The 121,093-nt window shown below is 35.4% G+C and overlaps 16 protein-coding genes and 2 non-coding genes across 20 annotated transcripts; 9 read left to right on the top strand and 9 right to left on the bottom strand.

Moving 5' to 3' along the window:
* Nucleotides 1-21,225: 21,225 nt before the first annotated feature.
* LOC125217864 (universal stress protein PHOS32-like) lies at nt 21,226-22,157 on the top strand. The gene is made up of 4 exons (XM_048119426.2): nt 21,226-21,425; nt 21,498-21,607; nt 21,682-21,800; nt 21,889-22,157. Exons 1-4 carry the CDS (start codon nt 21,251-21,253, stop codon nt 21,962-21,964), a joined length of 480 nt encoding a protein of 159 aa, XP_047975383.1. The 5' UTR covers nt 21,226-21,250; the 3' UTR covers nt 21,965-22,157.
* A 3,877-nt stretch (nt 22,158-26,034) lies between these two features.
* LOC125218875 (rop guanine nucleotide exchange factor 7-like) lies at nt 26,035-28,766 on the top strand. Its single transcript, XM_048120663.2, has 7 exons — nt 26,035-26,702; nt 26,784-26,900; nt 26,968-27,122; nt 27,205-27,279; nt 27,361-27,651; nt 27,722-28,081; nt 28,168-28,766. Exons 1-7 carry the CDS (start codon nt 26,303-26,305, stop codon nt 28,588-28,590), a joined length of 1,821 nt encoding a protein of 606 aa, XP_047976620.2. The 5' UTR covers nt 26,035-26,302; the 3' UTR covers nt 28,591-28,766.
* Nucleotides 28,767-28,890: 124 nt separating this feature from the next.
* On the top strand, nt 28,891-28,962 carry TRNAD-GUC (transfer RNA aspartic acid (anticodon GUC)). The gene has a single exon. It is a non-coding gene; the product is annotated as a tRNA-Asp (tRNA).
* A 176-nt stretch (nt 28,963-29,138) lies between these two features.
* Nucleotides 29,139-30,002, top strand: LOC125223287 (uncharacterized). Its single transcript, XM_048126370.2, has 2 exons — nt 29,139-29,603; nt 29,870-30,002. Exons 1-2 carry the CDS (start codon nt 29,270-29,272, stop codon nt 29,884-29,886), a joined length of 351 nt encoding a protein of 116 aa, XP_047982327.2. The 5' UTR covers nt 29,139-29,269; the 3' UTR covers nt 29,887-30,002.
* SIS (E3 ubiquitin-protein ligase RLIM-like protein) lies at nt 29,980-31,929 on the bottom strand. Its single transcript, XM_048126369.2, has 6 exons — nt 31,497-31,929; nt 31,105-31,186; nt 30,804-30,958; nt 30,485-30,548; nt 30,312-30,353; nt 29,980-30,223 (listed from the first exon to the last, which is right to left on the bottom strand). Exons 1-5 carry the CDS (start codon nt 31,611-31,613, stop codon nt 30,337-30,339), a joined length of 435 nt encoding a protein of 144 aa, XP_047982326.1. The 5' UTR covers nt 31,614-31,929; the 3' UTR covers nt 29,980-30,223; nt 30,312-30,336.
* A 6,199-nt stretch (nt 31,930-38,128) lies between these two features.
* LOC125217679 (proteasome inhibitor-like protein) lies at nt 38,129-40,673 on the bottom strand. The gene is made up of 9 exons (XM_048119198.2): nt 40,366-40,673; nt 40,052-40,223; nt 39,807-39,953; nt 39,483-39,566; nt 39,046-39,123; nt 38,917-38,948; nt 38,773-38,836; nt 38,613-38,690; nt 38,129-38,433 (listed from the first exon to the last, which is right to left on the bottom strand). The coding sequence occupies exons 1-9, from the start codon at nt 40,538-40,540 to the stop codon at nt 38,361-38,363; spliced, it is 903 nt and encodes a 300-aa protein (XP_047975155.1). The 5' UTR covers nt 40,541-40,673; the 3' UTR covers nt 38,129-38,360.
* Nucleotides 40,674-58,174: 17,501 nt separating this feature from the next.
* On the top strand, nt 58,175-59,197 carry EMB1513 (copper ion transmembrane transporter). The gene has a single exon (XM_048120375.2). The coding sequence runs from the start codon at nt 58,216-58,218 to the stop codon at nt 59,032-59,034; it is 819 nt and encodes a 272-aa protein (XP_047976332.1). The 5' UTR covers nt 58,175-58,215; the 3' UTR covers nt 59,035-59,197.
* Nucleotides 59,198-60,550: 1,353 nt separating this feature from the next.
* On the bottom strand, nt 60,551-64,366 carry RPL (POX (plant homeobox) family protein). Its single transcript, XM_048127794.2, has 4 exons — nt 63,734-64,366; nt 61,802-62,169; nt 61,405-61,465; nt 60,551-61,328 (listed from the first exon to the last, which is right to left on the bottom strand). Exons 1-4 carry the CDS (start codon nt 64,217-64,219, stop codon nt 60,819-60,821), a joined length of 1,425 nt encoding a protein of 474 aa, XP_047983751.1. The 5' UTR covers nt 64,220-64,366; the 3' UTR covers nt 60,551-60,818.
* Nucleotides 64,367-78,856: 14,490 nt separating this feature from the next.
* On the top strand, nt 78,857-81,540 carry LOC125224544 (uncharacterized). Its single transcript, XM_048127959.2, has 7 exons — nt 78,857-79,255; nt 79,447-79,623; nt 79,719-79,868; nt 80,249-80,350; nt 80,478-80,548; nt 80,632-80,699; nt 80,900-81,540. The coding sequence occupies exons 1-7, from the start codon at nt 79,070-79,072 to the stop codon at nt 81,136-81,138; spliced, it is 993 nt and encodes a 330-aa protein (XP_047983916.1). The 5' UTR covers nt 78,857-79,069; the 3' UTR covers nt 81,139-81,540.
* Nucleotides 81,541-81,659: 119 nt separating this feature from the next.
* ABCG23 (ABC-2 type transporter family protein) lies at nt 81,660-83,689 on the bottom strand. The gene has a single exon (XM_048127958.2). The coding sequence runs from the start codon at nt 83,587-83,589 to the stop codon at nt 81,688-81,690; it is 1,902 nt and encodes a 633-aa protein (XP_047983915.1). The 5' UTR covers nt 83,590-83,689; the 3' UTR covers nt 81,660-81,687.
* A 108-nt stretch (nt 83,690-83,797) lies between these two features.
* LOC125224542 (serine/threonine-protein kinase ATG1c-like) lies at nt 83,798-88,072 on the bottom strand. Of its 2 annotated transcripts, none has more exons than XM_048127956.2 (13): nt 87,399-88,072; nt 87,065-87,185; nt 86,940-86,998; nt 86,734-86,798; nt 86,477-86,570; nt 86,332-86,412; nt 86,137-86,245; nt 85,967-86,039; nt 85,566-85,891; nt 85,104-85,453; nt 84,663-84,957; nt 84,360-84,430; nt 83,798-84,241 (listed from the first exon to the last, which is right to left on the bottom strand). In XM_048127956.2, exons 1-13 carry the CDS (start codon nt 87,633-87,635, stop codon nt 84,002-84,004), a joined length of 2,121 nt encoding a protein of 706 aa, XP_047983913.1. In that variant the 5' UTR covers nt 87,636-88,072; the 3' UTR covers nt 83,798-84,001. The 2 variants fall into 2 exon arrangements, with proteins under 2 accessions (XP_047983913.1, XP_047983914.1); XM_048127957.2 differs by having other exon boundaries at nt 85,566-85,885.
* Nucleotides 88,073-88,508: 436 nt separating this feature from the next.
* Nucleotides 88,509-88,582, top strand: TRNAV-CAC (transfer RNA valine (anticodon CAC)). Its single transcript has one exon. It is a non-coding gene; the product is annotated as a tRNA-Val (tRNA).
* Nucleotides 88,583-88,587: 5 nt separating this feature from the next.
* LOC125185220 (PRA1 family protein A1-like) lies at nt 88,588-91,230 on the top strand. Of its 2 annotated transcripts, none has more exons than XM_048081719.2 (8): nt 88,588-88,963; nt 89,111-89,151; nt 89,251-89,329; nt 89,475-89,561; nt 89,677-89,765; nt 89,850-89,921; nt 90,001-90,124; nt 90,915-91,230. In XM_048081719.2, the coding sequence occupies exons 1-7, from the start codon at nt 88,806-88,808 to the stop codon at nt 90,102-90,104; spliced, it is 630 nt and encodes a 209-aa protein (XP_047937676.1). In that variant the 5' UTR covers nt 88,588-88,805; the 3' UTR covers nt 90,105-90,124; nt 90,915-91,230. The 2 variants fall into 2 exon arrangements, with proteins under 2 accessions (XP_047937676.1, XP_047937675.1); XM_048081718.2 differs by having other exon boundaries at nt 88,597-88,963; nt 90,001-90,148.
* Nucleotides 91,231-93,068: 1,838 nt separating this feature from the next.
* Nucleotides 93,069-96,997, bottom strand: LOC125218938 (uracil phosphoribosyltransferase). The gene is made up of 13 exons (XM_048120747.2): nt 96,799-96,997; nt 96,592-96,681; nt 96,422-96,500; nt 96,129-96,187; nt 95,758-95,835; nt 95,445-95,526; nt 95,098-95,146; nt 94,819-94,880; nt 94,373-94,440; nt 93,807-93,862; nt 93,684-93,731; nt 93,481-93,581; nt 93,069-93,319 (listed from the first exon to the last, which is right to left on the bottom strand). Exons 1-12 carry the CDS (start codon nt 96,919-96,921, stop codon nt 93,530-93,532), a joined length of 846 nt encoding a protein of 281 aa, XP_047976704.1. The 5' UTR covers nt 96,922-96,997; the 3' UTR covers nt 93,069-93,319; nt 93,481-93,529.
* A 2,043-nt stretch (nt 96,998-99,040) lies between these two features.
* Nucleotides 99,041-101,007, top strand: LOC125221025 (COBRA-like protein 6). Its single transcript, XM_089062416.1, has 6 exons — nt 99,041-99,177; nt 99,258-99,340; nt 99,462-99,915; nt 99,998-100,151; nt 100,259-100,524; nt 100,607-101,007. The coding sequence occupies exons 1-6, from the start codon at nt 99,078-99,080 to the stop codon at nt 100,909-100,911; spliced, it is 1,362 nt and encodes a 453-aa protein (XP_088918542.1). The 5' UTR covers nt 99,041-99,077; the 3' UTR covers nt 100,912-101,007.
* A 796-nt stretch (nt 101,008-101,803) lies between these two features.
* Nucleotides 101,804-104,330, bottom strand: LOC125217853 (NADPH-dependent aldo-keto reductase, chloroplastic-like). Its single transcript, XM_048119413.2, has 7 exons — nt 104,137-104,330; nt 103,695-103,745; nt 103,414-103,490; nt 103,141-103,228; nt 102,763-103,038; nt 102,337-102,585; nt 101,804-102,052 (listed from the first exon to the last, which is right to left on the bottom strand). The coding sequence occupies exons 1-7, from the start codon at nt 104,254-104,256 to the stop codon at nt 101,966-101,968; spliced, it is 948 nt and encodes a 315-aa protein (XP_047975370.1). The 5' UTR covers nt 104,257-104,330; the 3' UTR covers nt 101,804-101,965.
* Nucleotides 104,331-105,438: 1,108 nt separating this feature from the next.
* Nucleotides 105,439-107,797, bottom strand: LOC125223205 (NADPH-dependent aldo-keto reductase, chloroplastic-like). The gene is made up of 7 exons (XM_048126229.2): nt 107,576-107,797; nt 107,297-107,347; nt 106,958-107,034; nt 106,517-106,604; nt 106,147-106,422; nt 105,757-106,005; nt 105,439-105,631 (listed from the first exon to the last, which is right to left on the bottom strand). Exons 1-7 carry the CDS (start codon nt 107,693-107,695, stop codon nt 105,545-105,547), a joined length of 948 nt encoding a protein of 315 aa, XP_047982186.1. The 5' UTR covers nt 107,696-107,797; the 3' UTR covers nt 105,439-105,544.
* A 5,755-nt stretch (nt 107,798-113,552) lies between these two features.
* On the bottom strand, nt 113,553-114,575 carry LOC148933448 (uncharacterized). The gene is made up of 2 exons (XM_089060118.1): nt 113,812-114,575; nt 113,553-113,559 (listed from the first exon to the last, which is right to left on the bottom strand). Exons 1-2 carry the CDS (start codon nt 114,573-114,575, stop codon nt 113,553-113,555), a joined length of 771 nt encoding a protein of 256 aa, XP_088916244.1.
* Nucleotides 114,576-121,093: the final 6,518 nt, after the last annotated feature.

The raw sequence follows: 121,093 nt of genomic DNA, 5'->3' as shown, positions 1-121,093 counted from the left end.
GACATTGTCCTAAACTGATATTGATGAGAATGAAATATGTGTTATCATGCCTTGATTTGTTTTGTCGTGCCTATCCCTCGTGGTTATGCCACTATTGATTTAATCGAATTCGGATCCTTGTAGAGCCGCAAACTCTACTTGGGTTAGTGTACACCAATGTTAGACCGAGTGTCAGCGTACGGGTTGGCCGGTCTAGTGACCTGGATTGCGGTCGCATTCCTTGTCATGTAGAATGAGGATATGGTAAACGTCGATGAGAAAAATGGTTGCGCGACCGTGATATTTGATAAAGAATATATTTTGGTGCCTCGGGTCTTTCTAAAGTTAAAACCCTGATGGACACTTGAAAATGGCATGATAATTACTACTGTTGATAAAACTGTTTTCGGCAATGAGTCCACTGAGTATGATTATAAGTATTCAGCCCTGCATGTGTTTTCCCTATGTGCAGGTTGAGCGGTGGCGAGCGGGCGGCGGTGTTGAGTAGGAAATAATAAGATGATCTGTTGGAACTTTAAGTGTCGTTGTGTCTCCATACATAGCTTCACTTCTCTCTTGATCGCTTCCGCTATATTATGAAAACTTGTGATCTATTGGTTGGGTTTAAACTCTTTTATTTTGTGGGAATATTTTGGATATGGAACAGTTGAGAATATTTTTGAATCTTTGATAAGCATTTATTGCGATAGCCTTTTGTTTGATTTCTTTGCTAAGGCATTATTCTTCTTCTACTTAATTGTTCATTAAATGCTTTGGTTAAATCCCTTTTTAAATGGAACCCTAGCCTATGATCTTTGATGTATTTAAGTCCGACTAGTTAACAATCGCCGCATTTACTATACCCTAGATGGGCGGATCGTTACAAACACTATATTTTAGGTATGTATGATAATTAGGCTTATATTGTGCTATAGAATATGAAGAGGGAAGAAGAATATTAGTACACATACTAATGAATAAGAAAGTGGGACGTACTATTATTCAATAATCTACATAAAGATTTATATCTAAAAAATTGTTGTACTATTTGAAGATATATTCTCAATTTTCGCCAAACATTCACTCATCAAATGATATAGCGCCCGCAAAAAGACCAATACATACCTAAAATTGATAAAATATATAATCACCATCATCAGCCATTAATGATTTTTTTTTCAGGTGATCAGCCATTAAATTTTAGTCTTTTTATAGTAGTAAGTATTTGATAACTTTGGAACTCTACTTTTTTTTTTTTAAACGCTTTGATAAAAGATAAAGGAGAAAATGATTGAGAGAAAATTAAAGCACACCTCGTACCGATGCAAAAACCTCTACAATATCCGACCAAATTAAATAAAATCATGAAGTGAATTAACTTCGATTCAAAGCAAAATTTTGGCGCCGAAAGATAGTGTGAGTAGTGGTAATATATTGTACCCCCACCACTAGCAATGTCATTTTCCCACCACTTATCACGTAAAACCCCCTATTTTGATTGCTTAATCCTTAATTATGCGATTTAGGATAAGGTTTTGAAGGTTACGGATTCGCCTAAGGTTTCGATCCCAAAAATCTTGACCCCAAATCGAAAGGGTCAACTTGTCGAGGACGAGGTGGTCGCACCTAGTTTTTTTAGTAAATACGCGAGGTCACATTATATAGATATAAATTAATTTAACAAAAAAATCGATTTATTCATAGTTATTGGTTCAATATCAACTTATTTAAGTTTTATATATTTCTAAATTTGGCTCCATATATTGCACTACCCTCCAAAGTCTGAATTTCTACTACTCCATTTCTTTCAACAATAAAGTCATATTTCACTTTTATCATAAATGATAAGTAGGTCTCATATTATACTAACTCATTTCACTCACATTTTACTATAAGACCAATAGTATAAAAAAATGGAGCTCATATTCCATTAACTTTTAGAATCTATTATTCTTTACATTTCTTAAACTCATATCTATATCCATACCAAATATGACTCCAAATATAGGACGAAAGGAATACAGTTTAAACAATTTGATGAGAATAATTTAATGGGCTTAAGATCTAATTTCACCAAAATAGATCAATCAATCAATGAATTATTTTCGTCCATCTATTTTGCTTGTAAAATAAATTCTAATGACTTTAATAGTTTATTAAATAAATTTTTTATATGGGTACACAATGAAATAGATAGATCAATTAGTAAACTATTGTTATCTAAGTATTTGGTTGTTAAAAGAAATCATAATGACTTTAATATTTGATTTTAAATAACAAATTAACATATTTAAATTATAATATTATAAAAGAGATATATCAATGATTTAATTATTTTAATAATTTGATTTGTAAAAAAACTTAATCTCATCCAACTATGTAGGAGTATGATTAAGATATAATATCACAAAATAGATAGAACAATTGATGAATTATTCTCATTCATCTATTTGAATTGTAAAATAAATTGTTTTTATCTACTCCTTCTGTTCCTTAAATTTAATCACATTTTAATCGAACACGGATTTTAAGAAATATAAGAAAAAAGTAGTTGACACTTGACAAAGTGTGTTATAGTGGGTAGTATTTCGCCATCTTTCATGTTTGCATGTTATTCTTTTAACTAAAGATTGCTTGTTATTCTTTTAACGAAAGATTGCATGTTATTTTTTTAACGAGTAACAGTGGAAGCTTGCATTGTTTTCAATTTCATGTCGTCTAATTAACCAATACTACATCATTACAAATAATATGAAAGACTGAACTACTTTATTTGAAAACTACGTAGTGTCTACTAGTAGTAGTATACACTGTATATATATGGTCAATATTGAAATTTTTTTAGAAAATTAAAGTACTAAAGTGGGAGTTTGAACCATAAATATTTGTTAATTTTCATAATTTTTATACCTATCACAATATTTTATATAAATAGAAGATAATGAAAAAAAAATTCAAGTTTGCGGGTATACCCAGTTAGTCGGGTTAGGTGCCCCGCATCGGGTATTAGGGTACCCGAAATCACATGCGGGTTGTGTAAGTCTAATTAATTTTAGGATAAATTGTAAAATATATTTAGTTTAGGCCTGTCCCAATTTTCTTATACCATAATTATAAGTCCATCTCCAATCATTAACACCAAACTCAAATCCATTTTTGAGTAGTATATGTTAAACTAAAAAATAATTTTACTTAAACTATTTACGTCAAATTTAAGATTTACACTATTTTTGAGATTTTGTCTCACAAAATTTTTGCAGTAACAACAAATATTGTGTTGTTTCACAAAAAACACCAAAAATGAATTTGAATTTTGTGTATGGTTGAAGAAAATTTCTACACCAAAACTCATTTTTAGTGTATGATTAGAAATGGTCTAAATCTCGAAGATTGCAAATTTAAGTCTCGAAGTTTGCAAATATCACGATGATCACATCTATCTCATTTTTTGGCGAAATACGCGATAACGTGACCTTTGATTTCAGACATATGAAAATGTTATGATTGTATTAGGATTGTTAACTCACTTCATTACAATATCATATGTTTATGTGGCAGATGTCATATTTTAAAATTTGCTACCGCATCATCGCATTTTTTACTTGAAAGAGTAGTTTGCGAAAATTTCAAATTTCCAGATTTACAATTTAATTTGGCAGTTTGCACTAAATTTTAATCAATTAATAAATACTCACCTGTCACTAGGCCTGCAAATTTAGTCCGCCGGTTTCGGATATATCCGATCCCGACCCAATACCCGACGGGTTTTGGGTACCCGAAACCCGAAATTATGGGTTCGGGTACAGATTTGGGTAGTTTATGTTAGGATTTTTCGGATTTAGGGTACCCAAAACCCGAATTAGGGTACCCGACTAATATCCGATTAAACCCGATTAATTATGTATTTGTGATAAATATTTTTATTTAGTATAGAGCATATGGCCCGTAAGGTAAGTGTAGAGTAAATTTATTTAATCACATGTAGATTTATGCCAAAAAAAATTTATTTTAAAATTAAGTAGTGTCTATTTGTCTAATGTCTATTATATACTCCCTCGGTAAAATAGAAATATGCCATATTTCATTTTTCGTCTGTCCCATACAGATAGCTCATATCCAATTATGACAACATTTTTCTCCTTCTCTTTACTTTATTTTTTTATGGGTCCACCATTCACTACATAATTTCAACTACTTTTTCTCCTCTCTTACTTTACTAATTATGCATTAAAATTCATGTCAATCCCAAGTAGCCTATTTCTATGCGACGGAGGGAGTACATATATATATATATATATATATATAGTCATAGAATCATAATCTAGAGAAAGCTAAAGCAATAGAATTGAAGTTTCGACTTTTAATAATAATCAATAAATTGTATTATTGTGTTATTTTTAATAATTTCTATTCTTATCATAATATAATTTATATAAAAGAATAAATTTGAAATACTAATTTCGGGTTTATGGGTAACCGAACCTAACTAATCGGGTACCCGCATCAGGTATTAGGGTATCCGAATTCACATACGGGTCGGGTATTGGGTATGACATTTTTGAAATTTCGAATTCGAATACCCGAATTTTCAGGTTTAGGTACCCGCGATTACCCGAATTTACATGCCTACCTGTCACACTCGAACAAAATGAAAATCATTGCTTTTTAAAGATTGCTGTCGTAATACAAATATAGAAAAATCTTAATGAAATACGTATATACCAAGCCCACAGATAATATATATTGCGTCCAACTTAATTCTTGTTCTGACTATGGAATATAAAAACTAGAGGGAAGAAATTCAAATTTTGAGCGTGGAAGACATCAGAATAGCTTTCATGATTAAACTTGTTTTTTACCATTTATAATTGCTAATTAACCAATGACTATTAAAGTTGGTTGATTGCATAATTTTCTTTCCACACCTATCCCCAGTATCGTGCCAAATTTTGATTGACAAACGCACTCTTGTATAAAAATAGTTTTCTTTGTTTCAACCCCATTGAGATAAGGTTTGTGACTGAAGGGAAATATTGAAACTTGATTTACGAATGGCATCATCACCAATTATTAAGCTAAAGGTTGTCACTGGTTCAATTTAAATATCAACTGAAGATAATTATATATATCTAATGAATTCCTTGAGGAATCATATTTAATTCTTTAGTATTAATATAATATTCTTGAAACCCATATAATGTAATCCCATTTACTTGAATTGTGATTAGGCAACCTTTAGCACCTGTCTTTAGTATAGAAGCTATAATTAAGTCAACTCCATCAAAACTATCTATGATCATACACATTAAATAATTATTAAAATTATTTGTTACGCTCTCAGAAGCCCTTCACATATTTATGCACATAGTCTATGTGATTGATATTGTTTCATGGTAGGTTTTGATTTAGATAATTTTCGTGATTTATATTGATGGCGATCATTTATTAGCTAATTTTCAACGATAGTATCAACAGTCATTTCAACATTAAAAGACTTCGTTCCAATAAATATAAAATATTTAATTTTCAGTATAGAATTTTATACAGTCTTTTTTGTGAATTAATGAATAGAGAGTAAAGTAAGAGAAATATAAAAATAAAAACGATAGTGTTATTTCTATTTTTAAAAATATTTTATTTTTAATGGAACAATTTAAAAAGAAAAACGTTTCATTTTTAATAAAATAAAGGGAGTATTAGAATGAAATGAAAATATGCTATAGTATATATGGTATGGCTATGATCTAGATTTAATTTTGCTTTAGTTCAAAGTAGCCCCCACAAATCGTGTAATTGGATACCACTAGGCGAGGCATGCTACACTATATATAAAACTATGTAAAGTAATTAATGGAATCTAGATAACTAATGTGCTCTGTCATGAGAGAACCTGTTCTCTAACCACTGATGTGATAACTCCAACTTACCACTTACCTACAAATATTATCATTTTGTAGGGACCATGCTTCACATGATGCCCAAAATTTGAATAAATCTCCAACAATTAAGCCTGATCACCGATCATTAGGCATAATATACTCATTAAATCATTGGATTAGTTAATGGCATGCTAATGGGAAACTAATTATGGTCATGCCTTCTTTTTCTCTATTAACTATCGAAATAAGATTCGTACTTGATCAATAGGGAATAACCAAGAATAATGAAACAGTAAAAATATTAGTAAATGTTAGCAATGAATTACTAGAGCATATTTCATGTTCAAACAGTAAAAAGGCCCAACTAGAAGTTATACTCCCTCCGTTCCTATGTAGTACATGCATTTTTTTTTCAGCATGAGAATTAAGAACAATTATTTTAAATGAGTTAAGTAAAAAAAAAAATAAAGTAAAAAGAAAAATATAGACAGATGAAGAAAGAGTAAAGTAAGGGAGATTAAAGTATTTTTTGCTAAAAAATGAAATATCTCAGCTATAGTAGGACAATTAAAAAGAAATACAACTCACTACAAAGGAATAAATGAAGTAGTTTAATTTCTAGAATCTAAATATTTTATTTTTACAGTATTATTACATGTAAATAAAAGTACAATTAATGAGATCAGTTACAATTCAACATAAAAATGAAGAATCACACGTTCACATACGAAATGAAAAAGAAAAGATTACGTGGTTCGATCAACTAGTATACAACCAGGGAAGAGCTACAATGTTAGGAAGTTACTCCTACCTGGTGATCAGAGTCCGAAGATCGGCAATTTGTAAAATAAACACAAATTAAATAATAAGAGGAGAATTATGATTTCATTAATTAAAAAATAATGACAAGGCTCCTATTTATAAGACCATGGACCCAATGGTTGATTCGATTATTGATGCACTATTTTTTAGTATTACAATTACTTGTAAGTATACAAGGCAGAATTAATATAGCTAAAGGTCAGTACTGGGATCGAACTCAGGGAATATAATTGCAATTGTCTATCATGTACAAAGCATCATATACTATCTAGAGAAACAAGAGTTTTGGGTTTTAAAACTAAACAAAAATAAATAAAGTAAAAACATAAAACAAATAAGATAGAATCTGGCAAACAGAGAAATTTCAAGGATAATGATTTCACTTACTCTTTAGTTATTCTAATTAGTTCTACATTCATCCGATTCAAGTTTTACCATGATTTCTCTCTATCATGCATCAATGCTCATGTCATAATTATTGTATGAACACATAAGATAAACCAATCAAAGCAATCACTGATCAGAGATTGGCAGTAATCAAGGTAACGGCCAATTAGTAGAACAAAAGCTCAAGAAAAATCAAGTGCAACGAGTTCTGAACATTAAACATAAAAAGAACTACATAAAAGTCAATTACTGTCAAACCTCAAAATTCTATTGTTTAGCAATCCATAGACAGATGAACTAAAACAATAATTAAAGTACGGGACATGAAATAAACAAACAAAACCCAATGTTGAATCTTGAAGTCTTCATGCTCCTCTTGCCTTGCATCAATCTCCAATAATGGTGGAAGAACTAAAATACAGAGTAGAGAGGGAGGAGCCTTGGACTCTTCCTAAAGGGAGCTATGAATTGTGTGTCAAGAATGGTAAATATTATGAATTAGGTTATTGGATATATATAGAATTGAAAAAGATTTAAACTTGGTAAAAAGTTTTCTCCAAGTAATAGCAAATATGGAATTTTTGTTCCCCATAGGTTAAGGAAAAGATTTGGCTTCATAAGGTAATCTCTTCTTTTCTTCCTTGAATTTCCGCCTAAATTCTGCAATTGACAGCTTTGTGCGACTTTGGTAGAATGGCCATAACTTTTCCATAAAACTCCAATTGAGATGATCAAGGTACCAACACAAAGCTCTTTCAAAGAAGAAGAGAATAGTACCCCATCCGTCCCACTTTAGGAGTCCCGGTATACCATTTTTGGGTGTCCCACTTTAGGAGTCCCGGTTGGAATATTCCATAAATAGTATTATGCCCCACATTCCACTAACCTTTTTCCACTCACATTTTATTATAAGACTAATATAAAAAAGTAGGACCCACATTCCATTATCTTTTTTCACCAAATTCCTTTACATTTCTTAATACCCGTGCCGAACTCAATCGTGACTCCTAAAGTGGGACAGAGGGAGTATGTAGTACGCCCTGATCGGACTTCAGAATCGCCGAAAAAATGGGTTTGAACAATGACAGCTGTGCGCGAACTGGCCCAGCGGCCGCTGGCATGAGCCCAACGGGCCGCTGGAGAGAGTCAGAACGTTCTAGACTGGTTTTCAGCGACAGCTGGCGTGCGCCAGTGGCCCGTTGGCCTTCTGCTCCAACTTTCGAATTTTGACCTTTTTATGCCTTTTTTAGTTGTATTTTGCACATTTCTCACAAAAGACGTAAAAATACTAAAATGATAAAATATGCAAATAATGGACATGTAATGCAACTTTGACACTTAGAGCATCTACAATAGTGTTGACATCCCAATAGCCTATCATTAGGACATCCCAAAAATAACTCCTGCCACGTTACTAGGACATCCCACTGCACAATAGCGAACTAACACTAGGACATCCCAATAACCTAGCACAATAATAAAAATTCACAAATTCACAAATACGCAATTACGGAATTATAATTTCGAAAGGAATACAGATGGAATTAAAATTCACTGCCTTGCGTCAGCATCCCCACCACTACCACCCGCACCACTATCACTACCACTAGCCATTTTTGGATCCACCGATCAAACGAGAAATGTAGATAGAAAGAAGAGACACTCGTTATGACAAGTGGTGCAAATGAAATGAAGTGCAACCAGCCGTATATATAGAGTTTTGAAAAAAAAATGAAAAATGCTCTCGGCCGTGGGACGTCCGTCGACTCACCACAATAGCGGGTGAGAGGACGGACGTCCGCGCATGACCACAAACAACCTCTCGTTCGTCCGGGACGTCAGTCGCCCGCTCGTCCGCCCCAAGAGTGGACTTTCCCGACGGACGAGCCGCTCGCCGGTCGGATGTCCGTTGGGACGTCCGCTATTGTGGATGCTCCTAAAATGGACCAAATAATGGCCTTAAAATAGTGCAAAATGCAAGCGTATCAATTATCTTTCACACTTTTGTGTTTAGTTTGTCTTATAAGAGATTCCACATTTCCTTTTTTTTGAAAAAAGTTCTCTCTCACATTAAAATACATGTAGTATTATTTTCTCTCTCTACTTAATACAAAAAAAAACATCTCCTAAAATCTCTTGTCATTATTCAAGTGTGACATCTATTATGGGATAGAGTGATTATCTATGACTTGCGTAGCAAAGGTCGGAATATACTATTCATTGCGGCTTGGAACGTGGAAGGGGCATTCGTGAGGCCAAAAGGCATCACCAACAACTCAGTGCCCATCGGAAATTCCGAAAGAAGTTTTGAATATTTGTTCTATTTTGCATGCGGATCTGATGGTATCCCGAGCATAGATCTAGTTTAGTAAAAAAAATTGCGGACCCCAATTATTTGAAAAGCTCGTCAGAAGTCTGGATTGGGAAGTGGTCCAGAACCGTGGCCATGTTTAAGGCTCTATAGTCGATGCAGAAGTAGAAACTTACATCCTTCTTATGAATCAGTAGGACGGGTGAGGAGAAGGGTACATGACTCCTCTGAATCAGTAGAAGCGTTAGGTTTCATCCGATTTTCTCCACTTGTTTCTTAATCTCATTTTTTTGAAAGTAAAGTGTCACGACAGCACTTTGCTAAGGATAGCGAAAGCGGGTAAATCGCGACTAATGGGGGATTAAAGAAGCGGGGGAAGAAAGGGGGAAAGAACTTGTGAATATACTCGAAGGCCAAATCGAACACTTCATAGAATAGGAGCCAAATATACCATTTCATGGTCGTAGAACTAGAATGAATATTACATCACTAAATCAGAGTTCGAAGGTGAGATTCTAAGATGTCTCACTTCACAAAAGAGCAGCGGAATAAGTCCATACTAGACGACTTCGTGTATGAAGACACGAATCGTGAGAGATCCACTTGATTATTTAGTAGCATCGACTCCGATCATTTCTCCAACCTCTTGACGTTCAACCTGCACATTTATAAATACATGCAGGGCTGAGTACAGGAGTACTCAGTGGACACATGCCGAAAACAAAACATACAATATATAGTTGTCATCCATCCACAGTATCGCACGGGGGTTTTTCTTAAAAGGCCCGAGCATACTAAATTCTCTGTGATCTTAAAAGTCTGACTGCAGTCTAAGTTCTTTCAAAATTTCTACCATATCTGTGAATCGTGTACCGTGAAGGTGGCCACCTTCAGCGGACACATCGCCGGCCAACAGCTGATGGCTCACGGCTCTCGTGCACATTATTCCGAACAGGATTTGCGGTCCTATTGGGAATCGAATTCGTTAAACTCGGGCTGGCATCGCCAAAAACCCACGGGCTACAACCCCAACAGATAGGCCTCAAACAAATATTTTATGGCATGACAACAACTTTAAAATAATCACTGCTTCATTTTGAGAAAATGATTTTTCATAACTTCAAAAGTATTTGCTTTATATCCACACTATAATGCTGTATATTAAAAGAAAGCCCACCTGATATGCTTATGTCTCAACTCAATTACTCGCTTTGGCTTCACTCGCCCTTGAGCAATTTATCCCTTGAAAATAAATAGCGTAGCACGCTAATTAATACTTGAATTATTTCTCTCTAGAAAGAATGCATGCACCCTATTGGATAACACCTACATCTCAGTCTCGGTCTATAGGATTCTTCTCAATCCTACCACGGCTTTACTATTCTGCAGAGTGTATTTATTCTCTTTATTAACTTGGAGAAATTCTGTCTTCTCTAACTTAAATATTCGGGCACTTATTAACAAGAATAGAAATTCTTGGAAAGTCTCTTCTTAAATCCTTTTCTTCGGATTTTTCTTAAGGCCGCCCATGGCGTCGCGGGGCGACGCCGGTCGGCTTTCGCGTCTCCCACTTTACTACTTTATTTTTCCGGACTCTAAATAAATTATTTGAGAATTTATTCCTCGGCCTTCGAGCTCCAACTCTATATTTCTCCATCTTTGGAAACTTAGTAAATTATCCGGGAATTGATTAATTGAGCTCCAACTCACTTCTTAAATTAAATTCCAACTTCTCATAATTAAATCCTTGGCCCAATCTACCAATTAAATGCTAGGGCCCAACACTCCCTACTAGCTTAGAATGGCCCACTTGCTTGATTTAATTATTTGAGCCCAACAAGATGGCCCAACTGCCAAAATTTCCTCCTCATCTTCCATCGTCTCTTCTCTCTTCCCACATTTCAGAATTTTTCCCAATTGAACTCTCTCTAAAGGAGAAGAAGCAGCGGCGACAGCCACTCTTCCATCTCCGGCGAATCGCCATCTCCGGCGTCGCCGGAGCCCTCTCCTTCTTCCCTTAATTTCCAAAGCAATCCCCAAATCAAATTCAAAATCCCTAACTTCAAAATCCAAATCCCTAAATTCAGAATCGGAGGCGGCGCCTTCTCCGGCGAAATTGGCACTGCTCCGTGTCGCCGGAGTTTGTCCACTCCTCCGCTGACTCTCCTTCCTTCCTTTCTATCAGAACCAACTTAAATTCCCCAAATTGAAGAACACGGTGGCGTCTTCTTCTCGTGCTCGCCGCTGCTCCGGTCGGCGCGTCCTCTGCGTCGCCGGCAGCGCATAGCACGCACCGCCTCTGCTCCTTTCCTCTCGGCGGGAACGCGCCTCACCTGCGTCGCCGGCGAATTCGCCTCGGCTTTCTCTGACGAGCGCTCTCCGTCCAGCGCCGGCGTCCTCGACGAACCTAGCGGCAGAGAGGAGGCATCGCCTCCTTCTCCCTCTCTCAGCCGCGACCTGCAGCTGCTCCGCGGAGGTTTTCGGAGTCCCGCCGTCGCCGACTGCCTCGCCCCTGCTGCCGCCGTGATCCGCAGCTTCTCCGCGGAGGTTCTTCGGCTCCGTCGACGCTCGCCGTCGCCCGGTCACCCCTCCGCCTAAGCTAAGTCTTCTCCCCCATACCCCTTACTCTTTTTCTTTCGAGCTATGGCAGCAGCTTATTCTTGGAAAGGAAATTCTCTATTGGGGTCTTGTGTGGCTTATGGTGATATATTGCTCAAATTGAAACCTTGTTAAGCTCTTGCTTATGATATTATGCTACTGAATTCATATGGAGGGGGGGTTATCACGCGGCTATCTCTAATTTGCATAGCTCTAAGCTCTTGAGCTTCAACTTAGTGTTACATGGTTGTTATTATTTTATCCTTGCTGCGAAGATCCTATGGAAATTCTAAGTTCTTGTTTCTAGCTATTCGTTGTTCTACATGATGCGATGGAGATGGGTGTTGAGGTTGTTTACCTCACTTGTTGAACTTGTATCGGTGGTGGCTGTCCTTGCCGTCACCACTCGCTGCCCTCTCCCTCCTCCCTCGCTGCTCTTCGCGTTTGGTGTTGCAGAATTTGTGGTGATGGAATGTGGTGGTGGAGGAGGTGAGGAGAGGTTGCTTATATGGTGCTAAGCTATTGAAAGCTAGGCTTGAGACTTGGAGTCAAAGACTCCTATTTTGGGCTTGTTAGCTCTCTTACTTTCGAGCTTGATGATTGTGAGATTCTTGCCGTTTTGGTGATTGTGGCTGATTCCCTTGGCTGATTTCTCGGCCTCGATCGACGGGGAGATGAGAGTTTGTCTCATCCTCTATTTTTGGGCTTGTGTAGGAGCTCGCTCTCCAATGCCCCTTTGTCTCGACTCCCTTTTGATGTTAGAGGAGATGGTGATCAAGATTTTCTCACCTCATGCTATACTTTGTAGCTTACTTAGCTACATTGTCACTAAATGCTCCATCTCTTTATTTAGCTTGTGCTTCCCTCTCTCTTTACTTGTGAGTCATCTTCTAACCCCAATCTTGTGCTAATTTGCAGGTATCATAGCTGGAAATTTGGAGCCTTATGGGCTGAAAATCGAGAAGGAGATTGAGGGGAAAAGAAAGAAGATGCTCCTCTAGAGCTCCTTTGGCTCCATCACCAAAATAGCTAGCTTCCAACTTGCTTACTAGTGTAGGATAATGGAGTAGAGAAGATGTGTGTGTGTCACCCTCACATATGTAACATGTGCTAGATGTATCTCCAACATTCTTGTGTAATTTGTTCCTCAATTATTTATCTAATAAAAGCATAGCTTTACTTTTATCCTTGACACATAATTTCATTGCACTTTATTCCTTCCCCGAAACATACTTAAATTACTCCAAAGTCGAATACAACGAGGAAGGTACGATTACACAACTTCTAAGAGAAATTAATTAAGCTAATAAATCCGATTTATCTCGAAAGAAAGGATCGAAATTTCCGGGGCGTCACATAAAGGTATTTGTAGGGCCGGACATTAACGGGCTTTGTATTCAGTAGCAGGTGAATATGGTAGTCAAAATATTGGAGTCCGTGTACAAAAAGATGTGAGTGTACTTGCATGTCTAGTAGGTTGATTTGTGTCATATGTTTTCGATCACTATTTTCTCTATAACGATATATTTACATGTGTAGATGCAGTTTTTGGTATAGAAATGATGAAATTTCGTGCTGGAAGTTTTTGGGACGAATGGAGTATAACTTTTATTGATAAGTTTGTCAGTAACCATGAACTGTCGATAACCTCTACTGTGTTTCTGCTGTGTCATTTACGCACAAAAGTTAATTAGTAAATTTGCTAGTAATTTAACATTGTGTTTTCTGCTAGAAATCCATCGATGAATCTTCTAATGTCGATTAACTTCAATTTTTGTAGTGCACTGAAAAAACCCTCTAGTAATAAAAGCTTAACTGAAACTCGTTATTCATTAGAACTAGATTCGCCTTCAGACATCTTATTTAGGTTTAGTATTTAGAGATATATTCTTTATAGAGTCAGACACCTTATGGCTTTCAATTCGGAACATAATTTACCTGGAAGTGGCTTAAAAGTTAAAATTGAATTACTGAAATAGTATTATTAATAGTATTTTTGTGTTGGTTATTAGACCAAGGGTATCCATCGGTGACTATTCCTCATGCTGATTTATAAACACTTAAAAGTATAAAATAGTTAGTCCAATAATTTAAAGTTGCTCTATATCAAAGAGAGGGACCAATCTTCTAACCATTCAATTAAGAATGGGCTAGTTTTACGTCATTCTACCACGCTTTTGAGTTTATTAAGAGTTTTAGATAAGTAACGAAATTATATAGTTTGTCTTTTTAATATATTGTTGTGCCAATATTTTATGTTGTTTTGATATGGGAATAATTGTTGCTTGAGCTAATTCAGTGCACCGACTTTCACTTGGGGCAAAGATTCCTATTACCGACTTCTTTAATCAATTATCAATGTTATTCTCATTAAATTAGGAGTTAGAGATTCAATGTCGTTTGCCAGTTTTAAGGTATTTGAAATTAGTCAACCTCTTCGACGATGTGCAATGAGAAATTCAATGAACGTACGCAATAAATACATACACATGCAAGTAATTAACAACATCTAAATCGGTGTCGACCAATACATACATTTGCACTACATATTTGGCTACTTTTATGTTTTCTTCAATTAACTGAAGATATTATACACCTGATGTAACTTTTTTTTTTTTTTCAGAATTTTGAGTTTGTCTTAGGTAAAGATTCGATTAATTCTTGTAAGAGTATTTTGCTTAGGTTGGATTAATCAAAGAAGATGGGTTTGATTATTTTTGGTATTAAGTTGAATTAATATATGTCTGCTGCACGTATCCATGTTTCATAACTAAATGTAATGGAGATGGCGGTGGTTGTACCTGCCATGCTGGATGTATAGCACATTGTTCATCGCACGTTAACGTTATATTATGGAAATTGGTAAAAAAAATCATCAACTTTCGTAAAAATTTGATATTTCTCACAATCTTTTAAAGTGATCTTAAATATCATTGACTTTTTGAATTGTGCGGATTTTCCCATGCTAAAGATTTTGGCAAAAATTTTGCCTGCGTGAAATGCCAATAAAAACCTACATGTAATAGACATAGCCAGTTGCGGATCCAGGGAGGGGCAGGAGGGCTACCGTCCCTCCCCGATGACCCGCTACCGTGGATTCAAACATAGATTTTCTATAGACGCCTCCTCTGATAGCTTCCGATGTCGCCCCTTCCTCCTCCGTTAGCTTCTGATAAATTTTATATCGCCCCTTGATTTTAGGATCCTGGATCTGTTATTTAATCTTGTGGGGAAGATGATGATATAGATGCTCTAGATTTAGTATTGGAATTCCACATAGGCAAAATTTATACCGATAATTTTAATGTTGAAAATCCGCACAATTCAAAAAGTTTATGATTTTTAAGATCACTTTTAAATATTGTAGAAAACACTAGATTTTTGTGAAAGTTGATGATTTTTCTGACCAATTTCTCATTTAATTCAATTACAATAAATAGATATGTTTTTATGGAGTATTTAATAGAAACATATTTATATATGTGCTAGGTAAGATGTCTTATGGTCATGGGACAACAAAGTAAGAAATGCACGTGGAGGCTCATCCATTGCACTAGATCTAGATCTATCATCACTTTTGAGTTTTGAATACAACTTCTGTGTTTATTCATTTACATTTTCAAAATGCAAATAATTGCAATTCCAAATTCATGAAAAAGACAGGAGTAAAGGATGAAAGATACAAACAGATTCATTAGGTAATTAATATTTGCATAGTAGTAATGATTAGAAGTTTAATATCTGTTGGCATGTTTGCAAGTGCATGGTGGGTAATATATTTGGTAGAGTGCAATGAATCTATAATGTTATGCATACAATCACTGATCCCCACAAAAATATCAGTTGGTGCCCTTTCAAAACTTATTGCATACATAAAAGGATATGTCATATACAAATAATGTTATATCGCTAACTTATAACTTAATTGCTAACTACAATTAAATAATAGTTATTAGATATTCAAAGTAATGGCTTAGATCATCAATCTCTAAATGTCAATACGATAAAAAAAAACGCCAATAAAGCTATAGGATTAATTCCAAAAAATAACAATAGAGGTATTAATGTCAATTAACTACATGTTTAGTTATAACTAACTTTTAAAAGAAATCTCAAAACTTTAAATTCATACAACATATATCAAATTAAAGATAATTTCATAAGGATTCTAACGATATCCTACGTGCAATATTCTGACGTCAAAATTTGAAAAAAAAAATTTGAAATTTTTTTATTTTTTCGTACAGTAGAAATGTCAACATACTATATAAAATATGTCAATATAATACATGTAGAATGTCAATATAAGCAATGGGTCAACATTTTCAAAGCATTTTGTGACATTCTCAAAGCAATATGTTTATTTTCGAAACACTATTTTGACATTTTCATCTAAAACCCTAATTTGAAGTTTTTTTTAATTTTTTTTATTTTATTAATAGAAATGAAAATTACACGTGGCAAATTGTAGACCACACGTTTTGTAAAATCCCATGACCTTAAATTAATTATAGTTAACAATTAAATGATAAGTTAGCAATTGATCACTCTCCTTCGTATACATTTGCAAAATCGAGAATATATATGTGCAATAGTGTGTGTGATTTTTACAATGTTCAGTGATAACCATTATAATTTCTTCTTCTTTTGCCACGTGTGTGCATTTAAGAAATTATTTTTAGGGTAATGCTATGCAGCCACATTATGGCTGGCCATAATAGGATATTTAGGTCATTATACATAAGAAACAAATAATAAATTATTAAGCCTCTTTAATGTTTTCGTGTCTTTACAAAATTACCCTCTACTAACAAAATTAATACAACAATAAATTCTTTATTGGAGTATTGAGTTATAGGAATTCACGTATGGGGAATGGGTCTTGGGCAATGGCAGGAGTGGGAGGTCATAAAGTTTAATCTTCTACTTAACCTACTTTATTTATTTTTACGCACTTTCATTGTAGTATCGTTTAAAATAAAAATATCTTTTAAATTAAGTTAGTATAATATTAGTGTAATTCCGTATTTTATCATTAGCAATTGTTTTCGAGATATATAAATATAGTATCTAAATGGATTAATATACTACTCCGTATTTTATCATTAGCAATTGTTTTCGAGATATATAAATATAGTATCTAAATGGATTAATATACTACTAGGGGAGTGTTATATTGCTAACTACAACTCAATAATAGTCATTAGATATTTAAATTAAAGGTCTAAATCATCAACCACAAAATGTCAATACGATCAACAAAAAAGTTAATAAGGCTCTAGGATTAATTTCAATAAAAATCAATAGGGGTATTAATGTCAAGTTAGTTATAACTAACTTTTAAAAGAAATCCCAAAACGTTAAATTCATATAACATATATCAAATTAAAGATAATTTATAAGGATTCCAACGATATACTACATGCATATGTTCCGACGTCAAAATTTGAAAAAAAAAATCTAGAATTTTTGTATTTTTCGTACACAGGTTAATGTCAATGCAGCTAAGATAATATGTCAATATAAAGCATATACAATGTCAATCCTAAATTTGTGTTGACATTCTCAAAGCATTGTGTTGATATTTTCAAAACACTATATTGACATTTTCATCCAAAACCCTAATTTGGCGTTTTTTTTTTATTTTTTTTTATTTAATTAATAAAAACGAAAATTACACCTGGCAAATTATAGACCACACGTTTTTTAAAATCATGTGGCCTTAAATTAGTTGTAGTTAGCAATTAAATGATGAGTTAGCAATTGATCATTCTCCTATACTACTAACTACTAAATATTTATATAGGTATTTACGTCTGTATATTACTAGTAATTAGTATGAAAATTATAGTATAGTAGTTATTTAATATATTTATATATTTAAATTTTTATTTATATAAATAAATTAGATATTAAATAAAAAATTGCTCTTAAATTGAAGAACAGAAATTGAAATTAACATTGAAAATTTATATTTAAATCAGTATCAATTTAGACCCCAAATGAGTTGAATAATCTAATAATATTATTATAATCGTGTAAATAACACAACTTAGGTTTTCAAATTATTATAACGATCATTAAATTTTCAAAACCAATTGAGTTAATACCCAAATTTACTATAAATAGAGATATATGTACATATTTTTTTATCTGCGTCATTATGTTATATTATAACGAACTATACTTATTTCAATCGATTCCAGTTAACAGTTATAGATTTTCGCTCCCTATTATCGAAGCCAAAATTGAATCTTAATCGGTTCCTACACTAACTTATCAGTTGAAAACTGACTGATTAGTGTAGGAATCAAAATAACCGAAATCAAGTAGCAATATTCAATAATCAACACTTAGAATTCAATATTATACTATTAAAAAAAATGCAATAATCCATACCTAAAAAACAAAAACAAATCAATAGAAATTAAGAATAAGTTCAAGATCATATAAAAATTACAATTACGTGAAAGATTAATTGAGATCTGCAATTGAAATAAAGATCAATCAAAGACTAGCCACCGATTCAACAAAAATTTAAAAATTATACTCCCACCATCCCAGTTTTAGTAATTGACTTATTTTTAGCACGTGTTTTGGAAAAATGATAACAAAAATTTAAAAATTATACTCTCACCATCCTTCTTACTTTACTTTCTCTTCACTGTAACCATTTGTTATCCTTTTTTTTCCCAAAATAACGACTAAAAAAATCAATCACATGAGTTGGGACGGATGGAGGTACTTGAATTAATTTTCACGTGGAAATAATCAATTTTTGTAATTGTGAATATTCAATATAGTATAGTATTATATTATCGATTCAGTTTTATATGAACGACAATTCACTTGGTACAATTTACTACTCCTAATTACTACTCCATCCGTCTAATGCTACTAGCATTTTTTTTTTCAACTCATCCCAAACTACTTGCATTATTTTTATTGTAATAAAAGTTAATTAAGTATTTCCTTGTTAAGTATCCCCATATTACACTTAAAATTTGAATTTAATTATACCAATTTATTTTAAAGATTTCATTTAATATCCAACCATCAATTTTATACTAGTATATTTTTTATAATAATATTTTTTCAATCTACACGTTTAATATTGGAAAAATCTTTCCTCAAAAAATTTGAATGAATTTTATATAAAATAATTTATACTATAATGTTTATATATATTTTCTCTATAAGTTATTTAAATATAATGTTAAATATAATATAGCTTAAATTATTTCATTTGTAAGTGAATCTAAATACATAATGAATTTTAATATCATGAAGATATTTATATTCTAATTTAAAAGTAGTTACAAAAATTAAATAATATTAATATATAAAACATAAACAAAAGTAAAAAAAAAAAGGAAAACCGAAAAGAAATACGTATTCCACAAAAGAAACGTACACACACACGATGCAATATTTTCAAGATTATTTACTACTAGTATTGATTATACTCTACTCCCTATTTATGCCAAAAGGTATACTAGTCTTAAAAATGTGGTACTTTTAAGATGAACTGATTTCAAGTAAATTAGCATTAAATGTACAAAATTTTATTAATATTTTAATTTTATGGCTGGCCATATTATGGCCATTTAGCGTCACTCTTATTTTTAACACTGAAGCTTGTGATAATTTGGCACTGATAAAACAAAACAAATAAGCGGGGGAAAAGAGGGCTGTTAAGCGATATTTATTGCAAAGGCTTGAGCTTTAAAATACCGAACTTCATTTAATAAATTAATTGAGAGGGAACCCATGTTGTTCTTGGCGGTAAAACATGGACATTTGTAAATGGGTTGGGCTTTATAACCCAATTTGAGGCGGTAGTTTGGGCCCAATGTAGGACGCACGCCACGAACCATTTTACTTTTTTTTTATATATATAAATACCGTGGATCTCGAACTTTTAAATTGGGAATGTGAATTATATACCAATTAAATACTCCCTCCGTCCCACTTAAAATGAAACATTTGGGAATCGGCACAAAATTTTATATAGTGTTGTTTTGTGAGTTGATGAGGAGAGAGTAAAGTAAGAGAGATGAAAAAGTAGAGATAGAGTTGTTTCCATTTTAGGAAACGTTTCATTTTTAATGGGACAAACAAAAAAGGAAAACATTTCATTTTTAATGGGACAAACAAAAAAGGAAAATGTTTCATTTTTAATGGGACAGAGGGAGTACTCCGTAACATATGAAAATAAAAGAGAATAATATTTAAAACTGTATAAATTCTAAGAAATTATTCAATTGTAAAGTCACGTAATAATAAATGCAAAATACTATTAACACTTACTCCCTCCGTCAGTTATTAATCCCATTTCATGGCAACACGAGTTTTAAGAAATATTAAAAAAGTTGTGTGTAAAAAAGTTAGTGGAATTGATGTCCCATTTATATATATATATATATATATATATATATATATATATATATTACTTTTAAATGAAATGTAAGTATAATGAGTTAGTGGAAGGTGAGACCCTATTATCATTTATGATAAAGGTGAATCGGGACTCCTTTTCGCTGACAGACTAAAATGAAAAAAAGGAATTACTATTCGCGGACGGAGGGAGTATTTTTTGTGGCACAATTAAACTAACAACTCGTATTACGTAAAAAAATAACTATAATATATGGACATCTTGAGTGGAACAAAGTGAATAGTATATTATTAATAATCTAAAAAATTTGTGATCTAACAAGATTATGTAAGAATTTCAAATGACTCCCTCCGTCACAAGTTACTTGAGTCAATTCTTTTTTTGGTTAAAAACAAAATATCTAATCACACCTACTTTATTCTTTCTTTTACTTTATTCTCCCTTCTCTCTCTTACTTTATTCTCTACTTTATTTAACTTATTAAACACAATTTTCTTCAATTCTGACCGAAAAGAACGCTCCAATTAACTGGGACAGAGGGAGTCGTAATATCTTTATTTAAATCATGTGATTTCATTTTTTTGATAAATGGGCCGGATAGATCGAACTGGATTAAATCGTAAATATGGATAAATAGGCCCAAAACAATAAAATGATTGTCCATCATTCTTAGGAATATATTCAACACTGGATTAGAATATTAATGTTTTGGTAACTTAAAAACGTATATTAGAAAATAGAATAGTAAAAATAATATAGACCATGAATTAAATGGCACGTGTATAAGTTAGGGAAGATTAGAAAATCATATTTTCGGATCAGAAGAAGAGTAGTAAATGTAAATCCAAAAAAACAGAAATTTGGTGTGATAAGAAAATGACGAAAGACAAGACAATCGGCGTGGCAATAGATTTCTCGAAGAGCAGCAAAGCGGCGCTGCAATGGTCGATCGATCATTTGGCTGATAAAGGCGACACATTCTACATTCTCCACGTCAAGCCTCACTCCGCCGACGACTCCCAGAGCCAACTCTGGTCCCAATCCGGTTCTCGTATGTCCAACTCTTTTATTTTATTTTTTTCTTTTAAAAATAAATTGATTATGATTTTGATTTTGATTGAAGCTGTGATGCCACTGGCGGAATTTCGGGAGCCGGAGAGAATGAAGAAGTACGACGTGAGCATTGATATCGAAGTTCTAGACATGCTGGACACTGCGGCCAGGCAGAAACAGGTTGCGTACTAACTATACTTACTACATTTGATTTCATAGATTAATATACACAATTAATTTGATGGATTAAATAGATAAATGTGGTGGTGAAGCTGTATTGGGGAGATGCGCGAGAGAAGCTTTGTGATGCTTGTGAAGAATTCAAATTGGATTCCTTGGTAATGGGTAGCAGGGGTCTCACCCTCATCCAAAGGTATTCATTCTTCTTCCTTGACTATTTTTCGATTCTCAGTCTCACCATAATAATATATACTAATATCCTTTCTACTTATGTTATGTAGGATTATTGTGGGCAGCGTCAGCAATTATGTCATGGCAAATGCAAAATGTGCAGTTACCATTGTCAAGAATCCATGATTTTAAAATTCTTCAACTAAATAAACCTCCACTTTTACTTTCAAAATGTACATCCAACATTGCCCACGATTATTGCTATGTATTGCATTTATTTTAGATTCATTAATTTTTTCTATGAATCCTGGGTTCGTTACAGTTACGTAACATAAACAACATTTTATATGAAAATTATTTGGGATATTGGTTCCTGAAATCACAAACTTTAACTGAAATTTGATATTTTCAACAAACTTTAAATTTGGTTGCAAAAATCATCAACTTAAGTGTTGAAGTCAATATCCCATCAATTCATGGAGTTCATGGTTTTTACCACCAAATTTAAAGTTCCTTGGATATACTACAAATTAAGCCAAAGTTTGTAATATTATAGATCAATAACTTTTTAAAATTTATTATATATTTTTTACACAAAATTTCTTATTTTACACCGTATTCGTTTCATATTAAATTTTTGTATTACTTCAAATGTGTGTAATCAAATATTTTATGTATTTTACCATACGATTTCAAATCCTAAGTGATTATTCACTCATCCTTGTGTAGCAAATATTTTAAATAGGAAACCCAATGAAGTTAATTGTACTTGAATCCCAAATTTTGGCATAATTTATTATTTTCTACTAACTCTAAATTTGATCGCAAAAATCATCAACTTAAGGTCATCCACATCACTATCTCTTATCCATCATTTAACCATCTCATCTCTTCACTATTCATGAGCCCCACTGTACTTTTCTGCTGCATCCCTCCATCTCTTAACCATCTTATCTCTTAACTATTCATTCAATTTCATTTTTTATTTTTATTTTCAACAAATTCAATTAATAAAAACACACTTCATTAAATAAAATAAAATTATAATTTTAAATCCTAAAAAAAATAAAAAAGACATAATGTAAAATACTAGAAATTACAAATTGCACACTTATAGAATAAAAAAAGAAAAAATAAATAAATAAAAAATTGGACCGTTGAACGCTCATATTACCGTTTCACATTTCTTAATTTTTTTTTCTTAAATTCGAATTTTTTAAAAAAATTATTACGTCATAAATACGACGCCCACTCGCGGGCCGACGAGTGGGCGTGACGCATAGCCGCTGCGCGCGCCACGTGGCATGGGCGCGTGGCGAGACATCTCGTCTCGCTGCTCTTCCGCGCGAGACGCGCGACGAGTTGGCTCGTTGCTTCGAGACGAGATGGCTTTCGCAACGCCTTCTCGATGCCATCTCGTCTCTCCGAGACAAGATGGAGACAACTACGAGATGCGCTGCGGATACCCTAACCCTTACAGTGAATTTCCCGTAAATTTTGAGAAAATAATTAATTTTGTGAGAAATTCACTACATAACATAAGGTCATGATATTTGCAGCCAAATTTAAATTAGTGAAAAATACTGAATTTTGACCAAAATTTATGATTTTAGAAACCATTAACATTGATTATTTTTATTGGTTAATCTAAAATAGAAGTTTGGTTTAACGAAATGGGTAAATCAAACTCTTACTGGGCTGGGCTAGTTACTTTTCCAACAGGTCCTCACACTTTATATGGGCCTTTATTTGCGTTAGATTTTTCGTTAGATCCATTTCCCGCATTGGCGTGTGTTCAAATTATCAATGACATAGCAGCTTGGACTTGTATTCGAAGCAAGAACTATCGACTTCTAATTATATAGTAGTACTACTTACAATTGTCATTTAAAATCTCATTTTAAATCAGATACTGGTTTTAAAAATTATTTAACTTTATGAAAATAAACGGCGAACAAAGTTGGACAGGGAAACATAAATTATTTTATATTCCATCCGACCCACAGAAACATGCACTTTCCAATTTTAAAACCTCTTTTCTCTCTAATAAGGTGAAACCTATTTTTCAATAGCAATACTTTAATTATTTTTTTTCTCTACCTCTCTTTTACTTTATCAATTTTACATTACAACTTGTGTAAATCCAAAGTGCATATTCTTTGGTGACAAAGAGAATATGGAGTTGGAAAGATTCAATTATAATAGAATATCGCTAAAATGATTTAGTTAAATGTAAGATTTAATTATCCAAAATATGAAAAAAAAAAAAATTGGATCGCGAATGTACCCAAATAGCAAAGTTGGATACTCATCCGTTCCAATTAAGTTAGGTAATTTAATTTTTTTGGCACGGAAAAACTGAAAAATTGTGTTATAGAGTTCAATGAAGATAAAAAATGAGAGACATGAAAAATTGTGTTATAGAGTTCAATGAAGAGAAAAAATGAGAGACAAAAAAGAGTAAAAAAAAAAGAGGAAATAAAGTAAGAATGATTTGAAGTTTTTTTTATGTATAAATTAATAACTCAACTTAGATAAGATATGACACAATTTAGTTAGGATAATTAGAATCTTCAAAATAAGACATGATACAATTTAGTTAGGATAATTAGAATCTTCAAAAAGTCATGCGTGAACGTCAATTGTTATACAAAATTCTATTTCTAATAGGTTCTAAACTCTTTTAAATCAACGTTAACTAATTGGCTTCAAAACTCCAAACTAAAATACATTTTTCACTGTGTGTTCGAATCTCAAACCTTTTATATGACTCAATAAGATTCTGAACAAAATTATATGAAATGAACAAATAGAATTTGCATATAGTTCTCAATAACTGCTAAACAGTTTCATAGCACTAAAGTAGTACAGAGTGAATAGTGCAAACTAAGTAACCGAAATGGTGATACCCAAAAATGTGTTAGTTGTTAGAAGGTGGTTGGTTTAAGTTATTTTATTTCCACTTATGTATTTTCTGTTAGAACAACCACCACTACAACATTTAGCACTAACCTTTTACCTTACAAGGAAAGATACAAAACACAAAAGGGAGTTGGATGAATAATGCTAATAACTACAGATTATGAAGTCTTAACTCTACCAAAAATAATTGATTGTACTACTCTATGTCCCAATTGCATTATACCTGCACAAATTTCACCTTTAAGCATGCTTTCATTATTAGTAGTACTAGTATAACTTTTTAGGCCATGTCCACAAATTTAAATTTCTGACGACGTTCTATTTTCCAGCAGATTTTCATTTTATATCTATTCGTGGGTAATTTTTATTGTTCAAGTATTTTGATTTAAGAAGCAAGTAAAACCCTAATTTTAACACACTAGTTACAACCCCTAATTGATTAAATGTAATTTTACTATAAAAATCATCATGTACCATAAATTAACTAGTACGTCTATCAAATTATGAATTAATTTTGACACACTATTTAGAATTTAACAACCCCTTTTTGTATCTTATTATGCTTTTCATTATTACTCCCTCCGTCCCTCTGTAGTTGGATTGTATTCCTTTTTGATTGTCCATTGTGGCTGAGTCATTTCATTTTTTTTTTTCAAAAAATAACAACTTTTCTTCTCTATTACTTTACTCTTTTTACTTTATTCTCTTTTCATCTCTCCACATTTTTCATTTCCTACTTTATTAGTATTCATTTACTTAACTCACTTAAAACAATTTTTCTTAAATCCCGTGCCAAAAAGAAACGCATCTACCGCAGAGGGACGGAGGGAGTATTATTCAAATTAATAAATTGATTGAAGGTAATTTTACTTTAAAAAATCATCATGTATAAATTAATTAGTACATCTAAAACTATCAATTAATTTAATATTACTAATCTAAAAATTCAAAATGCCAGTAATATGTTTTCTTGATATTTCCAAATACCCTACATATACTTTATTCCTAAGTCGATCAATCTGATACGCCGAGATTCTACTGAATCTACCAAACAAAATTAATGTCAAAATTGCGTTTTGATTTTGTTGCAAGTGAAAAAATCTGTTGTCTTCACTAGTCCATGATGAACTGAAACTGTCAGCAAACATGATTTTTGTCACCTAGTAATCCTCACATTTGTCTTGTGCCATGTGATGGATGAGTCTTCCCTACCTAATTTATCTTCATGCAACCCCAAAAAAATAAAATAAAATTCAAAAATATAAAATATAAAATATATATCATGATAAGTCAAATGTTTTACATCAATGATAATTTACCTTTATATTTTGGTGTGAATGCAATGATTTAATGAGAGCCCTTGTTGAAGCAAAGCGAAACAATGAAAGGGAAAAACGCATTGTTTAAGCAAAAAAAAGGCAGCATTTAGATTCAGGAGCCTCGCTGCCTCCTCTTCTCGTGAACGCATTTGCTAATCATTCTCCATAAAAACCTCTCCTATCATCTCTATAGACATCATTCTTATTCCCACTCCTTCACCTTTTTATTGTTTTATAAGCTTTTCCCACTTCCAAAAATGGCGGAAACCGAATCTTCCACCTTATGGATAGAGCTCTCTCCTACCAAGATGAGATTTTGAAGCAGCCCTCTTCTGCATTGTCGCATTGGGTGTCGAAATCTGTCAAATTCTTGAAAAACAAAGCTACAAATTCGAGCAAAAGGTATCATTTTGATGGAATGGTAGTGAACAACTCTGTGTATTGTGATTCGATCGAGGAGAAAATGGAGGTGTTGATGAATGAAGAAGATGAGAATAAGTGTGGTAAAGTTGGAGAGTTGAAGGATTTGAATGAAGAAGAAAGCGGTTCGAGCTCTGAATTTTTGGCCTCTGAGGTTAGTCTGTGTGATGAAAATAGCAGCACTGAACAATCATCTTCGCCATCTCTGAAGGAGCCGCATTTGGATAAGAGGAAATTAGTTAAACAAGGATCCTGTGTTTCAGGTTATGTTCTTTTTAGCACTACATTTTATTGTCTTCTTCTTCTTCTTCAACATATATTGAATTGTGTGTGTGTGTGTGTAGAGAGTGAGATGATGAAAGAAAGATTTGCAAAATTGCTGCTTGGTGAAGACATGTCTGGTTGTGGCAATGGGGTTTGCACTGCTCTGGCTATATCAAATGCTATTACCAATCTCTGTGGTATGAATGTATGTTTGAATCTGTCTATGAAAATTCTGTTTTTGATGGTGTGTCTTTGTGTCCTTAGCTACACTTTTTGGTCAAATTTGGAGACTAGAGCCTCTGCAGTCGGAGAAGAAACTCATGTGGCGGAGGGAAATGGAGTGGATTCTGTGTGTTAGTGATCAGATTGTGGAATTGGTACCTTCTTGGCAGACATTCCCTGATGGCACCAAACTTGAGGTGACTATGATTCTTGTATCAAATGAATCTAGTTTTGAAATCGATGTATTGAAGTGGATGGCATTTCCCGATTATGTGTTAGGTCATGACTTCCAGGCCGCGGGTGGATCTGTACGTTAACCTCCCTGCATTGCGTAAATTGGACAACATGCTACTCGTGAGATACTTGAATCTTCCTCATAGACTACTACATCTTGCTAATGTAATGATTCTCATTTTTTACTCTTCTTTTTGATAGGAAATATTGGAGAGTTTTGAGGGGTCAGAGTTTTGGTATGTTGAGCAAGGGATAGTAGCCTCGGAGGGCGATGGCACGACATCCTTCCGCAAGCCCCTCCCTAATCAACAAGACAAATGGTGGCTCCCCGTTCCCCGAGTCCCACCTGGTGGCCTCAGCCAAGATTCTAGAAGGATGTTGCAGCACAGGCGCGACTCCACAAACCAGATCCATAAAGCTGCAATGGCTATCAACAATGCTGCACTAGCTGAAATGGATGTACCTGATTCATATCTAGAATCTCTTCCAAAGGTAAGTAACAACAGTAAGATATAGTATTACATGATTAATATGAATAGAAATGACCCTTTTCTTTGAACAGAATGGGAAAGCAAGCTTAGGGGATGTGATCCACAGATACATCAGCAGTGATCAGTTCTCGCCCGAGTGTTTGCTGGACTGCCTGGACTTGTCATCCGAGCACCACGCCACAGAGGTTGCCAACAGATTGGAGGCCACCATTCACGTGTGGCGGAGAAAGATGAGCTCAAAGCCATTACACGGCAGCACACAGAGATCAAATTCAAGATCATCATGGGAAATGGCTAAGGATTTTGTTAGTGATGCGGACAGACGAGTCGTGCTTGCAGGGAGGGCTGAGAGCCTCCTCCTCTGCTTGAAACTGAGGTTTCCTGGTCTTCCTCAGACCACTCTTGACATGTGCAAAATCCAATACAACAAGGTTAGTTGGTTAGTTAGTTACATCAAGACATATATGTGTTGTTATTGTTGTTGCTGATGCAATTGGTGTTGACTGTCATTATCTAGGATGTGGGAAAATCTATATTAGAGAGCTACTCAAGAGTTCTTGAGAGCCTAGCATTTAACATCGTGGCACGTATAGATGATCTACTATATGTGGATGACTTGTCGAAGCATTCGGATCAGCTTATCTCAATCTCCAAAGTTGGTGTGATCACTAACAAGAATGTGGGGTTCAAGGCAACCTATGCACCTCTGAACTTCTCATCAGCTTCGCCGCTCATCAGCACCCCTGCCAAGGGAGAGAGAACGGTGCCTCACACCGAGAGAAGAAAGCTCCCACTTGGTGGATTTGGAGTGAAGAAGATCTTGACAGATTATCTTAGCATTGATGGTAAAGGGAAGGAGATGAGCGGCATGGAGAGATCGGATTCATTTTCGAGCACCACACGAGAGATATCTTCGTCTCCATCTCTTGAATATTTTTGAGGTTTGATTGAGGCCTAATTAGTTCCTTCATGTCATGGTTCTTTGACAAAGTTTATATTCACTTTTTTTTATTTTATTTTTTATTTTTTATGTAAATGGGGAGAAAGACTAGTGTTTTGGAGTTGGATGTTTTGTATATTTATGTTTTTATTGTATCAAGATTTCTTTCCACATTACATGAACCTGGTTGTGCTAGCCAAAGGATATCATGCTTCTTTACATGAAACATAATACTATTTGAACTACGCCTTAAAACACTAGAATGGATAGATTAAATATTAATGAAGTTACATTCAACTTGTCGTTGTAGTATAGTGGTAAGTATTCCCGCCTGTCACGCGGGTGACCCGGGTTCGATCCCCGGCAACGGCGTTTGTTTTTTATTTTTTTCCTGTTAGTACAAAAAAGTAAAATAAAAATGTGGTGGTGGTTAGGTTACTAGAGAGAGACCAATTTTGAGTTGGGTGGTTGAGTCACCCAAATACCCACACACAATTCAACACCAATGCAATTCAAACAAACCATAATCATTCAATGCTTACTCACTTACTTAGTGCTTCTCACTTTCCTCTTTTCAAATTTCACACCACGCAACCCTCTCCTCTCTTCTATAAAATAAAAAACCCATGAAATCTCCTCCGACATCAAAACTCACCAACATTTCCATTTTACAAAAGCAATGTCTCTTCTCTTCAAGGTTGTTTGTCTCGTGGCCTTGCTCCTCGCCGCTGCAGGCCTCGGCACCGAGGGCGCAGGTGGCACGTGCGGCAAACTGTCCCCGGACAAAGTGGCCGTGCAGCTGGCGCCCTGCGCAGTCCCCGGGCGCGACCCGAAGGCCGTGGTGTCGAGCAGCTGCTGCCTCCAAGTGAAGAGGATTGGGAGGAATCCTAAATGCCTCTGTGCCGTTCTACTCTCGGCCACGGCCAAGGCCTCCGGTGTCAAACCCGCCGTGGCCATCACCATCCCGAAACGCTGCCGTATTGCTAACCGCCCCGTCGGCTTCAAGTGTGGACGTAAGTAGTCATGATCAACTGCTAACTAATTCCCAATACAAAGACATAACTTTATCAATACAACATGTAAAGTTAAATATCAACACAAAGATTTATATAAGTCTTATGTTGATATAATTATATCTTTGTATTAATAATTTTAACATACAAAATTGAGATTCTAATTTGAAAATTAATTAGCATTTTAATGTGAACCTTTGAGAGTTTGAAACTACATATATATGGTTAATTTGTTTAATATTATTCGTATGTGTTTGGTTTTGCAGCTTACAGCTTGCCTTGAAATGGAGTCAATAATTGCATAATCGGATAATAATGTATTGACTGCGAGTTTATTACTTGTGTAATTGCTACTTTGTGTTACTAATATAACAAATAATTGAACTTCCTCTTTCATTATCTTGCATATCACAAAAAGGACAAATTATAGTACTCCACTACTACAATATGAGATTTATGTATTTATAGTTCCCCGATCAAGAAAAGGGAACAAATGAAGTTTACTTGGCTACAGTGACAAAATATTGACTGTGGCTAAGAGAGGCTGGCGTTTTGATATAATAACTGTCACCAGACACTGGTTTCTTCATTATAAGGAGCACTGCTTAATATATTTATGCCTGCAGAGAAGACCAAAAATAAAAGTTATGATAATCATACAGAGGTTGCAATCATCTATCAAGAATGAGTTAAAGTATGATTATTTACCTTAATAAGTACATCTATTTAGATCTTAATAGTAAAGAGATCCTGCCAAAAAAATAGTCAATATGATGCATTCATAAAATAAATTTAGAACATTCCATCAATGGATTCCATCTTATCTTTAGATACTAAGTACTAGATTGCATATTTTATCACATTGCGCAAAATAAACGCACCCTGCCACCAATTCCCTCGTGAAGCACTGCCCGAGTCGTCTTCTCCTCCGTTATCTTTGTTGAACTATGACAAACAATGTTCAATGCATTAGATTCATTAGATTATGGGATTGCAAAACCACAACAAAGAGAAAGGCCCATGGAAGTAAATTTGGGAGATCATTTTAAGCTTTGGAATCATGTCTCACAAAACATAATTGACCCCAAATCATACATATAAATGATCAAAACATGCTTCACAGCAACAATAATTTGATCTAGTTAGTGAAGAGACATCAACAACAAAATACTAATTCAGGTAGTGAGCATGGTTACTCACACTAGTCCCGGGATTCTGAGCAGACTCGGGGCGAGAATAAACATCTTGACCACCGTAGTATATTGAGGAGCTGTAGTGAAAGGGCTGCACCTTCTCATCCGTATAATACGAGACATCGTCCTTCCTCTGGTTTTGCCCTCCTACAGCATTTCTATCTGGATTTAAATTCACACAAGTCAAGTCACATTAAACTAAAATCTTTTCAATACCAGCCAGCTGCATGTCTAAAGCTTTCACTAGCATAAATTGTGATTAAATATTAATCATCACCTCATGTGATTGATTAGGAATATATATATACCTGCAACACCATTCTTTCCAGTCCAAGTTGGATTTCCAGATATAATCTTCTTGTCTGTTCCAGAATACTCTTGTCCCACAACCTACACATATGATCATAAATCATAATCAGGATGCAAATCAATGTCTGAAAACTAAGTAAAATCATGACAACAAGTATTTTTACTCTTCAAAATCAAGAAATCTCCAACATCCACCTTTTCCTTGTATGGTTTGAACCAAAAGGGGTGTGAACACAAACTCAATTGTTAGTTCCCAATTTGAAACATATAGGAAATCCATTACAAAAGTGACATGCAATGCAAAAACACATAACAATCTAATAAAAACAAACCATAAAAAATCTAAAATTGGTCGGAATTGAAGAGAGAAGTGTGAGACAAATTTGATCACCTTTGGAGGCGGCGGAAACATGGAACCAAAAATCCCAGAAGAAGAAGAAGAAGAAGAATCCTTGGCCCCAAAGAGATCAGAGGCAAGTGAAGAGCTGGTTTGCTTTCCTCCTTCCATTTTCGCTCTGTTTCAATCTTAATCTGAAATTGAGAAAACGAGAAAACCCTCCACTATTATATGCAAGAAGCAGACGTAACTGCCCACAATCTTTCCCCACAAACAAACAGAAACCAGAAGAAAAAGCGAAATCGGTTGCGGAAAAGGGAAAACAAAAAAGCCAAATAAATAAAATAAAAAAACGAAATGGGCAGTGAAAGGAAAAAACAGAGCAAGGCACGTGAATGTCTCTCTGAGTGTGATGGAGTATTAATTAAAATTGAAATGAAGAGTTAATTGAAATGAATTGTGTGTATCTTCATCGCCGACGTTGTCTGCAATTAATTAATTTAATCATAAAAGAAGTCTCCTTTCGGTTAAAAAATGAAAATTCAGTTTAGGTATTCAGTTTCAGTTACTCATCGGGGTTGTAGTCTAACGAGATTGCGACACGTGGCGAAGACAATGCCAGATGTGGGTCCGCTTATTCCAACTCCCAGCCTTTCACTGCCACGAATACCCAGTGGATAATAACGATTACTCATTTTATTTTTTATTGTTTTATGTTTTTACCTCATCGTACTGTCGCTTTCTTGCAAACACACTTCTGACACTTTTATCGGATTCACACTATATATTTATTAAAATTAATCGTATGTGTGTCATTTCTTCTTCTTCTTCTTTACAACCGCCTTAATTATTTAACAGCCTTAGTTCAACAATGATTAATTTTATCAAACGAGATAATTTAATTAAAAATTTATTTTTTAATTATTAGTTATAAATATGCGGACGGTTAATGTCGAACTAATTTTAAAGATATCACATGTAATTCATTTTCCTAATTTAGTGAAGAAAATAAATCAAGCAGATTCCTTCATTTTATACGAGCTTTATTATTAAATCATTTTACTTTATTACATAAAGATTGAACTAAAATAAATTATTCCCTCTAGTTGAGTCATTTAATATTTTAATACGCTCAATAGTAATATATTTATTTCCCTTTTTAATGAAAGGTAACAAATTTCCCGTTACTTATTTTAACACTCTCTCTACTTTTTTTAATTTTCTATTTTATTAATTCTTTTACTTGACTCATTTTAACATAATTTTTCTTAAATCGCGGATTGAAAAGAAATACCTCCACTATCACAGACGGAGGGTATATATTTTAATTCGAAGGTTCTGCACTAAAATTAGTTTTGCCTATCGCACAACACCGATATTGCATTACTAGAGAAGCACCATATGATATGGTTCAGTGTATGTGGTCGAATCGAATACTGCATTTTTGCGAAACAACCACCGAAAGGCAATGGACTTATCGACAGTTATCTTGTTGTAATTTGTTGCAAGCATTGACTGCTACAACATAAAAGGACACTATTGGCATCAAATATTGGAAAATACATTAAATTTCTAGTACAGTCAAATTTAAGAGCATGGTCTTATCTCTTTATCTTGTCGGTCAAAGCATACCGATTTGGTCTTCTTCAATCTCCCTCTATCCCATCCCATGTTATCTAAAGCGTTTCTTTTTTAGCAAAATTTTTGTTAAGATTATAATGCATTAAACAATTAATACTAAAAAGGTAGAAAATGGGAAAAGAGAGATAAGCGATGAGAATGAAATATTAAAATTGAAGACTAAAATCTCTTAAAACTAAAAATGGCAAAAAGTTCAAAAATAGTGGAAAATACCTCAAATATAATTTCTGTAGTTCTCTCTTTATTCTATTAGTATTTCTAGATTAATAACATACTCACAAATCTGTGAAGATGCCCCTAGTTTTTTTCTCATAAATTTGTCTGGTTAATACTGTTGTAGCGTGTTTATAGCCAGGTTCACCAAGGAGAGCAATGCCAATATATATCTCTTAGTATTTGGGTGTTGGGATATGGAATATGGAGTATAATACTAATATTTGTCTCTCACAAATAGTGAGCATAAATACCAAACATGTATAGACAATATTTTGATCTCTATTTTGTTTTTTCCTATCAATTACTGTCGTGCATACTTAGATATCATTAACATAGAGTTGAAAATATATGGATGATAGTATTCAGAAAGCGATTGATGGATGATTCATTTGAAACTGCAACTTTATTAATATTGAATTGAATTTCTACCGGCATATCGCATATGTATATTATCTAGAGAGAGTGAGATGAAATCTAAATTCTAAACTAGAAGAAACGGTGGGATTGGAGAAAATCTTATCCCCAAAGGAAAGTAGGATTTGAAGATGTTTGGCTTTCAACATTCGGTAAAGTTCGATGAATTTCGGCAGCAAAGAACAAATATTTGGATAACCTTTTTTGGAATGAATTTCATTGGACATACATATTTCAATTTGACTATATATTCTTTATAGTTTATGATGAAGAAAATTGGTAGTACTACCTAGCTTCCATTCATAATTATTGATATAATTACTTTCACGCATTGTATTAATAGATTCGGGCTTATTTGCGACAACTTGGTAAGAGCTAAATAAGAACTTATGATTTTAGATCATTTTAACTAAATTAACAATCCAAAGAAAATTGGTTGGGCCCTTTCATTTGTATCCTCCCATTATGAAAACAGGTCACTTTTGAGTTTGTTTGAAAATTGTGGTTTCTGATTTTGATATCTACATATTGGTGACTCGTTTGAAGCATCATTGGTATTGTGAGAGCCTGAGAGGGAAAAAAAACTCAATCCAGATCATATAACAAGTCGGAACTAGATATCAATGAGGAACGAAAGAGAGAATGGACATGTTATGAAATGGAGTTATATAATAAGAATCTGTTTGGTAGCTATGTTAGAGCAAGTTACAAACTCTTATCTACTTTTAATCACGCGTTTTGTAAGTACTTGTATTGGACTAAGTGAATACCCATGTTATTTTTATGGTCGAAGAATTTCACATTAGCATAAACCATGATCATTATCATAACTAGTCGTAACATGGATAATCTAGCAAAGAAGCGGTAGGTAAATTATATTTAGACCACTAAATAAGAAGGGGAGTTGATGGTTAGAGCAGTGTCTGTTTTATGTTAGTCCACATGTTATGTCTTTGTCTATTGCCCATGCTCCAGGATAATCTCTATACACTACTCGTTCGTTTTAATAATATAAGTAACACAATTTATTTACAATTTATTTAAAATTTGCATATTTGAGCATGCTCTTTGCTCTTTGTATGTGAGGAGTTTTTGCATAACACATGAACTTTTTTAGATTGTTTCTGATTTTGCGCATGACTTTAATTCTTTTACTGTTCTTATACTATGATTTTATTTCTATAAAATTGGTCGCGATTTATTCTCGTCGCATTACCACATGAGATCGTGAGAACATCACAATATATGTCAAAATTTAAGTTATCACATTTTTAAGTTTATAAGAAAAATATAAATGCCTCAAAATTCATGTAATTTATGCCAATCATCTCTTGCATGTCAACCTTCAAGTATAGTAGCAGAATTACGTACCCAAGATTTTTTTGAGGTGTGCAGAAGCAGTAATTTTTTAAGCAATTAATTAAGTCTAAAGAAATCTACATTTCGAGGTTATTTAATAGATGGGATAACATTAAAATGGATATGATAATAATATGGTTGATAGTAAAGATAAGAATAAGATAGATATGATAATGGTTATTTGGCAGATAAGATTCAAAATCACAATAGTAGTATAAGTTAGATATTTGGAAACAGATATAGTAGTATTATTTTGTAAAGCAAATAATATGATTAGCTCAATTATTATCTTAGCTTATAAATCGTAACAAACGAAGCCAATTAATATGTAGGGTTTAGCTCTCACTTCTCCACTCATACATTAAAATGGATGAGTAACGTCTACATCACTTTTACTCTGTAGTGCCAAATTACTGATTTGATAACTCTAGGACCACACAAATTTAGATCCATGCAATTACAAAGCGATTCAGATTTCTAAATCATCTAAATACATATAATCGTCAACAAATTAAATAGTTATTGGAAAGTGGTGTTAAAAGAATGATTGATTGTTGAAAACATAATGTTAATCATAATAATGCATAACGAATGATTGATAGTCATAGTAATGTGTGTCGTATAATATGTACTATGGCGCATAAATTAACCAAATTATATAATCACCGTCGATGGAATAACATTATTGTCACAATTGGGGCAATAAATATCTTCAATTTAATCCTTATCTTAATCTGGTGGTCTCTGTCCTATTTCAGTCTGTGGGCAAAAATGTTTCCCTCACATATCTTCTACAACAAAAGCACTCCGATCATTAGTTTAGTCGTGTGGGGTAACACATGGAATTAAAGAAAGATATAGAAGTAGAACTAGTTGGAATTTTTACTATAAATGAGATCACGACGATTTTCCTATTCTGGAATCATAAAACTATATCACACATTGAATTATTCATCTGTGTGATAGTACAATTTCTAAATTATTAGTACTACCATAAATCATAGACAGTTAGTAGTTCAGATTATGTACATGGGAAAGACATGTTTTATAATTATTTGAGTTTCCCCCACATATATTTCCAATTATCTAAATTCCTTCCTTTTCGAAGTCAAAAGACGGGAATCAATGAAATATCTCTTGGATTAAAAGAGTTATTTCCTAATAATTGTTGTACCTCACAAGTCACTTTATTTGGTTGACTAACTGTAACGGTTGAGTTCTTGGATTTCCGAAAGTGTAAAAAAGATGTGTTCTAAATCATTACTATTTGACTCAGACCCGTTCAAGGTATTTATTGTTTGTTGATACGGAGAAAGTCGGGAAAAACCTCTAAAATTATTTCAATAGTGAACCTTGGACATATAACAGTTCTGAATCAAATCTCTTTAGAAAAAACATCTTTTGTCTCATGGTAGCCTGCTCCAGTCCCCTTACGTAACTTTCATTATCAGGTTAGCCATACACTTACATGTTTCTAGCCATTCACATGGCATCATCAAATGAAACAAGTCTTAGTTAAGACCCCGGATGGTCAAGTAGAATTGGCGCATTCCAAGAATTTGGGGATCCGACTACAACAAGACATGCAATCTGATAAAGCCACTTTGGCATTTTTTCCTTTTATATATATATATTTTTTTTTTTTTTGCGAGATTTTACATCGAGTATACCAGAGTGAATTTCATAATTTGATTTTTTCTAATGGAGTTTTTTTTTTCTTTTTCTGTACAACTAAGATAACCCTACTTATTTATACATCAACAGAAACAAGGGTGGCTGAAGCCCCCATCAACCGATGTTAGTTCAAATTTTTATGAAATCGTTAGATATTATATGTGAAATGTGTGGAAAATTACTCATCAATAAATTGAATCCTAAAAATATTGTCTTTTCAATATTTTGAACTCGATATATATCTAAAGAGAGTTTAAAAAGGGGTAAATTGATTAATGTTGTAAAACGAATCTCCATAGCCCAACTATCTAGGCCCGTTTACGAGCGACGTGGGATTGCTCTTGATTTTTTTCTTTTCTAACCTCCTCTACTACAAAATGTCATTTATATTTATCAACAGCCCGTAAACCCTGATTACTTGGTGCACATTATTGAGAGTGTTGATTTAATATGCAAGAATTTATATTTCAAATATCAAATGTATAAATACTCTTTGTTAAAATCTTCAAATTTGGTCCACGTCGACTTAGTGATAATTATATCTTATCTATATAAGAATGGATAGCTCTCCCACCTTTTAAAAGGGTGAATCAATTCATTTCTAGTACTCTCTTTGTCCTCCACTAAATACCTTATTTTATCATTTTGAAATATTAGTCATTACATATCTCATTTCACTAAATTATTTCATTTATATTTTTATTAACTTTCTCCCTCAGTTCCTCACGCTCCTTATTGCATAAACATGAGTAGATGGCAAACATGAGTAGATGGCTACCGGAAGAAGTGGGAGTATTAGCTATGAAGAGTACTTCCATGTTACGGAAAAAATAAATAATTATAATCTCCAAAGAAAAATAAAAATATCTCTATTCTCTGGGAAATTATTGCATAACTCCGTCATGTAGAGTATTTATAGCATGATAACACAAACTCTGTTACACAATATATTTGCACGAGATCTAAAATTTACGATTTGAAGCCAATATAATCGTCGGAGCAAATTCTTCAAAAATTAATACTCCGTTAATAGTTAATAACATCATAACGATATCATTTTAATGCACAGAAATTCTACTCCTGATTTGTTATACTATTGCTTTCAATTTCGGTCCTAATTTCTTTTAAGAAAAAGTCAGATGAATAAAAGTTCATGTATTTGGATTTAAAACTTTTTCAAGAAAAATGAATATTTATACACAAATACTCATTCAAAATAGCATGTGGCCGCCATAGTCTACCTAAAAGATAAAAATAATATAATACTAATATCCTCATGAAGTAATAAGTACGAATACCATCCCTTACATAATTTGGTAAAAAAATCCTATTTTTCCACTAAATCAATACAAGAATAAAGGATAGAGAGAAACAAGACAATCTTGAAAATAGAAGGGAACAACAAAACTAAAAATCAAGTCTACCAAACAAGAGCAGAAAATGTTATTATACTGGTGTCTAGCAACAATACCAACTAAACAAAAAGCACCCATTTTATTGCTATATACTATACCACATAAGGCATCATGCTTCAAATTTAGACGGTATAACAAAAACTAATGTTATTAAAGCAGAAATGACATTTCCTCTCCTGTAATTTTTGCCTGGTTGTTCCTATATAAAATCCGAGCCGTTGTGGAAGTGCTCCAAGTCTGGATGCAATCCTCCTCCAGATCTTGGTGGATTTCTGGATACATTCATGTTAGTATGCAGCATGCGTGTTAGGAATGTCCATAGTGTCACATATACATCATATTACACTAGTATTTAATCGTCAAGAGAGGAAAAATTTAAACTATGGGGAAATATAGTCATGGACAGTTTTGACTCATTACTAAACTAGACAACGAAAGTAGTGTTAACTACCTGGCAAATCGACCAGGCTCAAATCCAGGTACATCAGGAGGTCCAAAAGGATCAAAGCGGGCACCAGGGGGTACACCTCTGTTCAGAAAATACACGTGTTAGCCCATCAAAGAATACATACTACTATCATATAAGCAAGCTGTCGAGAGACAATACTCACGGTAGACCACCGGGAAATCCAGGGCCACGAGTTCGATCCCCAAAGAACCTCGGATCATCAGGACCTGCAAACAAACGATGAAAAGTTAAGACAGCAGAATAAGCTATTTCCAATTAGACTTTGCAATCGACACCAGACACATACCCACCAACATGCTTCCACCTCCAAAATCACCCCTGCAAGAAGTTGGAATGAATGTTACCAATAAATGCAAAACTCAATTTCATGCACAAGAACTCGAAAGTATCTCGATATGGCAATGAATAGTCAAACCTGGATGGGTACATTCCAGCCCCTGGGCCAGGAAAGAGGTCACTGCCGCCAAAACCAGGAATTGGTGGAACAACGTATCTGCATAGTTATATGCAGTAGTCTAGTAAGTATTGTAACCACCATAAAATTTATCATTTTGTAGTGCATCCAGTTCCATCTTGCTACTTAAGCAAAGGGAAAGTAAAAGTGGTTGTCCTAAAATTATGCAACTACTTGTTTCTGTGGAGTACATTCACTGTAGCCTCAGGAGAGACAATTATATACGGTCTTCAAGAATAAAGCAAATGTCCCCTGGAGGATCTAAAGTACGTAATTCAGATCATTTAAAGATATTGGGGGAAGCGACTGTATGAGGTTAACCAAAGTGCTTATCAAATATCCTACCATCGAACATCATATAGGCTAGAACGCCATCACAAGGGGATAAGGAGAATTACCCAGGATGTAAGGGCGTGTAAGGGTCTTCCGTGTCAGGTCCTACCCTGAGCGGATCTCTTTCTTCTCTTACATTTGCCTCTGTACTGCAATTCACATAACAAACCAACTTAAGAAACGGATACATGAGGCCTAAAATAAACTAGAGTAAGATTATACAGAGAAAGTAAAACAGCACAGAAGGAATACAGATACCAACAACCACCAGACATCTCTTATAAATACCAAGTGTAGCACACATGAAATGAGCAATGCTCCGGCATGGCCACTACCACAGTAACATTAGAACCAAGTAAATAGCAATGATCAAACAACATAGTAAGTACCTAGAGCTTTTCGCTGACGAGCTAGAAGCCGAAGCAGCATCCAGTTTGTTTAAGATTTCCTTATTAACATTCTCTACCAGCTTCCCCAAATTCTTGAACTGTGAACCATAATTGTTCCCGGCATCCTCTTGGACATACTCGCCAGCACTACAAACCGATATACTAATGAGCCAACCGCCTCGGAAAAGCCCTTAATATGTAAGCAAAGATAATACTATGAAAGCTCTTATACTTATTCAACTTACTCCAGTTCAAGATGCAGAGGCTCGGAGCCTCCTTCCTTAAGAACATCAACAATCAATTTATCATTCATCATAAGGCACTTCACGAGCACCTTTTTTGAACCCTTCTCCGGGTTTGAGTACACGAACGCATAATTATCTTCGACATCGTTCCAACCATCCATCCCAACTTCATCTGCGCGAAATCACATCCACAGCATAAAACAAATTGAACACATAGTTATTGGGGGAAATAGCATTCCAAATCCAAAACAACGCGTTCTCAATTTATCAGCGATCGGAAAAAACCCTAAAATAGTGAAATTCCCGTAAATTACCTTTACAGGATACGGAGAGAGCGTCGTCGGTGAAAGCGGGAGCACCGGTGGCGTGGAGGACGTATCCGGTGGCAACAAAGGAGGCGTGGACGGCGTAGGCTGCCTTATCAAAGGCGGTGCGGAATTGTGGCCGCGCCGCCCGTATCACAGCCAAAATCGACTGTTCAGTAGCCATGAAAAGGGTTTCGTAGTGCTTACTCTGTAGATTTTGGGTGGTGTTGCTAAATACTTGGCCTACTTTCTTTCTTCTTCTTCAAGTCTAACAAATTTTAGATGAAATTAAAGTTAAATCTATCAATATAAAGAGAGGCGCAGGTTTGAATACAGATCCACTCCAGGTTTTAATTTGGTTTGGACTATTAATATACATTACTTTTAATATTACACTATATGTTTCGAATTATATTTTTACTAATTAATTGAATTATATATGGAGTAAGTATTATTTTTCCTTCTATTAGATTCAAAATTGAATTTGTGCTAAAGAGTTTAATTTGTCTTACATTTGGGTTAAAAAATGAATTTATATTCATTATTGTAATGTCTCTTCTTTGAATTAAAAGACAACACAAATATGTACTCTTTCCAATTATTATCCTATATTTTAATTAGTCTTCAATTAGTTAAATAACACTCCTATGTTTATAGCATAAATTATGGAATTAGATGAATTATAAATATTTAAATTTAATCTAAACTTATAAAGTTTGTATGGCTTCTTATAATATGAATAGTAGTGTAAATTGTCACACTATTCAAAATAAACAAAATGCATAATATGATGTTGTCATTTTAAGTGATAATTTACTTTTATACTTATATATGGCAAGAAATAGAAAAATTTGTCTTTTTTCAATATTAAAAATGGATGAGGTATTTGACATGCATGCCAAGTTATGCAATAGTCTGATATTACAAATAAGAAAAAAGTACTATTAGTTAACTATGAGATTACCAAATTTGTATTAAAAATTATACTACAACTGAACAAATATTTTATTAAAATGAACGATACACTTCAACTTTTTTTAAAATATGATATTTTTGTCTTGTATATACTCATATTCATCTTTTCCTCTAAATTACATATTTCTTTTTTTCGAAATGTTCCAATCTAATTAAAACATTTCCTAAAATGAAAATATTATTATTTCCACTTAAGAGCATCCACATCGGTGCTTAACGGCAAGAGCAGGAGTCGGCCGTCGGCACAGACATGCTCTTGCCGAAGAGCAGGCGACGTGGCGGCTCTGGTTGGGCGGTGACGCCCAATCACCCCCTGCGCGATTGGGTGTCGTTTTTATACCGTTAAATTTATTTTTAAAAGGAAATTGTAAAAAACTGAAAATAATCCAAAAAAAAAAAATTGGATTCCCAAAAATGTACCTGTTTTTCGACCATTTTTTTTTCAATATTTTTATCCCAAAATCATCTATAAATACCCACATTCATCATCCATTTTTTTACATCAAATTATCTCTCACTCATGAATTTTATGAATTTAATTATGTTCTTTTAAATTTTTTAGTAATTTGTAATAGTATTTCTGATATTTTTAATGCATTTGAATGTTGTGGAAATGTTTTTAGCAATTGAAATATTTAAATTGAATAATAGAATGGTGAGACTCATGAATAGTGTAAGAGCATGCTTTGCGGAAGAGCACGAGTGTGGGTGTTGTGCTCTTGCGGAAGAACGAGGAATTAAAAATGAATAAAGGTGGGTCCGGACCCATATCCGTGCTCTTGCGCAAGAGTATAGATGTGGATGCTCTTATCCTTTCTTTTACTTGATTTCTTATACATCCAACTCACAAATGGATGGAATGAGACACCTTCCACACCGAGAGTCCCAACGGGACGGGACACCCGTGGGGTCTTGACGCCGAAAGGAGGGGTCCGAGCTCCCGGCGGACTGCCATTGCGGGTGCTCTAATAAGACACACTCCAATTATGCAAAATTATTTTGTTTTACCCCACTCAATTCAGAAATTAAATTTGTATAAAATTTAATGTTGAATATGAGATACTTAAATTTAAAGTGGGATGAGACAGTACATTTCTCTTTTTGTTATTGAAGAGTCTGGTTATGTAGAGTTTAATGGTCAGCGAAAGAGTGTTCTAAAATTAATAAAGAAAACCTTGAGCTACCTGTCGTTGGGCACACAATCACTACCTTAACTCCCCCTTCAAAACCCTCAACCCACTTTAGCTAAGAAAACTAGTACAGGGAAGTAGGGATCGAATCCACAGAGATGGATGCGCAAGTAAACATGTTCAAAGACTTGGGAACTATTTTTGGCTGCTGCCATGCAATTTTTGGGGTTGAGCTTTAATTCCTAGACTTGGTAAATGAAATATTTTACTCTAACAACTAGATCTAGGCAGAGACATAAAAGCATGCATATTAACCGAAATAGAGCAAGACAATTACTAGACCGAGCGAACAGTTACCTAAATTAACCTAGACTTGAGAGAGAAAAATTAGACGTGGGGACCATTTTCTGAAAAGGCAGTGTACGATCGAAAAGCTGCAAAATAACTAACTAAAGGACTAACTAACAGCGACATCATCTTCTCCAATATTTATCACGAAACAACCAGTTAAAAACAGAGCAAAACAAAGATCGAAGCAAATTAAACGAAATAAAACCGATAGAAATGAAGAACATGTAAAACTAAAGCAGATCTACGACTACTAGACGAGGCAAAACAAGAATGCAGAACTTAAACAACTAAATGAAACGAAAACAAGCAGATCCAACCACGGGACGCTTAATACACTCCGGATCCAAGCCATCCACAACAATCAAACATTATCTCCATCTCCGATCCTCACAAGTTTACGTAGATTCAACCGATCAACAACAAATTTCTCACAAACCAACTCCAAACTCAGATCAACCAACAATAATCAGCAAATAAAACCAAAAACACCACGATAAGATAAATGAAACAAAAGTAGCGATATCCATTGCAGAGTACGAAGTATCCAACAATAATAACAAAACAGAACCGAGCCTCGAACAGCGAGGGCTCGGCGAGTACGAGAAGTAAATAGAAAAGGAAAAGATGATTGTTTCTTCGCCTCCGTGGAGACGGTGTTGCGACATTATTTAACTGAAATGTGAACCCCCGCACCAAATTCCCAGTGAGTGTGTGTGTAGAAAAGTGAAAACTAAGCTAAGAGCTGAAAAGTGATGATGCTCATGTCAAGCACATGCTCTTATTTATAGCGGACAAAGCTTCTAGACTGTTCCTGCAATCTCCATTTTGCCCTCTGATTTGATGCTCCTTAGTCTATTGGTTCTTCCTTTTCTTCCTGGGGCTAGCGGTTTCTCTACACACCTGGCTTATAAAACCTTGTTAGACCCATGAAATCACATAATTTTACCCCATAACCGATGCATGAAATTAGCCTTATCAGTTCTCTATCTATCTATACATATATAAAAGGTTTTGGGAGGTTTTGAATAACTATTTTGTGCAAGGGATGTAAATGCAATACAACAAAACTATTAAATTAGTTTTGGCAACTAATTATAGTATTATTTGACCTAAAATTAATGACCGTTACAAATAAAAATCATCCTTTTACAAATTTATGTGTGCAGTATCAAATAAAAGTTATTTTGACCTTTTTAATGCAGCATAATGCCGAATATAATGGTAATTGACGTTATTGTGCATCTTTAAATATAAAACCAAAAGGCCGGTTTCACCCAGAATATAAATCCATTAGTGGGGAGGTCGTCTGTTGTGAAACAAAGTAACAAACCACTTGATGTTCATCTCTGTCACCACCATCTGTTCGAGAATGATCTCCTCGAGTGAGGGGTACAACATGCGCAGAAGCGAGGAAAAAAATTAAAAGAAATGGAGTCTCAAACATGCATAGACGACGAACCGAGGAAAAATCGAGACAACTACGCATCAACCCCTAAATAGGGAGACATTTCTGAAGAAAGTACCGACGGTAGTGGCGTCTGATCTACGGTGGGGAACCAAATCTAAAGTAAGTACCAAAAGGTGGGAGCAGTGAGAAGGGAGTCACCTAGAAGCACATAGAGATAAATGATTGAAGAGCGAGCGGCATGGTGGATTAGTGGTGAAGTGGTGGGGTAAGAAAAGATATATCGAGAATGAATTCTAATTAGAAGTGTTGAATAATTGTGGTCTAATTTAATTGGACCTTTAGTATTTAATTAAGTATTGGGTCTGTCCCAAATTGATTAAATGCTATGGCCCAATGTTTGTGTAATGGTGGCCCAACCCAGCTTGATCCATTACTTACCCAGGCTGCACCGATGCTTGCCGTGTGGGGCTCTCACTCGGATCCTGCTTTGTACCCGTTGATTCTGTGTTGTGTTTGTTAAGTGAGAGGCTGACCTCTCACTTACCCTAATTCAACTACTCCCCTCTCTCTCTCTCACTCCAGAACTCTCTCTGCCTTCTCTCTTCTTTCTCTCTCTTGTTTTCAGGCGACTTCGCCGGTGAACTCCTCAGATCTTTGGGTTACACCGATTGATCCTTGTTTTAGTGGGTTCTATCGGTTTAGATCTTGAGTTTGGAGACTTTCTCGGTTTCCAACACCTGTGGTAGAAGCGTGTGGGGAGGTCTTTGGCCTAGTGTAGTTACTGTTGTGACCTGAGCCATATCCTTACTATTCTGTCTTAGTTGCATTTACGTGTTGTTACTTAGATCCGAAAGGATCTTGTGTTGGTTCACTAATATATCTACTTGAGTGTGCAGGTACTAATTGGGCAAGGACTTGGATTCCAGATTGGTTAAAATCTTGGAATAGTTAGGGCTCCAATTAGGGTTTGATATCTGTAATAGTTAGATACCTTAGTGAGTTAGATTACATGTAATCTTGTAACGCCGTTGTACTTGGCTTGTAACTTCTGAGATTAGCCATCTCAGAACCCAATCAATAAAAAGAGGTCCCAGTAATTAGTGAATCCCGAGTGATCTGATCCCTACAAGAAGGTTTATGCGTATTTTGCTTGTGAAAAAATAGTATACAATCATCTTAAATATGTGTATGCGCCTGACTGGTTTATAAAGTTGTTTAATATTATGTTTTGGATTGTATATTTAGTTTGTTTACACATTTATAATTTTAATCCTTAAGGGCCTGTTCAGTTTCTCTTTTAGCCAATATTCAGATTTGTACCAACACCAGAATTGAGGCAGCATAGCCCACCATATGAAGAATATAATATGGAGTTTAGTTATCAGGAAATAACTCTAGATTTGATGAATTAAAAAATTTATTTAACAAATGCATATTACAAACTGACCAAATTAACCTTTACCTCAAAAATGAATAATTTAGCTCTCCCCCCTGAAATGAAAAAATGGGCGGCACTTTTGAAACTTTTCGGCGACTTTCCCTCTTCAAATGGGTGCTCACATGGTATTTTGAACACTCGCAACGTCTGTGAGAAGATCGAAACTGCGATTCCAAACACACCTAGGTATGGGTTAAGTCCAATTGATTTTAGATTAATCTCCTCTCCATTCGATTTCCTCTCCGGAGATGCGTTGATGTCACACTGCCGGCTCATCTGCGTTTTTTAAATCTACGTTGCTTGCATTCTTGGCACGAATCCCGAGTGCCTTCTTCAAATCATTCGCAGCGATTCCCACAAAGAATTTTTGTATCTGCAACAAAAGAAAAACGTGATTAGTCCATGATAATTTCCGGTCGACGGAGGGCAAAAACACCGCTACCACTATGGTGCTGCTGCAATTTTTTTTGGCTGAAGGAGGAGGATGAGTTTTGAAATTATTGAACCCTAAAAAATGCAGAGGCAAATGAAAAAGAGGGGAAATTCAAAATATTCATGGGCAAAACTGTAATCTTGACCCCATTTCTAGATTGGTGGGCCCAGACAGCTTTCAAAAACCAGCTCGTCACCAAGATTTTTTTTAGCTATTTCTGAAGTGAATAGTGCGGGCCATGACCATCTCTAGGGCCATGCACAATTGAGTGAAAGAAAGTGAACATTGGATTAACCTCATAAATGAGCCCAATTCTTGGCATATCTAATAAACTGAACAGGCCCTTAGATAGTATAACTGTATCTTTAAGTAATTAATTCAAAATATAAATGTATTGTGGATTAAATTTAATATTTGTGCATCGCATGGGTGTGACACTAGTTGTTTATAATGTTATGAATACTCAACACATATTTTTATCTATAAACATCATTATATTCTCTTTTGTCCAATGTTTTTTTTTTATATTTTAATACACTCATCTTAGAATTTTTATCTTCATTATTTAAAAATCTTATGACCTGTGTATAGCACGGGAGGAAATACTAGTGTTTCCAAAATGTAAAGAGGGATGACGAATTTACCCAAAATTGAGACAATTTGTCATTTTTATCATTATAAAAAATTAAAGGGATTTAACTATTTTAATTGCATTTTTATTTTCATTTTAAAAAGATTTTTTTTAGCACTAAAGTGGTTGCAAATAGGGGTACGAATACCCAATCGGGCACCTGCAGTATCTATCCCGCTAGCTTCTCGAGTATACTCGATACCCGAATCGGGCACCTGCACGGCTGCACCCGACATTAGTAGGAACCCGAACCCGACCATTCCAATAAAATTCATTGAAATACATGGACACCTACGACTGGGGTTTATATTGATGCTTTATATTTTCATTTGCTTTTAAAGCATGATGCATTGCAATTTTAATGTTCTAGTTGCCTTCTTAATTAGTGCATCGATATGTACAAAGTATAGAGTCGACGGCAAAGGAAGGCTTATACTATATATATATGAAGCAAAATAATTGTTTTGCAAATTTTTTGATTATTCATTTACCCGTTTAGTGTTTGATGTGGTGCAGAGAACATAAAATCTATAAATATTGTGTTGATAAGTCAAATGGCATTCTAACTAATATTGGGTGGCGTGAGCTTTGGTTGTGTTTGTTGTTATTACTCTCTCCGTCTCATTATATGATAGATTTCTTTATGACTATTGTTTCGGAAAAATGGTTTCACTATATGATAGATTTCTTTACTACCAATGTTAAGGAAAAATGATAGAGTAAAAAGTAATTAAAGAAAAGATAAAATTAAGTAAAAGAGAGAACAATTTTGAGAAGACTCTTTCTCTAATAAAAATGTTTTAATTTTATAAATATGACATTTTTTATAAACCTTTTTCCTTAAACTTATATAAATAAATTCCAAAAATAATTATTTTGGCCATTTTTTACTTTAAAAAGTAACTTAGATGCAAATCTCTTAAAAGTAATGGAGATTTTTAAGAAAAAAAATAGTAATGATATATTTTTACCTGAAATTTTAGGAGAGGAAAATTAGTACTACTAATACTGCACAATTAATAATGAATCGGTTCAAAATAAATTGATGTTATCCGATTCAAAATTGACAGACATATTATATTAGAGCATAAGCATTCACAGATCCGCTATAAATTGAAAAAAAAATGTTTATATAACAGGAGAAAAATAGATTGTGACGGTATTTTCTGAGCACAAGTTTGATTAATATCCTAACAGATCTAAAGAATAAGGGTAGCACACTACAGTGTTTGTTTGTTAGAACGAAAAAACAGAGTATAAAATAATATAAATGCATGTTGAATAAGAGATTTTGGAACTTTCCCTTACTAAAAATATGTATATTTACATAAAATTAAATAGTTGAAACATACAAGCATCTGGTATTTTATTTTACAATTGGAGAGGTAGATTGCATCTTTTTAGAATCCATTTCCATAGGCTGCACTGAAGGTCTTCCACGTGTGGCGCGGATATAACAGAAAACCGCCATCAGAAACACTGCGGCTAGAACTCCGACAACCACTCCGCCGCCGGCAACCGACTTCTCGAAAGAGCCATGATGATGGTGGTGGTGGTTCCTTTCCATCACCTCTTCCTCTCCCGGCGCCGGCGCACTCCTAAAATCGTGCTTCCCCACTTTCCGTTCGGCCGCAATCACTTGCTTTTCTTCCATCTCTGCACCCGTTGCTGAGATCACCATTATTATCAACCACAAAACAATAAACCTTGCCATCATATATTTTGAAAATTATTAATAATGAGAAAGTCTCTATTTATAGACAGAGGCTTCCAATTTGCATGAAATAAGAGTATTTAAAATAAAATATAGGTGCATGGATTGGGGGAAATATAGCTGGCATTCGGTGAGAGTCAAATGCATATGAAGCCGACAGGGTCACACGTGGAGTGAATATTAACAAGGAAGTACGATCAAAACTCGAGCTCCACCGTCATACAGCCGTCTTTCCAGGAAAACCACGTCAATCCCAACAGATTCAACTTCTTTATACAAATTCATTATACTCCCTACTCTCTCTTCAAATTTTACTTGCTTTACTTTTCTACTAGTGGTACATTTTTTATTTACTCAGAACCCCAGGAATTTGTCGGGCTAAATCCACTTTTCATATAAAATATTTTACATTTATTTCAATTTGATACAAAAAATTTCAAATTTACATAATTAATACAAAAAGTTATGTCGACGTTTAATTTTGATAAAAAAAAAAAAAAAAAACTCCATTAATTGTGTGCTTATATGGTATGTGACTAATCAAAATACGCCAAAATGAAGGAACAAAGGAATAAGAGAGGCTGCCATTTGCCAATTTCACATTGCCTTTAAAATGACCATTCATTCATCTTATTTTTTATAGAGATGAACTCAAAGCTCCATAAACGATCATCGCGACTGCCTTTACCTCCACGAGAAAAAGCTGATGGTATGTGATCGACACCGGGTTCAATTCTTTGTGTCGATACACAACCACCACTTGAGACCAATCTGTCAGCGCAACCATCAATGGCTCCCCGGATGAGCATGGTCTGCTGCTTGAAATGGCTGCTCTCTTTGAAGAGCACTACAATTACATCTAAAATACAACTATATATCGTCCAATTCCAACCAATAATTTGAAGCTTTTCCACAACCGTTATTTAAGACTAAAAATCGATCAAAAGCAACCAATGTTCCAAATTCCCTACATTAAAAATCAAAAAACAAAATAGTAATAACCCATAACTAAAATCACAATCAAATCCATAATATTAGGAAAAAGATGTAGGAGAAGATAAATGACTATAGAAAGAAAATTATTACTTCGTCCGTCCCATAGTAATAGAGTTATATTGTCATTTCGGTATGTACCATAGTAATAGAGTCATTTCTTTTTCTAGTAAAAGTCAACACATTTCTCCACACCTACTTACTCACTCTTACTAAATTCTTTCTTCATCTCTCTACCTTTTTCATTTTTCAATTTATTTTCTCTTTATTTAACTCACCTAACATAATTTTCTTAATTTTCGTGCCAAAAAAGAAACGCGTCCATTACCATGGAACAAAGGGAGTACTTTAGGACTTAATACCAACAAAAATTGACAGCAAAATATGAAACCGTCCAACATTGCTACAAAAGTTAACAGCAATATAAATTGTCTAATATTGCAACAAAAAGTAACAATAATATCAAAAGCTGACTTAATATCCAAAAAAAAGTCATTCAAAAGAAAGGATAAAAGTAGCCATTAAATCATCATTCAAAACATGGAGAGCGAGATCATCTGAATTTTAAACATTAGAAGGCTGACTTGATATATCTTGATGCTCTTGTGAAGTGATAGCACTCTTCCTTCTCACTGCCAGCTTTGATCTTCTCTAACATTTCCCCGACAAGCTTGCCTACCACATGTTCTTTTATTGTGGTCTTGGCCTCCACACTTAGAACAATTTCCCTTTACTTGTCATGTATTGGCTAAAATTTTCGTTCCATCTTTTGCTACTTACAAACCTGCCCATCTATTTATTTTCTCCTATGCTTTTGTTTTCTTCCTCTCATCACTTTCATGGGAGGTGGTTGCACCAGGAGATAACTTGTTGCTACCTTAAATCTATATAAGTTGTAATATTCATGCACAAAGAGGAAATTCTTTCTTTCTTGTAAGATGCAAGGAATGGTGTGTTGTCAAGGAATTCCAGAAGGCTGCCATTGGCGACAACTACAAGTCCGAGCATCTAGATCAACCACATATAGTTTCTCCCATATAGCAACGCTGTATTTTCTAACATCAGCTTCAATTGTCCAACAATTAGACGACAATTCCTTATATTTCTCAAGCTTCTTGATGATCTTGGGAAAAATAGTCTGATAAAGCTAATTTCATGCATTGGTTATGGGTCAACAGTTTCCTGGGTCTAACATAACTTTTAAGCCAGGTGTGTAGAAGAAACAGCCAGATCCAGGAAGAAGGAAGGAAATTGCCTGGTGAATGAGTCTGGCGGGAAAGTGAGCAGAAGAAAGGAAAAAGTTACCAGACGGAGGAGATTTCTAGACGGAGGGCAGAAAGGAAAATTCAAGAGAATATTCTAGAAGATCAACTCCACGCCTATAAATAAGAGCACGCAACACACCTGATGAGACTCTCATTATTTTTCGCTCTTAGCTCACTTTTCACACTTCTACACACACATTTAGGGGTTACCACATTCAGAGGGTAAGGGTTCGTAGTTGGATCATCGTTGTGTACCACCATCTCTACGTGAGGCGAAAAAACAATTTATTGCTTTCTGTTTTAATTTCTGCTTTGAATTCCCCGAGTTTTCGCTGTTCGAAGCTCAGCCTTGTTTTGTTGAATCGTTGTTGAATTCGTGATCGTTTAGCTATGGAAGTTTGTGTTATGTTTTCGTATTATGTTTGTGCTGATTGCTGCTTTACCTTGGATACTTTTCGCACTTGATCTGTGTTGTTTGAGTTGAATTGTGCTGGAATTGTAGTTGATCGGTTGAATTTGGTTGGATCAGAGTGATCGGAGATGGGAATTGTTGTGGTTTGTTGTGGATGGCTTGGATCCTGAGCGGATGAAGCGTCCGATGTTTAGATCTGTTAATTTCTGCATGGGTTTTGAAGTTTAGTTTCTGTTTTCTCATTTACCTCGTCTAGTGGTAGTAGATCTGTTCTATTTTCTTAGTTAATCATAATTTGATAGTCTAATTCGACATGCTCTGTTTCGATTTGATGTTTACTCTGTTTTCTGCATTTTGTGATCATGAATCGTTGGTGAAGATAAAGCTAGTTGTTAGTTAAATCCATAGTTAGTTAGTTGCAGATTTTTATTCGTACCTTTACTGTTTTAGGAAATGGCCCTCACGGTCTGTTCTTCATCTGTCTAGGCATTTTAGGGAAAGTAATTCACTAGGTCTGGTAAACTTCGCCGCTGGAGTATTGATCTATTTACATCTCTGTTTTCGTTATGCATGCTTCCGTTAGGTTTCAGTTTTCCTAGGTCTAACTGGTAGAATAGATCGTTTGCATTTCCCGAGTCTAGTAGTTAAGTTCTCAACCCAAAATTGCGTGGCAGCAGCCAAAACCTTTCCCAAAGTCTCTTAAATGCTTCCTTACGCTTCCATCTTTGTGGGATTCGATCTCTACTTCCTTATACTAGTTTTTAGTATCGTGGATTGAGGGTTTTGAAACAGAAAAAGATTGTGTGCCCAACGACCGAGGATTTCAAGGATTCCCTGAGTTCCTAGACCCTGTGATCTAGCGGATTTTCTGGATCTGAGAAGTTTGACCATTAATTAAAAGTGCACACATCGATAAAACTGGACTTTTCATAGCCCCAATGTACTTATGAGCCACCTTCCCCTTCAAACACATTCTTTTCATCAACTTCATTCTAATCACTTCTAACATTGTAAGAATTGATTGATCTCAAGCTTCCAAAATATAGCCGTTGAAACTTTCGCTATGGTTATTTAAGAGAATGTCACACTTGGAAAAATCCCTAAAGTGTGACTTGGACCAATGCTCGGGGCTTATTTTATCACCACTCTCATGCCTTGATATCTTCTTTCTTCATTAGAGTCATTCTCATGTAATATTCTGCAGGATAGGTTGCTTTTGCTGCATTCCATAGCAAATCCTTTAGTTATGGGCCATCTTTTATAGTTGTTGCCCTACACAAATTATTCTAGAATGTCTTACATAAAATCTTTTCTCCTTATGTGGCATAAGTTCATCAATAGCAACAACCAGTCTCTGAATCACAATGAATTAAGTTAGTGTAGAGAAACAATCAATCCCTAAAACAAAGCAACTAGAAAGTACCTTTCTTTATCACTCATAAATGTCCAAGAGCCTGAATTTTCAATATTTAAGTCGATGGACAACTTTCTCACAAACCAGGTCCATGATTCTCTGCTTTCAACATCTACAACTTCATATGCAATGGAAAATCTGCAATCATTTGGATCAATTCCCACAGCCACAAGGAGTTGCGCTTATCTAACTTTAAGGAAACAACCATCTAATCCTACTAAAGGCCTACAACCAGCTAAGAAGCCTCTCTTACATGCATTGATGCATACATACATGTTCTGAAAAATTAGATGATCAGTCCCTATAATGACACTGGTGTTGGGGTGATATGATCGAATTTTACACCATTTTAAAGTCATTTTGTGGTCCGTTTTGAGTGTCAAAGTTGCATTACATGTCCATTATTTGCACATTTTATCAATTTTGGTATTTTGGCGTGTTTTGTGAGAAATGTGCAATACAACTAAAAAGAGGCATAAAAACGACAAAGTTTGGAAGCTGGAACTGAAGCGCAACCCGGCGGCCCACTGGATCCAACGCGGCGGTCGCCGCAACCTGTCCAGAGTGTTCTGACTCTCTTCGGCGGCCCGCCGGACCCTTGCCGGCGGCCTGCCACAAAAAATGTGGCGCACGACAGTTGTGTTCAAACTTGATTTTCCGGATATCCTGAAGTCCGATCAGGGCGTTCGCCATGTCATTATTTTCTTCTTTGAAAGAGCTTCGCGTTGGTACCAAGATCATCTCAATCGGAGTTCTGTGGAGAAAGTTATGACCGTTCTACCAAAGTTGCATAAAGCTGTCAAGTGCAGAATTCTAGGCGGAAATTTAAAGAAGGAAAGAAGATATTACTTGTAAAGCCAAATCTTTTTCTTCTACTATGGGGCACGAAAATTCCATCTTTACTATTGCTTGGAAGAAACTTTTTACCAAATTTAAATCCTTTTCAAGCCTATATATACCCCATAACTTAATTCATAGAATTCACCCTTCCATAGCCCCCAAAAGGGGAGTCTTCATGGCTCCTCCCTCCATTCTCCAACCCTAATTCCTTCATCCATCATTCCATCACTACTTTAAGATTCATCCTTGGGTTTTGTTTTTTTATTTCATGTCTCGTACTTTAATTAATGTTTGAGTTCATCTTTCTATGGATTGCTAAACAATAGAATTTTGAGGTTTGATAGTATTTGACTTTTATGTAGTTCTTTTTATGTTTAAGGTTCAGAACTCGTTTCCACTTGATTTTTCTTGAACTTTTGTTTGACTAATTGGCCGTTACCTTGATTATTGTCAATCTTTGATCGGTGATAGCTTTGATTGGTTTATTTTATATGTTCATACAATAATTGTGACATGAATATTGATGCATGATAGGGAGAAATCGTGGTAAAACTTGAGTCGGATGAACGTAGAACTAATTAGAATAACTAAAGAGTTAGTGAAATCATTATCCTTGAAATTCCTCTATTTGCCTAATTCTATCTTCATTGCTTTTGTTGTTTTACTTTATTTATTTGCTTTATTTATTTTAAACCCAAAACTCTTGTTTCTCTAGATAGTATTTGACGCTTAGTACATGATAGTCAGTTGTAATTATATTCCCCGTGTTCGATATCTCGGTACTGACCTTTAGCTATATTAGATCTACCATGTATACTTGCAGGTATTTTTAGTGCTAATAAAAAGTGCATTATGGGGTTAAATTTTTTCAACTCTTCTGCATAATCCCTGAGTTTACCATATTGCTCAATCTCAGATTTCATAACTTTTTCTAAAGCATGCCTTCTTGCTCTCCAAAGCTTTGACCTACATGTCTTTGCTTTAAAGTCTACCTCTAGTTGATGGACCAATGACTTAGAAGAGAATTTGGGGTCTGCTCGTAGGTGTTCTTTGTAAGTTTCGCTCAACCATTTGTAAGTGATATATATCTGCAGAATCTCTAAAGCGCATTTGTGATTGTCCTTGAACTTCTTTATTTGAATTGTCTTCTCTTTCTTATTTGTAGATGCTCTGATCATCCATTCTTCACGGTTTAAACAATTAGAATTAACCCTATCATTTTCATCCCTCACAACCTTTACATTATACTCCCTCCGTCCCTAAAGAATATGCACTTTGGGTACGGCATGAGTTTTAATGCAAAATTGGTAAAGTAAGAGAGATGTAAAGAGAAAAAGTAATAAAAGTGTTGTTAGTGGGGAATGGTCTCACATCGTTAGAGAGAAAAATAGTTTCCAAAATTGGAAAGTGCATATTCTTATGGGACGGACTAAAAGGAAAAAGTGCATATTCTTGTGGGACGGATGAATACTTGTTAACAATGGCATATTGGCTAATAGTCTGCTTCAACACCTCCTTGTTTGTAAATAGCATCTCATGCTTGAACTTTGGGTCTTTCATATCCCACTTAGCATTGAATACATGTCATCTTGATCTTGCTTCCTCATCACTAGAATGAATACTTGTCATTGCATCAGACTCACTCCCTTCACCTTCATCTTCTACCCAGATCTCATCTTCTTTATCCATATTCTCATCAAACTCAAATTCATTAATCATCTCATCTCTGCCATCTCCATTCCTTTCATCCTCCCAAACATTAACATAAAAAGGAATGGTATCAACACCATCATTCAATTCATCAATATGAGTATCTTCTAAGTCGAAATCACTGTCTTCAAATGTTAAAATACAATCAATCTCATCAAGATTGATATCAATATCAGAATCTGAACCCAAATCTACATCTATCTTATACCTATAAATAAATAAATAAAAACATAAAAATGTAAGCATATTGATTAACATATATATGCTCCTATTCAAACTCTTATATTTTTTAAGCAAATAATAACTGTACTTAAATCTGATTATTTTAAAGAATTTCAAGATCTGTTGAACTCAATGTAACTCAAAGTAGAAGTCTCTATCATGTCGTCCATATGGAGTGCATGCAATAATAAGATTTTTTTTAGAAAGGCTATGCAATTTACTAAAGCATAATTATTGATAAGGCTCGTTTCATGCATTGGTTTTGGATGATATTACGTGCTTTTTGGGAAGACACATATTGACCTTTTCATATAATTGTATCTCTAATTTGTCCTAGTGACCTTTTCATATCAATCATTAAATTCAATGGAATGTTATTGAGTCAATTTTAGATGCGCTTATTATATTAAGGCATCTTTATATAATCAGAGTCACTGATCAATTATGCCGTTCGCTAATTTTGAAAGGTAAAATTCCAAAGTTGACATGTTATAATAAGTTGACTATAACTTTCCATTATTATAAGTACTCCATTAAACATCGTGCTATCTCATGATCATATTCTCTCTATTTTTCTCTTGAGGTAATTATCTTATTTTTATTAATTACAATAATTTTTAGTTCTAGTCTTTTGTCTTAGTTGCTCCAAAATCTGTTTCGACCGTGCATTTGTGCAGCTACCGTTAATAATATCTAAAGGTTTTTTGAAAAATAACCTCAACTTTGATTTTATAGTGACTTTCTAATCTGAATTTATAATAATTAAATATACTTATTTCATTATTGAATTAACAGCTATTTACTGTACTTAAAAAGAAGATGGAGGAAACCAAATAGTCTACTAGTATTAGAGTTTGTTATATGGAGTACTGCGGATTAAATATGATTCCATTCTTAGATGGAACTATAGGAGAGGCTAATCAAACTCTAATAAAGTTTCATCTTAAAAGTAATTAGTGATAAGAGAACTAACTTACTAGATATTTAAGTTGATCTATGGAAACTTATGTATATTCTAATACGCCTCCTCATATGTGGATCCTTCATATATGTTTTATACTACTGTTCGGAATCGATAATTTGATGTATCACCGATAACCAAATTGAAAATTGATTAATTAAAACTGATAACAAATTCAAAATAAATTGATAATCGAATAACCGATAATCAAATATTTCAATTTTAGTTGGATCTCAATTATCAGTTTTGGGCAAATAATTTGTAGGTTATAACGTATAATCAACCGGTTAAACTGAATTAATCAATAAATAACCAAACTTCAAATTAAATTTTAACTTCTTAAACTATTTTAATACGAAAAGCCGTGGACTCTCATATCAAATCTTAGCCCAAAACTTCGAGAAATACACAACATGACTAATTTGGCAAAAGTATTTTATTGTAGTACTCCATTAATATACTCTTATCTTTCTAATTATAGTCGGTTCACGATGCTAAAAAATTCTACTCCGTGTTTATAATCGGTGTGAGATGCTAAAAGATATAAATAACTTTGGACTTATGTTTTTTCAATCAATTTTCAAATGGCGATATATATAGACTGAAGCAACTAAGATTTTTCAAATGGTGATATATAAAGACTGAAGCAACTAAGATTGCATCTGACCACAACTGGTAGGTCGTCCATTAACAAAGAGCCTACCCGACCCGATGTTTAATCTTTATGTGGAAGTGATGGATGTTAGGTGTTATCAAGTACCTGCGTAGAGTATAAGTGGGAGAGTTTGGGCTGTATTTTTATACTATCTTTGCCTCTTGAAAATAGAAATTATTTTTATTTTGGTTCGTCCATTTAAAACGGAAAATTTCTAAACTTTCTATTTTAAGAAGTGGGCCCACAATCAACTAACACTACTTCCATTACTTTTTGTCCTGACTCTTACCTTATCTGTGTTTCTCTTCTTATCTCTTACTTTACTAATTATGCAATAAAACTCGTGTTGTTTGAAAAGTTTCTACTTTCAAAGACGGAGATAGCATACTCGAAGCATGTTTTTGTTGGGATCGTCGATTGCACATTAATTTGATATTGTCTGCTTTGGGTGAAGCCAAGCCCGCATGTATTTGTTTTTGGGACACTCCAAAAGGTCTCAAACTAATTAAGCAGGGATAGCACTTATATACTAACTCAACTTCCCTCACTCATCTGATGTGAGATGAGTTTGTAACTCAACAAACCTCCCCTCAAACCGAGACCACATCGGGAACACCCAGTCGATACATCAAGACATTACGGGTCCGACTCGAATTTGAGTCATCCTGGCCCCACTTGAATATGGGTCATCCAGGCCCGACCCTAAGCCACCCCGGCTCCGACATCACTTGTTGGAATCGTCGACTGCACATTAGCTTGATATCCGCTTTGGATGGAGCATTCAGTATTAGTTATTTGCTACTTTGACTTGTTAATATGTGTGGGCTATCCGTCACCCTATATATTATGGCATGGTGATCGAAGAGTTGTATTGTTACTTTATGGAATAATATTTTGATTCGTCAGAATTAATATGGTCCTTTAAATATGTCGATATCAAGGATTTATTGTATAGAAATTTAGATTGTTCAAATGCACTTGTAGTACCAGCTTATCAAATATTTAGCACTCTTGATTAAAAGAAATTAATTAAATTGAGCTAGTTAATAAGCTCGATTGATCAATGGATATAAAACACATGAAATGAATTTTAAAAAACCACAAATCATGTAATTTAAATTTGAAATGATTATTCAATATTAAACATGATAATGACACTGGTTATTCCTTAAAACTCTAATTAAATTGGGGTTTAATTTAAATATTTGGATAAATTTGCACAATAAACCCAATTTATCCCAATAAAATCAAACCCCAAAATTCACTACATAATCCGTAGGACATTTTGAGAATTTGATTAGCAAAGCATGTCAATCTTGCCGTCGTCTCTCTCAATGCCGCAACCTCTGTCATCGGCAAAATCTCTCTCCGGCACCCCCATATGGGGCCATTCACTGTGCCTCGCCAACAAACTCTCACACCTCTCCCTCAAAACGACGCCGATTAGGATGGGCGGCGGGCCCCGAACCTACCCGGGAGGCGTCTCCAAGTGGCAGTGGAAACGGATGCAGGCCAAGAAAGCCAAGCAGCTGCTCAAAGCCCGTTTGGACCGTGAACGCCAGATTTACGAGATGAGGAAGCGGGCCGAGCTCAAGGCCGCCGTCTCCGAGCTCGAACGCCCCTGGGAGGCCGTCGAAAAGCCGCCCAATCTGTTCTCCGTCAGCGCCGATGACCAATTGAAGGTCCTCGCTGATAGGTTTCAGAAGCCCGGCGGCCTTGATTTGTGGTCTGAGAGGGACGGCCCGGAATTGTTCCGCCCCGATAATGACTTCCCCTCTTCCCGATTTTTCCCCAAAGGGGTTGTTCATAGCATTCAACCCTATCGAAAATCGGGTACGTCGGAGGAATTTGGGGGTTCCGGTTTGGAAGAAGATTTGGGGGCTATTGAAGATGGTATGAATAAAGGGGGAATGGAGCCGAGATTGAGAAGGTCGGATGGCGAAAATCGGAACATGAAGGGGAAATTAAGGAAGAAGGGAAATAGGAACATGGAAAGATTGAGTTTTGGAAATAATTCTAGAGAATTTAGGAGTAGCAATGATGTAAAGAAGGGTCAGAATGTGGAATTTGATATGAGTTTGCAAAATGATGGGAGCTATGGGTTTGAAGTTGGAGAGTTGAGGTAGGTATGATTGAGTTCAGGTATCCATGATTACCATTGTCTTCTTCCATTTAGTATATGTGCATATTGATTTTGATGCTCTGCAAATACCAGTGTTGAATTGTAAGTACATATTTGAATAGTTTGGACCATTGAGTTTCTTATACGAGTGATCATATTACTTGATAGTGGGGCTATGAGTCAACTTAATCAGTTCTTGTTACTCAATTCCATGTGTGAAAGAAGGCTGGTTTTATTTCAAATGTGATAACCTTGTGCATAGTGATAATCACTGATGGTTTTGTCATCAGCATGATGAATGCAACTGGTAATGCATATCAGTGGATCTAATTTTTTGGGACAGAAAATGGATGAACAAAGAATTAAGGGGACAGGAAAAGAAAACGAAAGTTAGGGGCACATTTACTTGAATTTAGATGATCCCAGTCTTGCTTATACCTTAACTTTCAAAGTTTGTTACTTGAACTTATCTTTATCTGTGTCTGTATGTTTTTCATATGAGCACTAGTCTCAATAGTTTAGAAGCTACATGAAGCTATATGTATTTGTTAAGTGATCATCATACTGTGTTTGTTTTGTTGGCAATCACTTTTTCATTCTTTAGCTTGTTTTGATATAGTACTGTGTTTCTGTCTTCTTGCTTCATTTCATCTGAATACACTCAAAATCATGGAAATTATATTTCATATCCAAACAGATGACAAAGCTATGAAAACATATTTGTATGCCATCTGCAAACCTTGAAAAATCTATGTAGCAACAACCATGGCATGTCTTCCTTGACCCCAACCTTGCTCTCGTCTCTATTAAACAAGATTTATTTCGTGGCTTCAACCAAGTCTTGCACCTTCTCCTCCAAACCCTTAGTGCGGGCGAGGGAGCATTACTCTCTTCCATGTTGTGGCAATGCATCCTTCAGTTTCTTGGTTTGCATACAAAAATCACAATCTCAAGTCAAAATTGCATCAAAAATCACTAATAGCTGCATTTTTTATCCAATTCAATCGATTATGGTTGCATTGGCGCAGCTGAAGTCTTGTGATTCTTTGTCATATCAAATCTTGTAAATTAGAATATGCTGTTGATTTTTAAGGAATATTTTATATAACTAAGTCATCAACCAAACATTAGCAATTGAGATAAAATCCAAATCCAAATCCAAACATGAGCAATGTTAATGGACCTCAGGAGAAGGGTTTTTTAAGTCTCTCTTCCATTTAATTTGGTTTTTTTCCATCATCGGTGCGGGTCGAGTCAGGGTTGTTGAAGGATCTACGCTGATAGTAGGTGCACGCTTACACGAGTTTTGCCTCAAACCATTTCCAATCTATAAACTAAGAATTGTCTTTAATCTCCAATCTATGATCATCAATAATGAATTCAATGGTATTTAAGACGAATTCATCATTTTTTCGCAGTAAATTCATCGCATAATAAATCATACTACAAAAGGGATTTTTAATAAGTAGTACTATAAACCTGCCCTGCATATACACAATACAAATTCTAGCCCACCAAAATTGTTAAAATAAATAAACCGCATTAAACTATATAACAATTTTCATGCAGCATCCACAAAACTGCTACTTTCATGGATTATACAGTTACCGTCAAGTCATAGGCGTGGCTGGTTGAATTTTACATACAAACGAGTGAAGAAATTTTTTTTATAGAACTAATAGCAGATGAAAAATAGAGAGGAGGAGAAATGGTCGAAATTATGAAGCAGAAGCAGCAGCCTCTTTGAGCAATAACTTAAGTGATGAGAAACCATACACTCACTACTACTCATCCAACAAAATCATGCATGATTTGTCCATCGATAATGTCTCTCCCAAACTGCCGAGTTTGCGTTGCGAACCCGCTCACCACGTAGCCCTCCCCATGCGAATCCAGCCCAAAACGACGCGCTGCATTCAACGGATACACATCTCCCAATCCTACGCTGTTTTGATGGAGCCCCAGAGTTAACGAAACACCACCACCCCCGCCTCCGCCACTTAATCCCACGCCCATATGATGCTGAGGATTATGCAGCAGATTATCGTACGCCATTTTCATCTGCTGCCCACCTGGAGCCTCGGTTGGGTCCTCCCGGCTGCGTTTCAAAGGGAAATCTCCACTTCTCTGGATCGAGGTAGATGCGTTTTCTCCCTCGATAGAGCAGCTCGTGGGGAGATGCTCGCTTACCTCTTCTCTCTGTGAGCCCTTTTGGCTCTGCCGTGTCTCCAACATGTGTATCTCCTCCACCATCGGCTTCCACAGCCGCACTCTTGCGTTTATAAACCAGTTCGAAACCTGGTGGGTCGAGCAACACGAGCATGTAATAATGATCTATTCAATATCATGATCAAGCAAGATAACCGACATTTACCTGGTTCCTCGAGAGGCCCGTCTGTTTCGCCAGCATTAGCTTGTCCGTGTCAGTCGGATAGCTGCAATAGTGCTTCGTCATCAGCAAGGGTAGTGAATTAGAGATGAAACTATATACTCCCTCCGTCCCACCTTAAGCGAAGCGCTTCCTTTTTGCGCACCCGTTTTGGAAAAAATAATATACTATGTATGAAATAGAGTAGTTAAAGTAGAGAAAATAAAAAGTAAGTGAGAGAATAGTGTAGGGAGTTTTCCCTACATTATTCTCTCCCTTATTTACATTCTTTTCACTTTAACCATTTTATATCATTTTTCCAAAAAATGTACTAAAATGAAGCACCTCGCTTATGGTGGGACGGAGGGTAGTATTCAGTTTACGGTAGAGAAAATACACTTACGGATGGAGAAAGTGTTCGAACAGCCAAGCACGGAGGACAGTGACAGCGCGCTCAGGGAGGCCTCGTTGAGGGCGCCAGATGGGTTGATCGACAAATCCAGCATGAAACGGTTTCTGGCCATACGACCCACCACGGCTTGAATTCTCGACATGCTGCGTTTCATCTCTGTCCACGTTGATCTTGCCGTGAGACTTGGATGTGAAGTGCAGCTGATCAGTGATAGCATTCTTCAAAGTTGTGAAATGTTTGGACATGGCCTTCAACGCCAGATTCGCAAAAGGGGCTGCGCCGCTCAGTCCAGCAACAGATTCGAACGCGGCTACAGCAGCCTGCATCTGCTGGTAATATTGCTTGTACCTCTTGTAAACCTACATGGAGTACAAATTTAAGAGATTTTGCAAAGTTCAAATCATTAAAGCTGTAACACTTGAATTTGGACATCATGGATCAAAGAGTTTATTAGAATGGCTGCCACAATATTTATAGGATTAGAGATTATGCAAACAAGAAAGTATGAAGTATAGAAATTAAGACCAGTAGATAATTAATGGTTTGTTCATTTAATTGATGACATAAACATTAAGTTTAGAGTTGGAATTTTCATCAACATGTTAATTTTGATATATAGGGGATGCTGGGTTGGACAAGAACAAGATGCTTACCAGTTTTGATAATTGATCAATAATAGGAAATGGTTTCATCAAAGACGACAAAAATTTAAAACAGAAACAATCAATTGGGAATACATTCCAGACTTTTCTCCATCCCATCAGAGAAAAATACTCCTACATGATTTTCCACTACAGTCTCGAATTTGATACTACTTGATAGTAATTATTTGCTTGAAATATGCACAAAACTAAGATTCCACATTAATTGGATATATATCTTGGTTGAGGATAAAACTCTATTTAATATCATTGCGCATTTAGTCCAATACAACAAAGGATCAGGAGCAATGATACCAAAACAAATTCCAAATTATTTGACTGGAAATTTTTCACAAACTAAATTTTGCAACTACATTCAACATGAGTATGAATTTAGCACCAGTTCCATCATAACCTCTTACATCAGTAACAAATATCTTGACTGCAATAATATAGTAGTAACAAATTTCCTAACTAATCGAGTAATGTTGTATTTTCGATAGGCTAAACGCTGAAGTGGATTAACATAGGTTGTATGCTGAGGTAATCTTTCTTTGCTCCATTATATAGTACCCCCTCTCTTTAGAAAAAACAATACATCTATTTTCTCTTATTTTTTAAACCATACTACTACTTTATTCTCTCTACATATTAAACATCATTTTTCTTTAAATTTAGTGTTCAAAAGAATGTGTCGCTTATGGCAGAACACGGAGGGGGCATCTTTTTACATTTATTTCACTATGAAGCATGACTAGCTAGCATTGTGAAGTTAGGCACATTATATTAGACAGAATCATATTCTTCCACTTGAATACAAAAAAGAAAGATAATAGGATTAGTAATAAAATACATTAGTATTAGGCATTGGCAGCCTAAAACACTAGATTTAGACAATAAATAATGAGTTTACAATGCAAGATGCAAAGCAAACCAAATTGGATGAGGCTGAGGTTGTCAAATCACTTTTTTCTCGTACCATTCCCTATTCCTACAAATATCACATTGTTTATACAAGAATCTAGATCTCAGCCACAGAAATATCCATTCTCTTCTCCCACACACAATCAAACTTAATTATTGATTATTGTATATGCTTTTGTGGCAATATTAATTTTGAGAAACAAAACCTCTTGCTTGCTACTACTCCACCTAGCACCAATCTAGTACTACTAGCCCTTCAATTCAAAGAATCTATGTATCTATGTTTACCACAGCACAGGAATTAAACAGTATGTGGAGATGAAGAGCAAAGAAATAGTGAGAATTTGAGTAGTATTACCTCATCAAGCATGGAGAGTAGGGTGGATTTGTTCCTATTGTGGTCGGCGGCGTTGAGTGAGTCAGTGAAGGAGTCGAATGGCGGAGGGTGGTCGGAATCAATTAGGCCAAGCTTGTCGGCATACAAGCCTCTCCCGACATCGCAAAGCTCCTCGAGCAGCTGCTGCGCCGGCTTCAAGAAGCGCGAGCCCTTGAGCACGGAGGCGTAGCCGGTGAAGGGCCCCAGCGGCACCGACACCGGCGCCGGAGGATTCAATTCGAGAGGGAGGTGCGAGGAGAGGGAGAGGGAGAGGGGATGGTCGAAAACGAGGCTGATGTCTTGAATAGCGGGATCGGCGTTGGCGTAGATGTGATGGTTGTTGAAGGTGTGGTTGTTGAAGATTAGAGATGGATCGTAGAGAGGGATTAAGGTGTCTACGCATCCCACTCTCAGCTTATCTCTTCTGCTTTGCTGTGGGACATGATATGCTTCAAATCCTTCAGCCATTCCTCTCTACACACAATCTCTCTTTTCTCTTCCTTCCTATACTGTATATATATGTAATAACAAAGACAAAGAGATGCAGGTGGAGAAAGTGTTTACTATTATTAAAGGGGAGAAAAAGAGAGTAACAGTGAAAGAGATGGGGTGATGATGAAATGAGAGGCTGCCACTGCCATCATATTAATCTTTCGACTCAGTATATACGATTCTCCTCTCTTTTTTTACTTTGTTTTCCCAATAAACTCTTTAATTTTAAGAAATGCTATTAAGACAAATTAGTGGAAAAAAGTAAATGGAATATAGGTCCACTAGTTTTAAATGAAATATGAGTGAAATGAGTTAGTGGAACGTGAGACCGTATTATATTCTATGGTAAAAGTGAATTAACAATCCAATTAGCGGACAGACTAAAGTGAAAAAATAGGACTCATATTCGCGCTTTAGTACAATTCAAGAAGTAAAATGTTTCATTTTTATTTTTATGATAGAAAAAGAGTAAATAAAAATAAATAAAATGGGGAAATTAAAAATGGGAGAGGGAGACCCCCCAACCGCGATAACTTTCTTTCTATTCTATCTCGTGGAGTAGCAGACAAAATCCATACAGTTCCGACGTTCAACAGTAGAGTACTATTCATGTGTGAGAGAGAGTGTGTGGGTGTATTTGTGTTTGAGACAGTGATGCGGAGTAGTATTAATCATGTAGGCATATGCCATGCCTTTTTTTCTCTTACACTGAAACGCGGTCGTAATTATTACGTAGAGATGTTTCACTACTATATCTAATCTATGTAATTTTTGTTCCATACTTTTATAAACTCCATTTCACTTTATTTTTTATTGTCATGGAAATGTAATCTAGGATGAAAATAGATTGTCTTCTAGTATATCGATTGTAAATTGTCATTCTTGATTAGATATTTAATGTAAAAAGTGGAACACTGGTAATGGATACGCAACAAGTTTTATTCCTTTCTATTGTATGAGTATCTATACCTATAATAATGAGTTAATAATTGTAACACGAGCACTTTTTTAATACTCCTTCTAGTGTATATAATTTGATTTGGAAGTAGAGCTGTAGAGGAATAAATGGGAGGAAAAGTCTTAGAGCTTGCAGGGTGTGTTTGTATTGAAAATTAAAATTTTAATACATGTCTAGGGATTTAACTTTATGAGTAACTAATCCCATTTTATGATATAAATCCTGAAGCGGATACGGTGACCAAATGATAAATACTAGTACTACATTCATAGAAAATTGTATAGTAATATGACAATATAAGGCTTGCATGAGAAAAAATTACCAAGATTTTTAAAGTATTGAATCCTACATACATCGTCAAATGTCACATAAATTGATAACATACTATCTTAGATTCCACTAAACAGATAAAGATTCAATATGAGCATCACTTTATTCACAGGGTCATTGCCATTAAACACAACCATTAAGCACTAAAGTTTTAGGCACTATACCATTTATCTACATTTTCTATTTTCTATTTTCTATTCTTAAATTCTTTGTTATTATAAATTTTAGTTAAGTTGGTCTACAAATAACCGAAATGCCACAATAAATTATAACAACAAAATTTATATGATTGATATAAAAAAAAATTACAGTAGGAAATCCACATGAATTCGGTAGTATCACCCGACCACCTAGATACGACTACCAAGCCATTGAAGCTTATATATGATAATGATTGTACTTTGGCTTAAGTCGTTTTGTATATAAGTGATTGAGAAATTGCAAACTTATTGGGAGAATTTGAAAAAATAAAATAGAGAATTAAAATTGAAAATTGTCGTAGAGAAAAAAAGGAGCAAAGATATGATAAATGAAGCGAAAAATTGGAGTAATAATATATGCGTTTAAAAATTTATAATGTTGAATTGAATACATGTGACGCCCTAAGATAGGCCCATGAAGAGTGTGCTGAGTTTGACGTTGTTAATGCTCTAATATGACGCCCCATAAAAATCACGTAAATTTGTAAAAAAAAATAAGTTATACTAGCACTTTATGTAATGAGAGTTCCAGACAATTTTTGCGTTTATTTATGGTCAATATCATAAATTTTGAAATCACAATATAAAAATATAACTAAAATTTTATTTTTTTCACATTGTATCTCGCAGTAGTCAAAATAGAAATTCAATGATAAAATCAAATATAATATGACAATAAAACAATGTTTTGATAATATGATCAACTTTAAGTAACTATATTGACTTTTCTAAAATAACGTGGTTTTGTTGTCACATTATATTTAATTTTGTCATAACAATTTCAATTTTAAAAATTGTGACATTATGTGACAATTGTAAATCCTAGTATTACAATTCTATGTTCTACTTCTTGAAATAATGAAATTGAGTAAAAAAGTTAAGTACTAGTACTATGAATTTATGAGTATGGAAGTGGAGTAATTAAATACTAGCTTAATTGTAAAATGATTGATTTAGATTAGCGTAAGAATATAGAAGGTGGAAGCGCACGTGACGACAGAGTTAAAAAAATAAGGCTGAGTTTGGGCACCACCACACTCTATCCGCCAAACAGTTGCTTTTTTAGTGTATCACTTCTTACGATGTTTTATTAAAGAATGATATGATTGATTGAAATAAAAGCTTCTCAACCATCTGATTTTGTTGCCCCTCTAATTTAATCACTTATTTTATTCACTATCACTCATTATCTCTAATCCAATTATTGGTCTACTCAGCTGTGCCTGTATGTAGTTAATTGCGTAACACATCTAAACCACAAATGCATAAATCATTTTTAACATTGAATGGCGTCGGTAGTGTAAGTTTTATATGGCGAATTTAGTTGTGAAAATAATGTAATTTAGATTTTCTTTTAGAACTTTCTCCGTCCCCATAATAGATGGTATCAACTTGAGTGATGACATGAAATTCTAAGAGAGAATTTAGATTTTCTTTTAGAATTTAAATTTTATGTAATTTTCTCCATTCAAATATTCTTTTCCATACTACGGAGTATCAAATTAATGATAATTTTATAATAATTCTACAAAATTTTAATTGCATAAATTTCGACAAAAAAATGCACAAAAATATGATTTGCATATATTTATATCAACTTACAAAATAATGTTCTTCACTGCATTGCTAATATGTTCTAAATCAATGTACATAATGTCGAAAAGTTATAATTTATGTACGTTTTCGAATTCTCAACCAGTTGTATTTTAATGAAGTATGTTGCATGGTTTGTTGTACTACCTCCGTCTTAGCCTAAGCGAAACGTTTCATTTTTGGACCTGTATTTGGAAAAATGATGATAAGTAGTTAAAGTGTAGATAAAATTAAGTAATAGAGAAAATAATGTAGAAGAGAATCTCATATACATCAATTTATTTACAACTTATACCACTATGACACACCATTAAAACTAATTAAACACTGATAATAATGTGAGTCTCACTATCCACTAACACTACTATAATTACTTTTCTCCTCTTCTTTTTTACTTTACCAATTATGCATTAATTCTCGTATCATTTCAACATAATTTTATGGGACGGGAGAGTAGTAAAAGTTGTGTTTAGTGAATTAAATGAAGATAAAATAAAGTAGGAGAAATAATAAATAATAAAAAAAGAAATAATAAAAGAAAAGAAAAAATAAAATAAGTACATATAGGAAAATAATTCAAATAACTTGAACAAGGGAGTAAAACTTAATATGGGAGGGTCATTATGCAACCGTGATATTGATACCTTAATTAATATTAGTACGTTTTGTTGCCCCATCACATATAACTACATATCAAAAGAGTTTGGACAGAGAAAAATGTACAATGCACTTGTTATGGTAATGATGGGACTTCTTCATATTTCAATTTATTAGACTTGCAATTCATAATTTGATAGAGTAGTACATAGATTACTCACAATTCTATATCAACAACTACTTCTGCCCCGGAATAGAAAATTGCATGATTGCACATCCGGTAGCATGTTCAAAACAAACAATAGTATTTCTTTTGGGGCTACACAGTATTTTAAAAAATAGCCATAAATGATTTATTTTGTATGACGCGTTAATTTTTTCAGTCTAATGCAAGACTTGGTTGTACTAGATTGAATTTCATATGCTAAAGTTTATACTGATACTATAAACATGTAATCCAAATAATAATAGTACTAGTAAATTAATGTTTTAAAAAAAAGTAATGATAAACAACCAAATTTTGTACAACTAAAATAAGGTTATACTATGCATCTTGACATTAGAAACTCAAATCATAACTTAATTATTAGTTTCTTCTTTTGCAAAGACAAGTTACTGTTGTAACATTTATCTGTTTTCGAGATAAGCTTGCAATTAAGGAATTACTAATTGGCAATGCACGTGATCAGCCGGAGACTAACGCAATTGTAATATCACATCACTTATTTATTAACATGGACCTACATTATGTAAATGCAATTAAATATCCTAGTTGGAGTAGCTCACTAATTCATTCAAATTGATACCGTGTTTATTTTTCTGGTATGGTATACTAGTACACTTTGTATAGGATAAACTGTTTTAATTAAAATTCGAATAATAGTCATTAATTCCACTAAATCACTAAGTCATCGTTTCAGTTTATACTCTTTAGTCGCTGCGATGTGACATCCTAACCACATTAGCCGCCATTTTATTTTTATTTTAGTGGTATTTCAAATGTGACATGATCTTACCCTTACCTTGTGTATTAATTACAGTATTTTCTATGATTGGTCATGCATTTCTTAATAAAATTATCATTAGCTCATTAAATATGAGTAGTTTTTAATTTTAATGTCCAAAAGAAACATTTCAGTTATCGTTGAAACAAAAGGCAATTTTAACAAAAATACAGAATCCAACATACAAATAAATATGCAAAACTTTAATAATATCTGAGGCAATTTAGATTCATAACATCATTTTTAAGTAATGTAAGATAAGAATAGAAAATATGGCCCTACGAACTAGAAATTCTTAAATTGTGTTAAATTAAAGCAAAAGGGTATACATATAGACGAATTTGGTAAATATTTAATTATTTACTGAATAGATAATTAATTAATTATCTAAAATGTTAGAGTACTGTTTCCTCCATCCCATAAAAGATGTCACATGTCCATTTTTGGAAAATGTTATCTCTCACATTATGACATTAATATAAATATGATATTTTTTCTCTACATTTACACAAAAAAAGACCTCATAAAATCATGGGATATTTCACGAGTGTGATATTTTTTGTGGGATGGAAGGATTAGAATATTTAAAAATTGACACCCAATGAAAAGGCGACACATGCCCTATGACTCGGTCATGTGATCAAATTCCTAGGTCATAAATTATCATGACATAGCAAATTTAATTCAAATTATTTTTGTGTCACATGATGACTTTTATGATTTGTAAAATTCAAAACCCCCCGAATTTGGCGTCGATTGGTCACCATGCCATTCTGTCCACTTCAGGCACTTCTGCCCATCTCTTTCCTCTCTCAAGTAATCATCGCTGTTCAATTTTATTTGGCTATTTGTTGGTTTTTAGTTTCATTTTCTTATACAATTTCACGACAATAAAAACCTAGGAATGTCCGAAGATTATTTTAAGCTTTAATTTTGTCTTCAATGAATAATTTAATGATTTTAGTAATAAGCGCAATAAAGTTTACTCTCATCGAACACAAATAGGAGCAAGATTTATGTAATCATAATTACAAAATTTTACTTGCAATGCAAACATCTGGAATTTTAAAGAATTGCATAGGAAGATTGTCATAGTATACTGCTTCCCGTCTCACAAAAATAATTGATTTTGTCATTTTTGTTTAAAGTTGGACTAATTCTAAATAAGATAACTTTTATATGACTAAACACTGTTAATAACATGGGTCCCACTACTATTTTCACTATATTTTTTTCTCTATTTTGTTTTACCAATTACTCCCTCCATCCGCCATTAGGAGTCCCATTCATGGGCGTCACAGGTTTTAAGAAATGTTAAGAAAAGTGGGTGGAAAAAAGTTAGTGGAATAGGGGTCTCACTTGTATATATTAGTTTTAAATGAAATGTGAGTGAAATCAGTTTGTGGAAGGTGGGACCCTATTACCATTTATGGTAAAAGTGAACCGAGACTCTTATTCGCGGACGGACTAAAATGGAAAAACGAGACTCCTATTCGCGGACGGAGGGAGTATACATTAAAACTCGTGGTGTTTCAAGTTATGCTATTTTTATAGACACTTTATATGAGCAACATTCTCGTCTGAAGCACTTTTAGCGTTATTTGTATTGTTATATATATTTAGTTAAAAATGTTATTGATTTTTTTAACTTTACAAAATTCATAAATCAAAACTCGACTTGTTCGTTTTTGTTATTTATGCATTTATTTGAAGTTATAGAGAGATTAAACAAATCTAGCTTTTATTTATATAAATTTAATAAAATTAAAAGGTCAATAATATTTTTTAAGTATTATACTCAAACTAAATACTCTCTCCGTCTACGAAAAATAGATAAGTTTTGCCATTTTGATCCGTCTACATAAAATTGACTAAGTTCAAAAATGAAAGTTTTCAACCAATACTAACCCTACACATCATTCTAAATGTGGACCTCACGAATCACGATCCATTAACACTCATTTCACTATCTTTTCCCACTCTTTCTTACTTTACCAATTATACATTAAACCCCGTATCATTCACAATCTTGTTTATTTTTCGTGAACAAGGGGAGTATAAAAAACAAAACAAATAATTTTAAATGTGTATCAAAAGAGGATGATATTTATATTAGGTACTCATATAAAGTATTGTAATATGTCATTTTTTCATTATGTGAGTCCTCCACTGCTTTTTCCTCCACTCTCTCTTACTTTAACAACTATACATTAAAACACTTGTCATTCACAATTTTGTTTTCATGAACGGAGAGTATATAAAACAAAACAAATAATTTTAAACCTATATCAAAAGAGGATGATATTTATATAAGGTAAGCATATAAAGTATTGTAATATGTCATTTTTCCATTATGCGAGTCCTATTATAATATATAGAAGCAACATTTATTTTTCCTTCATATTTCTTCAATTTTGATATATCAGAGTTACTAATTAGGCTTTATTATGTAATTAAGATTTATATATACTTACTTCGTCAGTCATTATCTCAATTTGTCATTTTTGTCCATCAATGAATAATCGTCTCATGTTTGTTTTTTGTTTTTTTTGTAATAATGTAGAAGAGAGTCTCGTCTACATTATTATTTCTCTTGACTGTTTATTATCATTTTTTTAAAACATGTGCGAAAATGAAACATTTCGCTTAGGTTAGGGCAGAGGGAGTATCATTTTATGTGTTAAGTGATGCACTATTTTTTAGCACCACAACTACTTGCAAGTATACAAGGTAGGTGCAGTATAGCTAAGGGTAAGCTCAGGGATATAGAACATAGGGAATGCTCTCACTGACCGGTTATCTAAGACTAGGCTTCTTCTACTATTTGGAGACACGATTTGGATTGGTTTGAATGCTGAAAAAATAGTAAATAAAATAATTAAAAGAAAGCAAATAAGCAATTGTGAATAAAAACACTTAGAGATAAAATAGATGAGACAAGGGAATTTCAGGAATGTGCTTTCACAGTTTTGATTTATACAAGTTCCAACTACAACACCCTAGCATAGTTCAAAGCTTTACTAGAACGAGTCACATAAATATTGTCCATACGGCACAAAGTAGGTTTCGCACTAAAGATGACAATATTAGATTAGGAACTCCCAAAAGCACATAAGACTCCAATTGTTCTCACTCACAATTAAAAGCACTGTTTTAAGGGGAATTCATTATAGTGTTAACTAAGTTCTTCTAGCATGCAAATCTCTCTCGATTACTTTGCAAGCCATTAGATCATCACGAAAATGTGCCACGCAAACATGAAGCATTATCCCCTACTTAGAAATAAAGCAAGCGATGAAAAAACGAATATTAAATAAATAGGAACTGTATAAACCAAAGTCATTATTAACAAATCTCTAGTATTCTACAGATTTAGCTACTCATAGACAAATAATCTAAACCCAAAGGTTGAATCTCATAGCCTTGATTTTCTCTTGATTCCAAGCTTCAAACTCCTTGAATCCGTATAGAAAACATAGATAACATAAGAACTAAGACAATAAAATCAAAGGTTGAATCTCCTAGCCTTGATCTTCTCTTGATTCCAAACTCCAAACTCCTTGAATTGTGGAAACAATTAATGATGAACGATGGAAGGAACTATCAAATAGTATATTATGCAGCAAAAGGTTCCTTTGATGAAGCTTGAGGGTGTATTTATAGCCTTGGGGTCGTGCATGATGATATGGTAAATCTTCTATCTCATCTAGGAAAGTCTTGGAGAGAAATTAGGTAAACTTATGCACCGTGTTTTCCAAGCGGTCGCTGCGGAGCCTTCTAGAACTCTCTTGACTCCAGTGAGCGGTTGTTGTGCACAATCTAGCGGTCACGGGAAGTGTTCTTCTGTTAAGCAAAAATTCCTGAGACAGGCCGCTGTAAGATCAGCGGGCGATGGGCGCCAGCGGTTGCTGGCTGGCTTGAATGCTCCAGACTTTAAAATTCGACTTTAGCTCTCTTTTTAGGGCTCTATTTTGCATATTTCACACAAAACATGTCAAAATACCAAAATAGATAAATGTATATAATGGACATGAATTGCAAATTTGTGGACCAAATAATGGACTTAAATTGTGTAAAATCTGAGCGTATAATTAAGTGGAAGGAGAAAATATATTTTCTACGGAGTATAATAATCTAAGAGAAATTAAAAAAAATGAAATCTGAAATATTTTGTGAAAAAATAAAAAAAGAAAGTGTACATCTAAATTAGGTTGAATAGAGTACTTTTATTCTAACATAAGTGATGCATTCATTTTAGGCACATTATTTAATAAATGATACTTATTTAAAGAGTCAAGTGGCGAGATAGTAAAATATGAAAGAGAATAAAATAGAGAACTGAAAATAGAATAATATAAAAGAAAATAATACACTCCCTCTATCCCCCATTAATTGTCCACATTTGTCATTTTAGTCCGTTCTCTATTAATTGTCAACTTTCACTTTTTTACCATAAATGGTAAGTAGGCCTTACATTCCACTAATTCATTCCACTCACATTTTATTATAACATTAATGTATAAATTGGGATACATACTCCACTAACTTTTTCAACCCACTTTTCATTACCTTTCTTAAAATCATTGTCAGAATCAAAGTGATAATTATTGGGGGACGGAGGGATGTTATTTTTTGTTAAACATAAGAATAACTCATTTTAAATGGAATATTCCAATAAAACATTACGAATACATAGTTAGGATTAAGTCATCAAGGTGAATATGTTTATTTATAAAGAAGTTTAGGGCATTTACAAACTTGGTCCACGGAGAGCCATCACTAAAATATTCATAGTCCTCGCATCATTTTTAATCAATTTTTATTTTATCTCTTAATCAAGAACCAATTCTTTGATGTTGCGTCACTTGTTCTGACCGCATCATATAGGAAGGGTCGGCCGTTCCAGCAGCGAACACCATTCTCATTAAAAGAGATGTGGAAGTTTGGGGGGTCGCTTGGTTTCGACCGTCTCATCCTCTGCCTTTAGACATAACTCAATTAAGAATGCAAATAAAAATTTTTAAAAAGAAAAATGATTAACAGATAGTAATTTTTATAAGAAAAAATAAATAATGAATGAGATATTTATAGATGATTTACATATGAATTAGACGTTAAAAAATAAATTTTTTTTTGAATAAATAAGTGAAAAAAGTAATAAAACGGTATTTTGGGGAAAAATGTGGAATTTTTTGAGATTTTTTCAAATTCTCCAATTTCATTTAAAGAAAATAATAAAAAATAATGGTAGAAAACGACGTTCATTTACGAGGGGCGAGTGGGCGTCACCGCCTACTCCAGGGTGCGCCACGTGTCGGGGACGAAGCCAAGGTCTCCATGGCGAGCCACTCCCTAAAGCGAAACTACCGCCAGGAGAAGATATCTCGCCGCAACGACCACCGTTGCACATGCTCTTATAAATGAAATTAGTATTCCATCCGTCTCATAAAAATATGTCTATTTGAAATGACACAAGAATTAATGCACAATTGGTAAAATAAGATAGAAAAGGAAAATGGTAGCTAAAGTAGTGTTAATAGATAATAAGACTTGATTATTATTAGGTGGTGTTCGGTTTTCTAGATAAAATAGTACCAAGATATAATCTAGGATTGAGTTGTGAGATTATTTTAGTCATATAGAGTTAAATATGACTAATTTTTCATGATTATTCATCTAGAATTAAATTATAGGATTGAATTTCATAAATCCAACACACTATATATTTAATTACGAGATATAATTTTTACAAACCGAATATCTCTTAGATTTTAATATTGTAATGATAGCTCGTAATAATATTAGTCGTAAATAAACTAATGTATAATGAGTCAGTAGACAATTTTTTGCAAATAAAAAAGCACATTTTTTATTTTATTAGGATGAAAATGCACATTTTTATTTTATTAGTTGTAAAAGTTTTCTTGTTTATACGTGGGTCCGATTGTTATGGTGAATGAAACGAGGGCCGAAGGATTTGTCTTGGATTTACCATCAAAGTTGGGACCCAGAAACTGTCAGTAAAGGTAGGCCTCAACACCTACACCTTCATAGCTACTGACCTACTTCTTGTAGGATTAGGCCCCTATCACTTTACAGACCAGCACATACGTATACAACATTCAAAAGGGGTATATATAAATTTATTTTCTTCCAAAATCAGCTAAGCGACTCATTTTGGGCGCAGCCCGCGAGCGGCGGGTTTCTAACCGTCCACCGGTTCTTGCCGCTGCTAATTTCAATTTTTTTTATTTTATATTGTGCACAATTTTTATTTATAAATACTCTCTTCGTTCCCTTTTAGTAATTCTGATTTATCATTTCTAGGTGTCCTGTGACAAGAATCTTGTGATTTGTGATCCATTAATTTACCTAAGATTGTGCCACAAGTAATGATCTATCAACTAACATAAAATCACACAAAGATATGTTGATCTACCCAAAAAAATTAGATCCAAACATGAAATGGATGTGAGATTGGAAATGAGAAAATGTGTATATAGTAGTAGGTGTTAAAAACTCCTACAAAGACGGAGACAACCCTATGCAACTTTCATTAATCCTAATCACCATTTCATTGATGCATACATCTACTTGATTCAATCAAAGAAAGAAAACAAGCAACCTACAAAGTAAGAATTGGACCCTTCCAAAGGGGAAAACTCACAAGGAGATATCTTAATTCATCAAAGTCTCATTTTCAATGTTTCACAAATGTGTATATAGTAGGTGTTAAAAATCCATGAAAAAGCATTTAAAATAGAGAAAATCGCCAACATAGTGCAAAACGCTTGACTGGGCATTTCCCACACCTTATTTTGCCCGCCCGAGAGAACTTTCTGCCTCAACTCGCCAGAACTAGACCAAATGCCCGACTGAAAAATTTTCAAGGCTCAATTCGCCCCGCCGCGCGTTCTCTCTGGATTCACCCGCTCTTAAATGCGCGACTTTCGTAAATGGGCCATAACTCCCTCCATCGAACTCCGATTGAGGCGTGTAAGATACTCACGCAAAACTCTTTTGAAGAGGAAGAAAACGGTGGCATTTTCAAAGCATTTGGACGTCATTTCGATAAGCAGAATGCTGACTGAAGCCAGATGTATGTGAAAACTTTGATGTACGACTTTCATGATCGTATCATCCTCCCCTTCTTGGAAAGAATTTATCCTCAAATCCGGGCCTTCGCTATTCCTCTAGCTTTATTGGATTCTTGGCATATCTTCTCTCAAATCTTTGGACCCCAATCAATCTATGGCTCAAGCCGAAGTGAAGACTCTTGACGTCTAGCATTCGTGGTCATATCATCTCGCTTTAGGAGTTTTGGTTGGAATATTCCGTTAATGGTAATCGGTCTCATATTCTACTAACCTTTTTTCACTAACATTTTATTAAAAACTACTAGTCCATCCGTCTCACAATAGGAGTCACTCTTATTGTGAGCACAAGTTTTAAGTAATGTAAAGAATAGTGGGCCGTAAAAGTTAGTGGAATATGAGACTCATTTTTCTATATTGGTTTTATAATAAAATATTAGTGAAGTGAGTTAGTGGAATATGAGACCTACTTACTATTTATAGTAAAAATGAAGTGTGATTCTTATTGTGAGACGGACTAAAATGAAAAAGTACGACTCTTATTGTGGGACAAAGAAGTAGGACTCACATTCCATTATTGTTTTTCATCAGCTTTCTTTTACATTTCTTAAAATGTGTGCCGAACTCAAATGAGACTTCTAAAATGGAACGGAGAGAGTATCTCACTTCGTACCAGTATAGTGTTTAGTCTATTATTTTGCTATTTTAATTTATTTGCTAATTCAGAAACTTTGCAAAAAAATGAAAAATATTATAGGTGTTATTGTTGAAATTTTAAATACTGACGTGACGTGAGAAAAATGAATTATGACTGATTTTGGGGGTGTCGTTATTGTGGAGCTTGATAAGTTAAATTTTCTAAATACTCCTTCCATTCTAACTAAAGTGATGCATTTCTAGATATTCTCTTATAAATTGTCCCAACTAAGTTAAGTATTTCTTTCGTGTACAAAAACAAATAATTAAATGAATATAAATAAAATAGGAGATAATATAAGAGAGAGTAAAGTAATAGAAGAAATAAATTAAGAATCACTATATGCTTGGTTTCTTTACCAAAATATAAAATGACTCGAGTTGATTGGTACATCCCGAACAGATATACGATTCAACTTAATTGGAAGGAGGGTGTGTAATTTACCTCTATCCATAAAAATTAATTTTAATCATGAGTGACATAAATTTTAATTTAAAATTGATAAAGTAAAAGATACAAGGAAGTAATATATATTACGATTCCAACCGATTTTAATATATCAATGACTGATATGAATTTATTGGCGAATCAAGAAGTTTTAAATCGGGGATGCGAATTGCATGTACTACAGAAATAGAAATACGTAAGTATATAAAATAACAAAAAGTACTAAAGTTTAAAAGTACTAGTATTCACCATAATTATATTTTCGTTTATATAATTTCTAGTTACATGAATCGATACCTACATATATAATAATTTACCGAAAAATACCTACCAACTAGTAATTAATTATAATTTCAGTTATAATTTTTGTTTTACGTGAGTCGATGCCTACATACATCATCATTTACCGAAAAATATATAGCAACTAAGCCTAGACGTTTAGAATTTAAACACATGTATATTTAAACATCATAAAATATTCATATCGTCTACCTATTATACATTTATAAAAATTAAAAGAAAATTATTATTTCAAGTTTCTAATATTATTCAATATCGAAAAATATCCTACAACTATTAATATTAGCTTGGGCCACATCATTAAAACGATAGCATTTTATGGGTTAGTGAAGGATATAGATTAGGTCGAATAGGTCAACAAACCCTGATATGATTCTCATTCTTGCACTTTGATTATTGACAAAGATCTTAAGAAGAATGCGGCAAGACTTGAATGGATGGATTGGAGGGGCGAATAACGACACAATAATTCAACGTCAACTGTTGACATTATTTGTCATCTATCGACATCAAATCTTGAAATCTAACAGTCATAATCATAGTTTTGAATTTATAGGAAAGATGCATTTTGCATATTATTAATACCTTATATATATGATGTGTTTCTTAGTGAAAACTTTTTTTAGAATGAAAACTTTAAGAACCGAGAATCATATCCACTTCTATATATAGCAGTACCAGTATTATTTGATAGTACTCCATTCAAGAGTGGTGGCTAAAACCAGAAAGGGCAAAACTATCTTTTAAGGTGTAATCCATTATTGAGCTGATCATTAGTAGCGGTGAGTATTGTTTATTCCCATTAATAGGCGAACCTATTGGGGCTAAGCTAATCGGCTTCTGCTAATTTCCACACCAAGTAATAAAACAACTACTACTACTACTATTTCCCATCGACCAATCATTGGAAACTGTATATTTTAAATCAAACTTTTCGAATTTTGTGATAATGGTTTTTAAAAGAAACTTGCCCCTCTCATTATTACTAGTAACTTTAATGTTGTTTACCTATGTCTACCCTATTCTTTCAGAATCAATGCAAATGCCCTTTCAAAATACTATCGCGCATCATAACTCAATTTATTAAAACTTTATGATATCTAGCACTGTGGTATCTTTTCCTTTTTCAGTTAATAAAAGAAGAATACTTCCCTAAAAGAAAAAAGAAAAGATGTCATAATTAAAAATTAAATGCGCTTTATTGAAGAAAGGGTGCAAGTGTGTAGAAGAATATTCAAAATGGGCTTTGTATTAAAAGGCCAATGTAAAGTCTGGGCTTTAAAATTGTATAGAGTTTAGTCAATCACAATAAATAGAGGCCCAGGCCCATAAGTCATGTGGTGTGAAAGCTCTTAGCTTTCAAATTTTAAGATCAACGTAATATTCCACGGAATCAAATTGGCACCCAAACTAGGGCTTTTCCACTAGGTTTTAGTCCATTTTCATAAATCAGAGAAATCTCCGCGAGGAATGGAGAATTTGACTGGATTCTTCGTCGCCGTCAATCTCGAATTGGATTTTCCTTCGACACGCTAAAGATTTTTAGGGGACTTCTGTGGCGCTGTTGATTAGGTATATTTTTTTGTTGATTTTCTGGTTCGAATTGATGGAAGCTAGAGTTGGAGTGGATGGCGGCACCGCGGCGAGGAAGTTTCTACACCAGCAATCGCGGCCGCAGCAGCCGCAAATATCGCAGATTGGCACGGTTCCGCAGCTTCTCGCCGGTGGCATCGCCGGAGCTTTCAGTAAGACATGTACTGCTCCTCTAGCGCGGCTCACCATTCTGTTCCAGGTAAATTACATCTTATCCTTCCCTTACTCTGTCTTCACTCTGTTTTATTGCTTAAATTGGTGCGGGAAGTTGTAGCCAGATAAGCTTACTGAAAAAATCGACGTTTTATTTTAGTCCACAAATTTGTTAAGATGTTTTTGAAGCTTAATTTTATATTCGTCTTACAAATTTCTTTTTTAATCTCATGGTAGCTGCAAGGCATGCATTCAGATGTTGCGATACTGAGTAAGCCTTGTATATGGCGTGAGGCCTTACGCATAGTTAATGAAGAAGGTGTTAGGGCATTCTGGAAAGGGAATTTGGTTACCATAGCCCATCGTCTTCCTTATTCTTCAGTCAATTTCTATTCCTATGAACAGTACAAAAGAGTGAGTAATTTTATTTAATTGAGCATATTGCATTACTAACATGGTTCAAGCTTGTTCACGTGCTGACAATGGAGGTATTTTCACTTTCCTACCAGATTTTGAGATCAATACCTGGTCTTGAAGGTAATGGAGAACATCCCCATGCAGATGCATTTGTGCATTTTGTAGGTGGTGGCTTGGCAGGAATGACTGCTGCGTCTGCTACATATCCTTTGGATCTTGTTAGAACGAGGTTGGCGGCACAGGTAAAGTATTGCAATGCTGAAATTGAAGCATGACCTGTTTATGTTTAGCCATAACCTCTGGATCACTGAAAATGAAATACTAGGAAAAAAGAAGTAGAAAGAGAAGAACTGTCACAATAACGAAGGCTTGCACAACATCACTCTAGAACCTCAAATATGTATAAATATGTTTGACTTAATTTTGTTCAGGATCTTGGTTTGCCGATGTTTCCTTTTTCTAGTGGACATACGTCTTCTCATTATTATACCTTGTACTTTAAAACTCTTTCTCTAGTTTGAGATACTGGGGGAAGCATTATGACGCTAGCTGCAAATTCTCTCTCGTAATATTCATCTTTTGAATTACTATTACTTAATTGCAAACTTTGTTTTTTTTATAGAGGAATACCATATATTATGAAGGCATTAGGCATTCAATTCGTACCATCTGCCGAGATGAAGGTTTTTTTGGCCTGTACAAAGGGCTAGGAGCAACGTTACTGGTACCTTTCCTTTGCCTTTAAATATGTCTTTTTTCCTTTGCCTAAACATTATTGGTACCTTTCCATATAGCATCCAGACTTCCTATAGAGAATTTTTATTTTATTTAGTTTATCATTTGGGCTACAGGGAGTTGGGCCCAGTATAGCGATAAGCTTTTCGGTTTATGAGGGTTTGAGATCTTCCTGGCTCTCTCACAGGTAAAAGAAACCTGGATATTTTACTTCAATTGTAGGAATCCTTTTTTGTATATAAATGGGCTTAAAATTCTTTATTTGACTAGGCCTGATGATTCTACTGTATTGGTGAGCCTTGCTTGTGGTAGTCTTTCTGGCATTGCGTCATCAACAGGTGAGCCTTGCTTGTGGTACCTTTCCTGTTTTTCTTGATTATGAATCTATGATACAAATGGGTCCATAAAACTAGTTCAACTGTATCATTAAGTGCTGCACATTAGATTTATAAGCAAGCAAGCCCTCATGATCAACACCTGGTAACTTACTGAAATTAAGGGAAGAATTCACTAACTTGATATACTTGTTTGGCTGTAGCGACATTCCCTTTGGATCTCGTAAGGCGAAGAATGCAATTAGAAGGTGCTGCTGGTCGAGCCCGGGTATACAAAACTGGATTACTTGGAACGTTGAAACACATTATCCGTTCTGAAGGCCTCCGTGGAATGTATAGAGGGATAATGCCTGAATACTACAAGGTTGTTCCAGGTGTAGGCATTGTTTTCATGACCTATGAAACATTGAAGAAGCTTCTAGCACAAGGGCCTTTCAGTTAATTCGATCACTGCATCTGGTCATGGCTTACCAGTTCAGTTGTCAACCTCCTAAAACCCTTGGCCCTAAGGGAACAGTGAGGCCCAGTTTTGATTTAAATTGTAAGGAATGTTACTAATATAGGTAGATAACTCTAATTTGTGGCAGTAAATTATGTTGCTGCCAAGGACGGTGATGTCTCAGTGTAAAGTCTATTGATATTGTTGAATTTGGCATCAATGATTTACTCTAGCGAACATTTGTTGTAGTTTTTAGGCCTTCCATCTCAGTAGATTTTGTTATGATTATTTTATCAAATGTTGTCACACTTGAAAGTTGATACAGTTTTGTACGAGCTGAGCTCTCCAGCTCTGTTGATTTGTATTATTACAAGTGAGATGATTTAATTCATTACGTTTTTTTAATTGTTGTATTATTCAATTTCACCTGTGAAGTTCATTGATGTAGTGCTTCTTTGAGGATAACACGCTTATAGAAACAAGAAGTGCCCCTCTCATCAACTTTGTTACATATAGAAGCAGGAGAAAAAAAATTGATTTGGTTTTATTGCATTACAGATCTGTCTTGGAAACCTTCCGGGTAAGAAGAACCCAAGAAAGTATCCGATACAAAACGAAGAAGGCGAGCATGATGGCAACGTTGATCCATCTGGTGTCCTCCTCCAGTCCCCTGCTCTTCAACACATCTCTCCCGGTGAGCGCACACACGCCAGACCTTGTCGAGAAACACTCGTCTCTCTCACTCCAATACTCGTTGAGAAGCAGAGAATCAAGAGGGTACCTATAAAGTGACACATAATACATGAAAAGCCAGTATTTGGGAATGAACTCTCTCGGGATGAAGTAGCCGGAAAACAGGAAGAATGCTCCCAAAGCAGTGCAGATGAGCGAATTCCCGGATATGAAATCCGGGGATATAACACTCAGAAACAGCACCAGAGAGCTCGCCATCAGCACGATCAGCCACACAACCAACGTGAAAAACAAGAATGCAGAATACGAAGGGTTGAGCCCAACAATCCAATACAATGGCACGGAAAACAGAATCGCCACCACAAACAACAACGGAAAGAAGATGATGGTATTTGCGATCAAGTAGGAGGACACTCTATACGATCCCCTCGATGCCTCCTTCATCAACACATGCCTCTCTTGAAGATAAATAGGCAAAGCTTCCACAGTTGAGGACAGCAGAAAGCTCAGACTAAACGCGAATAGGCCTAATCTCTCTGCAACTCCGCCTTCGTCTTTCCTTACTCCAACATAAACGCTCCCCAAACCCAACCCTCCAACAAGAGCTTGCATCGTTCGAGCCAATAAAAGCTGCTTAGTTCTGTAAATGATCTTCCATAACCTAACACACAACACCATTATCTCATATAATCGCCAAACAAATGGATCACTGCCTACTTCCTTCTTGGCTCTTTCAATCTGCAGCGTTGAATACGTATTTGTATTCTGCGTTTTCGAGTAGGACTCCTCAAGAATGGATACCATCTCCATTGAGAACTCGAGAGGGTTTATCTGTGGTGGGATCTTGAACCCCTGCTTCGTGATGGCTAGCTCTAGAGACTGGAGCGAGCCGTTGTGGACGACTGAGCCGTGGGAGAGGATCAAGAAGTTTGGAATGCGTTGGAGGATCCGGTAACTTGGTTGGTGAATAGAGAGGATTATGGTCCTCTGCCTGCCTTGAGCCATGGACGAAAGCAGCTCGACTACATGGAGAGCCGAGCTGCTGTCGAGGCCAGAAGTTGGCTCGTCGAGAAGCAAAATGGGAGGATCGTGGATCACGTCCACTGCGATGGAGACTCTCTTCCTCTCTCCTCCGGATATCCCACGATTGTCTTCGTCTCCGACGAAAGTATCAGCCACATGGACGAGTCCGAGCTCTTGCATCAGGCAGTCGACTCTGTCTTCTCTGTCGCGAGCAGTCATCTCCTTTAGCCTGAACTTGGCACTGAACATGAGTGTTTCTTTAACCGTGAGGAGAGGGAAAAGGGTGTCTTCTTGAGCAATGAAGCCACATATCTTTCTAAGATGTTCTTGGCTGGCCACGATGTTGTCGTTGAGGACGATGCTCTTGGGATCAAAGTCTCGGTCGCGTACCCGGCCAGAGACGATTCTAAGGAGGGTGGACTTTCCCGTTCCGCTTGGGCCCACGACCGCGAGGATCTCGGAGCTTCTCGCGACGAAGGAGACGGATTTCAGAATGTTGATCGGTGGCAACTTAGCGCCCCCGGAAACGAGGGCGGAGAACCATGTGTTTTTGTGAATGGTGTAGGATAGGTTGGTGACTGTGAGTTTGTAAGGTGTTTGGGTGTGGTGGTGGGGTGGGGAGTGGTTGGAGGAGGAGGATTGGCTGGTGGACTCCTCCTGCGAGTCCGACGTCGAGAAGAGCACCACAGAGTCATCTTCTATGGTTGCTGATGGTGGTGGTTGGAAGCATGTAGCCATTGTTGAATGCTACAAAGATGATGAGAATATAAATGGAAAATGGAGACTTAAAGAGAAGAAGGTTACAGCTGGGAAGAGGAGGTTGAACCAACAAAGGACTATTGCAGCATGAGATGACACATTAGGCTATGGTTGGTCATCCATGGAGGTTGACTCTCCCTCTCTCTCCAAAACTAATACTAGTATAGTTATGACTTCAAAGGAAGCGTAAAATAAACTCAAGATAAGATTGATCCATATAGGCTTACAACGTCTGTACAAATTTGGATTTCCAAGAATATAAAGTGTGAATATATATATATACAGCACAGGCATGCTTTCATGTTGCTAGGAATTTACAGAAGGAAAAAAAGGTGAAAATAAAAAAATAAAGAATTGAAATTAATGTGATTTTCTTGGTACGGCACCGGTTTCAAGAAGAGCTAGGATGATGATCTCCCTTCAACATACCAATTTTTTGAGACCTTGAAATGTTATGCCTGTTGTTGATGGCATTAATGTAATTCTCGATCCGGTATCGGTCCGAGTTGGTGAGGGAAAATTGAGGATTCAAAGCGAGGCACGGTGCCTCCACTAGAAGAAAACGGAATAGGTGAACGGATTTTGAGTAGAAAATCACAGCACTTTCAGTATCACCCATATATTCATCTACCTGCAACCAATCCACAAAAAATCTCACATTCTTTACCCTGTCATGTTTGAATATTTTTGGTAACTTCTTTAAAACTTTAGTGTTTCATGGATCTAGCAAATAACGAACTAATACTTACTGCTCCGTGTCTCCCCAACGCTAGAGCAGATTGATATATTAATTCCATAGCATCTGGGATCTCCTTATTTCCTGAATCAAGAAACTCGTGATTTCGTCACTGAATAAATCATAAAGCATATATATCCATCTAGTACATGGATATGAATAGAGAGATGTCAAATGGAATAGCCTCAAATCCTTTTCAATTAGTTATCCAATTAAAGAGCATGTTAAACTTTCATATTTCAGGTTCTTGATCGCGGGCGTCTATGAGCCTAAAACTCTTGCATATGGACAAGATTAATAGGGTTGGTCCTCGTACCAGGTTCTATTACTTTCGCAAGTTCCTCAGCGTGCTCAACTTCCTGAAGAAATGCTCTCTCTATCTGTTCACTGATATTAACTGGCCCCTGCCTATTCGCAATATTATTAAGAAACTCTTCACCAGATGAATTACGCTCAGCCTGAGAGACTTCTCTTGATCTTGTTTCATCACGGCTTGGACTTCCATGCATAGCTGAAGCTGCATGAGTGTGACAAATGTGCAAAGCTTGCTTCCATATAGCAAGAATAACGAGCTGAACTGAAAAGGCTTCTAGCTGCATTCCTCCCTTGATCTATAAAATAGGAGCCATATATTTAGCATACCTCAAATAGGACAGTTGGGAGATTCAATATGTTATATAGGTGATATAAAATACCATCTCAAACTAATGACGATATACAATTTAGTGTCATAATTTAGCAAGATTGCTCAAATTACCTTATCATTTACTAACTCTGTGATGGCAGCTGCAAAGCGCTGCAATGAACTGATCCGTATCGTGTAGTCAGTTGATGGCAGCTCTAAATTAAATACATTATTCACTGATCCATGTGAAATCTCAGGAGCAGATAGCCGACTTTCTATACCTCGTGCACGATCAACTTTACCAGTTCGTCCCCCAATTATCGGAAACGGAGTAGTGGAAACATCTCCAGGATGAGATGGTGCACTTCCACATTTAGACTGAAAATAACTAGCCTTGAAAGCATGCCCTACTGATGGAATTTTCATTGGAGAACCAGGGACAATCACATAATCCTTGTCGATGGACTCAACTGGATCATCGACTGTCGAGTCATATCAAATTAGACGGAGAAATGAAAAGCTAGCAAGCAATATAAGCTGTGCTTAAAGAATCTATGCCACAAAAGAATCATATAAGATTGTCAACATAGCTACCTTTTTTAGGATGAGTATCTAGTAGTAAATCAATGTCCATGGTTTTCAGAGACCCCTTGAGCTTTCCTTGGCGGTTGTCGACTCTGGCCCCTGTAATTTCTACTTTATGAGGAGAAAATCTCTCGTGCGTTGACTTTTTGGTGGTTGTTTCTGGGTAAGATGGACTGACAATAGTGCCATTGCATTCTTCATCTAGACTAAACGGTAAACACTCTTCATGCAAACTTTGGGCTGTATTACATTCAGGTAAACAATCTTCGTCAAAGCTTTCATCTGTATTCCCCGCAAGAGGGAAACCATCTAACACTCTTTCTGATTGCCTGTTTCTGCAAAAGAGAAGTTTGCAAAATAAAAGAACATATGTATTATCATGATCGAATAAACTTGCATATTTTATTCACCTGAATGATTCATCAAGTTGTCTTTGAGACAGATAAGGATGGTTAAAAAACTCCTCAAATGTCAACCGCTCCACTGTTAAATAAGGGTATCAACAAATTGATATGTTTATTTATTTTTTGATAAAGTAACCATACAGTTTTCATAAATTCTGACACTAAGAATGGAATACCTGGATTGCGCCGCAGCAACTTTCTGCACAAATCCATGCAGTGCAGATTCAAATCCTTTGCCTCAGGTGGGAACTTCAAATCAGTTGCTTTAATGATGTTCTGGAGCAGCTGAGGGATGCAGTTCGGACAATGTTTTGTTACAAGCAAAACACAGCTAAAAAGCTTATAAGCAATCAAACTCTAAGATAACATACCTGTATCTGGTTAACTCCTGTAAACGGAGTTTTCCCGGTTACAAGTTGGAATAGAATGACACCAACACTCCAGAGATCTGCCTGTTTTATTGGGTTAATACTAGGAGTAGGAGAGGATTAGAATATGTGAACTACTGAATGCCACCTTAGCATCATATCTCTGGAGCTGCATTATTTCGGGAGCCATGTATAGTGGTGAACCACACAAAGTTTCTGCAAGGCCTAAAGGTTGTAGAGATCTGGCAGAACGAAAGAATTCTTTTGTTTCAAATTTCAAGCTTTACTTTGGTTTGTATCCATACAAGTTACAGAGAGTAAATTTATGCTACTATGTCATCATACTTGACTAGCAACATCACTATAATGACCAGAAATACAAGATTCAAGAGAAAATAGTCATGCCTTGCAAAGCCGAAATCAGCAATCTTCAGGATGCTGTTGTCACCATTAGATGAAAGAAGGAGATTCTGTGAAGGATTCAGGCACACTATTTCAGTTCATAACAACTATTCAAATTATGGTTACATTTGGAACAATTGATTGATTAAAGACTATAAGAACCTCACTACAGAGAAAAAGTAAGTTTTAAAGTTTGTTGCAATGCACACCTGAGGCTTTAAGTCGCGGTGTATAAGATTGTTTTCACGGAGAACTTTGAGACCCTCAGCTGCATATCATTAAAATTATGAAGAAACCCTCAGCATACGGAAGAGGGCAAAACAATAAGTGATACCTAGTTGCTGCATAAAGCGCTTTGTAGTTGCCTCGGAGATTCCTCCTTGGAGTCGTTGAAGATGAATTGAAAGGTCACCTCCTCTGCAATACTCCAAAACAATGTACATCTTTCCTGGCTCCTGAAAATATCGCAACAAATTGACTGCTGCGCATAAGAATGTATGGTGACATTAATGGAAAACAGGACATATTGAATTTCACTTCCCCTCCAAAAATCCTTGCTTTAATAATTAGATTTTTCTGAATTTGAAATCCATCAAGTCAGGCTGACAAATGAAAATCGATGACTAAAAAGGAATAACAATTCGAAATGGAGAAAGTAGGTTTAAGACCTCGAGCATATCGTGCAAACGGATGATGTTGGGGTGATTGATTTTCTTAAGAATGACGATCTCCGACTTCAAGCTGTCCTGCAATTTGGGGTTCAGTCGAGAGGTAGCGATCTCTTTGATGGCGACTTCGGTGCCGTGGACGCGGTGGCGCGCGTGCCACACCGTGGAGAAGGAGCCCGCCCCAATCTGCTTGCCCACCACATAATCCCCCACCACGTAGTAGCCCCTCTGCGCCATCGCGAACTAAATGGAGCATCCAAACCTCTGCACAAGACAAGACAAATCAAAATTGAAGGATGAACAGGTAAAGGGAAAAAGAATTCGGTTGTCTTTTGCTCTTTTTTCTTCTTCTTTTTCGCCTTTTTTAGTTTGAGCTATGGGGATGAAGTTAATCAGTGGCTTTAATCGACAAAAGTTGCTGCAAAGTGTTGAAGAATGAGATTTCTGAATGCCGTTTCCGAATTGTTTTGTTTACAGATTTTGATGGCTTTGGCAGTAAACAAAATTGTTTCTTCACGTTACACAATTCAACTTAAATAAACAATAATGCTTCAATAATCAATAATTGATTAATTTAGAATCTATTGGATGGAAAAAAAATGATTCTATGCGGTCTGGCCCTGAATACGGGCTGAGTTGAAGACTTTGATAATTCTCCCAAAAAAAATACCAGATCGCAGCACTGTTATTGAATATCGTGTTACATAAATACCATTATGACGCAACTACCTATCCATTTGTACGAAGCTGAGTTCATATAATTCAGGGATGAATTTAATAGCTCCATACGGAGCGCTTTAACAAAAGTCTGTGTATGCTATTTTGATATTTTCTGTTTCCTTTTATCCCACAAAAAATATTATATTTTTTTTTTTAGTTTGTTCCACAAAAGATGTCACATTTTCCTTTTTTTGAAAAACTTCTCTCACACATAAATATGAAAATTATATTCTCTCTTCATTTAACACATAAAACAAAATCTCGTACCGTCACACAAGTGTGACATCTTTTGTGGGACGGAGGGAGTACTATGTTTTTCAAATTTCAAAAAATCTAGACTAAATAAATATTTATTTCTATATATATATTTCATTATGCAATGAACAAGCTGTCTGGGTGGTGTAGTCGGTTATCACGCTAGTCTCACACACTAGAGGTCCCCGGTTCGAACTCGGGCTCAGACATACCTTTATGTTGCGCCTTTTTTTTGGCTTCTGAACATCTCCATCTCTCTCTCTCTCTTCAAACTTGGTCCTCTCTCTCTCTGACTTATCACCAAATTAGTCCACCACGCAATCCACCTCTCTGTCAGCAGCAGCGTGCCTCTTTCTTCAATCCATAGTTTTCCTTTTGTTTTTGTTTTTGTTTCCTTGCCTAGGGTTTCTCCCAATTAATTGTCCTGGGCGGATGGATTGGAGCAACGTCACTGCTGAGGATCTGGTGGAGGCGCTTCGAGAAGTCGACTGGTCCTCCCCGCCGCGTCCATTCTCCGACTTCTTCTCCCGATTCACTCTTCCGCGCTCTTATGCCAAATGGAACAGTCGCCTCAAATGCAACCTCTACTAGTTCGATCCTTCTCCTTATGCTTTTTTCTCATCGATTCATTTTTTCAATTTCAATTTCATTCTACTCTTCCAGTTGCTATTTTTCCCTGTTTCAAGTAATTGAGTGAAATCAGTTATTGAAGAGCAATTATCATCTTATTTTTGCAGTTACCGGACCAATTATTTCATCATGATTGTTTTCATTCTTGGTAAGACAATTGATGGCGGATGTTTGTTTGTGTGCGTGCTCATATGATTATGTCATTACTTGAATTATAGTAATGGACTGCTATGGATGGTAATTTCAGGGTTGGGGTTTCTTAGGAGGCCGCTAGCAATTGTTGCAGCTTTGATGGCAGCTCTGAGCATTGCTTTCCTAAATGATAGGTATGGATTACATTGTTGCAAGACCTGTGCTTTTTCCCCCTTATTGTAACACAGAGTGCGTTTGATTAGACAATCATATGTTTCTTTTGGATATGCTTATTTTTGTTCTCTGCTTTCTTATATTGCAAGATATTTGTGCATTTAGCTTTGCAGGCACTTTTAATGAGAAAGTCACAAGAACTGTTCGTCAATTTTCACCACATCTAGCTGCCAAAATGAGACCTCCCCTTACGTAAGCATTATTACATCTCGACAATTGTTTAGCGCTAAATTATGCTCCTAACTTAGGGTTATAATTGAGTTAGGCCTGTTATTCGTTTAGCTCCTAATTTAGATAATTGAGTTAGGCCTGTTATTCGTGGGCGCCCATCTTCTAGACGATCCATACATATATGTGGATGGCCACGCTGGATATTTTCCTTGGCATTTTCCATAGGTATGAGATTTTTAGACCTATTTATTGGTAATTTTTAAGTAACAGCTTAATGCTGGTAATAATATGTAATACTTCTCTCTGCAGTGAGCTGCATCCTTTGGTTCATCTCTTGTGGCATTGTTACTGTCTTGTGGGCGTTAACTGTCGGTCTACTTGGTAAATTTACCCATTAGTTTCATATACTTTTCTGGGTTGAAGCTTTTGTACATCTCTGACCTCTTTCTCTCTCTCTCAGCCACCCTCATTCATGCTAGCTTTAGAACGCCAAACCTGAAAGCTCGGCTGAATACATTCCGTGAAGAATTCCGCGCAGTTTGGCGCAATTATAGTGAGCTGTAGCTTGTGGTAGCTGAGCACATGTCAGTTTCTTTACCCTGAGAATGGTATAATATCTAATCTTTACATTTACTCAAGACAGTATATTTCTATATGTTTAATTGATTATGATTGCATTTTGTTGCACTGCGTATGAAATGGATTTCTTACAGTTCCAGAATTTTAAAGTTTCTTAGAAATTGTCAGGGTAGCTTGGGAATTGGGATAGTTATATTCTGCATACTTGTCCCAGCCAAGTGAGTGACATATGTGGTCATAGTGTTATTTGCGGTCTCTTCAGTTGGATCTTAATATATCTGTTTATGTACAAAGTGCTTCTTGACATCCTTACATCATTTTGCAACTTCATATGATGTATGATTGTAAGAGTCTTGGGGGGTTTTAAATCAGTTATAAATATACGGCATGGATGTAAAAGCTACCTGTGTGATAGTTTTATACTACTATCAATTTATTCACCTTCCACTTCTAGGAAATCGAGTATATATATGATTGGCCATTTCACATTTATGAATATCTATCTTCTGTTGTAAGGTTGTTTTGAATATCTGTTTTCTGAGAAGAAAGATAACCATAGTATTTTTCATTGTCATAAGATAACATGTACATTTTGTTTCCCTGATATATGTTCCATTCTTGTGCATGGTAAATCTAGAGTTTTTGTGGAACAAGCCAAGGATGATAATTTGACTTGTTCAAGCATATCTTCCTTACTTTTTCGATAAGTCACACCCCAGAGTGAACTAAATGAATAAACCTTTGTTCATATTAATCTTCACCATATTGACCGATGAAATACCTCATCTTTTTCAGCTTCCCATTCTCCTTGTGGGATTGGTGTGCTTATGAAGATGGGGTGTTATGTTCTCTGGCTCATTTCTGCGTGGCTGTCAATTCTCATGGAGCATGTTCTGCAAAGATTACAGATAGAACATTGTAAAGCTGTTGGATTCCATATGATTCAGTATTGAGAAATCTTTGGAATTTATATTCAAAGATTTCTTGTTGTGTTGTATAGAAGTCCACCTCTTATCAGTGTAGTGCCGTGTATAAAGTAATAGCAACTTTGACCTAAATTGTGTTAGAAACATGTATTTTTGGGATGTTTTTTGTGGTGTTTTATTGCTTACTGACTTTGTTAGTTTTTCTTGCTTGTGACATTACGAGAATATGCAATTGCAAACATATTAAAGTGCGACCATGAAGTCGATTTTAAAAGGAAAAAAAGAAGTCGGTTGTGGAATGACAACACATCAACAAGAGTGATTAGCCCTTTTCATAGATTAATTAAGAAAGCATGGGGTCAGACATCAGGTCAGAATTAAACAAATGATAAGCAATAAAAAAGCAAAATAAAGGAAATAACAACGCAGGCACAAAAGAGGGGAATTCCGCAAGACAGCTGAGCACCAAGAAAGCACCATCTAATTATAGTCAGTACAAAAGATAAATGTGCAATTTGATGCTACAAAAATCCAACTTGCACCTCAAATGAGACTCCACAAACATTGGCTAATTCAATTGGAGCAAATTCGAATATGGATTGGCAACAATTGCAACATAAAATCCAAAGATTGATTGCATATACAAATGCAAGCATTTCACTCTATCTTTGTATTCTACAAGAAAAAAGGAACTCAAAAGGCAAAGCCCCATTCCAAAAAAGGTGCAAGAATATATGATCAGATTCAGCTGGCCTGGCCAGCACATGTAGAAAACAAAAAACTGTTCCGATTCTTTAATTTTACCGTGCTCTTTTTGTTAAAGAACCATTATTATCAGCTCTTTTAAGACGATATCTATGTCCTTAGAGCACGGATTAACCAAATCTACAAAGAAAATGCAATTAAATAGGTGTATGAAAGTTGGTATATTAAAGCAGATTTCAGGCAGTGTCGCTGTTAGGTCTCACCCATGTGCACTACATAACATCTCCTAGATTTCAAATATTAATAATATTACCATGCTACACATATATATACACGCTACGCACTCTCAACTCTCAACATTAGATACAGATATAATCCTGGATGGGACCAGCAACAGCTGAGATAACTAAAGGTGGAGGCTAAACTGGAGAAAGTGATGGGATATTATGAGCAATGGGCTCAAGCTTTGGTCTCAGCATGTGGCTTCATCTTGTTGATCGGCTTGGTTTGCTGTTGCCTGAGCAGCAAGCCGCTGCCGCACGGAACCAACAGCAGCAGCACTGGCGCCTGCAGCTGCGACGGTGGATACTTTGGTGTCTAGTTTGTTTAACCTTCCTGGTTGTAGGATTATAGTGCAAAGATAGATAAATTAGGGATTGGTTCTTGCTTTAGATGTTGTAGATGGATTATAGTTTGCTTTGGTTTTTTTTTTTTTTTTTTTTTTTTTTTTTCCCTTCTTCTCTTGTATGAATAGTCTACTCCTTTGGTGTTAATACAATTTTCTTAACTTAGTACCAAACTGAGTTTGTTTGATCTAACTAATTGAGAAAAAATGGCCCAGAGAAAGAAAATGGCTTACAAGTAAGAAAAAACAAAACTGAAGCAATAAATAGCAAAAGAAAATGATCAATTTAATTCATATTCCTTCGTTCCATGTTAATTGAGTCATTTTTCTATTTTGAAAAGTTCCAAGATAATTGAGTCATTTCTATTTTTAACAAAAAATAACACTCTTTTACCTTCTCTCTTACTTTATTCACCATCCATTTAACACACTATTTTTAATCTATGTGGCAAAAAGAAGTATCTCTATTAACCATCATGCCATGAAAACATCTACCTTCCACCCATAGGACTATTTTTGATGGACAAAAGAAATATAATGAGATCCACATTCCATTATCTTTTCCATCCACATTAATTTATAGAGAATATTTTTAACCCGTGTCAAACTCAATTGAGACTCCTACGTGCGGATACAAGGAGTACTACTATTTCTAATACAGTACGGAAGTACAATTTTATTTTTAATATGTGATATAGTAATTATTTGCCATGAATTGATTACCGCAAAATAATTTACAAATATGCAAATAGTGTAAAATAAGTGCCTTACAAAGGTAACAAAATCAAAATAATATAAGGTCATGAAATTCAAGCCACATGCAAATTATATGGAACTGAATGATATTTGTGATGGTAGAAAATATTTTTTTTACACTCCATTTCTTAAGGCGCAAATTGTAAGTGATCACCGGTGGGCTTGATTTGAATACACGATAGAATTACCTGAAGACATGTGTTCAATTAACTTAAGTCAGTCAAAAAATTGTACTAACGTTTTTCATTGAATGATTTCAAGGTTTCAATGAAATATCAAACTCATTTCTATTCATGAAATAAATTGAGTCGTCAATAACTTCGAAAATTTTAGGCAGAGACTGGCGTACCTTGCTTAAAACAAAATTGGGGGTACTGAAAATAGGCTAAAATCCAGATTTATGTGCCGAAGCTCCGGTCACCAGCATCTCCAAGTCCGGGAATTATGAACCTGAAAAATGACAATTAGGAAATGAACCAAAACGATAAAAAAAGAACTCAATGTAAGCAAGCCATGCTGCGATTGATTAGCTCCCTTGAAATATTAGCCTACCCTTTCTCGTTTACGGTAGGGTCAAGGATTCCAGCATACACATGAAGCCTGAGAAACAGTAAGAGGGTTATTTAACCCATACCTTGCAAAAGCAAGAATATAGGGTCCCATAGATAAATTTACCCGGGGAACTTCTCGCTCAATTTTTGAAGGGCAGGAGGAGCAGCAACAGCGGCTATCTGTATCAAACAATTCACGCAACCAGTGAATATTGTACATGCGGTGGGAAAAGAAAATGTTAGAACCAGTGTTGACAGGAGCGCGGGGCACACTGGGTGACAGGCAGGTCGCCCCTTGAATCGGGGCGCACTAGCAGATGTGTGTTCTCATTTTCCAGTGATATTCACGAAGAACTTAAGTTGAAGAAGTAGGAGAATATCGGATTTGAACATTAATTATATTTGAGTTGTTTTAGGATAAAAGATTTGATAAGATTTGAAGAGTTTAGGCATTTGAAATTGCCCCAGGCTTGCCCCTTGAATATCACTCGCCCCAGCCACCTCGGGGCGATTCCTGTCAGAGCCCCGTGCTCATGGCAACCCTGGTTAGAGCCATGTCAGCCAGGGGTCATTAGGATTTTATGACAAACAGAACTGAGGATGAAGGGGACACACACAAGTTAATCGAACAATGTTATGGCCACAAATGTGAATTAAGATGGAAGCATTTGATTAACATTGAAAACCAACCACTTTTATTTGCTTATTGTCAACCCCTCGGTCCTTTATCAATTGTATAGCTGCAACCACTGTACCACCTGAAACATTATGAGAAGAAACATTAAACCATATCACCAAATATACTTAATTTGAAGTGCACGCATGCAGCAACATTGAGTAAAATCCTTTGTGCTCTTTGAATGCTTTAACCTATTACTACCAAATAGCTATACTTTACAGGAAAGTATACTATACATATATTTGCATAACTCCTCTATATGTGGCCCACCTAATGAGCTTTACATAGAGAAGGCTTTCTTGCAGCTGAAGGGCAACCCATATAAAGTATATAGCATTGATTCTAACCGAATACCAAACTGCAGACTTGCCTGAATCTACCTTCCAAGTAAATCTTAGGACAATAAATAACTGCATAATATCAGCAATAACAAATGATGATATCTGAAAATCTATACCTGTTGCAAGCATGGGATCAACAACAAAAACTCGAGAACCTTCTGCAAATTTATCTGGTAACCTGTTTTACAAGTATAAAATCGATTAGACTAATGAAAAGCCTGACCTCACTATTCAAAAAAGGAAGAAACTGGAGGCAAATCTATCCAAATGAAAACATTCAATTGAGCGTGCAATTATATAATTAAGAGTACAGCGCACTAGAAAGGGTTTGAAACATATAGACCACATTTAATCTACTTAACCCCGATAAATTTTTTTCTGCAAACGGCACTTACTTGTTCAAATATACAGATGGCTGAAGTGTTTCTTCATCTCTGCTGATGCCTAGCATTATTAGTTCAAATAAAATGCAAAGATCCAGTGAAAAGGCAATTTAAGTAGGACAAACATGAGTTAATTAAAATACAAAATTTATAAATCAGTGGATCAAAGATAATGCATGAGTAGACAACTACATAAACAACTAAGAATTCGTTAAGTATGAAACCATAACCAGAGTGCTTAAAAGTTATACACTCCAAGAGGGAAAAGTGGTATTTAGTGATACATTACATGTACAACTTGCAATTATTGAAATGCAATCCATTTTCTAGTAATCATAAGAAAAACAACATATCCATACCTAAATGATATGTATTTGTAGCTGGCAAAACTGATGGTGCATGCTCTGCTAAAGCCAGGCCAGCTCTCAATATAGGCACAATCTGTAGGATAATGATTCCCTCAAGTCTTAATCCCAAAATCCAACTACCAAAGCAAAATTATAGCCATAAACTCACACACACACACATGCGCATGCACACATTGTTTCCTACATATTACTCCACAATTTATACCTAAGAACAACAGAATCATATAAAAGGTTGGAAGAGAAAGAAGAATGATGATGGAAGACAGAGTGTGTGTGTGTGTGTTTCAGAGAGATAGAGACTAACTGAAATGGGTTCCCTTGGATCAATAAATTCCACTGCGGTAGCACCCATTGGCGACTGGATCTCTCCGCTAATAGTTGGCTGCCAGTAATTCATAAAAACACAAAACTTGCAACTAATTAGCATATGCAAAGATAAATACTCTAGTAATAAGCTTAAGCCTATGCTTGAAATACTTTCTAAATAAACAACAAGTGTTCACATTGCTTATGCAGTCTTCCCATTTCATGATATTCATGCATTGTCATCAAAGTTATCTTCTTTTTTATTTAATTTTTTTTACTTCCCGTTAACATGCAGTATATCAATTATCAATAAGGAATAAAAACAGAAGGCAGCATCAGTTATCCAAAATAGGAGCTGTGAAAGCTAACCAGCCACTCCCTAGATGCCTCATATATCAGCAACCTCCCAAGCTCCGCCATAGCGTTCTCTGAAACAGCACAGTCGAACAATTAAAGAAGAAAAAGAAAAGGAAACAAACAACGAGACAAGACAAGGAAGCCTAGAAGAAGAAACCTTCATGAATTTGGGATACTTAAGCATATTCCACAGCTAATTCAGTAAACTACTAGTACTAAAATTCAAGATTCACCTCTTCTAATATAATCCTAAGGCGACCAATGCAATTTTCTACTAACAAAATTTGAGCAAATGTTGGACTTACTGAATACGGGACAAGGCGTCTGCTCATTCCGAAGAACTGAAATCCAATGCTTAATTAAAGGGTGCGGCGGGACGAACACCTACCAAGTCCAACAACAAACCTTTTCAATTCAACATACTCAATTCCAAATAAGTCATCAAAATTATGAGCATTCAATCAAACAAACTAACCAACATTCTGTTCCCAGACGGTGACACACCAGATTTATCCGCCGTCGCTTGACAATTGCTGCGCCGTTTACGAAAATCCGAGCTCAAAACCTGGTGAGTGCTACAAATATTAAACAATCTGAAAAAGTTTCCTAAAAAGTTAGGGTTTAATTAAGGAAATAAATGAAAATACTATTAATGGTAGCGACGTGCATAATAGCGACGAACCTTGGGAATAATTATATGAGGGGAGGTTGGATTGAATGCGGGTGGGTGTTGGAGCGACGACGTGAAGAGACAATTATAGCATGGATATCGCAGAACCGGTGAATTCATAATGCCGAATCCCATTTTCTTCAATCCAAAACAGTTTTGTAATATGAGAGCGAATCGGTTATCTTTCCTGCAGATATTTCCTTTCCTCACATTTCCAAAAATATACTCCTATTATTTAAGCCTAGCTAGTAGCCTACTATCAAAAAGTAAAATAGAAAGTAGAGTAAAAACTCAAATGTGGTCCCTAACATATGACTGTTTTATCAATTTGGTTCTTAACATTATCATTTTGATTATTTAGTCCCTCACAAATAGACTCGGACCCGAATCGGTCCTCACTTAACAGAACCGTCAAAAAATAGACGGTGATTGCAATTTGACTATATTAAATTACTAATGGTAATTAATTGTACCTAATTATAATTCTTAATTCCTATTAAATTATAAATTATTCATTTCATTTTGCAACTGATACTATCTTTTTTCCAATTTTGCTAATAGAAAAAGAATTATAATTAGGTATAATTAATTACCATTAGTAATTTAATATAGTCAAATTGTGGTCATCGTCTATTTTTTGACGGTTCTGTTAAGTGAGGACCGATTCGGGTCCGAGTTTATTTGTGAGGGACCAAATAATCAAAAAGATAATGTTAAGGACCAAATTGATAAAACGACCATATGTTAGGGACCACATTTGACATTTATTCTATAAAATATAGAAAAGAAAGTGTACTCAGTGGAAAATGAGTCTTTCTTTGGATAAAGTTTTTATTTTTAAGGAACAGAAAAAAAGAGAAAGAATTTCTATTTTAAGGGGACAGAGAGAGTATAATATACGAGGAATAATATGCTACATACCTTATGTGAGCACCATTCGCGAGCACCACGCTCCTTTAAGGCACGTGTCGCTTGTTTTGATTTATACGTTTAGTTTGATATTAATACATAAAATATATTATTGACATTTTTAATTTTACAACTTTAAGAAATTCTTAAAATTAAAACCATAAATCAAGTAATATTAGTATATCATACATCAACGTCAAATGTATTGCATGCTATAATGAATTGAGCTAACATCCCTAGTATTTTATAAAAAAAATAAAAAATTAAATATACTTATATCATTAGAATATCAGATTATTTTTAATTAATGTTCGATTGTAATATACTCAATTAGTATTAATATAGCAGAGAAATGATATGTTACATACTTATGTGAGCACCACTCTCGTTTGACTAACGTTGTTCGTTTTGATTTATATATTCGTTTGGCTCTAATACATTAAAAAATGTTATTGAAGTTTTTAATTTCACAAAATTCATAAAAATCAAAGCTCGATTTGCTTGTTTTCTCTATAATTTCAAATAAATTAATAAAATTACAAGCTTTGATTTTTATAAATTTTAAAATATTATTTTTTAATGTATTATAATCAAACTAATTATATAAATCAAAACCAACAACTTTAAATGTGCGTCAAAGAGAGTGATGCTCACATAAGGAGCTCACATAAGATATGTAGCATATCATCATTTCTATAACATAACATATAGTATCAAATTTCATTTGTTTCATAATATAATGAATTGAGCTGAGCATTTTAATATTTTTTTAAGAAAAAGAAAATATTAACTATATAAATTAAAATACTTAAACATGAGTCAAAACACATATAATTAATTTTTTAACGAGTTTTGAATCTAACATTCCAAAAATTAAGCATCATGAAAATATCAGTTTTGAGCAAATAGTTTATTAAAAACTGATCTAAAAGCCTCATGTGAATTATTACATAGAAGATTTACATTTTAAAAAATCAACGTAGAGAGAACTGATCAGATGCATATTGTAATTTGTACGTGATAAAAATACGAGTTATTACAAGCATTAAATTATAAATTATTGGAGTACATCAATACTACAGTAGAATGCAACAAAAAGGAATTGTTCATATGAAGGAGGAAACAAAAGTTGAAAAACTTACCAAAACGGCATCTACCGAAATTTGTGAGTTTGAATGAATAATTCCCGTATAGACGCATTCCTGCCTGTATTTATGGTATCACGACTGATATGTAATAGTAATTTTTTATTTTTGTTGCAAATTTAGCAAATCATTAACTAATGTCAGTTTTCCAACTAATTGTTTCCAGAGAACACTGTCTTTGAAACACACATTTTTTATTTGATTTATGTTTGCATTTGTATGTGAGGTGTGAGATTAATGGAGGTAATCTCATGTTGGTTTGTTATGAAGCACAAATTATTAGATATAATTTTGGTGATTAGTTTATTATGGTGTGCGCGATTCATTTCACCAACATGTGAGATTTAATTTTTGTGATGTTAGCAAATTTAATTGTTAATTTAGCAGTTTTGATAGCAAGTTTCAGTTGAAATGCAGATGCTTATGATCCATTAGATCCCAATGGAAACATCACTATCAGATGGGATGTCTTGCAGGAAAACGACGACTCCTCTAAAGATGTACGTATCGTTGTTTGCTATGGCAGATAACTCTCTTATTTTTGGCCTAAAATGCGAGTTTTTTTTTTTTTAATCATAAATAGTTTGTCTTATCTATCTTCCCTATCGAACGACTTGACAGATAAGAATATCGATAGTGAACTACCAGCTATTCCGGCAAATTGAGGAGCCGGGATGGAAGCTAAGCTGGAGATGGGGAGGAAGCGAGGTAATATGGAATATGTTCGGGGCAGAGGCGATGGAACAGGGGAACTGCTCCTTCTTCAGAGGCAAAGTTGCGCCACATTGCTGCGAAAAGGAGCCCGTGATCATAGACCTTCTGCCCGCTGCACCTTACTCGATGCAGGTCGCCAACTGCTGCAGAGCCGGAATCCTCACATCCATCACTCAGCATCCCAACAAATGCGTCTCCGCTTTCCTCATGCACGTTGGGATTGCAGACCCCAGCGACGCGCCACCCGGGATGCCAACAGCCTTCTCCATTGGCGTCCCGGGATACACCTGTGGTGAGGCCTTTCAAGTCCCGCCCACCAAATTCACTAGAGATCAAGGCCGGAGAACCACTCAGGCATTTGGTATGTACTTATGTCTTTTTCATTTTTTTTCTCTCCTTCTTGTCATTTTTATAAATTACTACTATGTTTTTGTTTGTTGCAGCAACGTGGAATGTCACGTGTTCGTATTCGCAGTTTCGTGCATCGCTTGCACCAAGATGCTGCGTTTCCTTATCGGCTTTCTACAATGAGACCATCGTCAAGTGTCCAATGTGTAGTTGTGCTTGCCATGATCAACTTAAATCTCAATGTGTCATGTAACCCTTTTTCAATGTGTCACAATATTTTTCTTATGAATTGTATAAATTCCGATAACACAGTAATAATTATGATAGGATTTACTACATATTATTTGAATGAGCAGGGCAGGGGCGTCGGGTCCTACAATGCTGCAGCTAAGTCGAAACGAGCCGATGGTGCAGTGCACGAACCACATGTGCCCGATAATGGTGCATTGGCACATCAAGCAGAGCTACACGCATTATTGGAGGGTGAAAGTCACAGTGACAAATCTAAACTATATTAGGAATTATAGCGACTGGAATTTGGTGGTGATGCACCCTAATCTCAGAAGTGTTGAACAAGTCTTCAGCTTCAATTATAAGCCTCTCAATGTTTATGAAAACACAAGTCAGTATTTCAATCTCAATATCTCTCCAATACTTGTTACCAATTGAGATTATGTTCATTCTCTTTTTCATTTAATTTTCAGATGATAGTGGGGTTTTTTATGGGATTCAATATTACAACGACAGACTCCTGCAGTTAGGGAAGAATGGGAATGTACAAACGGAAATATTGATGCATAAAGATAGAGACTTTACATTTAAGGAAGGGTGGGGATTTCCTAGGAAGATTTCGTTTAACGGTCAAGATTGTGTGATGCCATCGCCAGATGATTATCCAAGGCTTCCCAATGCCGCCGGCTCTTTTCAGGCGCAACCACCCTGTATGCTTCTTTTGTTGCTTCTCATTATTGTTTTTATTCATATGTTTTTAAATGTTGATATAATTTAAATTTTATGATTTGTATTGAATGTGATTTCATTGAGGGCTGGGAATAAATGTAGTTTGATACTACATTTGAAGCCTTGTCATTACTCTCGGAATACAATGACAGTTTGTTTTTGTTCGATCGATGATGAAGTTTGCCTTTTGATTTGGATATGCCTTTTTGGATGCGACAGTGTATAGCGCCTAGCTTTTGAAATTATGCAAAGAGACATCACTGATTCCCCTAGATGTTACTGTATGCACTAGAAATGAAAAAATTGCCCTAGTGCATGGAGACACTTCTTCACCAATAGATTCAAAGGCTCATATCCAACGATCATCCTCGAAGGAACTACTGATTTATGACTCTAGCATGCATTCTTTGATGTGACTGGGTTTAACAAATAACATAAACATCCTCAACTATTCACCTCTCTTGAACGAGGTATGCAAAATTGTCACATGGCTTGAGCCGACCCAAGCCTGCCTCGGGCCTGATAATTTGGAACCCAACCTGTCCCAGTTCTACAGTTGAAGCAGGCTTGGTTGGTCTAGGTTTCTTTCTAAATATCGGGGCCTAGCCCAGCCCAAGCCCACTTGGTAAGTGGGATGGGATGTGCAGAAAATTGATTTTTTATATGCATTTTAAAAAAAAACTATTTGTCCCATTGAACCTAACTCATATATTTCCTTTTAGAATGTCCCAACAAAATTATCATACATCCACTAAATTTTTAAAAAAAATCAAATAAAATATAAGAAATTAAATCAATAAAAGCTAAACAAATCCTAATTAATTAAGAATAAAAATAAGTATGCATATCAGAATTGATAGTCGAATGCATGTTCAAAATTATCCTCAATGTAATTATAAGATAAAAACAATAGGTTCTTATTTATGCATATGAGAGCAAGATAAAACAATAGGTTCTTATATAAGGTCTCCTGCCGTTTGGACAAGCACAGTTCACATTTCATGCACTAAATATATAACATATGGACTGATTAAAAAACATGACTAAGTTCATAAGTCTTAGCACAGATAAGCAACCAACCCCATTAATTTGTCTGAGCTCACTCAAATCTCGCCGTCCCACAGTTCTTCAACTGTTCTGTACTGGCTGAGTGTTTCGTGGACAGCAAAAGTGCCTCTAACCAATCTTGCCTGCAACATCAAGAAAACAACGATGATTTAGGTAAGGTATTCAAACAAGAAGGATCCAATAAAACAGGGAAAAATATTTACGGCACATAACATATACAAGTTCTAGAATCTAGAGATAGATCCGGTTTACACTATAGATATGAAGTGAGATGAAATTCATAAGATGCATAGGAGAAATTCAGGTCACTCTGAAGCAATAAATGTTTCAACAACAGACTATTGCCAAATCCAGTATCAAACAAAATATACAAATATGTGAGTTGACCAGAAATTTGAGAACTTGCCTGCTCGATTTCAGAGAATTTGGAAAATAAGTCATCCGGTATAGACCAACTAAAGATGTCAAAATTCTCTTTGATCCTTGTTTCATTAGTGCTTTTTGGGAGTACACTGTGACCCATCTGCAAACCCCACCTCAAAGCAATCTGTGCAGGACTCTTGCCTAGATTTTTAGCAATAGAAACTAAAACAGGGTGCTGGAGCACTTCGCTCTTGAGCCACGATGTGCCAGGAGAACCCAACGGTGAATATCCCTTATAGATATAACAAGCAGACGGTACAGAATTAGGGTTTAGGGATCTCAATAGGTAATTAAAGTCAAATAGAGCATAGTAGTTCAATAATGAATAAAATTTCAGCCCCACAAATCTACAAAGTGAAGAAAACATGAACAATTATGAACAATCAAATTAATTTAGAAATCCACTCACAGATAAGTGAATTCCTTTGGATTTACAAAATTCTCTCAATTTGGCCTGCTGCCATGAAGGATGGCATTCCACTTGATCGACAGCAGGAGGAATACGGGCTACATCCAACAGATCACCCAACTTTTTCACGGAGAAGTTGCTAACCCCAATAGCTCTGGCCTTACCAGAATCATATAGCGCTTCCATCGCCTTCCATGTGCCAGGAATATCAGTAGGTATAAGGTTTTCGGGAGCAAAGCCAACAGAGTCCTTCTTCAACCGCACTGGCCAATGAATCTGCAAATGAACAAGTTTGTTGATATATAACCTATAAAGCAATGGATCCAAACACCCCATTTGCTTCAGAAAAGAATGGAAAGAACTTAAAAAGGGACTTACGAGGTACAAATCAACATAGTCAAGCTGCAATTCTTCCAGCGTTTTGTTCAGTCCAACAGGTACATCTTCAGGAGCATGGTCTCTAGACCTGCATTATTTATAAGAGAGTTTAATTAAAATAAATTGGTTCATCTATTCGCATTAATAACAGACTTAATCAAGAATATACCAGTCCATATACAAAACTTCACCATCTCATATCATATAAAAAAGAACAAGGAAAAAAAAAAGAAACAAATCCCAAAGATATTATTTATTTGAACATATACTTACCAGAGTTTAGAGGTAATAAACAAATCTTCCCTCTTTACAACTCCATCATCAAACAGCTTCTTCAGAACCAACCCAATCTGAGAAGGAAAAAACTCATGTCCATCATTATTTGCCTACCATATTGCTTATACTACATTTTAGAAGCAAAATTCTCAACAAATCATGTCCATCATTATTTGCCTACCAATCTACCACCATTAACTGCAGCACAGTTCTTTACCCTTGACTAGAATAAAAGCTGATCATGATTCTTAAATATGCTGCAGAAAAAAATTCATTACCTCCTTCTCATTGTTATAAGCTCGAGCACAGTCAATGTGACGGTATCCATTCTGCAAACAGAAATTGGTAGACATTAAAGAAGGGTATATTTCTATGAATGTAGAAGAGAATTTTTCACAATGTCGAACTATATTTAATCCAGAGTCAAACTTAAAATTATAACACAAAATAATTACTAAATCTCAATATTCTGATGCACACTCCTATTCCCAAAGATCAATTAAACTAGCATGTATCTTGTGCAGTGTTTGGTAGATTACATACTCTCCATCCTAGCATGTATACATAAGACTTGTTTGATATTCATTTCACAGTTTCTTAGACGAGACAATTAGGATCAGAACAATAAACACAACACGCGATTTAGAGATTCGGCGAAACCATCAAAGAAGGCGCTAAAAAGGTGACCTAAAGAAACGCACAAATACGCAATAGAGAGACCTTGATTGCTGTTTCAACAGCGTGGCCGACGAGGCCGGGTTCGGACTGCCAAGTGCCAAGGCCGACCGACGGAATTTTAGCTCCGGTATTCAATTGGAAGTATCGAATCTCCTGAGCCATTAGAGAGAGAGAGAGAGAGAGAGAGAGAAACGGAATGCTGAAACGAGCGACTAGCTGTTGCTGTTGGACAAATTAAAGATTGGAAACGACAAGAGTAAACGCCACTGAATTAATAGGCCGGCGATTTTTATTTTTATTTTTATTTTTGAAGTGCTTCAAATTATCGATCTTTGTCTTGGTTTTATTTTGGACTAATAGTTATTTTATCATGAAGGTTATTAAATTCTAGTATGTCTATTAATTTTAAATTTTGAATATTAAATGATGAAGTTTTAATTTTTTCCAATTATCTCATTTATGCACAAAATATAATCGTTTAATAATATTCAAAATAACGTATTTTGTCATTAAATTATGTATTTTTCTTTTATATTTTTTTCTTTTATTATTTCTCTTCAACTATTGTTATTTTTAACATCACTAAAATTTGTGCATCGATGAGACAATTAAAAAAAATTAAAACTTCGTAATTTAATATTCATAATTTAAAATTGAAAGAAAATAACCAAACTTTATAATTTAAATGATATTACCACTATCATTTATTATGAAAATTTCAATCTTCGTACCAATTTAAAATAATGGCAAAATATTTTAAATTGATGATGTAGATACCCGTAGCAATGCTATTATCCTATGCAAACAATGGCAAAATATTTTAAATTAATGATGTAGATACCCGTAGCAATACTATTATCCTATGAAATCCATTATAGTATAAAGTAATACTACTACTATTTTTATTGAGATTTATATGATGCTATTTATTCGAAAAACACCACAATGGCAAAATATTTTGAATTAATGATGTAGATACCCGTAGCAATGCTCTTATCCTATGCAATCCATTATAGTATAGAGTACTACTACTATTTTTATCGAGATTTATATGATGATATTTATTCGAAAAACACTACAATGGTCAATGGCAAAATATTTTGAATTAATGATGTAGATACCCGTAGCAATGCTATTATCCTATGCAATCCATTATAGTATAAAGTACTACTACTACTATTTTTATTGAGATTTATAATGATGATATTTATTCGAAAACACCGCAATGGCAAAATATTTTGAATTAATGATGTAGATATCCGTAGCACTACTATTATCCTATGCATTCCATTATAGTGTAAAGTAGTAGTAGTACTATTTTTTATTGAGATTTATAGTATGATGTAATAGCAAGAGATGATGATATTTATTCAAAAAACACCAAGTTGCGCAGTTTCAGGTAACAAGGGTTTAATGGGATAGAAATGCAAGAAAGTAAGTAGAACAATGCTTAGATCTCTCCATCCCAAAGATCTTCAAAGGTTTTGTATTCACTGAGTTTCTCATGGACGAACCCGGAGCCCCTAAGCAATCTTGCCTGCAATTACAAAACACATCAGCTCTAAGGGAGTTGTAGGTTTCAGGTGAAGAAAATCACAGAAATTCTCAACGTAATTTAGTGATGAAAATTGCCCGAGTTTAAATTAAATGCATCCAACTTGCCTGCTGGATTTCAGAGAACTTGGCAAACAAATCATCTGGTATGGACCATTTGAAAACATCAAAGTTCTCCTTAATCCTTGATTCATTCGTGCTCTTTGGAAGTACGCTGTGACCCATTTGCAGTCCCCAACGGAGTGCAACCTGAGCTGGAGTCTTGCCCAACTTCGCTGCACTGGAAACTAAAACAGGATGCTTGAGGACTTCGCTTTTAAGCCAGGTTGAGCCTGGAGAACCCAGTGGTGAATAGCCCTAAAACTTATGGAAATTCTAGTTAGAGCACTGGTTAGTCATCATTGTAAAAGTGAAACAAATGCATCCATCTAATGAACAACAGAAGTTCTACAAGACATAAACTGAATGAAGAAGTCAATGAAGATTTTGTGAACTCACAGATAGGTGGACACCCTTAGATTTACAGAACTCGTGTAGTTTAGGCTGCTGCCACGAGGGATGGCACTCAACTTGGTTGACAGCTGGAGGAATGCGCGCTACACTCAGTAGATCACCCAGCTTTTTCGTAGAGAAGTTGCTAACCCCAATAGCTCGGGCTTTCCCAGAATCATATAGTGCTTCCATAGCCTTCCATGTGCTAGGTATATCCGAAGGCCGAAGGTTTTCTGGCTCAAAGCCAACAGAGCCCTTTGCCATCCTAACAGGCCAATGAATCTGCAAAATCACAATATTTACTATTGATAGTTTCTGGTTTTCCATTCTATCTGAGCTGGCATATATGATTAGTTTGATTCATAACAGAACCTACCAGGTATAAATCAACATATTCAAGTTGCAACTCTTCCAGTGTTTTGCCTAATGCCACAGGTACATCTTCTGGTGCATGGTCAGTACACCTACAGTGTTTGGAAGGTTAAGTCATTAACCTCAGAGATCGATAGCTCACAATCAAGAGACTGATGCAAAAACAGAATTATAAAACTACACACCAAATACAAGTTACCAAAGTAAGTGCAAGTTCACGATATCATATTAAGTTCAATCAATTCAAAAACTCTTAGTTATGATCATTCTGACCAATCAGCATATCAGGCAGATCACCTTCACAGATAAGCTTATAGAGTATTCAATACACAACATCAACAATGTAGCCTCTGTTCTACTTTCTCCGCAACACAAATCACTATGCAGCTGTACATAGACATAACTATACAAAACTAACACAAGTACATCCATATAAAATGCATACCAGAGCTTGGAGGTAATAAACAAGTCCTCCCGCTTTACAAATCCATTATCAAACAACTTCTTCAGAACAGCACCAATCTGTAAAAAAAAACTGTATAAGTCTCCTAGACACAGAAATATATAAATTCTACTATCACACAGTAGGAACTTGTTTATGTATGTTTTCATCATTTTGTATGACATGCTTTAGGTTAATGAATACATCATATATTTCCAAGTCACTCTCACATCAGAAACAATACATGAGTGCTCTTGTCTTGCAGTTTATGTTTAAATGCAAAAGCCTATAACTCAAATCGCATCAATCTTTCTATCAAAAATCAGAGAGTGCAATATATACCTCCTTCTCATTGTTATAAGCTCGAGCACAGTCGATGTGGCGGTACCCAGTCTGCAACAAAAAATTCAATGCCGTTACAAAGGAAAAATTACACATCTCGTAATCATGACTCCACAACCGAATGTTGCAAAAATTAATCATCAGATTGCTGAAACAACATCGAATTTTAGAACAACGAAGCGCGAATGAGATTGAGATCTGATCAATCACAGGCTAAAGAGACACTAAACAAATTGAAATTGGAGTTAGACACAGTCATGCAGGCAGAGGCAGGAATACCTTGATGGCAGCTTCAACAGCTTGACCGACAACGCCGGGCTCCGACTGCCACGTGCCAAGTCCAACCGATGGAATTTTGGCCCCTGTGTTCAACTCCAAGTATAAAATCTCCTTCGCCATTTACGCTATACTCTGCAGATTGAAGGGAAAATAGGAATGCAAATGGCGTGAACTAAAGAGAGTGCCTTTTTAAGAATGAAATTGAATAGCCAAAATTAAATTTCCTTCTATGTCGTCATTTATTGCGTGGACTGAGACGGCATTTCAAGATTCTACTACTAATATATGGGATATTTAAATATTTTGTATTTATACCTCTATATTTACGTCTAGTCCAATCATTAACATACAGAAAAGGCCAAAACACATAAAAAAATAAAGTACTACTACTATATTTATAGGATGTAATTAGAAGTCAAAGATGTTAATTTGATGCCATTAATAAAATGATGTAACGGTTGAATTCATATTAAACTTCTACTAATAAAAACAAACGTATTTCTTTTAAATGGTTATCGATACATTTGTTTAATTATCTCTTCCTCTCACAATAAGAGTCACATTGTCATTTCAGTCCATCCCATAATAAAAATCACATTTTTACTTTTATAAATAATAAGTAGATTTCACAATCAACTATCTTAGTTCATTCACATTCTATTATAAAATTAAGAGTAAAAGCCAAAGGTGGTCCCAAACATATGATCGTTTTATCAATTTGGTCCTAAACATTATCTTTTTTATTATTTGGTCTCTCACAAATGAATTCTGACCCGAATCGGTCCCCAATTAACAGATCCGTTAAAAAATAGACTGTCAACGTGATTTAATTAAGTTTTGATCAAATTAACTATTTTATTTAATATTTTAAATTATTTCAGAAAAATAAAAATAAAAATAAAATTGTTAAAAACACTAAAATGACGAAGAACAGTTCTTCGTTCTCCTTTCTTCATTCTCCTCTCTTCCGGCGACGGCTGCAGTTCGTGAACAAGTTATGCTCTTTGTAAACCAAACGGTCCGGCGAGAGCGGTCCGGCGAGCGTCCTCCTCCACGCGGCTGACGTCATTGGCTAGCACAGCGTTGGCCTTGAGCATGACGAAGCATTTGGGGCGGTCGGGCTCCTCATGGAAGCGGAGGCGGAGGATGGCTCTCCAGGAGCTCAGCTCAGCAGCGGATCCGTCGTAGAAGGTGTTGTGCTGGTAGTGGGTTGCGGCGTGGAATGGGGAGAGGGATGCGAGGAGCTTCTGGTGGGCGGATTTGTTGGGCAATCGGAGCTTCACTTCGACTTCCATCAGTAATCGAGAAATGGAAGCCGTGATTGGGAATTTTGTTGGATGGTTTAGAGGCCAATGCGGTGGGATTTGGAGGTGAGGTCGACGGCGGAGCGATCGAAGTGGTGGAGGAGGGAGGAGGCGGCAGTGGCAATGGTGGTGGTGGCGGAGGATGAGGCGGCGGCGGCGCGTTGTTTGCGAGCTTCTTCGAGTTCTTCTTTGTCTTCCACTTTCACTTCGATTTATGTAGGTTTTCGCCGAAGCATCTCTCGATTTCTTTCTCTTTGCTTTTGGAAGTAGAATCCCTACTCATATTTAGTCAAATTTGCAATCACCGTCTATTTTTTAACGGATCTGTTAATTGGGGACCGATTCGGGTCAAAATTCATTTGCGAGGGACCAAATAATAAAAAAGATAATGTTTAGGACCAAATTGATAAAACGACCATATGTTTGGGACCACTTTTGGCCTTTACTCTAAAATCAATATAAAAAAAGTGAATCATATATTCCACTAACTTTTTCAATCCATTATTCGTTACATTTCTTAAAATTCATACCGACACCAAATATAACGTTTGTGTGTGTTGTAGTATGACATATTTCTTTTTCTCCTTAGTATTTTCATAGTGAAAAATATAAAAATATTTTTTTATAAAAAAATACTCATATAAAATTAAATAGCTATCAAAATAAAAAATATATACAAAAATGTATGGATTAGTGAATTGGACAATTAGTATATTTTTATGTTAATATCATGATAATTAAATTGAGGTATTTATATTTGTTTCAAGAACATTTATAATATCAACAAATTAAGTAGAATTTAAGGTTTAATAAAAGAGAAATAAAATATATCAGTACATAAGTTGGATGACATAACTTATAATTATATTTATATATTTAAAAATTTAATGTGTGCAAAAATATTTTTTAGTTATATATAAAAAAATTGAAAAAGTATACTAGTATTAGTTATACATTTTCAACATACATTCACATTTTAGCTAAATTACACAATATCCGTCATAACAAATAATTTTGATACAAAATGAAATGTAAACCACACATTAACCTCAATATGCTAAATTATAACTAATGGTTTTGATACAAAATGAAATACAATCAAAGTTGATTATTTATATATTAAAAAGAAAAAATTAACAATTTAAAAAATTATTTTACTTACTAACAAATATGTTAGTCAAACTTGGAAGTCAATAAATTAATTCCATTAGCCAAATCTATTTAATTAATTTAACCAACCCACTTTTGATTAATTAATCACAATTTATCGATAATTTATTAATTTAATGGATTGGTTTTAGGTTATTCAAGCTTGGTGGATCTGGAAATGATTTGGAATTTGTTTGGAGGTCCTAGTTAAATTTTAATTAGATTACTCCCATTCCACAAGAACATCATTATTTTTTTTAGTCAGTTCTATAAAAATTATACATTTTCTAAATCTAAAAACTATTTTATTCCTAATGATGTTATACTCATTCTTCACTATTAATATTTTAATTACTTTTTCTTTCTAAAAATATATCTCTTTTACTTTAACAATTATGCATCAAAAATTGTGTCCAACCAAAAGTGCATATTCAGTAGAACTGATAGAGTATATATATCATTAATTTGATAAGGGCCGGATATAAATTTCAGAATTTCTAATAAGTTTTTAAATAAAAAAAAAGTTAAAAGAATGTTTTGGGTTAGAGGCTTTTAGAGCATCCTCGACGGTTGCCTTGCGGAAGAGCACGACAATGCACCTGCTTGATGCACTTTTTATTAGCACTAAATAAACCTGCAAGTATACAAAGTATATATAGTATAGCTAAAAGTTAGTACCGGATATCGAACACGGGGAAGACGAACACAAGTATCTATCCTCTACTAAGACTCAAATACTATCTGGAAAAACAAGTGGGTTTTGAAAACTTTTGGAAAACTAAAAACAATTGAAAGCATAGACCAACTAAAAGCGAATAAAACACGGAGAAAGACGATAGAGATAAGGGAATCCCGGGGATGTGTGTTCACAGTTATGGTTATACAAAATTCCAACTACAATACCCTAGCACAGTTATTACTTTGATAGAACGAGTCACCTAGCTTATGCTCACGGGATACAAACGTTGATTACAAGATTAGGGTTGTCAATCCTAACACGTAACTCCAAAAAGCTCCTAAGACCCTTGAAAAGTCCTCACTCTCAATTAACAGTGCCGTTTTAAGGGAAGCTAACTGAAGCGTCTACTAAGTGGATCTAACTCGCTAGAACTCTGTCACAGTTATGAAGCAAGTTATATTAAATCATACACAATTATGTCACTCAATCATGCAGCATCAAAATTACTTAGGGAAGAAACAAAGTAAAAACAAAACGGATATTAAATAGAAAAATAAATTTGTATAACCAAAGTCGTTACTAACACATCCCTAGAATCCTATGAGTTTAGTTACACATAAATGAAGAAGCTAAAAACATAGATTGGAGGGAAGACAATTTGAATATAAAACTAAAGCAAATAAAACCCGTAGGTTGAATCCTTTGTCGTTCTTGATGTTCTTGAAATCCTTCTCCAACTCCTTGAACCAATGAAGTACTCTAGGTCTTGATCTCTATGAAGTATTTTGCAAGTAGAAGTTCTCTCTTTTTGATGAAGCTTGAGGTCTTATTTATAGGGGAAACCAATTCTTTGTTGTAGAAGGAAAAGATCTCCAAAATATGGTAAATCTGGGCGCAAATCTAGGGCTTCTCGAATTCGCCGCCTTTCTCCGGCGGGCCGCCGCACCTTGGCTGACGGTCGCCGCGTTGGAGTCCAAAGAGTCTGTTCCCTCGGCGGCGGACCGCCGCACGTCTTCCGGCGGTCGCCGGACGAGACTTCTCTTCAAAGCACATTTTTCCGAGGCGGACCGCTGCATTGATCTGCCCGCCGGGCGCCGTCTGACTCCAGATTTCCAAATGTGGCGTTTTGGCTCCCTTTTTTGGCTCAATTATGCACATTTCTCACAAAACACGTCAAAATACCAAAATAGACAAAATATGAAAATAATGGACGTGTAGAGTGACTTTGACATTAAAAACGGACCAAATAATGGCCTTAAAACAGTGCAAAATCCGAGCGTATCAACTCCCCCAAACTTACATTTTTGTTTGTCCTCGAACAAAACAATAAAGACACAAGAATAGACGCACGGAATGCACAAGGACTAGATGTTATAATTGCCTCAAAAGATGGAAGAACAGTTTAAACATTTATTAACGCAATTAAATCAAGCAAGGCTTATTAGTGCACTTTCATTACTAACTCGTGGAGCAACTTGAATTCAAGCCCTCACATGTGGCAAACTTCCAAAGATGGGAAGTGTTCTCTCACTCTCAAAGTGTATAAGGATAATGTGTATATAAGCACTCAAATCATGCATCATGCAAAGTTTACCATAGGCTTGCTCAAAATCTAATCTCTCATCTACTAAATGTGATTAAGCTTCAAAAGTCCGAAAGGTCTTTATCTTTGGTTGTAATGTAGCTCTTTGGTAGGTGAGGAATATTTGGCTAAAAAGTGACTTAAAAATAAAAATATCCCAAGTAGAGTAAAGATAACTCCACTTTTCTAAACCCAAGACACTTTTAACACTTTATTTATTTCTCTTTCAACTCACTTTCCAATCCTTTGATTTTCTTTTCTTTTCACAACCTTTCACACATTTTTTTTCTTCTTTTTTTTCTTTTTCTTTCTTACACATCCTTTCTTTTTTCTTTTTCTAAGATCAAGCACATATTTGGAAATTTTCTCAATTTCACAACTTGTACTTTTCTTTACATTAAGCACACCACTTTTTATACTTTCTCCTTATCTCTCCAATTCCTTTACAAAATAAGATAGCAAAAACTAACTAACCCAAGGAATTGTCCCCATTATTTTGGCTTCCAAAGGGAAAAATTTTGAAATTTTGAGAAGGTCAATATTTTGGACAAAAGTAGGCTAAGAAAAGATGACCAATCATTCTCCTAAATCAACTTAAACACTATGTAAACTTAGGAAAGACTAGGAGCAAGTTCTAGAAACATAAACATGAATGCAGATAAATCACACAATAATGAAATATAGGCTCAAATCCTCACAAGGTATAAAGCATGATTCAAGGCAAACAAGCAATTCACTAATTTTGCACCTTTTCACCAAACCATCAAATCAAAACGTTAAGCCACACTTAAACATAGATGGAATGTAATATCATTGGTAACTCGATCTAAAGTGTGTCCCTAAGCATGCGTGTTTCTAAGTTCTTCATGTTAAGTTCACGACATGGATTCAAGAAAACATTTTTAGAACACAAAATTCACCTACGGGGTTTTGAAAAACAAAAACAAAAAACTTAAAACAAAAAGAAAAATCCTAAACTCACGGTCCACCACTTCATCCCCCCAAACTTATTTACAACAAAGTGTAAAATAAGTTTGCAGAGTCGGTAGGGACGTGAGTGAACTACTGAAGAAAAAAAAACGTACCTTGAAAATTCTTGCGTCGAGGCTTGACCGGGAGAAAGTTGAGAAACTTTGAAAAAATCGCGCTGGAAAAATACGCCGGCCCGCCGCAGCATGTCCGGCGGTCGCCGCGCGACAACGGAATGTTCCAGCGAGCAGGAGGCGGACCGCCGCAGCACATGCGGCGGTCGTCGCGTAGAGGTCAGAGCCTGCGAAAAAAAATAAAAATTCAATGCACAAAATTAAACTAAAACAAAAAAATACTTAACTTAAAGCAAAAATTGTCAAAAACAAGGTTGGGTTGTCTCCCAACAAGCACTTATTTTTCGTCTTTAGCTTGACGTTCTTTGAAGTTCATGAGTTATCCCCCATCGTGAGGATTCCTTTGGGATGCCTTTGTACCAACAATCTTAGTCTCTGCCACTGCGAATGGAACCAACTTGTTGAGAACTTTCTTCCACCATTTGAATTTTCTATTCGAGGTTTTGATCACGTAGATTTCGGGGTCATCGTGAGGTGGAGTCTTCTTCCTCTTCTTCCTCTTGGGCTTTTCCTGCAAGGTATGCTTAGTAGGATTAGGCTCGCCCTTTTTAGGAGCTTGAGGTAAAGTGTTAACAATGAAAATAGTAGGGTTAGAAAGATCTTCCCCTCCAAATGGATCGTAATGCTTAGACAAATCGGTCGCCATGACCTCCCTGCAATCATGCTCCATCTTAGCTTGTTTTGCCTCTTCATACTTAAGCATCGCGCTTTCGATGTTGTAGGTCGACTTTCCTCCATGGTCACTTATCGTGATTTCTCCTCTACCTACATCAATAAGAGCTTTGCATGTGGCTAGAAAATTTCTGCCTAAAATTAGAGGAACTTGTTTATCAACTTTCATGTCTAAAACAAAGAAATCGGCAGGGAATATGAAGTCATCAACCTTTACTAACACATCCTCAATTACCCCTACCGCATTTACCGCAGTGTTATCGGCCATCCTTAAGCAGGTATCTGTGGATTTGAGTGACCCGATGTTGAGCTTCTCGTAGTACTCTAATGGCATTATGTTGACGCTAGCTCCAAGATCACAAAGAGCCTTGTCTACCTTACCATTCCCAGTGGAACATCGAATGATGAATTGGCCAGGGTCCCTCTGCTTGACAGTCCGTTGCTTTTGGATGATATCACTACAGTGAAGAGGTAGCTTTAGATCAGATTTCTGGAGCTTTTGCTTTTTCATCACTGCCTCTCTCAAGAGCTTGGCATACCTAGGTATTTCCTGCAATGTATCAACAAGAGGGAGGTTAGTATGACATTTACAGAACATATTTAAGAATTGTCGGAATTGCTCTTCAAGCTTGAACGACTTCCTCAGCTGGAAGGGGAGTACAATCCCATTGTGCCGCACGAGTTCCTTCTTAGCGGGCGCCTCTGTCTCTTCAGTGGCGGGCCGCTGCGGGGTTTGCGGCGGTCCGCCAGGCGTCGGGCATGATCCAAACTGTGCCCCAGTGGCGGCCCGCTGCAACGTATGCGGCGGCCCGTTGGGTGACGGACAGTCCCTAAAACTCGTTCCGGAGGTGTTGGCTTCATCCTTGTTGATACCGACAACATTGGCAATAACCTTGCCTTTATCCTCCACTACCTTCTTTTGGAATTGATCCATTTGTAACTTAATGATGGACACAGTGGATCTTTCTATCCTCTAACATTAGTTCCAAGATCTTTTGGATGCCAGCCTCATATTTGTCTATCTTGGTAGGTGGCTCCACTCCTTTCTCTTTCCCTAGATTGGACAAAATTATAATTATTAGCATGAGATACATGTGGATGTGGGTAATTTCCATTATAATTATTAAAATTACCACCCCCTGATTAGGGCGATAATTATTATTATTATAAAGCCTATTGGGATCACCCCCATTGTGGACATATTTGATATCTTTGATGACATTCCCCTATTTTCCTGGAGCTTCTAATTTTCAAGTCTTGCTCTGATGAATGCTAATTCTTGGGATGTCTCATTCCAAGAATTATCCAAAGTAGTAAAATTATCCGTTTGAAGATATCACTCCAAAGTGAATTGTCTTCCCCAGCAACGATGCCAAAAACTAGATGCACTTTTTATTAGCATTAAATAAACCTGCAAATATACAGAGTATATATAGTATAGCTAAAGGTTAGTACCGGATATCGAACACGGGGAAGACGAACACAAAGTGTCTATTCTCTACTAAGACTCAAATACTATCTGGAAAAACAAGTGGGTTTTGAAAACTTTTGGAAAACTAAAAACAATTGAAAGCATAGACCAACTAAAAGCGAATAAAACACGGAGAAAGACGATAGAGATAAGGGAATCCCAGGGATGTGTGTTCACAGTTATGGTTATACAAAATTCCAACTACAATACTGATATGGATCCATGTATTTTGTGATTCATTTCCCAAGGATTTACCCAATTTGTAGGTGATTGATCTAATATTTTTGTGAAGTAGATTTTCTATTGTATCAATAATGGCAACCCAACAAGAATTTAGGAAACTAAGATGATCAAAACAAGAAGTAACATTGGATAGAGTGGAAATTGTGATACATAGTCATTGATGAGGCAAGCTAAGACACTTACAACATACTAACATGCATCCATGGCTAAATCTTCAAGGGAACCACAAACCTCAAAGCATACCTCTACTTGATCCATGCTTGAACTAGCAATTGATGGAAATCCCATGCTTGAACTAGCAATTGAGCAACCTAAATCTAGGAATTGGATAGAAACCCTCTCCAAGAGGAAACAAAGCTCTCAAGCATATAATTCAGCAAAACCCTAAAGGAAAGAAATGACATCAAGAGGTATTTATACTATGGGTCCAAAAATAGAAAGTTGGCCCACAAAATCTAAAAAAGCGGCATAATCGCCTGGTCGGGCGTTTTTCACATGCCAAAATGCCCGGCCCGGGCGTTTTCCCTGTCCCCGGGCGTTTTGCACAGTAAAAAATGCCCGGCCGGGCGTTTTTCCCGAAGCTCTCGGCCTTCTCTGCGCGACTTCCGTAAAACCGCCATAACTCCCTCATTCGAACTCCGATTGGGATGTGCAAGATACCCACGCGAAGCTGTTTCCAAGATGAAGACAATGGTGGCAGTTTCATAGCTTTCGGATATCATCTCGATAGGACGGATTTCGGTTGAATCCAGCTGTAGCTGAAATCCTTGACGCACGGCCTCCATGATCGTATCATCCTCCCCTTCTTGGAAAGGATTTGTCCTCAAATCCGAGCCTTCTCTATTCCTCGCATCCTCGGGAGGCCCTCTAGCTTTATTGGATCCTTGGAATTTCTTCTCTTTCATCCTTGGGCCCCAATCAACCCATGGTTCACGCCGAAGGGAGGACCCTTGACGTCGAGCACCCGTGGTCATATCATCCTCCCCTTCTTGGAAAGGATTTGCCCTCAAATCCGGGTTCCGTACACCTATAAAATAGCACGAGATCAAATCAAATATCCATGTAGGATGATAGAGATTAAGACCACTAACGACTCTAATAGAAATCACCATACCACGACGGTGGACACACTCTAACAAGCTCAAAACTAATACATAAGCTATGTTGAAACAAATACCCAGGCAATCTTTTACATTGAAGTCCCAAAAAAAACCATGTGATGCGTAGTCTTTGACAAAATGACAATAAAAGATACCAACCCCACTAAACGGCTTGATTGTCATGCAATGAAAACAAGTATTATGCCAGACACAAGCTTCACACAATTTGACTCTTTTTGCCTCAAACATTTCCACATTATCTATACCCATGTCTTTCAACATCTTCACAAAAGATTTAGCATTCTCATCAAGACAAGGCATATACAAGAAAGGGTCCTCATATGGTGCAAAATGGAAAGTTATCAAGAGAGGCCTAAGCACAAAAATCTTATTCCCACGCTCATGCAACGAACAATCATTTTCAATCATTAACACACCATTCTTGCTCAAATAAGAAGTTCTCTTCCATAAATTGACAAACTCTAGGTCAGGATATAGAGGAGGTTTATGATAATTCACATTAAGTTTGCAAGAAAGTGTCTCAACCAACAAACCAAGTTTATTACAAGGGATCTCACTCAATTGTCCCAACAATTTCAAGAAATGATCAAAAATATATGAGCAATGCATCCATATACCTTCATGCACAACATGTAGAGTAAGAACAACATCATGCATGGGAACTTATGAGAAGCAACATCAAGTATCAAGAGAAATGTTTCCAAATTACCCCCACACAAATGCTCCAACAATTTTAAAATAATACCACAAACATGAGAACGATGCAATTTTATGTCATTAATCACAACACCATCAACAAGAGACATATGAGTGGAAAAATCCTTCACAAAACGACCATAGAACACTCCAATCCCATTGAAGGGTTTAACCACTTTGCAATGAAGACATAGCAAACACCAAGTTCTAAAGTCATTATCCACGTTACTCTTCTTGGTCTTACTATCCTCACCCACATACACATGAAGCTCAAAATTACCAACAAATGAAAGCTTAGGCATGTTAGCATACAAGGAAGTCACTCCAACATTCAAGGTAGAAGCCACAAGAGAAATGTCATGTCTCTCAATGCTTGATTTTACCAAGAAAGGATCAATATATGGTGCAAAGGTAGATTTAGCATTCAAAGTTTCAAGCTCATGAGACCACTTTTTACACAAGACATCAATAACAAATTTATCAACACAAAGGGGCTTCTCTAATATAATCTCATTCAATGAAACATCACAAGGAGATAAGGATAGTGCACTTGAACCTTGGGCAAGGAGTTCATCCACTTGCCCTCGTTCCTCTTGTTCCTTCTCCGGGTGAGTAGTTTCCAAGCCATGTACAACATGATGCCTCACTTCCATGCCTTCAATTAAATTTCCTACAAATTCATGAACACAAAAAGACATAGAAGAAGTGTTAGTGGGTAAGGGTTTAGTTTCCTCACCAAGGGCAAGAGGCAAAGGATCATTTGGTGCCCACCCAAGGTTGACCTTAGAATCTAACAAGCACCCTTTATACACTTGTGCTTGTGGTTTTTCTCTCATTTGATATTTTTCTTTTCTCTCACCCCCACCACTCTCTCTTGACTTTTGCACCTCACACTCTTGTCTTTTGTCACGCTCTCTTGGCTTTTTAGACTCACATTCAATCTCAAGCCTTTTCTCTCTCTCTCGTTCTTTTTCTCTACTAATTTGGATTAAGCTCATCGAAGAGGAGATATTTCCATATACATCAAGAGACTTATGTGAGATATGGAAAGAAGAGGATGTAGTCAAATTACTTGATGAGTTACCTCTTTGGTTTGTGTCAACACCACCATGTGGGTAGGTAGGCCTCAATCGAGCTCTATATGAGACTTCTTCTTCAATTGGCCTCTCAAACCCCTTATGGCTAACTTGATCTCTCACCCTCCTAGAATACCACTCTCCATGAGACTTGGGAGCTCTTTTCCCACTATATCCTCTATCAAGCCCATCTCCATGGTACCTTGATTCGTAGTCACCTTTAAAACGGCCACGGGCACCATTTCTTCCCCCAAACCGATCATTCTCCATGTGATTGACTCTATTTCTATCATTCCCATGTTGCCATCCCTCATACACCACTTCTTCCATCATCTCCTCCGGGGAAACATTAGGTAGATGGTTACCCCTAGAAGTAGGAGTCCTAGATGTGCGGCCTCCCTTCAAGGTGTTGAACTCCTCAAATAATGTGTTTTGGGCGGCAAGCATGCGGGCTTCGGATTCTTTTGATCGAGCAATGGAGTCTTTTGCTCGCACATCCATTTGGATCATCATCTCTTGTTTGAATTCCTTCATCATACGGGCCATCATGCTCACAAGGTCCCCATTGGGTATAGGGTGAGTCATGCTTGTTTCCTCCCCCTCCGCACTTGTCCCCGCCATTTTGTTAGACCGGGTGCGAGGAGGCATAGAGTAAGTACCTACAAATCAAACAAACACTAGGAACTAGTCCTAGAGATTAGTAATAAAAGAAAGTAGAATTTAAGAAGATGAACTCAACCTTGATGTCCCAAACCCCCCTCAAATCACTCCCCAATAACTCTCGACAAAGGCTTAGAGTATTGTGAGAAAGGTGGATTCACTCACACTCACAATTCCAATTCCAAGATTTAAGTGCTTGAGGTGGATCAATCAAGGTATACTCCTTGGTCAACAAAATCAAGAAGACAAAGCCATAAACAGTGCAAAATTATGCACATTTCTCACAAAACACGTCAGAATACCAAAATAGACAAAATATGCAAATAATGGACGTGTAGAGTGACTTTGACATTAAAAACGGACCAAATAATGGTCTTAAATCAGTGCAAAATCTGAGCGTATCACTGCTCACGGTTGCGTTCGTACCGTCGGCACAGACGTGCTCTTAGCTAAGAGCATCCCCATCCATGCTCTTGCCAAAGAGTATGGACGTGGGCCCGGACCCACTTTTATTTATTTTTTACTTCCTGCTCTTCCGCAAGATCACAACACCCACATCCATGCTCTTCCACCGCTCAAGGGTCCCACCATTCTATTATTTCAATTTAAATATTTCAATTACTAAAAATATTTTCACAATATTAAATTGCATTAAAAATACTCGAAATACTATTACAAATTACTAAAAAATTAAAAATTACATAATTAAAATCCTAAAAATTGAGGTTGGAGAGTTATTTGGTATATTGTTGTTGAAATGAAGGTATTTATAGATGAAACTTGAAAGTGTGAATTTTGGGATAAAAATAATGAAAAAATAAATTAAAAGTGTGGAAAAAATGAATACTATATTTTATTGGATTGTGGGAAAATATTTTGTTTATTAAATCTGAATTTTTAAGATTTTTTTTAATTAAAAAACAAAAAAAAAATGATAAACCAACGGCCAATCAGAGCATGTCACGTCGGCTGCTCATGCTCTTGCCATCAGCACGACGAGTGCTCTTATGTGGGCGCTGACGCCCAATCGCCCTTGCGCGATTGGACGTTATTTTAATCCGTTAAAATGTAGTATTTTTTTTCAAATCGTGAAAAATAAAAAAATATTTCCCACTTCCCAAAAATAGAGCCGTTTTATGGCCATTTTTTCAATTTTTTCTTTTAATCCCAATTCATCCAAATCATCTATAAATACCCATTATTCATCACCCATTTCTAAATCAAACTATCTCTCACTCATACTTCTATCATTTTTCTTCATACAATTCATCGAATGTATCCGAACGATCAAAACCAATTGACTGCGGAAACGGAGCAAGAAGAACATGCATACTATCAACAATACAAGCACATCTTTGAGTGAAATTCGGCCAGGTGTTTTTTTTTTTAGAATTTAACTATGCGATTTCAAATTTTTAGAATTTTAATTATTTCCTTTTTTTAATTTTTTAGGAGTTTGTGATAATAATTTGTTTTTTTTTAAACGCATTTTAATGTTATGAAAATGTTTTTAGTAATTGAAGTATTTAAATTAAACAATTGAATAATGAGATCCATGAATAGTGAAAAAACATGCCTTAGCAAAGAGCACGATTGAGAGTGTTGTGCCTTAGCTAAGAGCATGGAATAAAAAATAAATAAAAGTGGAACCGGACCCACAACCGTGCTCTTAATTCCTCCCCCACTTGAACGTGTGTCCGCTGTTGCACTTACTTTTTACTACTATTATTTTTAGACTTAGTAATGTACCCTCATTTTCTAT

The sequence above is a fragment of the Salvia hispanica genome, chromosome 1, assembly GCF_029641045.1.
Source record: "Salvia hispanica isolate PSC_SH4W2 chromosome 1, Shi_PSC_v1, whole genome shotgun sequence".
Lineage (NCBI taxonomy): Eukaryota > Viridiplantae > Streptophyta > Magnoliopsida > Lamiales > Lamiaceae > Salvia > Salvia hispanica.
The sequence above is the reverse complement of the archived record's forward strand: the minus strand, read 5'-3'. Positions and strand labels throughout refer to the sequence as shown.

Bases quoted from the DNA above. Each gene is read 5' to 3' on its own strand.
- LOC125217864 (XM_048119426.2), top strand. From the start codon at position 21,251: ATGACGAAAGACAAGACAATCGGCGTGGCAATAGATTTCTCGAAGAGC. The intron at 21,608-21,681 runs GTTGCGTACTAA...TGGATTAAATAG, and splicing joins CTGCGGCCAGGCAGAAACAG to ATAAATGTGGTGGTGAAGCT. The intron at 21,801-21,888 runs GTATTCATTCTT...TATGTTATGTAG, and splicing joins GGTCTCACCCTCATCCAAAG to GATTATTGTGGGCAGCGTCA.
- LOC125218875 (XM_048120663.2), top strand. From the start codon at position 26,303: ATGGATAGAGCTCTCTCCTACCAAGATGAGATTTTGAAGCAGCCCTCT. The intron at 26,703-26,783 runs GTTATGTTCTTT...GTGTGTGTGTAG, and splicing joins ACAAGGATCCTGTGTTTCAG to AGAGTGAGATGATGAAAGAA. The intron at 26,901-26,967 runs GTATGAATGTAT...TTGTGTCCTTAG, and splicing joins TGCTATTACCAATCTCTGTG to CTACACTTTTTGGTCAAATT.
- LOC125223287 (XM_048126370.2), top strand. From the start codon at position 29,270: ATGTCTCTTCTCTTCAAGGTTGTTTGTCTCGTGGCCTTGCTCCTCGCC.
- SIS (XM_048126369.2), bottom strand. From the start codon at position 31,613: ATGGAAGGAGGAAAGCAAACCAGCTCTTCACTTGCCTCTGATCTCTTT. The intron at 31,187-31,496 runs GTGATCAAATTT...TCATATGTGTAG, and splicing joins TGTTTCCGCCGCCTCCAAAG to GTTGTGGGACAAGAGTATTC. The intron at 30,549-30,803 runs GTGAGTAACCAT...TGTTTGTCATAG, and splicing joins CTCAGAATCCCGGGACTAGT to TTCAACAAAGATAACGGAGG.
- LOC125217679 (XM_048119198.2), bottom strand. From the start codon at position 40,540: ATGGCTACTGAACAGTCGATTTTGGCTGTGATACGGGCGGCGCGGCCA. The intron at 40,224-40,365 runs GTAATTTACGGG...GATTTCGCGCAG, and splicing joins TCTCTCCGTATCCTGTAAAG to ATGAAGTTGGGATGGATGGT. The intron at 38,434-38,612 runs GTAGTTAACACT...GAATGTATCCAG, and splicing joins GAGCCTGGTCGATTTGCCAG to AAATCCACCAAGATCTGGAG.
- EMB1513 (XM_048120375.2), top strand. From the start codon at position 58,216: ATGTCAATCTTGCCGTCGTCTCTCTCAATGCCGCAACCTCTGTCATCG.
- RPL (XM_048127794.2), bottom strand. From the start codon at position 64,219: ATGGCTGAAGGATTTGAAGCATATCATGTCCCACAGCAAAGCAGAAGA. The intron at 62,170-63,733 runs GTAATACTACTC...TACTCCATGTAG, and splicing joins TACTCTCCATGCTTGATGAG to GTTTACAAGAGGTACAAGCA. The intron at 61,466-61,801 runs GTAAGTGTATTT...GCACTATTGCAG, and splicing joins TTCGAACACTTTCTCCATCC to CTATCCGACTGACACGGACA.
- LOC125224544 (XM_048127959.2), top strand. From the start codon at position 79,070: ATGGAAGCTAGAGTTGGAGTGGATGGCGGCACCGCGGCGAGGAAGTTT. The intron at 79,256-79,446 runs GTAAATTACATC...ATCTCATGGTAG, and splicing joins GGCTCACCATTCTGTTCCAG to CTGCAAGGCATGCATTCAGA. The intron at 80,549-80,631 runs GTAAAAGAAACC...TTATTTGACTAG, and splicing joins TCTTCCTGGCTCTCTCACAG to GCCTGATGATTCTACTGTAT.
- ABCG23 (XM_048127958.2), bottom strand. From the start codon at position 83,589: ATGGCTACATGCTTCCAACCACCACCATCAGCAACCATAGAAGATGAC.
- LOC125224542 (XM_048127956.2), bottom strand. From the start codon at position 87,635: ATGGCGCAGAGGGGCTACTACGTGGTGGGGGATTATGTGGTGGGCAAG. The intron at 86,246-86,331 runs GTATGTTATCTT...TGCATCCCTCAG, and splicing joins CAGGAGTTAACCAGATACAG to CTGCTCCAGAACATCATTAA. The intron at 84,431-84,662 runs GTACGAGGACCA...TTCTTGATTCAG, and splicing joins TGCGAAAGTAATAGAACCTG to GAAATAAGGAGATCCCAGAT.
- LOC125185220 (XM_048081719.2), top strand. From the start codon at position 88,806: ATGGATTGGAGCAACGTCACTGCTGAGGATCTGGTGGAGGCGCTTCGA. The intron at 89,766-89,849 runs GTATGAGATTTT...TTCTCTCTGCAG, and splicing joins TTCCTTGGCATTTTCCATAG to TGAGCTGCATCCTTTGGTTC. The intron at 89,922-90,000 runs GTAAATTTACCC...TCTCTCTCTCAG, and splicing joins GTTAACTGTCGGTCTACTTG to CCACCCTCATTCATGCTAGC.
- LOC125218938 (XM_048120747.2), bottom strand. From the start codon at position 96,921: ATGGGATTCGGCATTATGAATTCACCGGTTCTGCGATATCCATGCTAT. The intron at 94,881-95,097 runs GTAAGTGCCGTT...CTTGTAAAACAG, and splicing joins CCATCTGTATATTTGAACAA to GTTACCAGATAAATTTGCAG. The intron at 93,863-94,372 runs GTTGGTTTTCAA...TGTTTGATACAG, and splicing joins ACAATAAGCAAATAAAAGTG to ATAGCCGCTGTTGCTGCTCC.
- LOC125221025 (XM_089062416.1), top strand. From the start codon at position 99,078: ATGGAGGTAATCTCATGTTGGTTTGTTATGAAGCACAAATTATTAGAT. The intron at 99,178-99,257 runs GTGAGATTTAAT...GTTGAAATGCAG, and splicing joins GCGATTCATTTCACCAACAT to ATGCTTATGATCCATTAGAT. The intron at 99,341-99,461 runs GTACGTATCGTT...ACGACTTGACAG, and splicing joins ACGACGACTCCTCTAAAGAT to ATAAGAATATCGATAGTGAA.
- LOC125217853 (XM_048119413.2), bottom strand. From the start codon at position 104,256: ATGGCTCAGGAGATTCGATACTTCCAATTGAATACCGGAGCTAAAATT. The intron at 103,746-104,136 runs GTCTCTCTATTG...TTCTGTTTGCAG, and splicing joins CTGTTGAAACAGCAATCAAG to AATGGATACCGTCACATTGA. The intron at 103,491-103,694 runs GTAATGAATTTT...TTTCCTTCTCAG, and splicing joins CTTATAACAATGAGAAGGAG to ATTGGGTTGGTTCTGAAGAA.
- LOC125223205 (XM_048126229.2), bottom strand. From the start codon at position 107,695: ATGGCGAAGGAGATTTTATACTTGGAGTTGAACACAGGGGCCAAAATT. The intron at 106,605-106,957 runs GTATGCATTTTA...CAAACACTGTAG, and splicing joins TTTATTACCTCCAAGCTCTG to GTGTACTGACCATGCACCAG. The intron at 106,423-106,516 runs GTAGGTTCTGTT...GTGATTTTGCAG, and splicing joins AATATGTTGATTTATACCTG to ATTCATTGGCCTGTTAGGAT.
- LOC148933448 (XM_089060118.1), bottom strand. From the start codon at position 114,575: ATGAAAAAGCAAAAGCTCCAGAAATCTGATCTAAAGCTACCTCTTCAC.